Source organism: Microcebus murinus, chromosome 15 (assembly GCF_040939455.1).
Source record: "Microcebus murinus isolate Inina chromosome 15, M.murinus_Inina_mat1.0, whole genome shotgun sequence".
In the NCBI taxonomy this organism is placed as follows: Eukaryota; Metazoa; Chordata; class Mammalia; order Primates; family Cheirogaleidae; genus Microcebus; species Microcebus murinus.
Window position 1 is genome coordinate 69,621,646 of NC_134118.1, and position 144,179 is coordinate 69,765,824.

The 144,179-nt window shown below is 36.7% G+C and overlaps 1 protein-coding gene across 1 annotated transcript; it reads left to right on the forward strand.

Annotated features, from left to right (window-relative positions):
- The first annotated feature begins 12,461 nt into the window (after positions 1–12,461).
- VEGFC (vascular endothelial growth factor C) lies at positions 12,462–118,126 on the forward strand. Its single transcript, XM_012770724.2, has 7 exons — positions 12,462–12,760; positions 80,942–81,155; positions 82,590–82,780; positions 97,699–97,850; positions 115,153–115,259; positions 115,567–115,906; positions 117,546–118,126. Exons 1-7 carry the CDS (start codon positions 12,611–12,613, stop codon positions 117,658–117,660), a joined length of 1,269 nt encoding a protein of 422 aa, XP_012626178.1. The 5' UTR covers positions 12,462–12,610; the 3' UTR covers positions 117,661–118,126.
- Positions 118,127–144,179: the final 26,053 nt, after the last annotated feature.

The window sequence follows — 144,179 nt, forward strand, 5'->3', positions numbered from 1 at the left end:
TATTTCCGTATTGTTCACACAGTAGGTCTTCAATAAATAAAAGTACCCTCATTTACTTACACTCACCAACAAATCATTGTTAAGTTCACACTCACATAACCTACCTAAGTTAGTTCCTTGTCATCTGTCCTCTAGGTTGTCCTGTTTCTCCACCTGTAGTCCCATTTTCTCTGTCTCCTAATGTACCTCTATGCTAGCCCAAATAATGGTGAAAATTGATTCTCCAGAAACATTCTTCTCATTGTGTCACTTCACTGTTTAAAATCTTCCAGTGGATGTTCATTACAGTCAGGTAATAACCAAACTTACATTCAATCTAAAGTGTCTTTTAAGTTTTAGCTACCTCTGGCTTCCCTTTCCCCCAAATACTACAATTTCATCTTGCATTTCTTCCATACACATGTCCACATTTCTACACAAATCTACCAAGTTTAATTCTGTCCTTGTCCCTTCTCATACTGCCTCCACTCCAACACCTTTCTCCAGAACATGGAGAATGCTTTGTTCTCATCCTCTTGTGTGTTCAATTCCTTATTGCCTTTCCAGGTCCATTTTATTTGCTCCATGATTATTTCCTTCTTAATTCCCTCCAATCTCAATTGCTTTCTGCAAAAGCACTATGGTTTGTATTATGCTATTGCCAATTCTAGCCTTATATTTATATAAAATTAGTATTCTACATGTCAGAAATTTTACACATACTTATTGTCTCAGAAAAAAAGTGTTTTTAAAATAAATATGACAGCAGTACGTACTAATTACAAAAACCTATATATATTTTGAAATACATAAAGAATGATGCAAAAAATAAGCCAGCCTTCACTCTGCTACCAAGAGATGAACTATGAACTGTTCAAATCTGGTTGTATTTTCCTAGTCATTTTTTTCTTTGCTTGCATGGTTAGCAATTAGGATAATATTTATATATGTATGTTTGCATGTGTTCCTATTTTATTTCTCATTTTATCCTGCATATCTATCCATGAAATTCCATATTCTTTGAAAACATAATTTTAATATATACATAATATTTATTTTTATTTTTTTTATTTCAGAATACTACAGGAATAATATTCAGGTTGCCTAAATTACTTGGTTACATGAATTCTTGGTTATATGAATTACTTTGGTACTGTTTGAGTCAAAGGTATAAGTGTGTCCATCATCCATATAGCGTGCATTGTACCCATTAGGTGTGAATTTGCCCATCTCCTCCTGCCCCCTCCTACCTGCTTGATTTCCATTGAATTTTACTACCATATGTACACGTGTGTCGATCAGTTAGCTCTAATTTAATAGTGAGTACATGTGGTGTTTGTTTTTCCCATTCTTGCAATATTTCACTTAGGAGGATGGTCTTTAGTTCCATCCAGGTTGTTACAAAAGGTATTAGTTCACGATTTTTTTTATGGTGGAGTAATACTCCAGGGTATACATATACCACATTTTATTAATCCACCCATATATTGATGAGCATTTGAGTTGTTTCCACATCTTTGTGATTGTGAATTGTGCTGCTATAAACATTTGAGTGGAAGTGTCTTTTTTATAAAATGTCTTTTTTTCCTTTGGGTAGATGCCCAGTAATGGGATTGCTGGATCAAATGCTAGGTCTACTTTTAGTTCTTTGAGGTATCTCCATATTATTTTCCACAAAAGTTGTACTAGTTTGCAGTCCCACCAGCAGTGTATGAGTGTTTCTATCTCTCTGTATCCATGGCAACATTTGTTGTTTGGGGACTTTATGATAAAAGCTGGAGTTAAGTGATATCTCACTGTGGTTTTGATTTGCATTTCCCTGATGATTAGAGATGTTGAGCACTTTTTCATATGTTTGTTGGCCATTAGTCTATCTCCTTTTGAAAAGCTCTTCATGTCTTTTGCCCACTTTTCAATGGGGTTGTTTAATGTCTTCTTGCTCATTTGCTTGAGTTCTTTGTAGATTCTGGTTATTTGCCCTTTATCAGATGTATAGCATGCAAATATTTTCTTTCATTTTGTAGGGTGTCTATTCACTCTATTGACCATTTCCTTGGCTGTGCAGAAGCCTTTTAATCTAATCAGGCCCCATTTATTTCATAAAACTTAATTAAACATGAATACATTAACATTTGACCTTAATTCCCACTCTACCTACCCCTTAACTCTCTCTCCCCTGTCATATTCATATTTTTCAATAGCATTTTCTATGCTCATGGTCTTTATTTCTTAATTTTTCCTTTATTATTCAACCTACTGAAATATGACTTATGCCGCCATTATTACAACAAAATATTTTAATCAGGTCAGCAGAGAAATCCAGTGTTTGTCAGAGCTCATCTTTCTTACTTTCTTGGTAGAATTTCACACTGCCAGTGTCTACCTTAATGTACTCCCTTCTCTTTTTTTTCCCACTGAATATAGTTTATTTTCAGATTGGACTATGGCATAATGAAAAGGGACTCCATTGGTCCTGGTGAAGAAATCTGGGTTTGAAGACTTTATCCTTTCATTCATTAACGGATTTGTCTACTCTATTTTCTTGACCTCTGTGACAAATCAGTCTCTTAGCTTTCTTTTTAACTCCTACTCCACTCCTCATGCTCCTTTGTGGGCTCATCTTCCTCTTTTTGACTTTTTTGACAGTGCTTGCCAAGGTTTGGTCTCAAGCTGTTCCATTCTCACTTTACTCATTCTCTGAGAGTACTCATGTTCACACCGTGGCTCTAGTTAGCATGCATTGATGACTCTCAGATTTGTATCTTCATCCCAGGCCTCTCTTCCAGGCTCCAGTCTTGTACATCACCCAAGTATTGAACACTTCCATGTGGATGAATCACTGGAAACTGCAACTCCACATGTCTAACATGGAACTTGCAATCTTCTTGCATAATTTGATCCTATTCAGCTTTCATATCTTGCTGAATTGCACCATCATCAATCCGATGGTGAAAGCCATAAACCTGAGATTTAGCCCTACAACTTTACTCTTGTTCATTCCCAGGTCCAATAAAACACACAATTCTGTAAACTTTAACTCTATTGAATCTGTCTACCTATTTCCACATGTATTGCCAGTACCTGAGTTAAACTTAAGGTCCTCTCTTGACTGAATTATCAAAATTATACCCTAACCCTCATTTGCTCATAAACTCTTCCAGTCCATTTTTATAACTGTAGTTAGTGTAGTCAGTGTATTAACTTAAAAGTAGAAGTATCATGAAGCTACTATCTATCTTAGGACGCACCACTGACTTATCATTACTTTTCCCTAAAATTCACATCCTTAACAAGTTCTACAAGGTATTATGTGATCTGGCTGAGAAATAAATCATAAGCCATCAGCTGGTAAATTAATGAACCCATTAAGTTCAAGCAAATTGCAGCTGTAATATCTCCAGTGTTAAAGAGAGTTTTCAAAAAACTAAAATGGCCAAAGGGAGTTAGCTCCAAACATCTGCCAGCTCCGAGAGTACTGAAGGCAAAGCATTAAGTCACTAAAAGTCAAGAATACAATAGGATAACATTTTCAAAGTGCTTAAAAAAGTCAATGTTAGTCTTTTTGATATGCCTTTGAAAAAATCATCTAAATATGAGTTAAAAAAAGAAAAACATAATATAAAGAATACAGATTAATATCAGACATGATATTAACACACAATAATATATTAGTAATTGTTATTCATGCTTTATTCAAAATTTATTGATAGACTATTAAATGTCAAATATAATTTTAAGTTCCTTATACATATTAACTAATATAGTACTCACATAAACCCCACTTGGCCAAAAGAAGTTCACCAAAGGTCACCCAGGGTAGATCTGATAGGCAATCAAGAGAGTCACCTCCACAGTAAGCCCTCTTTGTAAGATTTGTAAGTGGGAGGCAGGTCTTAAATACAAACCATCTGTCTCTTGTTCCCTTTCTGAGGCTTTGCTCCATGAAAGTTTGTTTACAGATGTTATCTCTGAGAAAGGGTCCTTGAGCATGGTTTCAGTGGAGGCAGAGAAACCTTTCTTTTCAGGGAGCTTTTGATTTTGGTTACCTGTCCTGTTGTGTTCTTTTCCATATAAAAATTCAATTAGTGGTTGAGTCCAATTATGGATGAAACGAAATATTTCATAATAAATCATTGGCACCAGCTGGTTGGCACTCAAACAGAGCTTGATTGTTTGATTTGGCCAAATCATGCATGCATTTCTCCCAATATTTGAGTCATACCAAGGAATGACTATAGATACAGAAAATAATATTCACATTAGAAACTTTGAATTTTCACTTGTTAAGAAATAATAACCATTGGTTAACTTACCCAGAACCTTAAGCCTACAATGATGAAAGAAAATACCAAAGGAGAAAATGGGTAAAAAAAAAAAAAAAGTAAAAAAGAGCATGCAGATTCAATGTGGCCAGGGGTCCCAGTCATTTAGATCTAATTTTGTAGGTCTTGGGCGGAAGCTGTCCCTGTCTTGCAGTCACCACCCGGAAACAAAGCTTTGTGGTGGAAGCTATCTCTATCCAAGGGCCACTTTGCTTCTGAAGAATTCCGAAGAATCCCTACTTTTTAATAAAATTTTACTTTTTTTATTTCAGAATATTTACGGGAGCACAAATGTCTTGGTTACATGAATTACTTTTGTACAGTTTGAGTCAAAGTTCTAAGTGTGGCCATCATCCACATAGTATGCATTGTACCCATTAGGTGAGAATTTACCCATCTCCTCCCCCAGCCTGACCTGCTTGATTTTGGATGAATTTTACTACTATATGTACACGGGAGTGTTGATCATTTACTTCCAATTTAATAGTGAGTCCATGTGGTGTTTGTTTTTCCATCCTTGCAATACTTCACTTAGGAGGATGGACTCTAACTCCATCCAAGTTGTTACAAAAGGTATGAGTTCACCATTTTTTTTTATGGTGGAGTAATACTCCAGGGTATACATATACCACATTTTATTAATCCACTCATGTATTGATGGGCACTTGGGCTGTTTCCATGTCTTTGCGATTGTGAATTGTGCTGCTATAAACATTCAAGTTCAAGTGTCTTTTTTATAAAATGTCTTTTTTTCCTTTGGGTAAATACTCAGTAGTGGGATTAATGGATCAAATGGTAGTTCTACTTTTAGTTCTTTGAGTTATCTCCATACTACTTTCTATAGAAGTTGAATTAGTTTGCAGTCCCACCATCAGTGTATATGTGATCCTTTCGGTCCTCATCCATGCCAGCATCTGTTGTTTTGGGACTTTTTGATAAGAGCTGTTCTCACTGAAGTGATATTTCACTGTGGTTTTGATTTGCATTTCCTTGACGATTAGTGATGTTGAGCATTTCTTCACATGTTTATAGGCCGTTAGTCTATCTTCTTTTGAAAAGCTTCTGTTCATGTCTTCTGCCTACTTTTTAATGGAGTTATTTAGTGTTTTCTTGCCGAGTTCTTAGTAGATTCTGATTATTAGCCCTTTATTGACGAATCCCTAATTTTAAACACTCTAGTGGGATGTCAATCCTGTTGTCAGTGGGTCAAACCTTGTGTCTTTTTAGCTGGAAGACATGAATCCAGGTATCTATATCCCTGAGGTTAACTGTTGCTCTAGCCAAAATTACCTGCTATTTCTACACAATATGGTTCCTAGAAATTTTTTCTATGCTGTCTTTTTCAAATGATGAAGTTTTTCTTTTTTAAGTGGCAGAGAGGCTGTTTGGGAGAATATGAAGGAAATGCAACTCATACCTGTTGGTGATAAGACTGAGTATATTGTGTGAGTCCGTTGTAGTGCTTTGCCATGTCTGCCCAAAGTAAGGGAGAGCCTGAGATTGGGGGAGAGATATCCAAACTTCAAAGGGAGGCTTGTGACAGTAACTTTTTAAATTTTCTTTACTGTCAGAACCATACCTTTCCAGTAAATAAAAGTTTTGTTCCACTTTGGAAATTGGCAAACATTGACTAGTGTATTCAAAATTTACACCAAGGTGGCGACTGTATGAAACCCATTTGTAAGGTACCCTGACACTGGGTTCTTACTCATACTCCACCTTTAGTTTTTACCAGGATTATGTTGGTGCAGATGAGCCATGAAACCAGACACATTTTTAGCAACCTGAATAAAATTTCTGCACCAATGTTGACAAAGTACAGTGATGAACTTGGATGCCCTGGAGTGGACAATTTCGTGTAAAACGTTTGCAAGGTTCCAATTGAGATCCTCTGGTGACAGGAAGCAGCCATTCTGAAAGTGACAGATTATCTTCATGTGATTTTTTTTTAAATAACTTTTTCCATACATCAAAACAAATGCGATGTCCCAAAGAATATTCTTGTTTAAGTACCTGAAGATGACAGATACACGGTGAAACAAGGGGAGGGTTTGTAGAGTGTTAGAAGTAGCCACCTACCTTTAACTCTGAGGAAGAGATTGTGTGAGAATGGCAAGGCTTCTGGTTGATATTGCAGTGTCAGTATCAGACATTCACAAGGCCACCTTAAGTATGCAGAGATTTCCCTGGGAGTTTAGGGGTAAATGAGAAATTGAGTGCTTGATATTCATTTGCAACAACCTCATTGATTTCCCACTTCCTTTTTTCTTTCTTTTTTACCAGACCTGGTGAACAGGGAGTACCACTTCCTACTTCCCTCCCCTCCCCCTTTAGTTTCACTCAGCAAGGGTTTGGGGATCTGGCAAAAGAACCGTTTTCCAGTCCAGCTTTTGCTTGTATATTAAATTCCCCTATTTTGATTTAAGGTCACTTAGAGAAAGTGAGGCAAGAACTTGTGTTACATCTGTTCCAGGATCTACACTTGAATGTTTTCTAAAGGTGTGAAAGAGCCTCCCCTAAAGTCTCCAATGCAGTCATCTCTTAGTTTATTTGTTTGTTTTAGTGCATGAACTTCAAAAATTTTGTCTAATATTTATAGCTTTTCCAAATTCCTCTGGTTTTACTATGGAATTTGAAGTTTCTTAAGTCATACTCAAGGTATTCATCCTGCCTTTTCCAACCCATTTTATTCCATATGAGATTCCTAATAACATAAGTTAGTTGATAGAGATCTAGAAACCCTGAATCATATGTTCCTAGAACTACTATAAATTGCTCTGTAAATTTATGCCCACCCTGCATAGGCTTTGAAAATGACTCTCAAGTCAGACCAAGGCTTAAAATCTGCCACAAAGAGCTTATTCTGATTTGGTTAACTTTAAGAACCAGTTGAGCCTTCAGTGTTTCTGATTGGCCAGAAGAAAAGGGAAGCTAGTCTGAGACAGTGTGAGGGCAGGGGAAAATGGTGGGCTTCAGGGTGGCAGAAGAGGAATAGTAAGATAGCCTACGCTTTTAGGTTCAAGTTATGATTTGGGCCAATCTAAAAATGAGATGGTCTTTCACATTTTTCATTTGTCTCTTCCATGGAATACTGACTGAAGCACTTGTGGAATCTGACTTTTTATTGTAAGCTTTCTTGCACCCATCACTGAATGTTTGGGATTTCACTCCCTTTCCATCCGATGGCACCTCTCAAATGAATAATTTTGTTCTTATGAAAGCTTTCCCAAATGGCCACTGGAATTCTAAATTACTGTTGGTAAAATTAGGCCATTTAGAAAAAGAACTTATACTGGTTATAGTGTATGCATGTAGGAGGCAGAAATTTGGCTGGGAGGCGACATGAACTTGGGTTTAGCCTGAGACAAATGAGTAACAGCCTGGCAATGGTGGGTCAGATGAGTTGTTTGTGCTACCTCATGTCCTGGCCTCCCCAACCTAAGGGCTAGGCAAACTGCAATGGCAAACCTGATAAATCTGTAGTTCTCGGAAGAAGAAAAGTTTGGATAAGAGATCTCTTTCAAAATTGGTATCTTATAAACAAAACAAGACTTCAGAAAGTTTTATAAGCTTCTGATAAAGTTTATGGCAAAGTTTGTCCAGTGGAGGCCAGCCTGAGGAGACGCCTTCTCAGCATCTAGCCCCCAGGCTTGGCTCCACATACTGACTTAACAGGGCCGTGCTTATCCTTTTTCTTATGAACTTCCTGTTACAAACTCCCAAGAGACAATTATGAAGAAAGTAGTGACAAAAAGTAATGTTACTAGTAATAAGGCAGATTTCTACTGTGGATAAATGTTTTCAAATCTGATCAAATAATCAAAAGATTCCTGAAAGAAAAATCTTAGGGGACAAAACACACTTAGCATTTAGTAGCTTGATGCAAAGAAACTGGAACTGACATCTGATGTGAGACTTACCCCTTCACTGTAGTCAGAGAGACTCCGAGCAAGGAAGGGCAAGAAGCCTCGGTGGTTTGCACTGTTTGTGAATCGAGGGTCTTTGGCCTGAGAAACAGGGGAGGAGGATCTCAGTGGAATCTCCAGGTTGTGGAACTCTCCAAAATATCAGTGGAAAACCTTTAAATAAATGAAATTTGCACTTAGTAGAACTTAATGCAGCAAAGGAGAACACCACTTTGACAGAGTCTTAGCAGTGTCTTAGAGTATGTAAGAGGTAGAACAATTATAGAGCTTGGGGTCTGGACTCAAGTAGTTTGAGGTAGATCTTTCAAAGTGGGGAATTTAGTTAGGATTGGGCAAAGTTCACAATATAGTGTTAATAGTTTAGGATGGGTTGATACAGGTGAGTGAGGATCTGGATAAGTAAACTGTTATTGGTAAGTAGGCTGTTTGCCAGAATGAGAATATTATTGTCTTCAATATATTGATTTGCCAGCATTTCCAGAAGTAAATAGTGAAAGTAATTACTGGTTTGCAATCTTATCTTTCCCAGGCTACAGTTTCCCAGAAGAAACAACGAAGTCCTGATGACATAAGTGATCCATAGTTTTATCTAAGTCATCTTCATAGTAGGTCTCAATTCTCAAAGCCTAATTCTCAAAATAGGTTTAACATCAGGAAAGGTAGAGCTTCAAATAATAATATCAGGCTACAAAACTAAACATTATATACTAGTAAAAGGAAAATTAGATCAAAATGATATAGCATCAAATTATGTTAAAAATAATGGAAAGTAAGAAACAGAAAAAAATTATTATTGGCAACTTTAACAAGTAACTCTCAAATAAGATTTGAATATTACAATTAATATGCTCAGATTTAATACCAAACAAAAAGAGAATACACACAGAATCAACTGCAATGATCAACCACGTGCATGGCCACAAAGAAAGCCTCAATGCATTTCTAAAATCAACACCATTTATAGTAAAACCAAATATAATAAAATTAGAAACTGATGACAAAGATTCGATGTCTGTAAACCAAAAAAAAATAGTTAAATAACTTTTCAGTTAAAGAAAAAAATCATAAGTTAATTAAGATATATTTACAACTGCTTGCCAAAGAAAACACTACAGGGTCAAAACTGAGAAACATATGTAGAGCAGAATTTAGAACAAAACTTGTATTTTAAAATATGTTCATCGGACACCAGAAAGAAAAAAAAACCAATTAATCTGAGCATTCAACTAAAAAAGTTTGAAATGGAGCAATAGCAAAACTAAGCAAGCAAGAAGGAAGGAAATAACAAATCAGAAATCAATAAACTAAAGAAGAGGCCAGAGTGGATATATTATTAATATCATTATTTGCCTTCAAACACTATATTCAAAGAGAACAAAAACTCAATACGTAAAACAAGGAGGTGTTCTTCTGGCCAAAGCTAACTCTCTTTCTTCAGTTCCCACTGACTGAGGAATACTTTCTGAAAAGCCACTGTTTTAGAAGCCCTGTTATAAAATAGGTATTACATGAAGCTGGTGATGGACTCACAGACCACCGAAAAGGACTTTCTTAACCTTTAAAATCTGCTGGTGGTACAAAGTACGTTCCAGGTGGAAAGAAAGAAAAAAAGTTCTCAGCAACTCTCCCTTTTTACCTTTAACAGGTTCTTCAACAATTACTGCAGATTGTTTTCAGAGACCATTAATTTTTTTTTTACTCAAGTATACTTTTGCCAGCATTTTCTTGACTCAAAATATTAATAGTAGTAGTAGTAGTAGTAGTAAGATAATATTTTTGAGAGAAAAAAGTTTGTATGGGTTCACTACCATATTCAAATCATATAGCAGTTAATATCATGCATTTTCGATACATTGTGAATTTGTTGATTTTTCAGTCTTCACCAAATGCCAAGTCCCTGGGTGGTGGAGACACCCTGTGGTTCTCGATTTTGGTTGCCTTTGAGGATCCTGATGTCCAAGCCTTATCCCAGACTAGTTAAACCAGAATCTCTGATGGTGCACTTCAAACATCTGTATTTTTGAAAACTCCTTTTGTGATTCCAAGTGCAAACAAAGTTGAGGATCACTGTAACATGCACAGAATGGTTGAAAAGAAACTCCAGCTTCTACTTAAATCTTACCCCAGTCTGTCCTTAGCAATTCTCTTTTCCCAGCTTTATGACCATCACAAGACAAATATGGCACATTGATCAAACACGCATACAGCAGGAAGATAGAAAAAGGAGTAATACACTGACTGTGTCAAGATCCCAAAATGTCTCAACAAGCTGGATGATGGCCTGAGTCTGACAGAACAGAATTTCATAAAGACAAACAACAAAGTTCCAATCTTGGGCACAGTAAACCAACTCCACAAGTGCAGGGCAATGTAGACATGACTAAGCAACAGTACTCATGAAAAAGTCTTGAGGAATTTAGTTCATTTTAAGTGCAGTGTGAGTCAACACTGAGATTTGTCTGCCAGAAAATAAACTCAGTCCCAGGCTGGGTCAACAAAGGCATAATGTCTGGACAAGGAAGACCCTTTTCTGCACGTTTAAGAGAGCACTAAGTACTGAGCTGTGTTTTGAGCAGTATACTTTGTGAACATGGAAAACTTACAGTATGGTTAAGGAGGGAAACTGGAGATGTGATTGGTGAAACAAAAAGGAATATTTAGCTGGGAGGAAAGTTAGCATAGGGAGAACATGACAGGTATTCTCAAAATTTTTGAGAAACTTGAGTGTAAAACTCCAGAAGTCAAAAGCAATGGATAGATGGAAGGAAATGCTTTTCAACAGTGTTGATCATCAATAAAGGGAATGGATAGCCACACAGTGTGGAAGGTTATCGTCTCTGGAGGCATTTACGCCTTCAAGTAAACGATGGGTGAGGAGTTCAGATCTCCTTGACAGTCACCTCTCCACTTAAGACTTTATGAATCTATAAGTTAATTGTATTTAAAAGTACTTTAGGAATAAAAGGGAGACTTTTCATGTTCTGCACCCTGTTAGAACCCCTTAGCTTGGTCCTCTGCAACCTGCCCACCCTGCCCCAAGGAGGCAGCCATTGCCAGGAGCACTACAACTGAGACCCTGAGTGCTTTTCCAATGGGCAACTGCAGTCACTTTTCTTCAGATGTCACTTCCTTTCCACAGTATAGCACTCATTTCTTTTTGTCACCCCCTTTTTTCGTACAAACCTCACTTCCTGCAGCTGTGTTTCTTCTCATGAAGATTCTGGACCTTCTCCTCATCTCCCAAGGAAGTTTAGGACTCCACAGAGATCACCAGCATCCATGCCAATAGCCCGGACTCTCAGAACTGGGGTTCCTGCTTCCCCATGCCACTTTAAGTTACCCAGACACGGGACAGGGGACTCTTCCAATCTCCTGTCAGGGTCCCCACCACAGTGTTTGACTTTCTCTTGGAACTTCACCACGACCGGGCTGTTTCCAAACTTTGAGCTGGGCGCTGAGGGCGAGGCGTGCTGGGAGTGGGACGGGAGCCCGGGCGCCGCCAAGGACAAAGGGTCGGCTCCCTCCTCCCCACCGTACCCACCTTCCCCCGGCTCCAGCTTTGCCTCGCGCGGCCACGTCGCCGCCGAAGCGGGCCGCACGCGGCCAGCCCCCGCCCGCCCTCGCACCCCGGCGGGCGCTCCCGGGAGGGGAGGGGACGGGGAGGTGGCGCCGCCGGGGAGGAGGCGAGGGAAGCGGGGCGCTGCAGGGAGAGCTTCCGAGGGAAAGTGAGAGGGGAGGGCAGCCGCACTCGGCACGCTCCCTCCCTCGGCCGCTTTCTCTCACATAAGCGCGGCAGAGGGCGCGTCAGCCATGCCCTGCCCCTGCGCCCGCCGCCGCCGCCGCTCAGCCCCGCGCTCAGGAGGCTCCAGCGCCGCGGAGCTCCCGGGCGCCGCCGCCACCCGCCGCCCTCCGCCCGCCCCCGGCGCCGCCGCCACCGCCCCTGCGGCAGCTCCCGCGGCCGGGCCTGTTCCACAGTGGGGAAGGGGCGGAGGAGGGGCACGAGCTCGCGGCGGGCGCGGAGGGGCTGCCCGTCGCGGGCTGTTTCTGGCTTCCCCCCGCGTTCCCAAAAGCCAAACCGCGCGCACCGAGGAGCCGTCCTCCCTCGGCCCGCTTCACCTCGCCGGCCCCGCACGAGCGGAGCTCGGATGTCCGGTTTCCTGTGAGGCTTTTACCTGACACCCGTTGCCTTCCCCCGGCGGCACTTGCAAAGTTGGCAACGCGGAGCCCCGGACGCGCTCCCGCCGCCTGCCGCTCGACCAGCGAGGGTCACCGGGAGGAGCTCGGGGCAAAGGCGCGAGGAGGGGACCGCAGCCTCGCAGGGGCGCCCGCGCCCCCGCCCTGCCCCCACAGCGGGCCGGCGTCCCCGCTGCCGGCCCTTCCACCATGCACTTGCTGGGCTTCTTCTCTCTGGCGTGTTCCCTGCTCGCCGCTGCGCTGCTCCCGGGCGCGCGCGAGGCGCCCGCCGCCGCCGCCGCCGCCCTCGAGTCCGGACTCGACTTCTCCGACGCGGAGCCCGACGCGGGCGAGGCCAAGGTGGGTGCGCGGGTCGCGCCGTCCGGGCCGGGTGGCCGCGGCGCGGGCTGCGTGTGCGGGTTTGCAGAGGACTCGAGAACCTGCGCGGAGGGAAGGACGTGCCCGTTCGACCCTGTGCGCGCCGGACCCAGAGTCGCCGAGCTCGGTGCACGCTTCCTTGGAGGAAAGTTTTCTAGTTTCAAAATAGAAAGTTGTGACTAGACAGAGAGCGAGTGACACGAGCGAAGGGGCCCAGAGAGTCCCTAATGATAGGGATCACGTAACCCATTTCGGAGCGGTCTCTGCCGCTGCCACGAGGGGGTCTCGAACCCTGCCCAGTTACCCGGGCTCGGGAGAGCCTGAGTCCGTTCTGGTGGGGACAAATGCTCTTTTCTGTCCCTAGCTGATGAGTGGGACTCCAAACAGCTCCTGAGGCAAGGATGACCGGTCAACCGAGGCTTAATTTCCTGAGGGTTCATAGCATAAGGAACACCAAGCGCTGTGCGCGATTTTAGAAGTGTAAGGGAATTTAGTAACCGCGCTTGAAGGTTATAAGACTTTAGTTCACTGAAGTTGGCCAGAGTTGAGATGGAACAGCAGATTAGAGTCGTTTAGATCATAATCTAAAAAAAAGCAAGGCAAAGCTTTTTTCTAACTTGATAAACTGCATTTCTGAAAATCTCATCAATGAGATACAGAAAACTAAGGGTTTTTTGTTTGGGGGTATTTTGTTTTGTTTTGCTTTTTAAATAAGAGGTGTTTATCCTTTGCCTGAAAATGTTGCTAAGATACATACTTTCGAGGCATTCTGATTTTCAAAAAGGAGTTATCGTGTTTGTGCTTGCTTATTGGCTCTTCTAAGAGAATATGTATTTCCTTAAAAGTTCATACCTGACATAAGGCTGTAGAGTATGCTTAAGAGAGTTCTTGAACTCCTGAAGAAGTTACTTTTGACCGACTGTGAGCCAGCACAGTTCAAACACTTGCAGTACCCCTTGTTGGAACTAGACAGTAGTGGTTTATTTCAACTGAGTGCAAGTGGGGAAGTACCAGTGGGGTGTTACCTCAACTTGCAGTTGACTTTGTGTACACATACTCAAAGTGTAGACATTAAATTGCCTTTCCCCTTATATTTTGAAATACACTTTAAGATTGAGAAGACTAATTTTTAAAAATCAAACTACTTTTGTATTTAAATTTTAGGGAAAAATTAAAATATTGGAATTTGTAATTTAATATAGAGGTTAATGAAAAAACAATACACATGAAGTTGCAGAACATTATATAAATTGCAAAATAATTTTCGGTGCAGAGATTTACATTGCTATAACTACAATGATGTGAATATCTCTCTGACCTTAAAATATGTCAAAAATGTAGCAGTGGACCCGATGACACTTCCTGTAATTTGGGTCTTTGAATTTTGCTTTACCTGTTCACTTTTTGTTTCTGCAAAGTCAAACTAGTAAAAGCGCATCTTAGTAAGGCAACACCTCTCTATTGCCTATGGCAACTTTGGCTTACAGTAAGAAAGTGGGAAGAAGGAAATAAAATGACAAGCATTTCCTGATAAGCCAGTTGCCAGTGTGAGAGTCATTCACTGCTAGGTCAGTCCTGAATGTATGTGCCCTTGCGTGCACTTATGTGTGTGTTACGTATAGGTGTGGGATTGGAGGATCAAAAGGTTAATTTATTTTTAATTTTCAAAGTTGTCACCATTAGCAATATAATCAAATATTCCCCATGCCATCAAAATCTCTAGGCATTTTTCTTTGCAAATGTTACTTTTCATATTTAACCATCTTTTATACTCTGTATGGTGAATATGAGTTGATATTCTATATGCAATAAGGGTGCTTTCCCACTTGATGAAACATCATTTTAAGTCTCTGAGTCCCATTGACCACAAGGCAGTGTATTATTGCTGCACTAAAGTGTCACCCAGTGAGTGAATAGAGCCTTCACAGGGCATGTGTCATTAACGCCTCCAGTGAAACTGCTATGTCCTTGTTATGAGCTTGCCATGCAACTGCCAAGAACTGATCCAGAGACTCCATGTCTCTCCCTAGTGGCCTGTACAAGCACCTCACTTGGGTTTAAGCTGTAGAGAAGAACTGGCGAGGAACCAATTACTAATTACTAATTTTCTATGAACTACATAAACCCCCAAGAAGATATTTCAGAAGGTAAATAGAAGATGCTAAATATACATAATCCCAATAGATGCAAATTTTTGTTGACTTGCACTTAGGTAAGTTTTTAAAAAATATTTAAAAAATACAGAAGATCTCACAAACTATGAACCAAGGTCAGTCATCCCATCCTTCACCCTATGCCCAAAGCTGTACAAAAGATTGGAGATGAAATCACAAATGAAATCAAGATCTTCTTATTCCTTCACCACTATTTGATTTATTAGATTCCTTTTTATAATTATTTGTGGTTGTATTACTTAACTGAAAAGTCCTAACGTGTTTCTCTGAAGGATGTTAGCACAAACAAGTCAATGTCAGAAAAGTAAGGCTTGCAGAAGTAAAATTAACTGAACGTGAAGGGGAAACCAGAGTTGGCAAGTCTACAGTTGTTATGTTTACAGTTTTCCTTAGAATATACAATTAAGCATATTTCTCAACCTCCTATCTTATGAGAGATTTCTGACATTACTCTTAGTGATGCTGGCCATATATGGCTTTAGCCATAAAGCTCAATTTATCTTTCATTTTGGTTTCCACTTATTTGTATTTTTTCTTCTGGACTATGAATACCTGATTGGTAGCCATTGTTCAGGAGACAGTTATCATCAAAATTGCTTTACAGGAAGCAGCTAGTTACTGATCTTGGTGGCATATTTTTAAGACCAGTGGATCTCTATTCCTGTCCTTTTAAGTTGAACTGACAAGGGTGGAGGGTAGTGGATTGGGGAGATTTCTTTCTGGACTTCCAGTTACGGGCCGTTGAGAGGGAGGGAGGTCCTGGCTTCCTTGTTACCTCCATGCGTCCAACCTGGATCTTACTTGGGCTTTTGGGGACAGAGGAGCTGGAGTGAGAGTAATGAGGGTTTCCTGTATATCCTATCTCCCCATCCTCCACCACTGTTCTTGCCTTTGGCAGGTGTAGGGAGAGAGTGAGGGTTTAAATAATTATCATCAGCCATGTCCTAAGCACCTGAGTATGATATGCACTTTACTAAGAGTGTTGCAAATTAATTTTATTTTGTTTTTCACTACACCACCATGAGATGGATATTATTCTTTTCATTAAGGATGATGAACCTAAGATTCAGATGACTTAACGAGTTACAAGAGGCTCTTTCCCCCCCCCCTTTTTCCTTTTTTAAACACTTTCGTAGCATATACAGAGGGTCTGTGACTTACAATGGTTCGATTTAGGATTTTTTGACAGTGCAGTGGTGCAAAATTAATACAAATTCAGTAGAAACCATACTTCAAATTTTGAATTTTGATCTTTTCCTGGGCTAGCAATATGCAGTAAGATACTTTCTTTCCATGCTGGACAGGACAGTGAGCCTCAGCCAGTCAGCCATGCGATCACTAAACAACCAGTATTCTACAGCATATTAAATGCATTTTCAACTTAATGATACCATGGATTTATCGGGCTGTAGCCCCATCCTAAGTCAAGGAGCATATGTATTTTAGAGAAGTGTGGTCACGAATTTGGGCCTCTGGGGTTTGTGCATGACCCACAGTCCGTGCTCTTTTCAGTCCCTCTGCTGTTCTCCAGCCCCTTGTAGCAGTGTGGAAGAAGGCGGAGAGAAGCACCCTATTTGAATTTGCAGTTATGGCCACCTTGTTGCATTTATTTAGGTCTCAGTACCTCACAGTGGGACAGACTGAAATAAACATAGGCTTTCTTCCAGACTTTACCACATGGTGTCCCTTTGAGTAAAGGCAAATCATAAATGACCCAATCCATAGTAGGAATAGTAGTATATCCTCAGAACAACTGCTTAGCTAGGGGCTTAACAAAAATTTCTGACAGTTTTTCTAAGTTGTGCTGATGTGACTTCAGTGAAGGACTGTGATTTTACCTGTGCCAAAGGACCTTTCGCAAATAAGTGGATTTCGAAAGAACAAGCTTTAGTTGGCAGAAGCATTATACCTCCTCCTACTTCTGAGCATATATTGTTTGACCTTTCACCAATTACATTATTCCTGGTAGATATGCACTCTATAAATATTATATGGGCCCACCTTTTGTTACAGACACATAGTTGTAAGTTCAGATTTGTATAAATTGTGAAATTAAGATATCACTGATTTTTTTCATGTTAGAAAAAACAGGTGTACACATGTACTCACCAGCAAATTGGTATTAACGGATCAACACCTAAGTGGACATAAAGGAGTAACATTTATCAGATGTTGGGAGGGTGGGAGGGGGGAGGAGGGGATGGGTATATACGACCACAATGAGTAAGATGTGCAGTGTTTGGGGGATGAACACGCTTGAAGCTCTTACTTGAGGGGGCAGGGGGCACGGGCAATACATGTAACCTTAACACTTGTACCCCCATAATAGGCTAAAATAAAAAATTTTTAAAAAATAAATAAAAAAGAAAAAACAGGTGTAGCAGAGAACATTAAACATGGAGGGATGCTAATGAGTTTGATTTAAAGTGTAATTCTAAAATTTACTGTAAATATTTTAGGTTTGTCTGTGTAATTGTTTCTTCCGAAATTTACTCTTGTAAATTGTTCAGGTGGTTCCTATCCTCAATTGATTTTTTTTTTTCCAGAGTTTATGTTTAACCATTAAAGAACTGAGATTGTTTTTATTGAATTGGTTTTAGTGGGCATCCATCATAGAATCAATCAAATAGGTACCTTAAAGTACCATTTTGCTGATGAATTCTTGCAGTTTCTTTGAACTAATAGTGCTCTAGTGGCTTACCAAGCTTTAGAAAGGGTCTATGATCCTTTTTTTGCAGTTTTGAAATCTAAAAGCTCATTTTTATAAATTATTTGGTGCTATAACCCTAATCTGAACTGACATAAAGCTATTTATTGTCACTATTTATTCTCTAAGTTCAAATATTTCTAAACTTCATTGAAGAAATGATAATGTGTTTATTTATGGGATGCTGCCATACATCCCACTTGTTGTTGGGGGGCAGGGGGTGTTGGTGTGAATATTAAAATGCAGGGTTTCCTGCAAAATCCTGCCATCTAAGACTCATGCAGTTCCAAGGGCTCAAGGTAAAGATGGGATAGTAGCACTGTTCTTTTCCAAAGGCCATCCTCAATTGCTGTATTGCCTTGGAGGCTGCCTGGAAGAGGCAGGGAAAGGAAATTGAGGAACTCAAGAACGAGGCCATGTGGCTACTCCTGAATCCACTTTACCAACTAGTCTCAGGTTTATGTACTTTTTAATCCAAATTCTCATATATAAATTTACTTCAATTCGGGGACATTTTAATCAATTCTCACTAGTGGCAGCTTCAATTCTAAGCAGGAAATTACAGTTCAGTGAGTGATGCAAAAAATGTAGAGTGAGCGATTCTTGTCTATAACAAGGTTAAAATCATTTTCGAAAAGCAAGAAATGTACTCATTAAAAATACCAGAAATTAATTAAACTGTAAATCCAGACAATATAAGAGATTTTGAAAGAGAGTTTACTATCAGCTGTTGGGTAGACTTCTAGGCATTGCATGGGCAGGCCTGGGCGAGATGGCACCATAGGAAATCCAATGTGAAAAATCAGAAGATGCTAATTACAGAAGTTGGGGAGGGAGGAATATTTTGGATATTGAAGAGTTGCAGTAAAATACAGAGATAGTAATAGTCAGGGGTGTTTGGGGAACTGGAAGCAGACTTCCTGGGCTCAAGAGTTAAAAGCTTTAAGGGAAATAGAGGGAAATAAAGTGGAAAGTATGAGAATCCAAAGAACAAGTCTTGAGTTTGGATTGAAATCCACAGGAGCCTCTAGAGATTCTTGGTGGGTATGCTGCAAATAGCATTTTAAGGAGCTTAATGCTGCAATTGTTGCACAGGTATGTTTAAAGAAGCAACTAGGAGCCAGTTGAAGCTTCTCAGAGCCATTCCAAAGGCAGGGTTTCTTATGGTGTTTGGCCATGACTGTGCCCTTCTCATTCTGGTCGCCGTCCATATACGGTATTTGAACTCCTCTGTATGCTACTGATCACTGATGTTGATAACGGTGATTATGTTTGACTTATGTAAGCCCACATCACTGTGCTATTTGGATACATTTAAAAAATTATAGAAACTGATATGTTTGCTATTGTAGTTTGCATTCCAGACAGAGCAAGCAGTGTAAACAGTGGTCATGCTTAGATACACACACACGCACATCCACACACAAACACACATTCATTCACCTCTTAATAGTTCTTCAAACTGCCAACCATGACTTATGTATTCTTTCTTGCCTGGCTGAGAATTTTTAGACAATCCATTGAAATAGAACATAAAAAAAAAAAACAAAAAAAAAAAAAACAGAAGTATATGAGATTACCTTCTCCACAGTTTATGTGTACACTTATTTGTAGGTCAGCTGACAAATTAAAAAGAGAAGGAACCCTAAAGTGTTCTAGAAATTCCTTCCTTTTAAAATCTGCTTAAAGGTAGTCCTGCTAACAGTAACACTAGGAAGGGAGGGGGGCAGATAAACTATCAAATAAATAGTATAAATACTCTGGAACTGCTGTTATAAAAAATTTTTTTAGTGTGGAACAATTTACTCAAAAGACACCTATTAGAAAATGGACATACTGGAAGAGGAAATATTCAGATGTGCAACTTTGTGCAAATACTTAAGAGTTTAAAAGTCAGACTTCTCAAGGAGTTTGGTTTCAACACTGTCTTCATTTGGACACTGTCCTCTTTTGGTGGGGAAGAGATGAATATTTGGGGGTGGATCAGAAAGATGTGATTTGTGACTTCTGTAGTTGTAAAGGTTTTTATTAGACATTTATTTTGTAATTTAATTTACCTTAAAACTTGGTCTCCAAGTTACCATTTTCTTTCTTTTATGCAGTAGTAAAGTATGTCGTCGTAAGTAGTAAAGGCTAGAATCAAAATCTAGCTCTTTTGCTGACTGCAGAACCTATGCACTTTGTTTTACACTGCTTGTGATAGTGCCTAGAACTCACTGTCAATATTTCTGCCTATTTCATTCATACAGTTGTCACTTGCATCAGTGACAAAATTGTTTAGATAGAGATGCAGTGCAGTGGATAAGAGCACAGGCTTTGGAACTTGCCTTCCTGCATTTGCATCCTGGCTATGTGAATTCATGTCTTCCCTGTGGCACACCTGCCTGTGTGACCTTGGACAAGTTACTTAGCATCTCTGTGCTTTTTTATATATATAAAATGAAGACAATAATTAATTCTTATTTCCTAAAGATTAAAGAGAGAGAGAGAGAGTGTGTGTATGCCCTTAAAACTATGTCAGCCACATAGTAAGCATTCTGTAAATTTCTGTTAAATATGCAGGCTTCATGATCAGAAAAAAACCATAATGCATTAAGTACTCTGCCCTAGGCAGAGGAAGGAACTGTGATTCTCTAGCACCTTGCAACTAATTTATTACATTTTTTATTATAAGCTTAGGAACAGTTTTTCTAATTTCTAAAATTTGGCAAGAAGATGTAAGATTGATACTTAATTTTTAGACAGTTGGGGGAGATCCAGGGTGTTTAATCGTTTGGTGTACAGAGGCTGTGTGTTGTACTTCTGCCTGTGATGTGTTCCCACCCCTCCTGGGTGCTTGTGTTTGTGCCTGTCCTGGTGAGTGACAGCCCTGGCCACAGACCACCAAACCAAGGAATCCGGGGTGATGCCCATCCCCTAAAGTGCTTCACTCATACCCAGGCCATTTGGGTGAAAAGTACTTTGGTACACACAAGATAATTATAATGTATAATGCCATATACATTCCCATGAACTCATCTTGAACACTTTCAAGTTTAAATGTTTATTAATGAAACATGCTAATAGTGCCACTCTGACATGTAAAACATTTCAAGCCTTTATTGTCACAAAAGTAATACAAATATGCATTTTAAATTTACAGTGAACTCATCACAGAATATTTAAAATATTAAAAATACACTCTCACTGAAGACAATATAAAGAAAATTCAATGGTAGAATGTTATATGGAAGAGTTAAACTTGTATGAATTTGTTTAGAAAAATTTGATGGAACTACTTCTCTGGGGCCCTCTTCCTGAATGGCAACCTGCAAAGCATGTGCCCTCTGTACTATAATTGAGATGAATCACTGAATAGATACTTTCCTTCTCTGAGAGGAAGTCTGGTTTACTTGAGTACTTTAATTCAGTCAGAACATCTGGTTTTGTTTGGTGGTTCTGTTTGCCAGTTTGCCAGTCGATGCTGTGAATTGTGGGGTTGCCGTGTGCCAAACACTTTGCAGTCCCGGGGGGCGTTGGAGGACATGAGCAGGCAGGAAAAGAGAATTAAAAATCAGTGCTGTACATGCTTCCCAGCTCTTGAAGAGCTGATGACATATTTTTTATCAATAACATCTTGGAAGTACTCACTTCCTTAGGATTCCAGTATACCTGTTAGTGGGAGTATTTTAGGAACTTTTGACCAGATACCATACTTCTAAATAGAGAATTTTTTTCTAACAGTCTGGAACAAAGGACTAAATGAAATAGACACTTGAGCAGTATGTAAATGAATAAAAATTAGATTATACTATATTATCCATACACATTGGTATGCAGATACTGGTATAATTTTTTGTTTTTTTGTTGTTTTGTTTTTATATTTTCAATTTTTTGTTAGAGTGATTTTAATACTTTTATTTGAGGATTAGAATTTCATGTAATTATGTAAAATGAAGTTTTATATTTAAGTGTTATTACATTTCCCCAGTTATAGTATTCAAATTCATATTTTAATGTAGTTTTCACCACAGTAGTTTTTCATTATCATACTAATTTCTTTTTCTAGTACAAGTTCTGTGCATCTTTTTTTGTCACAAATAGGATTAAAATAACATTGCTTATTTAATATTATTTTAATATGTGGCAGAAATATTCATGAAATTAATACTTTTTGTTCCAAATTGCTAAAATACTGGAAAAAGGTGAAAGATTTATGAAAAAAATAATAATACCAGATTTCGACACTGGTTATTTGGGAAGGTTCATGCACACCTGGGTGTGTGCCACTTTGAGGTAGGCAGCACTTTCCCCCTCCTGGCAATTGGCTGGGAGTATGGGAAGCTGACCACCTATCTGCCTTCTCAGCCAAGGAGCCTTCAAGGCTTACTGCCCTTTTCTGAAATGGCAAACATAATTCCTTCACTTAAAAAGATGTGTTTGTAATGACCTGAAAACCTTTCACTGAGAGAAAATAGTTCACTTTCTCTTTTGTTTATAATTAAATCGGTCCCCCACGTCTCCCTCCCCAAAGAAAGAGTGGATAAATTTGGCAAATTAAATCAGACTGGAATTTTAAAGAAAATGGTAGATTCTTTTAACTGGAGTGACCACAAAGCTGCCATGAATCCTTTGATTGAATTCCTATAATCTGTAAAAGGGATTTTTGTTTCCGTTCACTCAAAGCTCCTTGGAAGTAGCCACTTAATATCAAATACCAGATGTGAGGCTGTTTTAAACCACACTATGGTTTAATTTACTACAGTATCATTGGCTACATGGAATATTTTTAATTCTTTCTTTTTTGTTTGTGTCTGTTGTGTGTGTATTTAGTTACTTTATCCTTTTTAAAGTCCTCTTCCAAGTTTATGTTTTGAAAAATAGAACACTTATTTGGATTCATGTTTGCTTATGGGTCATGACATGTATGACTTCCCTAAAAAACAAACTAATCCTTTTGTCTCAGGGCCATATTTTCCTTTTGAAATGGTAGGGATTCATTGTTTGTTCTCTTTGAGCCCAACATCTTTCTTTTTAATTATGGTATCTGTTCATGCCAAATTAGAATTTTATCAAGGCCAAAATTATTCATGAGTCACGACCATCACATTTAGGATTGGGTAATTTAAAGCTGCTTCAGATATACAGATTAAGCAAATAATGATGTCATAAATGTTAATCCAAGATTTTTTTTCCCTTTTTAACATTGGTAGCAGGGAGGACCACTCTTCTGGAGCCTGGTTCTGTTTTACTTTAGAAAAACACACCTTTGTGTCATGTCCACTTGAACACAGGATAGTTAGTTATTACATTGCTGTAGTATACACACAGTGACACATAACTTAGTGAATTAAAGATAAAAATACTTAAAATGCATGTCACATTTTTGTACAGTTCTTGTTTGAAGTCACATGAACCCCATTTTTTTTTAATCTCATTTTTTCAGCTTCCTTTACTGCCAGTGTTGCCCAAGGATAGTTCTTGGCAACTTACCTGTAAGTGAAAATCTAGTAGGGATTTATGGGAAAACTTTTCCTTTCCTGCTAAGGCACTGCCTTTCTTCTTGTTCCCTTATTTTCTTTTCTGAAAATCAGAAAATGATTTATAATTTCAAAAGTTTACTTTTGCTTATCAATGGGACACTTTCAGCCTTATGTGAAAGACTTTATAAGACATTGATGAGACTTTTATAATTAATAACATAATCCCTTGACTATGGAGTGACTTTGTAAATTTGTGCTATCGTGTCCTGAGTCTTTTTCACCTCAGAGTTAACTTGTATTTTTATATAATTTTTTATTTTTATAATCCAACATTTTTTGCTTGGCTGATGGTTTCCTTTAAAATGTTGTGTTTGTATTTTACAAATGCTTTACTAGGCCTTATTCAATAGGCACATTTTAAATAAATAAAGGTTCGTCTATTGGTAAGGCTATACCTTTTGCCCCTTCTAGCTGTTAAAAGTGTTAATAGCCTGGAAATGACCCCGACCATCTCTAATTGTTTGGAAAATGGTAACTAGATTGAACAGAGAAAGAGACTTCTCATAGGGTTTAGAGAAAGTTGGATGAGAAGTCTCATAATTGATAGGAAAAAAAGTGCAAACAAAAACATATTTTCACATGCTTAATTGAGATCAATGAATAATTAAACACCTGGACTATTAAAAAATCATGTTGGATTCTAGGCCTTTGCAAACCTGAATTTGTCATCATAGTTGTCAGGATAGGAAATTACAAAAGAATGTTAATTTAAATTTAAAACAGCTGGAAATACAATAAGTGGCCTATAAGCTTATCTTTTCATCTGTCAACAACTGCTTGCAGATGTAACAGGAACTGTTTTAACTGCAATTATATAACTCAATGGAATGTTCAGAGGTGCTTCAAAAAATGTGATTGGCTGACGTACAGAGTACTCATTCTTAAGAAATGCTCTGTCCAACACTATTGTAAATATATACAAGAAACTCTTTTAAATCAATTAAAAGTTTCAAGTTAATGTTTTGGGGAAAATTTCAACATCAAGTAATAAGGGAAATATAATCTTAGTTTAAATTATTTTTTCTAATAGTTTATTTATAGACACAACACATTTTCTTTTATTTAGTTTTTTTGTTTTTTTTCTCAGATGTAAAATTTTGAAGCTGGAGCCCGATGACCTCCAAACTGTAGTATATCTGAAATAATTAAAGATTTTTATACTTGACAAGTTTCTCTCTGCTGGTTACTTGCTTCCTCTTGGAACTGTGAATTTATTATTCTCCACTCCAGGGTAAATGTTTAAAAGTCACTTCTGCCACATTATTTTCCATCTGGCAGATGATTAGGATACCTGTGAGTCAGCAATATTTGCAGAGTACTCTGCTCAAGGCGCTTTGACCCTATCGGTTATTCAGATCTAATCAACTGGGCTGCAGCTTGTCCTAGTCTGAGGCTAGACCAACTGATTTCTAGGATATCCCTGCCTGACAATCTAGTAGATTGTCAAGACATGTCGAAACATGTCAAGTGTAGGAAACAACATTGCAGCATTTGTTCCAATTTATTCCTTCAAGACATGCCCTGGACCACAAAGTATATTTTTACTTATTGGGTTTATGTAGGGAAATCATTTTAATTTCTAGGATTGGTCTTATTTTTCCATTTCTTATTTCTTTGATATTTACATTTCAGTTTCATGTTTCTCCTGTTTTACATATTGTCCCCATTTTATGTATACAAAGGTGATTGTTTACCACAAAAATAAGCCATTCAACAAACTCCACACATATACACTATAATTGGCATAACTAAATAAAGTTGTTGAGTGACAAGCAGAAGTGAGTCTCTCATTTGGCTCTGTGCCTTCTGAAATTATTAACTATATTACATATTCCTTTCTATTATATTTAAAAATGAACACTTATAATGTTAATTTTCATAATTTTTTCTGAGTAATTCAGATATCAATCAGAATTTTTATTTAGGATGTATTTTAATTTTATTAAAGTCCTATGCTGTATTATATATTAAGTGGTCCTATAACATACATTATTTAAGAATGCCAAGTAATGACATGTCATAAATCAACTGTATAATATGTATTATTAATCTTGTTATTTTATTTTTCCTAGAAGTGTGCTAAGAACCAGTAAATTTCACAAGCAGAGAATACTAACTTGTCATTTATTCAATAAACTAAAGAAATGAGGTTGTCTTCATAAGTGAATGTTCTAGATTCCTGAAGATTAGCATTTTAAGTATAATAACTTGAATTCTTATTGTGTTCATTAATGTGTATTAAACATAACCTCATCCTAATTACTCAGCTATAATTAAAATAAGAATCATTACTACTTCCCATTGGTCTCAGCTATTATTATTTACCCTCACTACTATTTGGCTTCACAAATTTAAAAAAATCGCCTTTCTTCTTCTCTCTTTGGTTTCTTTTCCCTAAGGGTTCTCCTATATACTTCTGTTCTTTGATGCTAGAATGACCTTTTATATGTATATAGCCATACACAAGGCACAGAAGAATTTTATTTCTGTCTCTGGTGATTTTACCAACTATTTTGAGAGTATCTGTTAAAATGAGATTTAGCTGTATATAAGAAAAATCTAACTGCAGTGGCTTAAGGAAATAAGAATTTATTTTTCTCCAATAACCAAAAGACACCAATGCGCAATTAAGGGATGGTGGAACACGGAACTCCATTATGTCATCAATGTCCCAGAATATGTTTTTCTCACTTGGTCATCTTTAGGGTGTGGCCTTTCTCTCTCTCTCTCTCTCTCTCTCTCTCTCTCTTTTTTCTGTTTTCTAGGTTACATTTTTTTAGTTTAGCATATTATGGAGCTACAGATGTTTAAGTTACATATATTGCCTTTGCCCCACCATAGTCAGAGCTTCAAACATGTCCATCCCCCAGCCAGTGCACCCATTAGGTGTGAATAGACTCATCCCCTCCTGGGGATGAGGAGAATAGACTCATCCCCTCCTGCCCGACACCTGATGAACGTTACTATTATATGTGCACGTAAGTGTTGATCAGTTAATACCAATTTGATGGTGAGTACATGTGGTGCTTGTTTTTCCATTCTTATGATACTTAGTAGAATGGGCTCTAGCTCTATCCAGGATAATATAAGAGGTGCTAGATCACCATTGTTTTTTTGTGGCTGAGTAGAACTCCATAGTATACATATTCCACATTTTATTAATCCACTTATGTATTGATGGGCACTTGGGTTGTTTCCAAATCTTTGCAATTGTGTTGCTATAAACATTCTAGTGTAGATGTCTTTTTTATAGAATGTCTTTTTTTCCTTTGGGTAGATGCCCAGTAATGGGATTGCTGGATCAAATGGTAGCTCTGCTTGTAGCTTTTTAAGGTATCTCCATATTACTTTCCACAAGGTTGAACTAGTTTGCAGTCCAACCGGCAGTGTATGAGTGTTCCTATCTCTCTGCATCCATGCCAACGTTTATTGTTTTCAGACTTTTTGATATAAAGGCCATTCTCACTGGAGTTAAGTGATATCTCATTGTGGTTTTGATTTGTATTTGCCTGATGATTAGCGATCTTGACCATTTTTTCATATGCTTGTTGGCCATTAGTCTATCTTCTTTTGAAAAGTTTTTGTTAATGTCCTTTGCCCACTTTTTGATAGGGTTGTTTGATTTTTTCTTGCTGATTGTCCTGAATTCTATATAGATTATAGTTATCAGCCCTTTATCAGATGTGTAGCATGTGAATATTTTCTCCCATTCTGTAGGTTGTCTGTTTGCTCTAGTGATAGTTTTCTTGGCTGTGCAGAAGCTTTTTAATTTGATCAGGTCTCATTTATTTATTTTCACTGTTGCTGTGATTGCCTTTGGGATCTTCATAAATTCTTTGCTGAGGCCAATGTCTATAAGAGTTTTTCCAACATTTTCTTCTAGAATCCTTATAATTTCATGCCTGACATTTAAGTCTGTTATCCACCATCAGTTGAGTTTTGTGAGAGGTGAGAGTTGTGGATCCTGTTTCAGTCTTCTATATGTGGCTATCCAATTTTCCCAGCACCATTTATTGAATAAGGATTCTTTTCCTCAATGTATATTTTTGTCTGCTTTGTCAAAGATTAGATAGCTATATGTGAATAGTTTCATGTCTGGGTTTTCAGTTCTGTTCCATTGGTCTATATCTCTGTTCTTGTGCTAGCGCTATGCTGTTTTAGTTACTGTAGCATTATAGTATAGCTTGAAGTCTAGTAAATTGATTGATACCTCCCAATTTGTTCTTTTTGCTTAAGATTGCTTTTGGTATATGGGGTCTTCTCTGGTTCCATACAAAGCGTAGAATTATTTTTTCTAGATCTGTGAAAAACAATGTTGGTATTTTAATAGGGATTGCATTGAATCTGTAGATCATTTTTGGTAATGTAGATATTTTAACAATGTTGATTCTGCCAACCCATGAGCATGGTATGGTTTTCCACCTGTTTACATCCTCTGCTATTTCCTTCCTCAGTGTTTCATAGTTCTCCTTGTAGAGTTTTCCCCCTCCTTAGTTAAATATATTCCTAGGTATTTCATTTTCTTTATTGCTATTGTGAAAGGTACTGAGTCTTTGATTTGGTTCTTTAGTTTGACTGTTGTTAGCATATAGGAATGCTACTGATTTCTGTACATTGATTTTGTAACCTGAGACTTTGCTGAATTTGTTTATCAATTCCAGTATGATGGCAGAATCTAGAATCTTTGGGTTTTCCAGATATAAGATCATATAGTCAGGAAAGAACGATAGTTTGCCCTCTTCTGCCCCCGTTTGAATGGTCTTCATTCTCATTGCAACAAGGCTGATTCCTGTGCAGTGTTATGCCTGATTTCACAGAAGGAAGAATAAGGAGAGGGGAGGCTGTTGCCTTAACACATTCAAACCAAAACAAACACTTTCTCAGAAATCCCTAGTAGATTTGCATGTATATCTGACTGGGAAGAACTGTCTTTTGGCCACCTCTAGCTGTAAGAGAAGCTGAGAAGTAAAGTACATGCATTTTCAGACAATATTGAAATTCTCTTTGCAAAGAAGAAAAGGAAAATGGACTTTTGGTAAGTGTCTTAATCTGTTTTATGCCACTCTACATTGCAGACTGGGCCATTTGTAATGAATGGATTGTATTTGGCTCACGATTCTGGAGGATGGGAAGTCCAGGGGCAAAGGGCTGCATCTGATGAGGGCGTTCTTATTTCATCACCCCATGGAGAAGGCGTGAGTGAGTGAGGAGTGATTGTTCAAGGGAGCACAAAGAGGCAGAACTCACTTTTATACAAACCAACTCTCAAGATAAGGAATTCACTCCCAATAACAACATTAATCAATTCTTAGAGGCAGATGAAGGTCCCACCTCTTAGCACTTGCATTGGAGATTAAATTTGCAATACATGAACTTTGCGGGTCACATTTATACCATTGCAATAAGTAAGCAACTAGTAGTATTTGTAACATTGTGCCACTGTGATTTCTAGACTTTTTTCCCATGGTTGCTTGCAACCTCGGTGCATTCTTTGTATACTCACCTAAAGGATAAATGTTATTGAAGTATTGATTTTTATGTATAATGAATGCTACTGTATAAGACATTTTGACTACCCCAAAAGATTTAAAGTCCAGTTCAGAGAGATAGCTTTTACATGAAAAAATTGTAATACATGAGAATTTAAACTTGCTAATTTTATTGGGTCAAAGTATGTAACAGAGAAGAAAAAATCTTGGGAAGGGTACTGCTCTTGAAAAATATTCAAGTAGTGTATTATAGATTTTTGTATAAGACAAAATAATGCCAAATTAAGTACATATAACATTTTAAAAACTTTTTCTTAACATATTGGTGTCACTTTTCCTTTTATCCTACATTTTTTTTTGAAATTGGAAACGGAAGATTTTCAAATTTTACTTGACTTCTTTTTGATGATTTCCTCCCCATTGCTTAATGCTAAGCCATACTAAGGCTTTCTGTAATCACTGTACTCATTCTTTGCTGTTGGTTAAGCTGTTCCTTTTCTGAAACAAGTTTGGTATTGATCGAGATTTCTATTCTTCCTTTTCTTCACACAAGTGTCTATGTGAAAAGTAAGGGGCAGCTATCACAGGCTACTCTGGTAACAGAATAACCCAGTCCTGACTTTACCGTGTTGATTTATATATTACACAGTGTGTGTGCTCATGATAAAAATTAAGCTTAAGAGGGAGATAGATGATTAAGATTTCTTCACACTTCCCATAAAACACCTGGTACAGATGCAGTGTGTCATCCTCACAGAGGAAAAACAATGGTTCTTCTTCCCTGGTGGAGTGTCCACAGCACTGGTACCAGATACAAGAATCTTAGCATGTGTACTGCAGGGTATCTGCCTGTCCCTCTTCATGTGTCTTATATGTGTACTCACTGAGAAAGAAATAGTGAGAAACATGATCTCACAAAAATGTATTTAGTACATTTCTGATCTTAATGGAAACCTTGTATACATTTCTCTGTTATTTCTTTATTATCCTTGATACTATACAATATTGATTATTCAAATTCATAATCATATATACGAGGGCTGTCTGGAAAGTATCCAGCCATTGTTAATATAATGAGAACATATTATATGGCTGGATACTTTCCGGACAGCCCTCATATGTTACATTTGTTTTTGGCATGTAGACCATGTATCAAACTTACTAGGAATTTGACGTGGAAAGGCATTTAAATGAAGGCAGAAAACAGCTTTTATAAGGGTACTTAAAGTTTAACTATTTTTCCTTCTTTAATTTCCAAAGGCCATCATCTGATATAGTAGGATTTGCCCAGTTTATATTTAAATTGTCCCCCCGCATCTGTATTATTTGTCCTTCATGTTTTGAATTATTCTTCTTAATGTGCCTTATTTGGGGATAATTGTCACATAGGCTGATATTTTTGAACGGGTGCACATTAGAATTTAACTATTTTATATCAAAGCTTGATTCCTGTTTTTGTAAATTTTTAAGTAAATGTCCTTGAGAGAAGTAAATTCTGCATGTTTATGAGTTACTTGCACATTCAACTGGATGAAAGATAAGAGTAGGTTGTATTAAGGCCGAGGGATAGAAGCAATGGATCTTCCCATGCGTATCTCAGCGGTCGAGTCAAATTGCCCACTGTGTGGCTGGTCAGGGGGTGGTGGAGAAGTTACTCATCCTATGGAAAAACAGGAAGAGTACACAGCTGCCTGCCAGCTGCGGTGGAATTCTCATAGCTTTTATTGAACACTGTACCCTAATCTCCTTAAACCGCTTCTGGAGAGTGTCTGTTGCTGAAATAGGAGCTCAATCACTTTTTCAGGGGCAGTGATCCAGAGGACACTATAATAGAAACAGATACTTTCTAAGTTGAAAATATGTCAGAGACTGTTTTTATTCTGTGTCTGGAAAGTCTGCATGGAGGCTTTATTCCATTCTGTTTTCTGAGGGACATACCCTATTCAGGCCACTGGAAATAACATGTAAGGTTTTAAAAGAGATTTCATATGTAGCCAGATAGACCTGCTAAATATATTTAGAAAAATTATTCTAGTGACTAATATCTTAAACTGTTTCCACAATAACAATGTTGTTTATATTAGGATTTACCCTTTGGCACTGGAAATCACTTGTCAAGCTAGAAAAGAGACTTTATGAGTATCCAGATACACTGGCTAAGTGTGTTTTGAAAGGAAATTTAATAACATAATTTTTTTTTTTTGAAAAACATAGCTTATTAATTTTAAGCAATAATACTGACTGATGTCACTAGGTAGCTGAGGAAAGAAGTTAACCTGGTTTTTGCTAGTGTAACTTTTCTAAATATTTTCAGTTCAATGAGAAAAGAGGAATAAGATCCAGCTACAATTGGAAGTTTGAGTATTTAATCTAGTTTAATTTCATTTTTCAGAATTACTGTTTTTGAGGTCATATATAACTATCAGATGTTTTGTAAGTTATCTGCAGAGATTTTTCCAAATAAAAAGAGATCTTTTCCCAAGCCTTGTAGGAATATGTATTAATATTATTGGGTTATTTTTTTAAGCATCGGTTACTAGGAAATAATATTTTCAGGGAGTGTAAGGACCCATATTTGATTCTGATATAATTCAGGTGTAATTCTTTAATTATTCTATTTTATGTTATTATTACAGAACATAGGGTGGTTAAAACAGCATAGACTTTGGAGTCCAAACTGGATTTGAATTTAGCACCACATATTAGGAGCTATATGGCCTTAACCACCCTGAGCCAGATTTCCCCAGTCAGGCTGTGAATGGGGGAAATAGTGTACACATTACAACCTTGTAAGAGAGCTCATTTAAAGCACTGTCTTATGTTAGCTATTGATTACACATTAATTCCCTCTCCAGGGCCTATGAAAATTGCTAACTCCATCAGTGTGAGTCATACTCTTGCCTTCACAGTCCTTATTCGAGGTTTTGTGACCAAAGGCCTGTAGATGGAATAAAGTTAATCTGAATACCCATTTATTAATGTAATATCTGCTAGCTAAATATATATTTATTAAATATAAATAACAAGTTGCTCTTTTCAAGATACTAATGACCTCTGTGCTGCTGAAGCCAGTGTACAATCCTCAGAATCCCTCTGCTCTGTATTCTTTCCTGTGATGGTCAGTCAGGTGAGACCACAAGAGGACACCCAGGAGAGGCACAAGCAAATAAAACTTACTATACTCACATGTCCTAGAGAGTGGATGCCTCACACATGCCACACAGGGTCACCGTGTATCTTAGTTTGTGAAGGCTGCTGTAACAAAATACCTTAGACTTGGTAATTTTTAAAGGACAGAAGTTTATTGTTCTCAGTTTTGGAGCTGGGAAGTCCAAGATCAAGGCACCAGTAAATTTGACATCTGGTGAGGATCTATTCATAGATGGCACCTTGTTGCTGTGTAGTCACGTGGTGGAAGGAGGGAAGGGACAAACAGGCTCTAGCAAGCTTTGTTATAAGGACACTAATCCCATTCACTGTGACTCCGCACTTATGACCTTGTCACCTGCCAAAGACCCCACCTCTTAATACCAGCACATGGGGGATGAGATTTTAACATATGCCTTTTCGAGGGGCACAAACATTCCGACCATAACATGGAAGAAGTGCCAGGTTTTTGTCAGATGGCAGAAGGCAGGAGTGAAGAAAGAGCTTAGGCCATACCCTTTATTGGAGTTTTTGCAGGAAAGACAAAGCAGGAGGTTGGCTGGTTTGTATAACTTTTATAACTTTGTTTTTTGTTTTTTTTTTAATTTTAAAATATTAGTTAAGGGGGTACAAGTGTTTCTGTTACGTGGATACCTTGTGTAATGCTCAAGTCAGGGCTTTCAGTATGCCTGGTACCAGAATAGTGTTCATTGTACCCAATAGGTAAGTTTTTATCCCTCATCCCACCCCCACCTTACCCCTTCTTTGTTTCCCATGTTCTTTATATCACCCATGCCTGTGTGTGTATTTATTGTTTAGTTCCCAATTATTAGTGAGAAAATAGGGTGTTTGGTTTTCCATTTCTGAGATACTTCACTTGGGATAATGGTCTCCGGTTCCCTTTATGTTGCTGCAAATGATATTATTTCATTCATTTTTATGGCTGAGTAGTACTCCATGGTGTCTGTTTTCTTTATCCACTCATGAATTGATGGGCACTTAGGTTGATTCCACATCTTTGTAATTGTGAATTGTGCTGTGATAAACATTTGAGTGCAGGTATCTTTTTCATAAAATGACCTCATTTCCTTTGGGTAGATGGAGTACCCAGCAATGGAATTTCTGGATCAAGTAGTAGATTTATATTTATTTCTTTGAAGAATCTCCATACTATTTTCCATAGAGTTTGTACTAATTTGCAGTCCCACCTTCAGTGTCAAAGCATTACTTTCTTGCTGCATCCATGCAAACATCTATTGTTTTTTTACTTTTTAATAATGGTCATTCTTAATAAATGCAGAAAAGGCATTGCATAAAATCTAGCACCCTTTCAACAAATGGGGCATAAAAGGAACATATCTCAAAATTATAAAAGCAATATATGACAGACCTACAGCCAACATCATACTGAATGGGGAAAAGTTGAAAGCATTCCCCCTAAGAACTGAAACAAGACAAGGGTGCCCACTGTCACCACCTATGTTCAACATAGTATTGTAAGTCTTAGCCAGAGTAATCAGGCAAGACAAAGAAATAAAGGACAGCCAAATTGGGAAAGAGGATGTCAAACAATCCCTGTTTGTTGATGGTATGATCTTATATCTAGAAAACCCTAAAGATTCCACCAAAAGACTCCTGGAATTAATAAATAAATTCAAGAAAGTCTCAAGTTACAAAATCAATGTACATAAATCAGTAGCATTTCTATATGCTAATAATAATCAAGGTGAGAGTCAAATAACGGAATCAATGCTATTCACAATAGCTACAAAGAAAATGAAATACCTAGGACTACAAAACACTGATCTAATGAAGGAAATCGCAGATGACATGAACAAATGGAAAAACGTCCCTTGCTCATGGATTGGTAGAATCAACATTGTTAAAATGCCTATACTGCTCAAAGTGATTTACAGATTCAGTGGAATCCCCATCAAAATACCTATGTCATATTTCACACTTTTAGAAAAAATAATCCTGAACTTCATTTGGAACCAAAAAAGAGCCCAAATAGCCAAAGCAATCCTCAGCAAAAAGAACAAATCTGGAGGCATCACATTATCTGACTTCAAATTATACTACAAGGCTTATAGTAACCAAAACAACATGGTACTGGTATAAAAATGGAGACACAGACCAATAGACTAGAATAGGATAGAGAACCCAGAAATAAAACCATCTACCTACAAGCAATTCATTTTGACAAAGCAGACAACAATATACCATGGGGAAAGGAAGCTCTGTTCAATAAATGGTCCTGGGAAAATTGGATAGCCACATGCAGAAGAATAAAACAGGATAAATAAAACTCTCACCACATACAAAAATTAAGATGGATAAAAGACTTATGTATAAGACATGAAGCCATAACAATTCTAGAAGAAAATTTAGGAAAAACTCTTCTAGACATCAACCTAGGCACAGAATGTATGCCTAAGACTCCAATAGAAAATACAGCAACAACAAAAATAAATAAATGAGACTTCATTAAATTAAAATCTTCTGCACAGCAAAGGAAATAATCAACAGAGTGAATAGACAACTTACAGAATGGGAGAAAATATTCACAAACTATATATCTGACAAAGGTGTAATCCAGAATCTACAAAGAACTGAAACAAATCAGCAAGAAAAAAGCAAACAGCCCATCCAGAAGTGGGCAAAAGACATAAACAGAAGTTTTTGAAAGATGATAGACAAATGACCAACAAATATATGATAAAATGCTCAACATCACTAATCATCAGGAAAATGAAAATTAAAACTATAATGAGATACCACTTTACCAATCTCAGAATGGACTTTAGTTTGAATAACATTGGCAGCCTCCTGGGGATGTAGGGACCAGGCAGAGGAAGTGTGGCTCCAGGTTGGCTAGATTGCACATCATAGATGCTCCCTGCTGAGCCCTTTACTATCTCTAAGAATTGGGTAGTCCCTGGAGGACAGTCTGTCCCCAGTCATGGAGGTTTTTTAAGATGCCAAAATAATCAAAATAAACAGAATACTAAAAAATATATAATATATCCTCTTACTTGACTTAGCAACATTTACAACAGTTGTTCATTCTTTTTCAACTTTGTCTTCATTGTGCTCATGTGACCTCAGTGGTTACTCTTTCTCATTCTCCATTGCTGGCTACTCTTCTTCTCCTTGAACTTTTAATATTGAAGTGTCCATGGCTCAACTTTTTGTTCTGTCTTGCTTTTGATCTCCACTGTCTCTTTTCATGATTTAACCTAGTCTCATAGTTCTAAATGTCCCAGAATCTATATTTCTCATCCAGATTTCTCTTCTTAACTTTAAAATATAATGAGCTCCCCTTTCACTTCCCTGTTTGACATTTCCATGCAAATAGGGCTAATAGAGACTTCAAATTTAACATACTCAAAATTGAAATTCTTATCTTCCACCCTTCAAGTTTACCTATAGCCTTCTCTAACTCAGTTAGTGGCAGCAAATTGCTTTAAGTTAGTCAAGTCAAAAATCCATGGTGTCACCTTTATTTCTTTTCTACTCTATATCCAAATTTATTAGGGAGTCTAGTCCTCTTGGCTGAGTCTTCAGAATACATGCAGTATCTATCCACTTCTCACCCTGTCTACTGGTACCTCTCTGATTGAGCCACCATAGTCTCTTACCTGCATCAAGCAGTGTACTGTTCAGTGGTCTCACTGGTTCTATTTCTAACTGTCCTTAGAGAGTATTCTCAACAGAGCGGACAAATTAATACTTCTAAAATGAAAGTCATGTTATATCCCTGTCCTGTGATATATGAGGCCCTAGAAAGCTCCCTTTTCTACAAAAGTATTAGTAAAAGCTCAAAATCTCTATAAAGTAGTGACAGTCAGGGTCCTGGCAGTGTTTTAATTGAAAAGAGTTTAATGACTGTTGCATTTTGTAGAGGCATTGGCAGTATTGAGGAAACAGACAAGAATGTGAAGCCTCCAGGGACTGGAAACACTGGGAAGTTCTAGCCGCCCTAGTCCTGCTGGAGTGAGGTGGAGGAATAGTATTATTAGTCCTGGAAATTGCTGGGCACTATGGAAGACTAGCCACCAACAGGAGCTATAACTGTAGAATGCACACACTTCCCCCAACTATGGTAAGGCACCATAACTGTGGTGAGGCAGGGAGAAAAGGAGCAAAATAAATATCCCAACCCATTTTTCCTTCATATTCTGGCCCAACACTTGGCATAGTCAAGTCTTTTTTTATTTTAGCTATTCTGGTGATGATGTATGGTATCTCATTGTGGTTTTATTTTGCCTTACCATGGAGACTAATGAAGTTGGACACCTTTTTATAAGCTTATTGCCCATTTGGTTATCCTCCTTTGTAAAATGCCTGTTCAAGTATTTTGTTCATTTTTCTTTTCAGTTTTATATCGTTTTTCAAAAATTGATTTTTTGAATTCCTTTACATGATTTAGATGCCAGACTTTTGTAAGCTATATACATTGTAGATATCTTCATCCATCTCTTCATGGCCATCTCTTTTTTTTTTTAATAGCCAAAATTTCTTATTTTTAATGTAGGGTGATTTCTAGTGTTTTTCCTCTATGATTAATGGTTTTTCTATCTTGTTCAATAAATCTTTGTCTACCCAATGTCACAAAAATAGTCTCCTAGAAGTTTTATTATTTTAATTTTTACACTTATATTTATAAACCTGGAATTGATATTTGTGTTGCGTGGAGGGTTGAGATCTAGGTTTGTTTGTTTGTTTTGAATATCTAGCTAACTCAGCATCCTTCCCCACTGCTCTGCAGTGTTACCCTTGTCATACATGATGTCGCTGTTCGGTTTCTTTTTGAACACTCTCTTTTATTATTGTACTGTATCTTACTTCAGTATCATACTGTCCTAACTTCTACAGTTTAGTAGTAAGTCTTAATTTATGGCACAGACACCTCCAGTTTTGTTGTTCTTCTTTTAACAGTGCTTTGACTATATACACTGGCATTGCATTGAATCTAAAAATTGATTTGGGAAAAAGGGATATATTAGCAATAATGAGCTTTCTATTTAGGCCTTTTAAAATTCTCTCATACAAAATTTTTAAAATTTTTCCTTTTGTACAGTGGCCTCTTCCTTATTGGTCCCTAGATATGTAACATTTTCAAAGGTATTACAAAAGAGAATTGTTTTTACATTTCATTGTCTATTTTTTTTTTCTGAGTATAGAATTCTAAGTTGACCTTTATTTTCTTTCCACATTTTAAATACTTTTTCCCACTATTTCTGATTTTTATTGTTTCCACTGTCAATCTTATTATTGCTCCTTTGAACGCAAAATGATTTTCACTTTTGGCTTTTAAAGTTTTTTGGTTTTAGATTTCAGTAGCACTATTATGGTGTAGTCTTTTAGGTGTAGCTTTCTTTGTATTTAATCTGCTTGATGTTCATAGCAATTTTTGAATATGTAGCTTGATGCTTTTTGTTATTTTGGAAAATTATAGATCATTATTTCTTCAAATATTCCTTTTACCGTGTAGTATCTATCCTCCAGTTCAATATATGTTAAACCTTTTCTAATCTCCTCTAGCTTTACATCATCTACGTCTATTATTCCTTTTTTCTAGTTTCCTCTGAATGTTTCCTACTAAGCTGTCTTCTAGGTCACTAATCCTCTCTCTAAGTCTCATACTATTAATTCAATCTGTTGAGATCTATTTTCAGTTATTACATTTTACAGTTCTCAAATTTCTATTTTTTGATTGAAAAAAATAAATAAAAATTTATTTATTATTGTAAAAAATGGATTGTTTTTTCTAAATATAAAGAGGAGACATATTGTAAATTAGAGATATAACAATACAAAAAATACACTGAAAAGAATAAAAATTGCATAAAATCCTAACACACAAAGGTAGTCATTCTTTATATATTATGAATATCTTTTCCAGAATTTTATCTATATTAGTGTGTGTTTTTGTGTAGAGAGAGAGATATGGAGATAAAAACAGATATAAATAAAAATTCAATGAGATTCTACCATAATTATTATATTGTTACCTGCTTTTAAAAAATCAACAAATATCATTCCTATACAATAAATATAGAACCATATCATCATTTTAATAACTATAATTTTCTATTACATAGGTTTATTTTATCAACAGTCCATTACTGAACAATTATATATTTTCAAATTTTCAGCTATGAACAGCACTATAAATTTCTGTTTTTTAAAATAAATTCCATGTATCTGATCAAATTCTTCACCTTGCCTTCTGCTTTCTTAAACATAGTAGATATAGCTTTGCAGTATCTATTTCAATATCTGGCTTATCAGCAGTTTCACTTTTAGTGTCTATTTTTTCTAGGTTTTTTTTTTTATTAGTCTTATTTATAAATGTGGCTGAAAGTTTTTGCTTGAATGTCTGATGTTGTGTATGAAAAATTATAACTGTCTGAGTTTTTTCTTCTATGGAAGGTTCAATATCTCCAGGTAATAAACTAAAAGGCAGACACATCACCCAATTCTGCATTTTGCTGTGATAAACATACTAGTGTAGGTGTCTTTTTGGTATAATTATTTATTTTCCTATGGATAGATACCCAGTAGTGGGATGCCTGGATCAAATGGTAGTTCTGTTCTTAGCTCTTTGAGGAATCTCCATACTGTTTTCCATAGAAGTTGTACTAATTTACATTCTCACCAACAGTGTATAAGCACATTCCCTTTTCTCTCCATGACTGGCGTAAGGTGATATTTCATTCTGATTTTAATTTGCATTTCTCTGATAGTGATGTTGAGCATTTTTTGTATGCTTGTTGGCCATTTGTACATATATTTTTTAAAATGTTAGTTCATGCCCTATGCCTACTTTTTAACAGGGTTATTTGTTGTTGTTGTTGTTGTTGTTTGAGTTTCTTGTAATTTCTGAATATTAGGCCATTCATCTGTTTTTGTTTTGTTGCATTTGCTTTTGAGATCTTAGTCATGAATATACAAAAATTAAACCAAGATGGATTAAAGACGTAAATGTAAGGCCTGAAACTATAAATATTCTAGAAGAAAAACAATGAAAGGTAATTTTTAAAAAGGCATTAAGCCCTCATGGCCTAATCATCTCTAAAAGGCACCACCTTCCAATATCATTACATTGGCAATTAGATTTCAACATGCATTTTGGAGGGGGGATATATTCAAACGATAGCAACAAATAACTAATTCATTTTTATAAGAAATTTCGGGATTATCCTTAAGACTTGGTGACTTTAAGGAATTGTGTTCTGAGTCTGCATCTCACATCAACTGGAGTGGTGCCAGTGGTGCAGCCATGCAGCTCTTCAGCCATACGTACAGGGTGAAATGAAGATTGTTCACCTCCTTCCTGAGCTTAACTGGCACAGAGACATGGGAATTTGCTTGGTTATGGGGAATAAATTTATTCTGTTAATAAATAAAACTATAATAGATCAGATATAGCTGAATTTACTCTCTGTCAATTCCTACCTTTGTCTGTCTCTGCCAGATATTGTTACTAGGCTGATGGCTTCTTTTGACTCTGACTGAATTTTGGTATTCTCCACTGTATTTTCTTGCTATTGATCTAACAAAAGCAAGTGACAATTAAAAAAAAAAAAAGCAACTAAATAATGTATGATTACTTATCCTACACTATTCAATTTATAGTCCGTGTCTTCCTTTCCCCTCTGATTCCCTTCATTTGCCTGCAAGCACTGCCCTTTCCATTATTTTTGTGTTCCATAAAGTATAATTAACATGGTGCTAAGTATATGTTTATTTTTCTAGAGTTATATAGGCATGTATGTGTATAATGTAAGGAAGCTGGCTGACAATTAGAAATGGAGAATTTACACACGCACACACACACATGCATTAATTGTTGTCCTTGATGCAATATTCAACATTACAGATTCCTATAATCTTAATAAAAATGTGACATAGTTTTCCTCATTTTGTTTCTTTTTTAAGGAACACTTACAAAACCCACATATTTGCTCCCCAGAACTTTCATGTGTATGTAGTCTCTAAACAGTTTATATGTCATCTGTTTTAATGTTCATGATATTTATGATGCTAGGTTAAGGATATTTACATTAGAATGTTCACTGAAAACTTAGATAAATTCTCACTGATATTTACATTGGAATGTCATCTCAATGTACTTGAGAGAAAAAGGTATAAGAGGTAAATATATTTATCAATTATAAAATCTGATTTACTCCCAATTTTAGAACAGTTTCACATAGGATCAGTAATCATACACTATTTAGTTTTTTAAAAATTTTTTCACTTGTTATTATTAGATCAATAGCAAGAAAATACAGAACTTTTTCATGTCCAGGAACAAATCACTTCTAATTCATGGGATCTTTGACCTTGCTTATTAGCCAGACTTGTAGTATGCCAAACTTTTTTATAATTACTTTGCATGATTTTACCATGTGCAAAACAACTGTTGCTGGTACCATGAGTGAATAAAGATAAACTTAGAATACATCCTAGCTAAGATTGATGCCATTTGAAGCTGCCTCAATATGGTGTTTGTTCAGTTTAAAAAAAAAAAATTCTTTGTTTTAGAATCAGCAGATTATTAATGAATGGAGTATTTCTGGGGAATAAATAGGACTTTTGCAAAACTGCATGCATGATGAAAAAATTGGCCAGAGAAAGGGCTGATTCTTTTGTTCCATGTTTTACAGAGCAACTTTAGGCTGTATGAAAAACATTCTGGAACAGATTTGTAAGGGGGAGTGTTGGATAAGAAAAGGAAACAGAAAAAAAAAAAACTTGTTGTGCAGTAGAATCCTATTGTTACTCTCTTACCTGCTACTTGGGGAAACTTTATTTATTAAAAACATATAGACAGTAAAGCCTATAAACATTTGAAGACATTTCAGGTAGGCCTTGAGTCAGATTAAATCTAGTAGCCGCTAAAAGATGGCTTTGCCTGGAGAAATTATTCTTCGGGGACAGCTATGAAGAAAAGCCCATTTAGTGTTCTAGTTGAACCATATATATAAAATTCAATTTAAAATAGGCCATATTTTGAATTGTTTTTCTAATTATAGAGAAAAATTTAAGATCTTTATAGGTAATTTTTAAAAAGCAGAAATATATGAAAATTTGTATCTGTAACACCACCATCAAAGCTTACCATTCTTTGCTCTATATTTTCCCAAGTTATAATTGCATAAAATAAAATCATGTTTAAAATATTTGTCTTCGTCCATTTGCATTGCTATAAAAGAATATAGCAAGCTTGGTAATTTATAAAGAAAAGAGGTTTATTTGACTCGCAGTTCTACAGGCTGTACAAGAAGCATGGCACTGGCATCTGCTTCTGGCGAGGGTCTCAGGCATCTTCAAGTCATGATGGAAGGTGCCAGGGGAGCAGGGGAGCAGACATCACGTGGGGAGTGGAAGAGAGGAGAGAGAGGAGGAAGGAAGAGAGGGAGAGAGGAGGTGCCAGGCTCTTTCTAATAGTTCTCTTAGGAACTGATAGTGGGAGAACTCACTCACTATTGCAAAGATGACATCAAGCTATTCATGAGGCATCTGCCCTGTGACCCAAACACCTGCAACATTGGGGATCAAATTTCAACCTGAGATTTGGAGGGGACAAACATACAAACTATATTAATATTTTATAGCCTGCTTTTAATATGTAATATGTAGAATCCTGTTTTTCGTCTCCTGAACCATTCTTCAAGAATATGGCTTAAGTTGACTGCATTATATTATTTCTATTTACTTGTTTTATGTTCTCCTTGCCGTTAACTATTTTCATTTTTTCTGTGTAGCAAATACTTATTTCTTCACACGTTTTTCTCTGATAATTTGGAATGTATGCCTTCTTCAATGATATTCATGTTTACCTTTCAAGTTTTAAAAAAATATTTTAAAGCATTTTACTCTAAAGATCCCAATAGCTAAATTTATCTCACTGGCAAATACTAAATAAAACGTTTGCTGCATCTCCCCTCTCCAAAAAGCATGTTTAGTTCTACTGATATAATTGGAGATTGAAGGCTTAGATTATTTTATTTAATTATGTATTTATTTACCTATTATTTTTATTGAGAAATTAAAATATAGATGTATTTATGATGTACAGTGTGATGTTTTTATTGTGAAATGATTAAAGCAGGCTAATTAACAAATCCATCACTTCACATATGTATTTTTTGTGATGAGAACATTTAAAATCTATTCTCTTTAGTATTATAGTCAGCATGCTGTATATTAGATTTCAGAAATTATTCTTCCTGTCTATCTGCAACTTTGTACCCTTTAACCAACATCTCCCCTTTTCCATGTTGTTAGGGGATATGTGTGCTTGTGTTAGAATCTTTTAGGTTCAAGGTAGAGCTAAGAAAGTTTTGAATTCTTCCATCTTTCTGTCCCTTTTGTTATGCTGTTGTAACTCCCTCTCTGTATATTTACATTGGGAGAGAATCTTGGAGGAATGGAGTTAGAAATATGTACTCAAGTCACCATCTATGTATGTGTAAGATTGTAAAGCAAAAAAAAAAAAAAAATATATATATATATATATAGCAAAAAACCCACCAGATATTATGTCTGAATTGTTTCAATATGCATCACTCATTTTTATATAACGTTCAAAATAGCTTAATAGATTTTTCCACAAGGACCTTTTCCCCCTACTCTTCCAAATGTATTGGTTCAATCTCAAAACTGCCAAGTCTAAGAAATACTTCCAAAGGGAAACCTATTCAACTTAATTACTAAACATGAATATAAGAAAATTTACCCCGACAATTCTAAATTTCATTAAACAGTATAGTTTTTTGAGTTCTTACTTTGGAAAGATGTTATTTTAGCTTATTGTGTACTTATGAATTTTTATAATTTAACTGTGACATTTTACTGGTTTTCTCCTTTAGGAAGGTAAGTAATTTTTATGGCAGTTCATTTCTAGAGCTGTCATAAAATTGTCTTTGTTTTTCAGAAAGTCTCAATAGGAAGCTCTCTTAGAGCATTTAAAATATAATTTGGTAACAGTGGACTTTCAGATGAGTGATCTTGCCTCTGTCTTTCACTGGGCTTGCATGGCAGTGAGATGGGCTTGTAAGGTAAGGTAGAGTTGAGCAAGTGCCACTGGAGGCTAAATATTAATACACGAAAGACACCAGTGTTCAATGAATGGCCATGTGATGGTTTGAGTGCAGGAACCTGAGCATCTAGGGAGAAAAAGCACTGGCAGCTTGGATATAAAGTCTGGTATTTGAATAAAATATAGGGCAAGAGATTGACATCATGGAAAGGTCTCAGATTTTGCAACAAGACAGATACTCCAGTCACTAATAACTAGAGCTGGAAGAGGAACCCATTTTTCTGCAGACAGGTTACCCAGAGCAAGAAATTCAGCAAGTCCAGAATGGTGTCAATTGGGAAGCTACTTATTAATGTACCTTATATCCTCTCTGGCATGGATCAAGATTGATAACCACATTTAATTCAGTTTTAGTCACTAAGAAGGAGATTTTCTAGCACCAGGTGCCAAGACGAAAAAATGTGCATGCCCTAGCTCTAGGAAGTGTCTGGTGTGATTGATGCTTAGTACTTGTTCATCTAAATATGAATTTATTACTGGGAAATAAATTACATCTGGATATTCATTTGGTAGATCAATGAGGTAAGTATAAGTGTGGCAAACCTCAGAATGATTAGGAATAAACCTTATTAAGAAAAAGTGAGGCAATTAAGCTTATTTGTCCTCCAAAAATGAGCTTTCAAATATATAATGCTATTATCATTTGTTGCTGATAACCAAGCTTTCTTTCCTTCTGCTAATAATTTATTTGTGGAGATGTTTTATTTGTCACTCTAATGGAACTATGTTTAAATCATTTACTTCTCTCCTAACGGTTAAGAAAACAAAGAGTTTTTATACGTAGTCAGGTAATAAGCAAATGTATATTACTGAACAAATGGGTGAGTGAGTGATTTACAAAAGCAAATGCCAAGAAGTAGAATACATAGTTTCAAATTCCTGAAATATGAGATTTCAGATTCAGAAAATATCCAATGAAATTATTCTTTACCTTTATGGAGATTAAGGAAAAGGCTATGTATTATATAATAAAATAATACTCCTAAAAATATATTAAATCTATAATTTTCCTGAATATAAATTTTCCTAAAAGACATCAAATCTTTAATTAGGTTAATTATAATTTCACCTAGATTAAAGAGGACTATTGCTCTTTAAACATAGAAATAATTATATAATAATGAAATGTGTGAAAAAGAATTGGAACCTGAGGAAGACAATGAAGAAAACTAGCAGAAGGTATAGGTAGAATTTAAATATTGAAGTCAAGATGATGAATAATCATAAGAAATGTTCATAGATAGCATGAATTTTCTTTTCTTTTCTTTTCTTTTCTTTTCTTTTCTTTTCTTTTCTTTTCTTTTCTTTTCTTTTCTTTTCTTTTCTTTTCTTTTCTTTTCTCTTTCTTTTCATTTGCAGTAGAACCTAATTGTCCTATATTTTTTTCTCTCTACATCTAATCTACTTGTGGAAGCCAGGATGTGTTTCTCATTGTAAATGAGATAATACCATTTCTCGATCTCAACCTACCAAGGACTTCTTTCCATCACTTTAGACTAAAATCCAAACTCCCTACCATGGACGTTAAGAACTGTCACCGTCTGGCCCCTGAGTTCCTCTGTGACTTCTCCCTCCCACATTACGCCACACCCACTCTTTTCTTGAGAGACTACAGCTCTTTCTTTTTGTCAGCCTTGTAAAAATACTCTTTTCGTAGAGCCTGGAGTGTTCTCCTTAGATAAGCACAGCTGGTCCTTTTTTTGTTGAAGTCCCAGCTTCAGTATCAATTCCTTAGAGAACCTCCCTTTCTGATCCATTCTAAAATAGCCACCTGGTTTCTGTCACAACCCTCACTGTATCGTCATCACTACTTCATTTTCTTTTTTATTTATTGTTATATTTCTTAATCGATTCTGCCTCTGTAGTAAAAACTCCAGAGGCTTTGAAGTCTTTTGCTCACAGCTAAATGCCTAGAACATAAAATAATTTCTGACATTGAAGAAATGTTTATAATCACTTGGTACATTTTATTAAATAAGAAAATGTTATATAATCTCAGATTATCAATATAAGTTTAGTATGTTATTATTTTTTAATAGATTTTAAAAAACCAAGGATTAGGAAGGTAAGCCCAGGGTTATGAGTTCAGTGGCAGAGTTAGAATTTGAACCCAGGTCTGCCAGAAACTAGAGCTTTACCTGTAGTCTTTAACCTCTATACCACATTTTGTTCCCACGTGCTAAGTTATTCTATCAAGTTACTACATCAAATTATATATCTACAAAATAATCTCTGGCATAGGAATATAGTGTTTATATAATAAATTATGCATTAATTAACTAGATATGTCATACATTTGTTTAGTTGAATCATCAACCTAAAATATCAGACTAGTCATACAGTAATGTAGTAATACCTTCATCTGAGAGGTATGAACTTACAGGTTGGGTATACATAGTTATGTGAATATGAATATGTGTGTATCATTGGGATTATGGATGCATTGTAGTTCAGTGTTTATATAGCATGTCAAGGGATGATGAGAATTATCTGTGAATATTCCTGAATGTCTTAATTTGGGTTTCCCTAGAAGCAGACTTTGAGACAGGGATTTGACGCAAAGAGCTTACTTGGAAGGTGATCGCAGAGGACACTGTCAGGGAAGTGATAAAATGAGACAGGATGGGAGGGAACCTGGTAAGTGGTGCATTATCAAGCAAGCTTCCACTGTGAGTTTAGTTCTACGGGGGGACTCTGCGAGACAGTATAGGATAGGCCACCCGGAGTCATCCCAGCTATGGAGCAAATGAGGTAGGGTATTTTACATTTATACTCAAACTCTTGTTAACCTTTGGCCGATGACTGCTCAGAGGAGCATAATTCCTGGCATGTCCTGCCTGCTGGAAGTGGGCAGTATGAGTTCTGGCAGTAAGAACAAAAACCCAAGCAATGAAATGCAGATGCTGACAGATGGAAGTCAGACTGGGATTTACCAAAATAGTGAGGACATGGCTACTAACAGGGTCTTCTAAACTACACCTATATGTATTGTGATTTGTATGTATTTCTGAATATGCACATGTATATGAATCGGGACCAACAAATGAAAAGTAGCTAAATGAAAACAGTAAACTATAGGAATTATTTAGATGTAATGGTAGAGATAGAATATACAGACAATAAGTAAATTGGTTTCTATCTGAATGTATATATTAGTGTAGATCCTGGGACAGGCTGTATTTTAGGAATTGTAGGTATTTTTGAGAAAGTTATATTTTTATATAATACATAAGAGACCTCTTGAGGACTCATCAGTAGATAGTCTAGGAAATGTCTCTATATATTCCTATGTTTATTCATCCCCATCCTACACTGGTATAAATACATCATTGTTTTGGTAACCTAAACCCACCTGTGAAGCAGAATAATGGTCCCCAAAGATGTTCATGTCCTACTCTCTGGAACCCTTGAGTGTGTTACCTTACATGGCAAAAGGAGTTTTGCAGATGTGGGTACGTTAAGGATCTTGAGGTGGAAAAGATTGTGATTCTGGAGTATCTTGAGGGCCCCATGTAATCACGAGGGTTTTTATAAGGGAAGGAGAGAGGCTAGGCAGTCAGATTCAGGGTGATGTGGTGTGAAAAGGACTTCCCTGGTCATTGCTGGTCTTGCAAATGGAAGGAGACCATGAGTCTAGAATGTGAGCAGTTTCTGGAAGCTGGAAAAGGCAAGACTGGGTTCTGCTGGGTAAAGGCCCTGCCAGGCACCTTGGTCTTGGCCCAGCCAGTGCCTTGATGTTAGCCTGGTGAGAACCAGTTCGGACTTTTCACCTCCAGAGCTATAAAAGGCATTTGGCTTTGTTAGCAAATGGTTTTGTCAAAGAGGTAATCTCAGAAATCAAATATTCAAAAGATAGAAATTAAGCCACATGATTCTAGTCAATTTATAGGTTTCTGAGTATTTCTGAATCAAACTAAGTATAATATGTACAATAAATAAGTTATAACTCTGTGTTAAAAGATTGACTATTTACCAAGGGTGAGGAATGATGTTGTTATTTCTCTATCATACATTTTTAAATTGCATTTTTCTATGCCTTAATTAGAAGTATTTTAAAACAGTTCATTTATGTGGGCATTAAAGCACTTCAGTGGACTATTAGATATTAAACTTCTCTGCATCCTCCACTTGGGAGGGGTTGTAAAACTTCTAATTCTAGCTTTCCTAAAACTGGTAAAATAGTATTCTGCGTCTTCTTCTTCCCTTTGTGTCTGTCCTAATATTTGCAAAGACTCTTTTGGGTCACAGAAAAGAACAGACCGCCTCTGATGAAAGGGTCATCCCAGCTGCCAGTGACCAACAGAGCTGCCCGCTGAGCAGCTTTGTAGCTCTGCTCGAGGCGCCATGGACTCATGGGTGAGGAATCCACACAGCTAATGAGTTCCATAAGGTGTAGCTGCTGGCTTCTCTCTTCTTAAGCCCTGTGCATAAAGCTTTGGTGCTCAAGTTTTTTATCCTGCAGACTCTACATCATTCTTGACACCTTCTGCCATTTCCTGGCCCTCTCCAAAATAAAACCAGGAAAAAAAAAATAAACAATTTGCTGTTTGATTTTTAGACAGCACTACCATCAAACAGCCTGTAAGTGCCACAGTGGCAACCTGTCACTTAGTATTTCAGCAGGATCAGGCAGGAGGTAGACGAGGGTCAGGGAAAGCCGAGCTCTGTGAAAATTTCTTCTTCTTATGGATTTTAGTGAATTGCTATTAGTGCCACCTAGCTGTTTGGGACCTGTTTCTGTGCATTCAATTCCTGCCCTCCATCAATAAATTGCAATTTAACTATTTAAAATTATGCATGCTATATGCCGTGTGCTGTGGTTTTGGTCTTTAAAATAACATCCGAACGCAAGTATTGTTGTCATTTCACAAATGAGGATACTGAGACTTCTAAAAGTTACAAATCTTGCCAGTACGTGGCACAACTGGTGGACTTGGAGGTCCAGGAACTTTTGCTATGGGGCCTCCCTTTTTATGAGCTGAGTTACAATTCTTCTGTGGGAACGTCTTCTATCTTAGTGTGGTATGTGAGACGCACCCTTTCACCTTCTATAAAATGTGCACATATGCATCTTCTGTGGGAAATTTATATCAGAGGACGTCTTCATCTTTGCATGACTATTGAACTGATTAAAGACTCACAGGACATTTCTCCATTTTAATGACGAATGGAAAAGGAATGATTCTCTTTGCATTTCATTCCTTCCTATCTAAATGGCATTATGTTCCTCTCAAACACTGAGGGGTGGAGAAGATTAGTTTTTGTTGGCAATATCATTAGTACCTTTAAAGCCAGAGGGCCTCGTCTCTATTACACTCAATTATGGAAATTCAGGGACCATTAGGAGTGCCAGTATGAGCTGTGTCAATGTCACTCTACCACGAGAGGAAGACTGACTCTTCACGCTCCATTTTCCATATAAACCGTGCCCTCTGTTTCCTGGCATCTTACCGCAGTCTGGGCAGTCTGTTTTCCACTTGTTCAGTGCTTTAAAATTTCAAAGAACTTCTCCATCAACTGTGTGGAGGCCTTCCATTTAATATTGACGATATTGAGATATTCATACTAGAAAAGATATAGTTCAAAAATTTTAACACAATTCAACGGAAATTTTTAAGAAATACATCATTATATTTTAGTCATAATTGTGTATTGAACTTTGCAGAATATAAGTTAGGTATGGCTTATCGTGTTAGCTCTATTTTATAGAAGCAGAAAGACATAACATGGAATGTGAAGTTTATCTATTTAATTATTGTTTCTTTTTCTTTTGTAACATATTCTAAATATACAGAAAAGGACAGAGAACTAAAAATCTTATGCACCCACGATTGGGCTCTATCATATCCTTACATTTTGAATTATGCTTACAGATACTGTTCTTAAGAAAGAAAATATTATAGGTGAATTGAAGATCTCGGTATAAACCCTCATAAATCTCATTCCCCTTCTTCTACCAAGTTAACCAATGTTCTGAATTTGGTATATATATTTTTGGCACATTTTTGCACTTTGACCACACCTGGGCCTATCGTTGGTCTATCTGTACAAATTTTTGGAAATACTGTACATGGATTCCATACTGTACATGGATTACTGTACATGTACAGTAATCTATACTGTACATGGATTCTTCAACATGTTATTTCCTTTTTGTGATTAATGTTTTATTTTAAAAATTGAACCCTGTTGATGCTTGTAGGCCTAAGATTTTAGACGTCTAATTCCTTAAGATTTGAGGCCATGATGTCAGGCTTATATTGAAATGGCTTCGTAGTAGACTCTATTACTATATTTGCTTTCATGCATTATGTCTTAATTTTTTTTCTTACTGGCATTAATATTGCTACATAAACTTTTTTTATAGTATCTATGTAGAATATCGTATTTAATCTCTTTATTTCAAACTTTCAAAACAATGGCACTTTAAGGTGTGATTCTTGTAATCACCATGTGGTTTTCTTAAATCAAATTTGATCATCTCTGTCATTAATGTGTGTTTGATAAACCCATATTATCATAATTAGTGATATATTAGAACATAATAAGGGCCCTCATTTATTTAAACAACCTCCTTGCGTTTAGTTTCAGAGGTCAGACTAATAACTAATCGTTCTGCATGGACCCAGTGTTGTCATGATTCCCATAAGGATTAATCATAAAATGTTCAATATTTCTTTTACTTTTTCATTTTTCTCAAAACTTTTAAAATTTAATTTTAGAAATCAAAAATCTCTAGTTCTTTCAGATTTCCTGTTAATTCCAGATTGTTTACTGATCTGTTTTCTTTTAATATTGCATTTTGCAATAAATTTTTATAAATGTTTACACATTTATAAAATGTGATTTTCAATAATTCATTATTTATCAATAATTCAGTGATTTTTTTGTTGTTTTTTAAAGATGAAATCTTTGATAAGAAAATAAATATATTGCATAATGCAACACATGGTGGGTTAATTAGTAGGGGTTCTGGAGTTTGCTTTGCTTGTGCTATTACCGATCTATTATTACAGGAAAAAATCACTTAACAAAGTGAGTCAAACAAGAGGCAGTGACATGCTGTCTCAATTTCAGTTGTCAAATCTAATGTCTCTAAGTTGGATTTTTGGTATCTATTTGACTGCTGTCTAAGATTTTTTTATGCTATTAAAATTTTTATATTTTGCATATTTTAGAAATGTTTTTGCATGCATATATGTACCTCACATTCAAGATAAGAAATTAAGTGATACGAACTTTATTGTTACTAAATGTTAAACATATACATTAACATATGATAGAAAAAATAAAATATTTTTATCATAAGAAGCCTAATTTTATGTAATGAAGATCATTTTATGGGCAAATAATTAAGGTGAGAATAAAGGGGCTAAAAATTCTACAAAACTTGACTTTTTAAAAAAATAAAAAAATATTTATTAAATGCATTGGTATCAGAGGAGCACATCAAAGCATTTATATCTAATATGAATAAACAGTCTCTCAAATTTGATTTTTCCAACACTATAAGTTTCCTTTTCTTACAGTTGGGTTATTATTTTCTTTGAGTTTATCTTCCATGTTTTTTTTAACTTTTTAATTGCCAATGGGGAAAGAGGAACAGAGTATTTTTAAGGTTTTAGTTTGCCTGTTTTCCTCTTTATTATCAGACTTAAGTGACTCAACATCTTTGAATCTTCCCTGTTTGAGACCAAGTCAGCTTCAATTTCGCCTTTAACTTCCACCCACTCTCAGTCTTCGTTAACATCATCCATGTTGAGATTGAAAATATTACATTAATTCTTTGCATTATAAATTTTTTCTTTCAAGAAAAATAAGAACTTTCATCTTGCTATGTGATGGGTTTACCCAATTATTTAGATGAATTTTTATTTTGTATGATTTTATTGATCAGAGCCTGTGTTTCCAACCTGACTTCTCCACTCTTGTGTATTTATACATTTTAACTCTCATTTATTTGTCATAATTCTTCAAGTAATTTTTAAAAGAATTTTTAAAAGCGTATGAGTGCATTTTAAAATTTCTAGGTAGAATATATCAGGAAAATATTTAATTATGTTTGGAAACTTCTGTTTAAAGTTCTTATCACTTAACTTTGCTAAAGAGTTTTAGCAACAGTATACTATAATCTGATTATATACTATAATCAAAGTATTATATGTGAATGATGATCACAGAGCATTTCTTTGCTATCGAATTTAGGGTTTTATTCTGGACAGTTGTTTTCCTGGAAGACTTAGATTTAAATGAGTGCAGTTTTATGCCTGTCATATTCTTGTATGCATATGAGTGCTAAATCAAGCAGTCTTCCTCCCTTTCTCTCGTGTCTTTCTTTCCTTCCCTTCTATGCTTACGCTTCGTACTTAGTACCTAAAATATCTATAATTACTTTTTTATGTTTAATTCACAAGCTACCTAATGATATGAATATTATTGTTCTCATTTCACAGTTGAAGAAACTGAGGCTTAATGAGGTTATTAGGTAACAGCTGCAAGTATAGCAAATTTTGTAGCGTAGAACCCTTCAAAGCTCGAATTTGGATTGAGGTCTTTGTTTATTCTAGCACCACCGATGCTCTGTGTCATTCTATGGCAGTTTGCTTTGTTATTTACTGTGGTAAAGTACTTATTCTTTACTCCAACGGTTATCCAGGGGTTGTTTCTAAAACACAGAAAAATCTTCTCTTATTTTAAAATAAATTTTATATATGTCGTCTCATAATAATGAAGCCCATGTGGGGGCCACACAAAACAAATTCAGTGCAATCTTGGTATAGTCTGAAATTTCCAGGAGTTTTGATATACACACTAAATATCTCAATCCATAGTTTAAAAGCCTCAAAGCTCTCAGTCCCAAGGGAATTATATTAATATTTTGAATTAAATTTTATACATCTGATATATAAATTTTAAATAATATTTTAAAAAATAGTAGGCTAAACTCCAAGTATATGTAAGCAAAGTAATTTTGTTTGGTTTAAGTCAGCGTCTTCCTCCCTTCTGACCCTCATTTCTTCCTCCCTCCTTATAAGCTGCTTAATGAAGTAGAACTTGATTGTTATTGATTATGCATGATGTACTTAAGGAGTCCAAGGTTTGCTACTTACTAACTCAGAGTTTGCAGTCACATTTCTGGTACATTTTGAATGAAGACTGATTGTGATATTTCTTTTTAGAAAAAAGCATTCATTTTTATCTAATTTATTTCCATCTTTATTTTTACTTATTATTTATTCGGAATAAGACTGTCATCATCATTTATGTATAAATAATTCAAATCAGTTTATATTAATACACAGCTCTGGTACAGAAGAACATATTCAGTTCATAACTGCACTTTGCATCTATCTTGATTAGTTTTTAAGTGCACTTCATTTCCCTATGCTTCTGTTTTCAAAGCTTATATAACCACACTGTTAACTTTTATGCATGATGTAACAGGATACAATCCCATGGTCGATTTTCATGATGTCAAAGCTTTGAATTATGTAAATGGGAGACATGACTCAGAGGCACACCACTTATTTGGTATGCGTTGTCCTGCAGCATGATGCACAGTCAAGTGATGCTGTTTAGTCTCCCTATCTGCATATTCTTAAAGTGCATATCTCTGTGGTATCAAAGCACTCAAGCAATAAGTAAATTTATGCATCTGGTTAATGAATTCAGCAAAAAAGAGTTTATCAACATCTGGCATCTGCTTCTCTTTAGTGGCTTTATATGAGTAACTGGTGCATAGTGACCTTTGATAATTGTTGTGGTGGCTTGGAATTTCAATAGGGGTTTAATATTGTTTGTGTGCTATTGTGCATCTTAATATTGCAACCAACTTCTTCTTGGTTGCTCTACTCATACTAGAAATCATAGGGTTGATCAGTTAAAGGCTATTTAGCTTATATGTTTATTATATATACCCTAACTTGCACAAATTTCAAAATATAAGCACCAAGAGAGAAAATATATCAATAAAATATAAAAATTGTGAGGGAGAGGGGGAGATTTTCAAAAGCTTATTATTTAGCACAAAATAGAAACTGACTCTTACAAACTATTAACTAAGTTAAAAGCGATTTTTATTTTCCCTTTAAAAAATTGACACTGTTACAGTGCAGAGAACAGTAAAAACCGCATAGCCAAGACTCTGGAAGGTTCCTAGCTGCTCTTAGACACCAGCAATAAACTTCACATCCATCTCTTGACATACTGGTATTCAGGTTGTTCAGATCCAAAGACTGTTCAACTCTGTGTTTTCCATTACAAGTTTGGAATTCCTATAAGAGTGGACATTATTAGTCTAGCACAGGCTACTTTTCTCTACTGCTGGACCAGTCAGGTATAGGCAAAGAACAAAAAGGTAGCACAGACTTAGCCAGGGTGGTAGTAAGTTATTTTTGCGAGCCAAAGAGATGCTTTGCTTGTCTATTTATAAAAATGGTGGAAACAATTGGTCACTAATAAATAGAAAATGACCTATGGTATTATCTTCTGATACTAGTATTTTCTCCACCATCCCTGACTGGGTATCTTCCTCACTGTGGTTCACAAGTTAACTGGCTTCTGGTTGAGGTTGACCTCCCTTTATATTATTGGAAAGCCCTACATCTTAGAAAACTATTTCTTACAATGAACCAAAATTTTGCCTTTGTGCACTAGTTCTGGCTATGCATACTAAGTGATAGAGGAGTCTTCCACATTTTGGCACACTAATTATTTGCAAAAGGATACTGTATCTTCCTTTAGGTTTGTATTTCCCATGACACGTATCTCTAGCACTGTTAACAATGCCGTATACGACCTTTTAGTACTTTTACTCTCATTGTTGTCCTCATCTGGGTCATTGCCTTCTGTCTTAAAATGTGGTAAATACAACTGAACACAGTTCTCTCTCTGTGATCTGGCCTGGGCAGAGACGAGCAGGCCTCACTACAGCTTTTGTAGGACATCACATTTTTGGCTTGTATTAGACCTGCCCATACCTAAAAGACTCAGATTTTTCCCATGCGCGTTATTGGTAGGCCAATGTTTGCTTCATTGTTTGGGAACATTGTCTAACATGATAGTTCCTAGAACTAGATCTGGCCATTCCTTTAGCCAGGCAATGAAGAAGAAAGATAAACCCACAGTTCCTGGCAGGTTCGGGCAGAACACACTGTACAGGCAATGCTGTTGCATGCATGGTCCAAGATCCAAATTATGTGGAATGCCTGCTTGTCAAATGACGAAGAGTTAATAAATCAGAATCCATAGGAGATGGACCTGGAGTTTATATTTTTTAACAAAAAAGAAATATATATGTGTGGGGGGGGTGTATTTTTTTTTTTAAACAGAAGTTTTAGAATCACTGATAGAGTGGCAGCAGTGGATGTTCAGGCAAGTCATTATTATATAGCAACTTGGTGACTCATAAGGAATTGATAAAGCTTCTGGGCCGAGTGTGGTGGCTCACGCCTGTAATCCTAGCACTCTGGGAGGCCAAGGCGGGCGGATAGCTCAAGGTCAGGAGTTTGAAACCATCCTGAGCAAGAGCGAGACCCTGTCTCTACTAAAAACAGAAAGAAATTAATTAGCCAATTAAAAATACATAGAAAAAATTAGCTGGGTATGGTGGCACATACCTGTAGTCCCAGCTACTCGGGAGGCTGAGGCAGTAGGATCCCAGGACTTTGAGGTTGCTGTGAGGTAGGTTGATGCTATGTCACTCTATCGCTGGCAACAAAGTGAGACTCTGTGTCCAAAAAAAAAAAAAAAGCTTCCCGAGGGATTCAAGGAAAAGGTGGCATTAGGAAATCCCTAAGGCTAAGTGGCTGCTATTTAGTTCCGGACTCTCTATCTTGAAAACCTGGATCAGAGTTACTAGCACTTGTGACAGTCTCTATTACAGACAAGTAGAAAGCTCTGGAGGAGAAAGCTCTTTGTCTGGAGAAGGATTCAGATAGAAAAGGTACGGCTTCTACCCAGTTATGGAGACGACACTACAACTAGGGATTAGAAAATTATAAAATTCAGTACTTTCTAGGCTTAGTATAGAAATAGTATAATATGGTATAAATAGCACAGGTTCTAATATAGTGTAAAAATCATAGGAATATGGATTTGAATCTTCTCTTTCTTATTTATGTCTGTAAAACTTTTGTACATTATTTAACCTCTCTAAACCTCAGTTTCCTCATCTCTAAAATAAAGCAATATTATCTACCTTAAGTATTGTAGGAAAAGTAATAGTGTATTTTTGAAAAACTAGCACAGACTCCAGTTATAAACAATAAAAATACTAATAATTATTACTTTTATAATAAACTTATGCTTGATATCCTCTTCCTCATCAATGACTTTATCATCATTATATGAATATTACCAAAATACTGGGATGAGATGCTGAAATCTCTCTTGATAAACACCATTTTTGATCCTAAGGGCCTAAAGGAAGAGGCTTTGTCTTCCTGAACTGTGTACTTTTAGGCCTATTACACTGCCTCACTTGGACCCTACGTTGTAAAGGGAATGGAGAGTTTCTTTTTTATTCAGAGAAGAGCCATGATATTTCATAAGAAGATGTTATCCCTGGACACTTCAGGCTTCTTAAGAAAATAGGGCACTTCTTTCTTCTTAAATTGTGTTCCTGCTGCCCTGGATTCTGTAGATTTTCTTAGCATCCTCTATGATCTAGCTCAAAACTTAACAATAAATTAAGTCTGTGTATAAAGTGGAGGCTGTTATTGTACAATTTAGCTCACTAAAATAAATACGCAGCCAGTGACTTCATGGCCAAACACAGTCAGTGGATTCATAGGAATCAGTATCCAGGATTTATCACCATCATATTTTCAATATAAAGTGACTTTTTGTTCTTAGGATGGGATTTTTACTACATTCAAATGTTATTAATGCTGTGAGCATGAAAAGTTTTGAGTCAGGAAATGAATTTCAGAATGGACAACTAATCTTTTTAAATATAGTAAGAAAGGTTTCTTGGCATTGTGCCTATTTTTCTCTTTCTGAATGGTGATCAGAATGTTTGGAAATCAAAATTTTGATGAGTTTATGTGGACTTAACAGCCCCTATGACTTGGGGTCATAGGTTGGAAATGGCATTTGTTCCACATTGTCATTTCTGAAATATTATGAAGAATTTAGAAGATAATATTTATTACAGAATACATGTTCTAAAATCACTGAATAACATATTATTAAATGCCTTTACACATTTGTCATTTATATGAGTTAGACCATGGAAATATAAAATAATGTGCCATTACAGTTGGAGAGATTTAAGCCAAATATTCATAACCCTGGAGCATCAGACATATATATTGATATCCATCTGTAATACTATAATATGTATTATATAATTTATATATTATTTTATATACCATTATAATATATATTGATTTACATAGATTATATTACTATTTTATACTTTTTATATATTATTTAAATATTACGTATTAATTATATAATGACTACATAATTGTACACAATACATCCTGTCTCTTGTCTATAGTCATTGCAAGGCTTTTCATCGTTTAGTTTTACTTTTTGATTGTATAATTTTTATTGAACCTCATGTCAATTTTTATTAGTAGGCAGGGCATATCAAATACCCACATAAACACTGTAGTACAGATTTTCTTGCCCCAAATATTTTCAGCAATTTTATTTTATTAATATGAAAATGATGGTTTGAAAACAAACTCCTGCTATCTACTCTGTCTTCAATCCTTTGAATACAAATGGCCTTCCCAGGGGCACCAAGAAGCTGAGAATTGTTCCAGAATTGCCAGCAGTGCTCAATGTGGGTGCTAGCCCATGTTCACCTTTTGACTTTCCCTCTTAATCTGCTCTTGCATTTCTTACTTCCCTGGGTTGCCAGTCCTTTGTTGAGTATGTCCAGCCTTCAGTGTCTATTTCTTCCTTTTCCTTTGAGCCTGCACCCAGATGGGCTCCCTTCTGTGGTGCTTATCACTGTAATATTTGCTTATGTCAGCATCACTAGTGTCTCAAATTATGAGACATTTTCCACCTGCCATCTCCAGTGCCTGGCTCAGTTCTTATCACATAATTAAAATGTTGGGAATACATTTGATGTTTGGACTTTCACATCATTATAGACTTACACCACCAATCACGGAGGTATAAGTCTGTTCATGGATTTGTACAGAATTGATTAAGATTAGAGTTGATTTTTAGAACTTTACAACTTACAAATTAGTGCTAGCAAAATGCATGAAGATAGTGAATGCCATTATGAAACACATTGAGCATTTTAATCTTTAGAACAACCCTAAAGATAATCATTGTGAAACACATTTAAAAATAGTAAAGCTGTGACTCAGAATGATTATTAGTAATTATTTGAAGGTAAATCATAAAGAAAGCAGAGGAAGTAGGGTTTGAGCCAAGATTTATGTGTTACCAAACTTACGATCTTCCTTTTAAGTCATGCACTTAAGTATATGAAGAAGGAGATGAAGAAAAAAAAAAAAAAAGAAGGAATACTTAACTGAATAAGAGAATTAATTTAATACTGTATCATTTGTAGCTTTTCTTCCTAACTCTGGTTATATACCAAGAAACCACACAAAGTGAATCTCTCTAGTTTACCATTCCTTTCCCTTATGTAGATCTGGGTTGCAGTTCAGATTTTTTTTTTTCCTAATGAACAGTACAATCAGTAATAGTTGCACCAAACATTTCAATTTACAATACATATTAAATGAGTTTTCAACTAAAGGTTACACTTTATCTTTTTTTTATTATCCACAGCATAATGTGTTTTAGTATGTACAGGACACTGTGTACTTTATTAGTTTAAAATTAAGATCTAGAGGTCTGAGGCATCACATGCACAGCATAATTCAGTAGCTATTTGGCAGTTCCCCAAGTGCTATGATACTAAAGATAACCATACCAGATAAATCAAGCCCCTAAGTGGACTCTCTGGCCTGGATTTTTTAGATTTTAATGTGTGTATGGAGTGTTTCAGTGCAATTTTCATCATTGTTGATAGGCCAGCTCACATAGCTCTGGGCACCAAAGTAATTTACATAAATTAAGTCATTATTCCAGCAATTAAATCAGCTGGAATTAGCACCAAGCATTTTTTTCCTGTTCTGTGCAATAAGAATGTTTCTATGCTGCAATGTTAGCATATAAGTCTAACAAGCACAACCTTACTTTTGTTACATAACTTTCCAACACACTGTAAGATGATTTTATAGACAAACTATCAAAATGGAGCTTTTGTTTTAAAAAATAAGAAGTACCTGGACTCTTCCATGTAGTAAAAAGGAAACAATTCATAAGAGACATTGTACAATGAATAATTACATTGACAAAAAATAATTGATAAATTGAGAATATAAAGCTAATTATCCCTTAATTTTCTGTTTTTGGTTTATCTTTCAAATCCAGAGAGTTCTTATTGACTTTCTTAATTAATGGATAATAATACAACAAACATTTGCTGAGCTTTTGCTATTTATTCATTCCTTGATTATTGAGTTATTTACTTTAACCACTAAGTGTTAACTGAAGTTCTACTATATGTAAAGAACTCTTTAAGATGCAATGAAAAAAAAAAAAGGACCTGAACTTGGTACAAATGTGAATTTTGTCTTTGCTTAAGACATTTTTGGGATATTTACTTTTAAAAATGTCTCCATGACCTGTGGCAGTTTTTTCTTCTGAATAATGTAAATCAGGGGTTCCCAACCTATGGTGAGTTATATAATTATTTCGTTACATATTATAATGTAATAATAATAGAAATAAAGTATACAATAAATGTAATGCTCTTGAATCGTCCAGAAACCATCCTCTTCCCTCCATCCGTGGAAGAATTATCTTCCATGAAAATGATCTCTGGTGCCAAAAAGGTTGGGGACCGCTGAGTTATGCCAAATATAAAAACAATTAAAATCATTTGGAGCCAAGTCCAGTAAATAACGTGAGTATTCCTAGAATTACGAGGGAAGGCTAGTTTTGATCAAAGTGTTTATATAACAAAATAATGAGATCATTTTTTCTTTTGTGTTCTGAAAACAATTTCAAACCTGTGGTTTTGGCATGTTCCCAACCCCTCTTCATGGCCTTTGCGGACAAAATCCTTACACAACTAAGCAGAGAAATACAAAGGCCCACTTACATTTCCTGCTCTGAATTAAGTAGGCTTGAGGCTAATTCTTTCAGGACCAACCTTCCCATCAAGTCCCAAGCCAATGTGGAAACTACCGGGGCACCACTTAATTTAAATGTGCTATCTACCAAAGCTCCTGTGTCTGAATTGTTTCATAAGGTGATGCACAAAGTGACTTTAAACTCTTGAAAGTTTGATTTCCACAAGATACTGTGGCACTTTGGCCTAATGCACACTTTGTGCAAAAGCTCTCCTTGATTACTTGTCTGTCACAAGTTACCGAAATTACTAAACATAACCTCTTGTTAGCCTACCGTGTTTCCCCGAAAATAATACCTACCCATAAAGTAAGCCCTAGCAGGATTTCTAAGCATTTGCGCAATATAAGCCCTACCCCAAAAATAAGACTTAGTGATGGGCGTGGCTGCACAGCATATCTGCACAACCATGCATTTCGTCGCCCAGCGGTAAAAAAGACGAGCAGCTCTTCTCATCTGCCCCATCAGAGCTCTATTGCTCCACATGAGAGACTGGGGGCAATTGGGGTCAATGGTTCTAAAGGAAATAGAGTCGCAAGAAATTCAGGATGGAATTCGGGGTTCGGAGAGTTATGATGATGTTCCAGAAGAAGACGACTTAACTATATTTGAATAAATGTAGAATGTTGTACCGTACTTAAAAAAAATAACACATCCCCTGAAAATAAGCCCTACGGTGTCTTCTTAAGGAAAAATAGATATAAGACCCTGTCTTATTTTCGGGGAAACACGGTAGCATTTAGATTGAAAGAGTCAATCCCATTCTTATCTGGTTTTATTTTATTTCTTAAGCAAATTCAAAGGCTTTCTCTCGTGATTTCAAGCAGTTTATTCCCACCTTTTGCTTGGCTCTAGCATCTTAATCTCTCGAGTGGACATTTTGTTCAATTTGTTAAAATTGTTATCATCATAACCAATAAACCTTTATTCAGCAACTGAAAAATGTGGCACAGTATCTCTAAGTTTGGCAAAATGTATTCTGCTCATCTTCTGCTTTCTACAGCTTAAAGAGGTAGATAAATATATTTTAACCCAAACTTGGTAATTGTATATTATATATATAATGGGAATTGAAAACATGGATGATTTTTTAAAAACCACTATGGAATAAAATATGGTAAAAATAGATTATGAAGAATTGTGTGGAAACAACAAAAAGTAGCAGTAATGGCATATCTCTATTAATATTTTATTTTATTTTATTTCTTTCCTGTTTTATAATGTGTAAAGACTAATGAAACCAAGGAAGGCTTTATTGGGAAAAAATGCAAAGTTACCTATAAAATTATGTAAATAGACTCTTCTTATGATTATTCTGTTCAGAACACAAATTTATACTGCAAATGGAGGGCTTTTTTATCAAGTGAAGAAAAGCAATTTTTTTTACAAATATTTTTTTATTCTGAACATTACATAAACTACACAGACACTAAAAGATATACATTTTTTTAGAAACATCAAAATAAACCCAGATAATCTATATTTTATTGATCTGAAAACCTTCTCAAGTTTAACATTTCTATGTTAAATGTATAATTATAGAATATTTTTAAGAATGTTTTCTAACTTCTTTTATAATAATTCCTTCCTTCAGTTAACTAATTTTTATGGTAGTTTACATTTCCTTTTCCATGTTGGTTTACGTTTGACTTAAGGATGTTTATTAGTTAATGCAACAAAGTGGGTGGTCTTTTAATTAATATTACCACTCAGGTTTGTAAAAGGGCATGTTTTTTTATAACTATTTAAAATTTATACACTGATACATTAGATATTTTGTTTAAGAATACTTAAAAACAATTGGTATCATTTTTTGAACTGGATGGATCATTATTTTGAAATTCATTGTTAAAAATAAAATGAGTTATGCTTCACTGTGGTAGCTCATTGATAAATATTTAGTCTATAGTTTTTCTTCTATCTCTATTTTTTTGGCTAAGAATTGTTTTTAATTTGGTGAACAGTATGTTATTTAGGAATATGAAAAACATTGATACAGTTATGAAATCTAACAACTTTACAAAAGAAAAAAATATTTAAAAATAACTCTAAGAAGTATTCTCATTGAAATGAATATTTATATCCAAGTTAGTTTTTCCTTCCTTATATGTGTATAAATTTAAACTTTAGAATACATAACTCTCTCAGTGCCTCAGAGAAAATAGCTTACCATTTGTGAAGTGTTTATTATGTATGCTAAGCATTATACGGAATTCTATAAACATATCATCTCTGTTAATCATCACAAAAATATTATGAGGCAAGTGTGTTTATTTTATCCTTTTTACAGTAAAACAAATTGAAGCACGGAGAGATGAAATAATATACTCAAGTTCCATAGCTGGTAAGTGGTACAGTTGAATAAAACTCTCATGCCAGGTCTAAAAAGTAGTCTCTTAACTATTATATTTGGATGCATAGATAGGCTAATAGTTATTTAAAGTTGTAAATCAAGAGAAGACACTACAAAATCTAACTATAGGATATTTATATAAAATAGCATCACTTTATTGTGCAAGCTAGCTTGAAAATATGGGTGAACTTTGACAGATCGTGAAATTCAAACCTGTCATTGTCCAAAAGCATGCAGCCTTTCATTTTTGTATTAATGATTTAAGTGCGAATTATTTTAAATATTATCCTCCTTATTCAAGAAATAGTTTTCAGGCCCAGAGCCCATAAACAAAATTTTCTGCTTTCAGAAATTAAGGCCTGCTGCGCCTCCATGGAAGAGATCATGCTTTGAGGTGGAGATGGTACCTTTTTCTCTAGCATGGAAAAATGCATGTAAATCCATTTTTGAATGAACAGGTCCATCTATCTCAATTAAGGCAAATTAGTTTCCAAAGCTTTTGGCAGTTTAGACATTATAGGAAGGCTATTTTATGTAAATGTGCCAATTTACATAAAATATACACTTCAAAAGTTTATGGGAAAGCATTTTGTATAATTCACTGAAATAATTTCACAGTCCTTTCAAATGATGATTTTTAAAATGACTCAAATGGCAGGCACCTCTTTGAAGAAATAGGCATGGTGCTGCTTGACCCAATGTTCCCTCACACTTTCAGGTGGCAGTGTTAAATTTTTAAGAGTGGCGTGGCCAGGGCTTGAGCGGTGTAATCCTAGCACTCTGGGAGGTGGAGGAGGAGAAACATTTCAGGCCAGGAGTTCCAGACTAGCCTGGGCAAGAGCAAGACCTTGTCTCTATTAAAAAATAGAAAAAAATTAGCTGGACATGGTGGCACCTGTAGTCCCAGCTACTCAGGAGTCTGAGGCAGGAGGATTGCTGGAGCCCAGGAGTTTGAAGTTGCTGTGAGGTATATGACACCACTATGCTTTACCCGGATGACAGAGTGAGACTGTCTTAAAAAAAAAAAAAAAAGTTCTTAAGAGTTCAAGATTCAACTTTGCAGGGTTCTGTCCAAAGTGTTCCGTTCAGAAGCTTGCATTTTGTAACCTCTTATGTTTTCTGTTTGACCATTTCCTGCTCCATTGAGTTCTTCCTACATACCAAAATAGGCAAAAATAGGAATTTAAGATTTCCTCTAAGAGCCTCTGTCCAAAATATCCAGTGCTGAAACAACAAAAGGTAGTAGTAATGGCATATGTCTACTAATATCTTGTTTCTTTTTTCTTTCTTTCCTATTTTATAACATGTAAAGAATAAAACTGGTTCAAGGACCTACAGGTCAGAATTTTTATCTTTTTACATCCAAAAGGTGGAGCAAATTTGGACTGTTCTGAAGAATAAGTTATTTTATGCTCTCAAAATTTAAATTGTTCAAGTAAAAACACACAATCACTAACTTTACCCTGATGAAATATTAGTAACAACAAATAAAGCAGTCTCATATTTTAGCCTAAAATTGCAGGTAAAAGTGTTAGATAATAGTGCTGGATAAAGGAAAATGATGTTTTAAAAACATCTGAAGTCATATAATTAAGAGAAGACAAATTTTAATTTATACCTGAAAGACTGTTTTGAGAAACTATAATAGAACTTGCAGGTTTCATAGTTGTATTTGGATGGCTTTGTAGTTAGCTAGAGATGTAGGAAGTAACTCCAAGAGAAGATAGAACAGCATTCAGCAAGAACAAAACGGTTCCCAAGAGGTTGAGACAAACAGCAGCATTCCATGACAGAGAAGTCTGTGAGAAATTGGTACTTTAAGGCAAGAACTGGCCTCTTCAACAGCTATGGATAGCATCTTCAGCAAAATAAGAAATACTTGCTTTGTCAGTCTTGTAACTTATAAGAAAGATATTATCTGAATGTTTTCAAATTACATGTATGTATGTATTTATTTATCAAGACCAAGTCTCACTCTGTCACCCTGGCTAGAGTGCAGTGGCATCATCGTAGCTCACTGCAACCTCAAACTCCTGGGCTCAAGTGATCCTCCTGCCTCTGCCTCCCGAGTAGCTGGGACTGCAGATGTGTGCCACAAATGCCCTTTTGGGCACTGTTGCGAATGAAATTGTTTTCTTCATTTCATTTTGTGATTCTTCATTGCCAATATATAAAAATACAATTGATTTTTGTGTATTGGTTTTGCATTCTCTGCCCTTGCAAAACTCATGTATTAATTCCAGTAAAATATTTTTTTGTAAATTCCTTAAGATTTTACACATGCAGGATCATAAGTCCATGAATAAAGACAGTTTTGCTTCTTTCCACTTTGGATGCCATTAATTAATGAGTTTGCATTTTAGTGTGCTAGCTATAGCCTCCATGTTGGATTAAGGCAGTATAAGCAGATTTCTTTGCCTTGTTGTATATCACCAGGGGAAAGCTTTCACTCTTCTGTCAAGAACCTTATTAGCTGTGATTTTTTTTTTTTCATAGATGTCCTCTATTAGATTGAGAAAGTTCCATTTTATTTCTGGTTTACTGAGAGTTTTTATCGGGATTAAATGTTGGGTTTTGTTAAATACTTTTTGTGTGTTTTTATGGAAAATTTTATGTGATATTCTTTATTCTGTTAACATGGGTTATTATATTAATTTTCAGATGTTAGACCAACCTTATATTTCTGGGATAAATCTCACTTTTTTCGTAATCTATAATCCTTTTTTATGTGTTGCCGGAATAATTTTGCTAAGAGATTTTTTGCCTGCATGTTTCTAAGAAACATCTGCCTCTAAGAAATTTTTTTTGTGTCTATGTGTTTCTCTGACTTTGGATCAAGGTAATATTGGCCTCATCAAATAAGATGGGATGTATTTTTTTTTCTTACTGTAACCCTGAAAAGTGTTTGTGTAGGATTGGTATTGTTTCTTCCTTCAATATATGTTAGAGCTCACCAGTCAAGTCCATTTGGGCTTGGGCTTTTCTTTTTTAGAAAGATTTTACTTACTAATTCAATTAATTTATTTGTTAGGTCTACTAGGATATAAGATGACTAGGTAGAGATCTCCCCCACTGGGGGAAACATTTCTGTAAGCAGCTATAGAACTTTCCCCTGTAGCCACGAAGGCTCTCCAGAGGAAAAACACCCTATTGCTTTGGGATGTGTGTGGTGGTGGCTGGGAGGGTGGCGGGTGGGGTTGGTGGTAAGGGAGCATGAAGCTGGCTCATGGAGCCGTCATGGAGCCAGGTAGGACCAGGGGCTCGGGGATTGCTACTGTCCATGCAGGCTTCCTCTAAAAATCCTTTTTTTTCTTTAAAGTAAATGCTGTCCCTGATCTTTGCTGTGCCTAGGGGACCCCGAGTTTGAAGCCTCTCTGTTTCAGTTTCTCCACAGAATTATCCTCTAGGACCAAGCTAGGGTTTGGGAGATGAAGTTGCTGGGATAGGACGGTAGATTGGAGATCTGAAGGCCAATTGGTCTTTAAGTCAACTCCAGTCTCCCCAGTTTCTTTCTGTCCCTTTATGTCCATTTGCATAGTACCTGGTGAATCCGTATGTCTGAATCTGGAGCAAGAAAATCACTTTCTTCTTATGTCATTCTTATCTGCAGGCACATGAGCTTCAGCTTTCTCTCTTCTGGTAATGCTTCTATTGATTTGTCATCTTCAAAATATATATCAATATCATTTAGCGGCCATTATTTCCTTTCCTGTTCTTTTTATCTCTGCAGTCATAATGCATTACTCTTGCTTTAGTAGAGCTTTGGAAGGAAGCAAAACTATATATCTGTTTTCAATCAGCCAAGCTTAACTAAAAGTCAAAAGATTAATTTTCCACTTGTGATTGATTTGGTGTTAGCTCTGATGCTGGTAAATATTATTAATAAACTGAGAAAATGTGTATAGAAACATTAGTTGTCTGGGAAAAAGTAAAACTAGCTAGATGAAAAGATTTTACATTGCTTCATTATGTATTCGTCATAACCCATGACTACTGTTGCTCATTGACAGATGTTACACTCCACACATTGAATAAAATTTTCATCAGTGATGTTTTACCATCACAAAGTGAAGCCTATGCAGATTAAATATTTAATACTCACTGATGCTGAATACATGGCCCTTAGCTACAAATAGGTTTTGTGACTGTTGGTTTTGCTTTTACATTTGGCACCTTTTTACATTAGGTCTTCTTGTAACCACCTCTATCCTTCAGTATCATTCTACATTTTTTTACCTTTATTTCCAGTGTGGGAGACTTTGACTTTCATTCTGATGAAGTGGGGATAGTTGTAAATTACTATTACTTTTTTTTTTTTTTTTTTACCTAAAAAGAGCGTGGGGCCAAACGGGGTCAGTGACAATCCAGTCAGGCTGTGTATACTGGAGATACAGAGGTGTAGAGCAAGGAAGGTGATTCTTTGGGGTCCTGGACCATAGGTTCCAGAGTTTGAGGAAAAGACAATAAATCAATGGCAGCCCGACAGAGTTCTCTGATGAATTTGATAACCTTTCTATGTCATAGAGAAAAAAGGAGCTACACGTATAGTATTTCTGTTGCAGAATAACTCTCTTTCCTATTTGTGCCCAAAGCTATTGACTTGTACAATGCATTTCTGAAACCATCTATTTTATTTAGTTATTTAATTTTTCTGCAAATGACAGGATTTTATTATTTTTGTGGCTGAATAGTATTCCAGTGTGAGTGTGTGTGTGTGTGTAATTTTCTTTATCCATTCATCTGTTGATAAACACTTAGGTTGATTCCATATCTTTGTTATTGTGAATAGTGCTGTGATAAACTTAGTGGTGCAAGTATCCCTTTGATATTCTTATTTCCTTTTCTTTGGATTAATCCCCAATAGTGGGACTGCTGGATCTTATGATAGTTCTATTTTTAGTTTCTTGAGAACTCTCCATGGTATTGTCCATTATGGCTGTACTAATTTACATTACCACTAACAGTATATAAAGTTCCCTTTTTTCTGCATCCTTTCCAGCATCTGTTCTTTAATTCACTTCACATTACAGAGAAGAAGAAAAATGCAATTAAGTGTTTGGAAAATTTTCACTTAAAATATAAAAGGAATGGGAGTCTGCAGTAATACCATTTTCATGAATTAATATCTACATGAATAAAATATTATTTTGTTGCTTTTTCTAAAGTCTCTTTGAATCAGGCTTTCTTTGTGCCTGCCTACCTGACTGACTGCCTTCCCTCCTTCTTTCCTTTCTTCCTTCCTATCTTCTTTCCTTGCTCCCTTCCATTATTTCTTTTACTTTTATTTCTTCTTTTTTTGTACTCTATTTCAATAAGATAGGATTTTAAAACTTTTTGTAATAGCCAACTATGCATATTTTAATTGAATGTGAAAATAACATAGAGAAAAATATGAATTTCCTATGTTTCCTATCCTACCATTGACTTATCCTATTTGATTCAATATTAATAGGATGAAATAATTAGTTAAAATGCAAATGTTCTACTGTTTTTTTCAATGTCTCTCTAAAAATAAAATTGTGTTTGTTTCATTATTTCTTGATTCAGACCAAACATGGAACAATTTCTAAAATAAAACCTTAGATACTGTAAGAAAACAAACGCATCATTATAAATAATTACTTTTGGGGAAACTTCAATAAGATTTGAGCAAAATTACCTTCAATTTTTTTTATTGTTTTCCTTTGGTTTTACAAAAGTATTATTTATAAAGCTATTCTGTGACATGAAAAATGAAAGGCAATTGCTTATACCTATCTTGTTCTTTCATTGATTCTTTCACTGAGTACTATATGCCATGTACACTACCAGGGAGAATATATGGTAGGCAACAAAACAGACATGCAGGGGAGTAAATTAGAGAAAATAAACTAAAGAATGAGGAAGCCAGTATTTGCAATATCTGAAATGATATGAAAGAAATAGATAAGGTGCTAAGATCGATTATGTGAGTTGGGGTCTTTAGTTACAGTGGATAGAAAGCTACAGTGATTATTTGGCATTTAAGTTGAAACTTTAATGAAGAGAAAGCACCAGCCATGTGTAAAGTCCCAGGGCAGTATAATTCTAGGAAAGGAAACAGATTTTGCTAAGGTTTAAAGCTTGAAATAGCTTGGAATTTTGGAGACACCGAAGTTACAATGAGTGAGAGTGGGAATGGGATGAGGTGAAATTGCAGAGGACTGGAGAGTTAATAGGAGCCAGATCCTTCAGGGCCTTGGAATTGCTCATTGGATTTTATGTGAAGTATAAGCTGCTGAAGCAGGTTAAATGGGTAAGTGGTGTCATTTAATGAGTGTTTATCAAGGATTCCTCTTAATTTTGCCTGGAGAGTCAGTTGGAGAGATCAGCAGAGCAACTGAGAAGACTGAATGAGAGGGTAGTGCAGTGAATTGGCAGGAGGTGATGGCAGCTGACACTGGGAGGTTTGCAGTGGACTTGGAGAAATTCCGTGTGTTTTAGAGGTCAGATTGTTAGGACTGGCTGTTAATTATATTTATGGGTAAAGGAAAGAGAGATATTAAATGTAGGTCCTAGACTCTTATATAAGAAACTCGTTAGTAATGTTTAATATAAAGGGAAAACTGGGGAGGAAATGAATTTAGAGGGTAAATTAATGAATTTCATTTTAGATAAATCAAGAATGAGATATGGAGAAGTCTAATGGCAAATACCTTTGAGGAAAAGTTTGGGCTGGGTGTATACATTTGAGTCCTCAGACACAGGTCATTTTGGGGCGATTGGAAATAGATGATGGTACTCAGAAAGAAGGATAAGAAGAAAGAAAGGGCAATTCTTTCTGAACTCCAACAACCCAAAACTTTGGGATGGTGTCTAGGAGAAGTCAGCATAGATTCCTGGTAATCATAGCCACAAAGGGAGGGGAATAGCAGAAGAACGTGGTCTCACGGAGACCGAGAGCACATGGTTTTAGCAGAATCATAGCAGGGTGGTCCATGGAACACAGGTGAGATGTGTTAGGACAAAGGAGTATTCACGTGGAAGTTGTTGGGACCTAGGTCCAATGGAGTAGTGGGGCGAGAAACCAAGTTAGAGTGTTGACGAGTGACTTGGGGAAGTGGAGAATAGTGCAGGTATAAACGGAGTTTCAAAAATGTAAGTTCTGGAGAAGAGCAGAAAAATGGCAATGGCTCAGTAAAGTTGTGGATATAAAGAGAGTTTTCCTTCTGCTTGTTGGTATGTTTCTGTTTGCATGCTTGTATTTATTTGTTAAATATGGGAGAGCAGCAGGTTTATATGCTAATGAACATTATAATTGGGGGAGAGGTAGAGAGAATGCCAAAGAGAGGGCAGTACCAATAGTAATAAAGTGTTGCTACAGCAAGAACAGAAGAACAGAAAGAACCAAGAACAGAAAGGATCCAAGCACCTGTGAAGTTAGTGGTTTTGGAGGGTATGGAAAGAAGCATTGGTATTAATATGTCCTGCAACAAGGAAGAAAGACTGGGAGATTGCATGTAAATAAATGAGTTGCTGTTTAATATCTTCTATTTTCCTTATGAAGTATGAGGCACATTCATCCACTGAAAGCAGGGATGGGGGATCAAAGCAAGTTTGGCATTAGCATGGGAATAAATTGACAGGGAATAAATGAACTGACAGTGAGCAGTGGTAAAGAAAAACCAATGCTGACACTTGCTAAAATGGTCAGGAAGACTTTATTTGGGACTATGGCAATAGGTGTCGAGAGTTAGCAATAGGGGAAGAGGTCAGGCTCAACTCCAAATACAACAAGAACAAGTGGGGATTATAGCCAAGGAGCAGGGCGGGGAGGGTCAGCGGATGGAGAATGACTAAGAGGAATCATCAAGGGTGGGGGAATTCTGGTTAAGCCGACTTAGGATTCTTGCTGAAGGCAGGCCAGGATGATGAGATACCACCTGGGGGATGGTGGGGGATGTGGAATTTGATCAGATATCCAGGGTGAGCAGACAGCAACTGGGTTCCTTCTAACCTGACGTAGCAGGATTCTTGCTAAAACTGGACTCTACATGGGCAAACATGGAAGCCCAAGGGCGAGACCTAGTAGAAAAGGGCTCAGAGGCACCTGTCTAAAGTTTGGTCAAGGACAGAGAGTCTGTTACCGTGACACTAGTTCAAATAGAGATTTCCAAATCATTTTATGCATACACTGGAAATATGTTCAGAAGACATAAAAATAATTTGAAAATAATGGCATATCATTTATATGGAAATGGCTTTCTTTGGTGTCTGCACTCCCGCTTCCCATTTGTATTAATGCGTAAGTGTGCTCTGTTGGCCTTCCTGGGGGGTAGTATTGGAAAAGGCGGGAGCTCCAGAAAAAGTGAGGACTTCAGAGAGCCCTCCAAGAATAGCATGGCCAGAAAGACTGGTGCTTCCTCAGAACCGCCACCGAACTTTTCTGACTTCCCTTCCAGGACCCACTACTGTCTATCCTGTAGCTTGTACATGTCTCTTCTCCGTCTTGAAAGGAAATGTTCATTTCTGATTTATTCCTATACCTCTCTCAATACCTGGAAAAGTTTATTCACCTAATTATCCCATCAATAGTAATCGTATGCATGAATAAATACAATTTGGCTCGCTTTTCCACTAGTGATGATGAGTTTATCGCAAGGTGGTTATGTTCCTTAACTCACTTTTTCTGTCTCTCTTTCTCTATGTCTTGCTTTTTCTCTCTCTTGTCACCTAGATCTCTTGGAAATATATCCTGTGACCTGGACCTTACTTTAAGTACTGGAGCTTGTAAATTTATGTCAAGTTCCGTTATTTGCTTCATTTGTAGGTGATTATGGTCAACAGAAGGATGAATGAAATCAATTTCTTCAGGGATTTTTTTGGAGGGAGGGGAATACGTAAAGATCATAAGTTCTATTTATCTTAAAATGAAATCCAATTTGGTAAATACACTTGCCATACGGAAATGCACCTGGCAAATATTGGTAAATATGTAATACTGAATTTTACCAGCATTGAACTTACAGTGAAATTGAGCTGGCTAATGCTTCAGTCGTATTTTAGGGTTAGGAAGCTAATTGCAGTCAGAAATAGAAAAGAATCAAATGTTTGAATTTTGTCTGTATTAGTTAAATGGGTAGTTTCCTCTAATGAAACTTTAAACATGAATTCCACTTACTGATAAAGAGCATGGTAAAATGTAAATATTTAGCTCCAAATCTCACTTTCAGGGGTCAGATTTTAAACTTGGATTAAAATTTGGATTGATATTACACTTTCCATAAACTGAAATCTTAGCTTCAGGTTATGAAGACTGGTTGAATGTCTCATTACTATGATATGAGTGCTATTTTCCTCTCATTCAAGTTGGGCTTTTATTCATCCATGTACTTCTCAAAACAAGTAGGTAAGAAATGTCTGTATAAAAAGTTGAATTGAGTCTTCAACACAGAACTCATTTGTCTAAATTATGATTTGTTAGAACCAGGACAGTTGCAGCAAAATACTTGTCACCCCAAGCCATCAGCATATTGTTTTAAAATTTCATATTTTAATAAGGAATATTCTTTCCTTAACTCTTACCCTGCCAGTAATATTATTTACAATGATATACCTGCTGAGAATATCATAAAAGGCAAATTGCATAGAGGAAATCATTCTAATTTAGGTGTCTGAATAGCATAAAATTGAGAACTGTATTGTGGCATGATGTTTTCATAAAACAATGTTGACACTGGTCAATGGGTTGAGCAAAGTTGTTCCTAAAGTAAGCAGTTAGGGATCTAGGAGCACCTAGCTCGATAAGGGAGTGTCTGTGATTTCCTCAAAGTAAGTGGTTCCCCCAAAACTAAGTGGTATTGATCTCAGAAAAACTTTCCAAATCCATTAAGATGAATTATGTATGGCAGTAATCCTTAGTCATTTTTCCAGCTTGCTTATTTACCTAGCGTGTATCCTCAGCATACTCCAACCACTCAATACCATACATCACACACACACACACACACACACACGCATACACAGACACACACACACAGACACCCACACACACACACACGCCCCTTCCAGAGCCAGAGTACAGTCATGATCCAAAATCAGTACCATACAATGGAAGTAGGTGAGTAAATTAATTTATCTAAAAAGGCATATATGGAATTTATGCTCTTGCTACTTCGAAATATATTCTTATATGGGCTTTAATTACAGAGAGAAATTTAACAGCTCAAGGGTTAGTAAAAATGCAAAATGGAATTTTTGTGTTTTTAGACACAGTACTTCTGGTTAAATAATTCAGCTTTGTTTTACCCAACATTGTTTCATAGCAACACATTCCCCTCACTGCCACTTCAGTAACTAATCGGAATCCCTTATACACACACAGAAGCATATAAGCAAGCAGCATGCAGTTCATCTGGAATTAACCACAATATACAAAACAGGTATGCTTTGAAATCTGCAGATTCTTTGGAAAGAACAAATTCAAGGAGCTGATGGTTATTATTCCTAGCTCTCAAAATAAATATGTATAAGTTCTAACTTATAAACTCTGTGAAAGGAGAGACCTTGTTTACAAATAGCATGCCTAGAACATTCTTGGCACATAGTAGTCATTCAGTAGAAGTCATAAAATCATAATATTTTCCCTACTTTGCTATTTATTTAAAATATGTTATTAGATTTAAGACTGGGTGCATTGACTCGCGCCTGCAGTCCCAGCTACTAAATGGTGGAATGTAGACTTGGGGGTATTACTATTATCACTAACTACACTTATAAAAAAAAAAAAAAAAACTTGCCAGGACTTCCAAAATGTATAAGAGGTTTATTTGTTAGTGGGATACCAGGGGAGACATTTGAGGAATGAAGTTCAAATCAGAGTGGTACTTCAAGAACTGTGATCAACTGGCATGGGTAGGACGCATTCGGAGGGAGAAGAGCAGAAGCAGGGAAAACCATCAGGTGTCACCTGTCACTTCCTATGACAAGGTAATTAAAGCATGAACTTCAGTAGCAGCAGAAGCAGTGCCCGAGAAGAAAGCATGGGTGGGCTTCTAATTTCATTCATCATTGTCATTTACTTTAGTTCTTGTGCCATCTCTTATTTTGATCTTGCCTCCTCTTAAAGGTGCTCTCAGCAAACTCTTAAATATTCCAGACCTGTCTTTTGCTTCTTGGCCAAAATGTGTGTGTTTAGTATGGGTTGTTCTTTGCTGCTGCTGTTTTTAGGGGAAAAAGTATGTTCATGCCTTTGGGTGGTTGGACGGTGGGACGCTTACGGACGTCTCAGCTTTTGCTGCAGCTGATTCTTTGCCAAGATGAGACTGGCCAAGGGATGGTGGAAGCTGTTGAATTTTCTTTTTCTTTTTCTTTTTGTATTGGCCCAGCACATTACATCAGAGTGGGCACACAGCAGTTACTAAAAATCACTAAAAAAGAAAAAAAAAATCAAATTAACTTGAGAAGAACTTAAAGCAAAAACCTACTTTAATCAAGCACTGGGCTATTTACGTACCTTATTTCACAGTAGCTCATTTAATCGTTACAGCAGTCCTTATAGTTCAGAGGAGGAAGTGAGCCTCAAAGATCACACACAAAGTATGTGGAGAAGCTAAGACTCAAACACAGGTAAATCTGTGCCCAAAGCCATGCTTTTAGTATTATGTTATACCACACACATATAGTCTTCCAAAACCTGTTCTCTCCTAGAGAATTCAGAATTCAGCCAGACACTGTGTCAGAAAAGTTTCTTTGAGTATGCACTGTGTCATTTTAAGTAATGTGTATAGATGACTGAGAAAATTGAGATTTCACAAGGAATATAAGTTTTAGGTGGACGAAAATTAATATTAAAGTATGCTTTGAGAATTGAACCTGTTACAGAGTTTAATAAATATCTCTTAATATAATTATTGCCCACATGTTTACTGTCAGTACCACTACTGCTGTTACTAACGATAGCTATCTTCGAGTGCCAGTGTATACAAGGCAGTAGGCTATGCATATGACAGATGTTACTTAATGGTATCAAGTATCTGAAGTTATTTTCAAAAGCCCCAATTGAAATCAGTCCTAGAAGTGGGAGGAAATGAAATTGCAATACATTTTGTGTATCAGTGATATTATTAAAATTTGGGCCATCCCAAGTATAGACCAAATAATAATATGCTTAATATCAAGGTAATTATAAAGCTATTGTAGCATGGTATCAGCATAAGGGTAGACAAAAAGACCAATGAAACAAATCCAAAAGTCCCGAAAAAGACCCACCATATATAGTCATATGATTCACAGCCAAGGACCAATTCGGTACTGTGGCAAATGGATGAGCTTTTCAATAAATGGTGCTGGATCAGTTAGAGATGAGAAAAAATAGGGTCTTGATCTCTACCTCACACTGTACTCAAAAACCAATTCTAACTTTATTGTGGGTCCAAATGTGAAAAGTAAAATTATAAAGCTTCTAGATGATAGCATAGGATATTTTTATGACCTATGGGGGATTTTTATGGGGTAAGTAAAGATTTTTAAAAGAATAAACCAAAAGCACTAACCATAAAGAAAACTTCAGACATCATTAGTTAAGAACTATTGTTCATCAAAAAACACCACTGAGAGAGTGAAAATACAAGTTATACAGACGATGTTTGTATACATATACACATATTTGACAAAGAACTCACATCCAGAGTACATTAAGAACTCTTACAAATCAAAAGCAAATAGGACAGCCAGCAAAAGTGAATAAAATGATTTAAATTGGCAGTTCTTAAAAGACGGTACCCAATGTCCAAATGACACATGAACGAGTGCTAAGTGTCATCAGTCGTACAGGAACTACACATTCAAACCACCATGAGATTTTATCACATACCCATCAGAGCAACTAAAAATTCCAACACTACTAGTTGTTGGCAAAGATATGGGACAATGGAACTCATATACAAGCCCTCGGGAATGTAAATTGATACAGTTACTTTAGAAAATGGTTTGGTTATATCTGTAAAGCTAAGTATATGCATACTCAGGAACCATCAATTCCATTTCTAGTTATATACCCCACAAAGGCATACTGTATTCATCAAAAGACACATAGAGCATATACTAGATACATAAATTACAGTAGTTCATACAATGGAAAACCAAACAGCAGTGAAAACAACTGCTTCACACAATAAGGATGATTTTCCAAACATAAGGTTGGAAAGAAGAACCCAACGCTACAGGTTATTATATATTGTAGGATTCCACTTATGTCAATTCAAAAGAGTGAAAATTACTTATGATGGTAGAAATCAGAACAATTCTTGGGTACATTTAATGGTGAGTTAGAAGGAAAATAAAAATAGCTTCTGGGATGTGGTCAGTGTTCTGCGTCTTTATTTATTTATTTATTTATTTATTTATTTATTTGAGACAGAGAGAGTGACTCTGTCACCCTGGATTAGAGTGTCGTGGCATCATCATAGCTCACAGCAACCTCAAACTCCTGGGCGCAAGCAATCCTCCTGCCTCAGCCTCCCGAGAAGCTGGGACTACAGGTGTGCACCACCATGCCTGGCTTATTTTTCTATTTTTAGTAGAGTTGGGGTCTCACTCTTGCCCAGTCTGGGCTCAAGTGATCCTCCGGCCTCGGCCTCCCAGAACGCTAGGATTACAGGTGTGAGCCACTACGCCCATCCAGTGTTCTGTATCTTGACCATGGTATGATTACAGGAGTTTGTTCTATTTGTAAAATGCCATCAAACTTTCTACTTAGGATTTGTTCACTTTTCTGTGTGAATATTATTCATTAGTTAGAAGGTTTCCTTTTAAAAAAATAGCATTATAAATATAAAAATTACTCCCAGTATTAAATAGCACTGACATAAATTGGTCTTTAAAATATTTAAAGAAGAAAATAAATATTACTAAGAAGAAATATTTTAATAACCCATTAAGTTTTTGTATTTGAAAAGAATTTTCTCAATAAACATTTTTGAAAAAAGATACAAAACTTATTTTTGAAATTATAAACAATAAAAGGAAAATGATTCTGAAACAATTTGTATTTACTTACTGAAAAATACTATGTCTAAGTTGTGACATAGTATTTTTCTTTTCATTATAAAACAAGGGGATATTATTGAAAATGCCCTTGTGTCATAAAAAGAAAAATAGTATGGCCAATAAATAAATCTCCCTAAGAATGTTACAGTTTACTAAGTCCAGCTGCTAGTGATATTTTAGATTCATTCATTCACTCATTCCAACGTCTCAAAGGGGTTTTACAGGGTGAAATTCAAGCAAATTTTCAACTTTCTGGGTGTTCTTAAGAGGCTAATAAATCTATACAGCTAAATTATTGTGTCCGACAAAACCCACTGTTACTCAACTGCAGGGTTTCCCAACAAAACACTATTCACACATTAGTCTGGATAATTCTTCTTTTCCTTCTTTTTTTGTAGGGGACTGTCATGTGCATTGTAGAATGTTTACCACTATACCGGTTTTGATTTGAATTTTGGCTTGACTGTTACTGACATATATGAATGCCTCTGATTTGTGTGTATTGATTTTGTATCCTGAGACTTTACTAAATTCATATATCAATTCTAGGAGTCTCTTGGATGAATCCTTGGGGTTTTCTAGATATAATATCATCGGCAAAGAGCAAGAGTTTGATCTCATCTGCCCCCATTTGGATGCCCTTAATACCCCTGTCTTGTCTGATTGCTCTAGCAAAGACTTCGAGCACTGTGTTGTATAGAAGTGGAGATAGTGGGCAACCTTGTCTGGTTCTGGTTCTAAGTGGGAATGCTTTCAGTTTTTCCCCATTCAGATGATATTGGCCATGGGTTTGTCATAAATGGACTTGATAATTTTAAGGTATGAGCCGTCTATGCCTATTTTGTTAATTTGTTAAGAGGTTTTATCATAAAGGTGTGTTGGATTTTGTCAAAACTTAAAATTCTTCAGACATTGCCAAATGTCCCAGATAGAGGGAGCTGATCCTCCCTGGCTGAGAACCACTGCTCCACTGTTACATATATTTGAATATTTGAGTGATAAATTTTAGTTCCTTGACATTCCCTTTAGTATTCTGTAAATAATTGCATTTGTTATTTTTTTTTTTTTTTTTTTTGAGACAGAGTCTCACTTTGTTGCCCAGGCTAGAGTGAGTGCCATGGCGTCAGCCTGGCTCACAGCAACCTCAATCTCTGGGGCTCAGCGATCCTACTGCCTCAGCCTCCCAAGTAGCTGGGACTACAGGCATGCGCCACCATGCCCAGCTAATTTTTTGTATATATATTTTAGTTGGTCAATTAATTTATTTCTATTTTTGGTAGAGACGGGGTCTCACTCAGGCTGGTTTCGAACTCCTGACCTTGAGCAATCCGCCCGCCTCGGCCTCCCAAAGTGCTAGGATTACAGGCGTGAGCCACCGCGTCTGGCTTCATTTGTTATTTTTGGCTTCACCTACTTGTTGCTGTTTTTGCAATCATATCTGGGAAAAGGTTGGAATTAATATTTCTGATATCATTTTGCTATTGTACAAGAAAGTGGAATCAATGAGAATTCCATTCCAGAACAAAAGAAGTCAAGCAAGTAGTTTTCAGTATTCAGTGCAAGAAATCAGTGTTTACGGAGTATTTTGTTTTCCATTGTGTTGATTGTACAGAGATGACTGATTGCCTACTTTGGCATTAAATGAGAAAGTAAAGGAATATTTTAAAACTTAAAAAAATTTTTAAAAGCCTACTTGACTTAGATTTTGATGAAGTAAATATTTTTTGTTTAATTCATATGCCTGACAAACTAAAAAAAAACTTTTAAAAAAATAATATTTTATGTTGTAAATAATAGATACAAAAAGAGTCCATTCCTTTTTATGGCATTATTATCAACATTTACAGTGTAACATTTCAAACAGAAATTAAATTAAGAGTTAAAACTTCTGGCCGGGCACGGTGGCTCACACCTGTAATCCTAGCTTTCTGGGAGGCAGAGGCAGGAGGATCACTGAAGGTCAGGAGTTTGAGACCAGCCTGAGCAAGAGTGAGACACCGTCTCTACTAAAAATAGAAAGAAGTTAATTGGCCAACTGAAAATATATAGGAAAAATTAGTCAGGCATGGTGGCGCATGCCTGTAGTACCAGCTACTCGGGAGGCTGAGGCAGAAGGATAGCTTGAGCCCAGGAGTTTGAGGTTGCTGTGAGCTAGGCTGATGCCACGGCACTCTAGCCCCAGCAACAGAGTGAGACTCTGTCTCTAAATAAATTAATAAGAATTAAAACTTCCAATATTAAACTAAAATGTAAATATCTGCTTCCAGGGTCACCTGTCTATGGCACACCAGGTTGGTGTAGGCATGGATGATGGATGGCCTGAGGGGAAAAGAATCCTGGCTCAACACCATCACTGAAACATTAAATAAAATGATTTGCTGAGATTATATAAAGCAGTTAAAAATTCCTATTCCATAGAAGAATACCATTTGAATTTCCTTATTTATTTATGATTCTCTACCAAAAGATAATTTCAAAAGTGAATTTTATAACTATGTATTAGATGATTTCTCAAATACAAAACCTTCTATACTCTGCTGCTTAGCTCAATTTTTGCTTAAAAGAAAGTATTTCCAAATAATTAGAATATATTTCTAAAATTTACAGATTTGCCCAGCATATATAGCTAAGGAGATGGAAGAATCCACAAGTTCTGTTATACAACTGCCATTGTTAAGTAGGAAGGAATGAATATTCAGATTTCTTTGCTATTTTAGAGGGAGAATAACTTCAAAAAACACTTATTCTAGTAATTGGATCTGGCCCTATGAAAGGAAGGGAAGGAAGGAAGGGAGGGAGGGAGGAGAAAGAGTAAGAACAAAAACCCAGTGGTAGTATAGAGTTATTGACTTTGGTAAATACCTTATAATAGACTGATGCCTATTAAAAATTTGATTTCTTAGAGCAAAGAGATGATATGAATAATATGAAAAATATTTCCTTTTGAAACTTATGTTAAATTTCTTATATTGTTAAACCAATAATTTGACAAAGTAATTCTACTTATGTTTAATCTTATAAAATTCTCCATGACAATGTGCATGTTTTTAAAATATAAAATATTACTTGAGACAGACTTTTAAACATAGTGTATAGGCAGTTTAAGAAAAATAAAAGCATTTCTTAATTTTCAGCTTGAACATTATATTACTTTTCTTTCCTCTTCCCCAAAATACAGATATATTGGACTACTAACCAGATTAGGATTAGTTTATGACCCTTTTGGGCTACTTCATGAAAATATAATACAGATTGAGTGTCCCTAAGCTAAAAACCCAGAATACTCCAAAATATGAAACTTTTTGAGCACCAACATAACACTCAAAGGAAATGCTTATGGAGCATTTTGGATTTCATATTTTCAGATTAGTGATACTCAACTGGTATAATACAAATATTCTAAAATCCAGAAAAATCCAAAATCTAAGCATTTGAGATAAGGGATACTCAAACTGTAGTGTGATCAAACTTTTCTTTGATGGACTCTTGCCATTACTCAACTCTGAATATTCTTATATGAAAGAGGAAATGCTTTTAAAAGGAGAAAGGAAATTTTCCATAATTCAAGTGTGTGTATTTTACCATGATTTTCAACTCAGAAAATTATTAAATGTGTCAAATGTATATATAACATGGCAATTGACTTAAGAGAGTTGTTTGAAGGGACTGTTGGCATTGGCTTTATAGATTTTTAAAAGCTAATTTCCACATATTGGCAAGTACAGGACCAGGACTGACATTAATCCTATAATAGGTGTCTGCTATGGCTTCCTACTTACTAGTGGCTCTCTGGGCTGTTACAGTTAGGACAACCTGCGTACACTTATACTTTCTCTTTAGCAGGCATCTGAACAACCCCAATCAAAGCAGAGCAGCAAGAGGAAAACTAGTATTTTTAATTATGTGTGTAAAATACACAATTGTCAAATCCACCTTAAGTGCTAAGTGGACCCTATGTTTGCACTGGTCCAAATCACACCTGCTAAGTGTCACAGAACTTTAGGGAACAGGGATTCATTCAGCCCTCCTAGATGCCTTTTGATTTCAGGAAACTGTTTTCCGTCAGTGATTCTTGGAATCCATTGTGTACAAATAGAAACATTTGAAATTCTATAAAATCTGTACGAGTCAGAATGATGATGGTGGTGAACAAGACATCTGCATCTCTGGACATGCTGCCTCCGTCAGTGCTGCCTGCGTGCACGGGGTCACTTGCAGGCAATGCAAATGCTGCCCGGTGCAGATATAATACAGATTTTATTATTTAGAGAAGAATTTATAAGCAGCCACATAGCAGTGTGCACAGAATCCCTTGAACTCTCATCCCACAGCTTTAAGGCTATGCTTGGATGTCTGCGTGCACCATTGCTGCAGCTCTGGTGGACAGTGCCCTATGCAGTGAGAGGGCCAGTGGCCAGGCACCATCTATGTGACTGCCTAACAGTGGAAGATCTCTGGTCAGGGAAGTGGCCTCATTAGAAGGGGAGAGCCTCCGGAGCCCAGTGGTTGGTGTCAGCCTATTTTTTTTGTCTAGCAGAGCCAGTTTTCTGCTAAGCTAGCAAAAGCGGGAAGGAAATGAGTGTCCGGAGCCATCCAGATTTCTCTCTTGCTAACTAACCACAGGTTCACTGTTCTCTTTACCTGGTTGCAAGCAATTTGGGAGAGACGAAGTTGAATGGATCTTTGCAACTTCTGTGGTGCCCTGCCTGTGGCTGAACGCTTAATACATACATACCTGTTGACCGAATAAATAAAATAATAGACTTTAGAAAAAGTACAATTAAAAAAATATTTTTTCTTAGATATGGTAACTGCTTGTATATAATTTGGATTGTTCTACTTAACTGAGTACAATTTATATATATACAGGTAACCTTTGACAAGCAGATTTAGTGTTCTCTGAACTATTCTATTGCTATGAAAGCAGCATACATCTTGATGATCAATTTTTTTTTTAAACATCAGGAGATTCTGCCAAAATATAAACATTATGGTGATGCTGTTGTTGAAATCCCATTCTTCATGTGATCATTTATTTTAAAATAGCTTCCATGAAAGTAAGATTCCTAATTTCAGGCATCCTGCTTAATTGTATTTTGTTGATGCTGATAACTAAAAATGAAACAAAGCATTTACAGTAGATTTCAATGTAATTTTATTTATTCAGGAGGGCACTACAAACTTAAGTAAATTTGCACACTTACAAATTTACCAGTCATGTGAAAGAACTACAGATAAAACAAATAAACCACTTTAACATTATTTTAAAAATTATATCACATTTTTGTTTTAAAAATAAAATATGTGTTTGTTTTGATTCACACAAATTAAAATAGAAATATAATTTTATCAAGAAAAGTTATTTTACTAGGGAATATGTCACATGTAACGTTAAACTTAAAGCTTTTGTAGTACATTTGTTTCTAAATCCCGTAACTGGTGAGTAATTGATCTTACTTTTTTCTTTGACAGGCTTATGCAAGCAAAGATCTGGAGGAGCAATTGCGGTCCGTGTCCAGTGTAGATGAACTCATGACTGTCCTCTACCCAGAATATTGGAAAATGTACAAGTGTCAGTTAAGGAAAGGAAGCTGGCAACATAATAAGGAACAGCCCAACCCCAACTCAAGGACAGAAGAGACGATAAAATTTGCTGCAGCACATTATAATGCAGAGATCTTGAAAAGTAAGTACGGGAAAGAAAAATGTATAAAAAGCCTCCTATATCAAGCCAGTGAAAGTCACCAGCCTGTTTCTTCAATTTCAGCATTTGTACCACTCACTGAACATACTTTTAAGGCCAAGAGTAAAGAAAATAGAAAATAAAAAACTACTTCAAAATACATTTTATGATTTCACTTTGTTAAATTGATTTCTGGAAATACAAAGATAAGTCCATATATATCAACACACATTCTTTTTAATGGAAATGATAATCTATTGTAAAATTTTAAGAACATGTGGGTATATTTTACACACTGTATCAGTTTAATTATTTAAATATTCTGTATCCTACAAAATAACTATACATACATTTTCTTTCTGATTTGGACCCAGAAATGCTTCATTTCTCTCAACATACCCAAACCACCTTTTCAAATACCATTTATTGCCTTGCAGCTTCATAGATAACTGGCTCAGAGCTGGACTTTTGTAAAGCTGATGTCTCATGTAAAGCTTCACAAAAAATTATGATGTTGCATAAAGTGTCATAGTATAAATTGATCAGATAATTTTAAAAAGTAACTCCCTTCAGTTGGTAGCTATAAAGGTTTGATATCGCAAAGTATTTTGAGAACAAAAACAAACAAAGAATGGCTTAATGGTTGAATGACCAATAGTTTATATCTTTCTTCTCCAGAAATTTTATTTTAGGGGAAATATGGGAGAAATAAACTAGAACACTTAGGAAGTACATCATTTGTAATGCAGTATTTAAAGAGTCAACAATGTTATAGGTAAGCCACTAACTCACTGGAAACAGAATTCCAAGACAGAGCTAAAAGGGAGAGGAAAATTGGACTTTCCTGAAGAAAGCTGGTTCAGGATATAAGTCCCAGCTGGCAGAATAGCCTTGCCTTTCACATAACTACTGCATGACATTGCCCAAAGTTCCAAATAGCCTGCCTAAAAATGATGTTTGACTTGTGTCTAAAACCATAGCCATCTTCTCATATGCATCTCAGTTTAAGAAGAAAAATAAAATCATGTTTACATTTGCTTTGAGAATACAAAAATAGTACATATATAACTAATGAGCATGACTCTGTTTCTGCACATCTGTAAGCATCTGTCTATTAAATTCCCATTTTCCTGAGTAGGGAAAACCAACCGTAAGTGCTGTGGAATATTGGTGTAATTTTAAGAAAGCATGGTCCTGATTTCACTTGTTACATGGCTGTTGAAGTTTTTTAGAAAACATCCTTAGCTGCTCTGTTAAATATTGTATCATATTCCCATTCCCAGGGCAATTTAGGGTTCTGTCCACTGCTTCCTTAGTTATGTATTATGCTTAAACCTTAAAATCTGAAATCAAATGTGAGTGACTTGCAGTGGCTGTGGGCTTCTCTTCCCCTTGGTGGTTTCTGTGTAACTTATGGACTTCCCTATGACTCGACAGGTATTGATAATGAGTGGAGAAAGACTCAATGCATGCCACGGGAGGTGTGTATAGATGTGGGGAAGGAGTTTGGAGCAGCAACAAACACCTTCTTTAAACCTCCATGTGTGTCCGTCTACAGATGTGGGGGCTGCTGCAACAGTGAGGGGCTACAGTGCATGAACACCAGCACAGGCTACCTCAGCAAGACGGTAGGTATTTCACATTCCAACTACACCTGAGGGCCCTCTTCATCAGAGCCTTTAACTGGGAAAGGTTCTCTCTCCATCAGAACCTTTAACCGGGAATGCCGTGTTCAAAATTCTGGGTGGGTGAAAGTAACTTAGCTCAAGTCAGAGTTTCTTATATTTTCTTGGGAGAATGAAGTGTTTCAATATTTTTGTTTCCTTGGTGACACAGTATCACAAAGAAAATAACTGATGCTCCGTGAACTCTGTTCATATAGTGGAAAATCAAAGCCTAGTGAAGAAAATAATAAATATACATACATATGTATACATGTGTATGTGTTAATCTTTAGGAATCTGCATTTTCATTTAGCAATACAATACTTTTACATGGTTAAGTTTTCCAATGATAGAGATATTTCAAAAATTACGTATTCGAAATATATTATATAAATTACGTGTATGGGTTCTGTGAAACAGCTGTTTGGTATTGAAATGAGCCATCACTTTGAACAAAATTAGTGTCCCTTTGGAAAGCAAAGGCAACAATTCAGACACTAAATTTTGAATAACCTGTAAAGTTCATCACATTAGATCTTAAGCTTCTAATAAATAACCAAACAACCTCTCTTAAAGTTTGGTTTGGATCAGAGATTTTTCAGAGCAGACCTGCTTTGTGGGTCTGACATGGAAGAAGAGGCCAGCTTAGGACTTGCTTATGTGCTGTTGATAACCACGGGAGTGTTGTTTGAAATCGTGTGTGCCTCTGACCTCTGCCCAGAAATGTTTAGAGAAGTGCAATGCTGTGGGCTGGGCAAACTTCACCCTGAAAGTAAAAAACTGTGGTTGCCCTAAAGGTTTTTCCAAGCAGTTTTGAGAGTTGGACTAGCATGGGTAATCTGGGTACATCCAGAACTCTCCTTTGACTTTGAGAATGAAAAATGAAATCATTTGAAAAGCATGATGTTAGATTTGATTAGTATAGTGTGATATGACAGCAAATTAACATTTTAATTTTAGACAAACTTTAGCTGATCTATATGGTTCCCACTAATAAAACATACTATTTTTAATGTAATATAAATGGAAATGAAAGGTTACTGCCTCAATTCCCTGAACTACATTTTCCCATCTAGTTGAAAACTTCTAAAATGTGTGCTGTAATGAACATTTGGCCTCTGAATTTGGAGACATCGTCTTATTATACAGTCCAAATTAGTTGCATTTTTTTCAAAACTTGTATTTCTTTATCTTGTTTACACACTTGATGAAGGAACAAGCCATTTCAGATACTAAGATTTGCAAGAGGAAACAAAATAAATTATAACGCTGGATTTTCTGTTCAGTTTGCTTCTGCCTCGACTCTAAATAATAATAAAAAAAAAATTAAAAGGTGATGCTTTGAGGCCTTCTGTTATTCCTATTAGTATCATATTTAGTTAAGCTAAGCCGTAAGTAGTTTATCTTCCATTTATTTCCTAAAAGTACAGCAAAATAATGAAGGATTCATTATAAATATGTTAGCAAGGGAAACAGTATGACCCTAAATATATTCAGGCATTTGGAAACTTTATCAGTACCATGTCTGGTTGTGGGAATGTGATAACATTTCAGTGCATGACAAAATTCTAGTATCCTAATGGACTAACATGTCATTGTAGTGCCAGGGCATGCCAAAACTTATCCTTAGGTTCATCCCCCCCACCCCCGAATCTATATTGAACAACTAAGAAGTTATAATTTTATATAGGATAGTAAGTATTCTGAATAAAATTACACTATTTTAACAGATTTTACTTGATATTATGTATTTATCCTATCACAACCCTGAAGTAAAACTGGATTCTTTAAAAGCCTCTCATGAGTGTTACAACTAAACACTTTTTAAAAACAAATAGAAATACTTAATGCCAGCCAGATATTTTCCAAAAGGTAACATTCGTTTAAAAAAGATACTAATATTAAAAAATGTTGCTTTTATATTCAAGCCAAACCCTTCAAGAGGAATTTTGGCCTGCTGAGTCTCTTGAAAAAATATCGTTTTTTTTTAAGTTAGAGAAAATAAATGTGGGTGATTTAGAAATTAAAATATACTGTTTTCAGAATCTTTAACAGTGTATATTTTTAAGTAATCCAATTAAGGAATATAATGTGTTCTAGATTATATTGTTTGTTATTATGGTGTTTGATTTAAATTAAATATCAATTTGGTTGCCCTTCAAAAGGTCGAGATTTACCAATTGCATTTTTAAAAGTCTGAAGGGCTATATTTCTTTTAAAAATGGAATGAGATGCAAGAGACTGAAAGATAATTTTGAAGAATTATTTCATTAAGTAGGACAAACTGTATCTAATAAGAGTTCATTATTATTTCAAAAAGGCCTTATTGAATTTAGTTGTTAGATGAAATTTTATTTTCAAAGTGCTCATATTGTAAATGTGTAGAGTTGAATAATAAGTATTGTAGTGTTGGGCTTTTCTTGTTTGTTCATTTCTTGAAATTCCCTTTTTTTCCCCCTTTGGTGAATATCAGTTGCTAATTGCCAGTATTTTAAAGCTACTTTTCATTGCTAATTTCTTCTGCAAATTCTTCCATTATGTCTTATTCTGTTACTATAGAGAAAATGTTTTTAAATGAGCCTCTTTTTAAAATGTTTTCTTGTTGGGATCTTTTAAAAAGTAAAATATTCCAAAATAGATCTCCTTTGGGTGCTGATGCCCAAACGTTTTGTATAATAGTTCCTCAAAGAAGTTCTTTTTCTCTACAGCACCAAACTCACTCCCCAAAACAATAGATTTGGGGGTACAAAGGTTTTTCTGGGGGATACACATGTTTTCATCAATTACATGGATGAATTGCATAGTGGAGAAGTCTAGGTTTTTAATGTACCCATCACCTGAGTAGTATACATTTTATCTAGTAGGTAATTTTTCATCTTGCCTCCACCTCCCTCCCTCTCCCTCTTCTGCGTCTCCAGTGTCCATTAAGTCACTCTGTACGACTGTGCACACCCATCGCTTAGCTCCCACTTGTAAGCAAGAACTTGCAGGTTTTTTGTTCCTCCCCAACTATCTTGAGTCTCCATATCTACCACCATCAAGTGGTGGAGGTACCTTTGATGCTTTTCCCAACTAATGACGTAACATCCTGTCTGCTCTCCCTACTTCCAACTTCCCTCTTCCTAATCTATTCTCTAAATTGCCCCCAAACCGTGATATTTTAAAAAACACAGATCTGATGTTGTCAGTCTCCAGCATAAAGGCCTTTCAGTGATTTCCCATTGCTTTTAGAATAGCACTAAAATCTTTTTTTAAAAAAATTCTTTTTGGTGATATAGTTGTATATATGTTGGGGACACGTGATATTTTGGTAACTGTATCCGATCTGTAATGATCAAATCAGGGTAACTGGGGTATCCATAACCTCCAACATTTACTTTGTGTTGGGAACATTATAGGTTTTCTCCTCTAGCTATTTTGAAATATACAATAAGCTGTTGTGAACTATAATTTCCGTACTGAGATATCAAATACTAGAACTTCTTCCTCCTATCTAACTGTGGTGTTGTGCCCCTTAACCAGCTCCTCTTCTTCCCCTCTCCCTCTTCACTTCCCGGCCTCCGATAACTGTCATTCTTCTTTCTACCCCCATGAGATCTACCTTTTTAGCTCCCATATATGAGTGAGAACATGCAATATTTGTAAGACCAAAATCTTTATCACAGCCTCTAATATCTGCCCTCTACCCACTTCCCAGCATCATCTAACATGAGTTTCCCTTGACCTTGTGCTTCCAGTGTGGTAGGCTTCCTTTACTTCCTGTGAACCACTCTATTCTCTCCGCCCCAGGGTCTTTGCATACACATACATGTAAGTTAACCTGGTCTTCTAGATTCCTGTTTCCTGAGGTGCCATTTCTTTGTACTTCAACTCAGGTGCCAAGTGGCTCAAGGAAGCCCTCAGGTGGGATTTTTCTGATGTCCTTCGATTAGATCCAATATTTCTTTCCAATGCTTTATACTGCCCCATATCCCCCCCCCATAGTACTTCTACAGCTTATAAGCACATAGTTTATAATCATATAGTCATTATTACTTGATTAATGTCCATCTCCTCCATAAAGGCAAAAACAGGTCTGTTCCATTCACTGATTGTCCCAGTACCTATCACCGAATTAGCATCCCTTTTAGAACCACATAAAAACCGTGGACCCTCTCAACAGAACAAATGAAAACATAGACACATTCACAGCATTTTCCCCCAGTATCAGGAAGTTGTTTCCCTGACCCCTAGCTTTTATCTGTTGAGCCTGGTTTTAAAACTGCTGCCTTGAAGATTAATAACAGTAAAGTAGTTGATTAATTCACCTGTTTAATTTTTAAACAATGGATCCTTTAGCCGAACAAAAGTTTATGCTATAAGTTTAGCTCAATCTTTTAAAAACATCTGTTTCTATTACAAATAAGGGAGAAAATTTTTCTTTATTCATTAGTTAATTATGAGCAAAAGCCAACATTCTATTCTTCTTATTATTGGTTTACCAAATAAATGTGTACTTTAAGTATGGACTGAATAAAGAATAGGAGTACCCTAGGTAAAATCTGAGCTTGAAACACAGAAAGCCAGTACATTGCTAGGAAGCAAAATACATTAAGTTTAGTCTTCAGTTAACCATTAGTGTTTTTTCTGTCACCACTGCATATTTATTTCCTGTGGCTGTCTAAATAGGTGTCACAGTTATCTAATTGATAACAAAGTGAAAGTATTTATTCAAGGCTACGTCTGAATGCACGGCAGCATACAAACCATCTGTCAAGAGGGAGGCTTTGGAGGGCTTTAGGCTTTAGAAATTGCAAGGCTTCAGGGCTAAGAAGAGCATTTACTGCCAAATTTAAGGTGCATGTAGTAGGTGAAATAATTTGGCCTTCTATCCTCAGTACTTAGACAGCAAATATGATACTTTTTTAATAAGAAAATTAAGTCTATTTTAGATCATATGGAGTCATTTCTCACTGTATTACATCTCTTTCACCTCCAGGCTTTCCAGAATTTACGATTACTTTTATAGTAGATTGATGATGTTGGTATTAGTTTCATCAGCTTCATCCCAATCATCTGCTTATGTGGAAAATCAGCATTTACCTATAACATTGCTAAAGTCCGTCTGGTCTTTTATCATTGTTTTATGTTGATTTTCACTTTTGTTTTTATCCTTTTTGATAGGCCTGATACTTGCAGTAAACACAATACATATAAATTCTGATCTGTAAAGCAGTAAAATTTAAAAATTTATCTATCATTAGTTTTTATCTTGCCATTTCAATTTTTTTAAAGATTTGCGGATTTAGGGAATTCAAAAATGGTAGTTAATTGAAAAATGTGGTATTTGACTCCTGAGAATTCTGTCCCAAGACCTACTCTCTTCTGACTCTGCACACTCTCCTTATGTTTCCTCATCTACTTCTCTGTTCCTCATGACGACGACTCCTGAATCTCTATCTCCTGATTTCCATACTACCTACTCAACCTAGCGACGGGGCTGTCCCTCAGACAGGTCAAGGTCAGTCTGCCTTATACTGGGGTTATGACCCATCCCCCATCCCTGCCCAAATAGACAAGCAAGTGGATGAATCCTGTTCTCTTTGCAGTAGTCTCTGTCTTAGGAAATGACACTGACATTCAACAACTTGGCCATGCCAAGCTATTCTTCCTTTCACTAAAAACCCAACCAATAATTGCTATTAAATCTACTATCCAAAAGTCTCTAGAACTCATCGAGTTTCTCCGTTCTGCTGATCCCAATCTGGCCTGGGCCACATTTTTCCCTCATTAGACCATTACACCTGGACCTGCCTAATAACGAGTCTTCTACCTCCATTCTTACTTTCTTCCAATCTGTTTGCCACATTTTAGCAGTGACTTTTCTTTTTTCTAAATGCTACATAGGATACTGGTAAAAACTCTTTAATATCATTGCATTGTTGGGACTGAGCCAGCATTCAACTAATATATTGATAAGCCAGTCTTTTCTAATTGGCTTGCTCAGGCCAGCATCTGTTTCGATTGATTGGTGCGAATGTTCCAAGTTGTTAAATATTTTGAGTGGCACCCTACTTGGAGGCAAAATCCCCTAACATGATGTCTTGGGCCCTCCGTGATCTGGGTGTTGCATAAATCTCCACCCTCAATTGTCACTGCTGTACTCCTCAAAAACTACTTTCCACCAATACCCAAAGCCTTTTAGTTCTTAGGTTATGTCAGTGTCTGTCACCTCCAGCATTACAGTGCTGTCCTCTGTGTTTGAAACATCTCCTTGCACGCAATCCCCAGATCTCCATTTATCAAGTTCATTTCTCCTCATCCTTAGACCTAGACATAAACGTCACTTCCATGACATCCTGCTGTTTGCTCTCATGGCATCCTTTGCTGTCCGTATCTCAGCATCATTATCTTATCTGTCAGATTGTTTTATTCCCTAAGCTCTAGACTCCATGGACACAAAGATTGTGTCTGCTCATTACATAGGGCATAGCACAGCAGTTGGCACATGGTAAAGGACTGAAACTAAACTGAATAGAATGAATACTTGAATAACAGGAAATAAATTAGGTCAAAGGTAGAGTTTTGAATATGTTGTAAGGAGTCTGAATGGTATTTAGGTGGGGATACCAGAAGAAGTTTGGGCAAAGAATTCTAGAGAAGTGATTGGTCTTTAGATATAGATTTGAGAGGAAGCATCATATTGATAAATGTTATCTGAAGCCCTGGTATGTTGTTAATCCTTAGAGAATTTGTGTATCAGAAGAAGAGAGCAAAAGCCAATGCCAAAGGAAAGCCACCAGGCAGCCCTGACTGTCCCTTCCATTTCTTCCTTCGATTTTGTAATATCATGCCCTTCTCCTACCCAAAGAACCCACTCATGTTTCTGTTTAGAGTAAAAGGGATCATTTAAATTGAAATTCAATCAAGCAAGTACGTATTTTGCACCTAATATGTACTGCTTCACACGATGTTTTGTAGTAGTTATACAATGATGTATAGATCCTACCCTAATGGAGCTTTCAATGTAGCAAGGAAATTCAACATTAACCAAGTGATTAAAAATAGTTTAAGTGTGAAAGAGAAGCACAAAGGCTTATGGAAATGCATGTAAAGGAAGTTTACAAACCAAGAGAGAGCAAGGCATAAAACTCTTGAAGGCAGCAGGTAACTGCTCCTTCAATTGTGTTTTACATTTTTACTAATATTGCAATTTGTGAAAAAGTTCTTACTTAAGTAACACCTTTTTCTGAGTTTATTCAATTTATTATATTATCAATATAGTATAAATGGGAGTGTGTGATGATTTATTTCAAATATAAAAGGAAGTTTCTTATTGCTATGTATTCTGAAGGGGGAAAAAAAGAGTTTTTGTTTTGTTAAAAGAGTTCCAGATAGATTTTAGCAAAGTCATCAGTTGGATTCATATAAATTGTAAGGACAATGTACCTTAAGTAATAGTAAATTCAAGTTTTTTTTATAGATACTTCATCAAAATATTTTTATGGGGCTCAGTGAAGGGCAGGTTATCAGAATGTATGAGGAAGGCTGCCATCAGTTTAGAAGTAAAACCATATGCAGTAAGCATTCCAAAGTGAACTAATCAATAACAATGATTTCAAAGTCCTCCACAAGTAATACCTAAGTGGCTTTGAAAAGTTAAGTAGATTGAATGTCTTTTTGGCTTTTGTCATAAACATTTGCTTTAAGTGTATTTTCTTATGAGAAGTTGTATATTTAAGAGATACAACCAAAAAGGAAGAAGTGAATTTTGTAGAAGGTAATTTATTTGGTGATGAAAGTTGAAGCAGACCAAAGTCATCTTCTGCTTTCAAGGCACACATCTGGATTAGAAAGTTGTTTAAATATATATTTTACTGAAGATAGGAGTGAGTAAAGAAAAACTACCCAATCCTTGGGGCCTCCTTGAAAACCCTGGAATTAGAACTCAAGAAAGTACACGTTCTTTGCTGTGTTCATTAGTACTAGACAAAAGAAGCCAGTTCAGTGTGAGAGCAAAGTCTCCATGAGCTAATTCTGATATACAGAAACAGTATTATTTGAAATTCTATATTGCCATCTTTAAAAGAAACAGCTATCTTTTTTATTATTTTATAAAGAAGTAATATGAGCATATATATTAGCAAAGGCATTCTAGATTACATTTGATTTAAATTGAATGTTTCATAAAATTTTACAACAAAAAATATTTAAACCTAAGTAAAATATGCAGCTATATCATGAAACTTAGAGGTATTATCTTGCAGTACAGTCAGAGATATTTATCCCATTAATTAAACAGAGTGCTGCTGCAGTCTGGAAGATTAATTTATTACATCCATATGTATTCAGCAAGTGGAACGTGATTTGTATTGTATCTTTAGCAAAATTTTATTTGACAAGCACAGTGGTTGGAAATCAGCTTTTATCCTGATGTGGAAAAAAAAACTCTACACCAATACAAGTTTCTTTAAGAATAACATTTGCCTTAAGAACATAGTTAATGCATCCATGGAAAATAATCACTTTTTTCCAACTCAGGCTACTGATGATATCACAAATTTCATTCAGTATTTCAAAGACTCCTGAATTGGGATTTTTATTTTAATTTGTAGTACTGTGTTTACATTTTATGTATAACAATATGTTAAAACTAATTCAGTACCAGATGTGAATCTGTCAAGCTATCTGCTATTTCATATTCTTCCTAGGCCCAATTTAAGTTCCATAGGCCCTTGATAGCTGGCCATGTGGTTGGAAGATTTAGTTGAAATGCTAACAAAGAGGTCTCAACTTTTACCTTTTCCCCTTTTTAGGGATTATTTCTTTAAATGTGTAGTTTTTCAATATGATCTTACAATTATTAATCATATTCTCCAAGGGCTGCATATTGTTTCCATGTTTAATTAATGGACTCAAGTTTAGAATATTTAAATTTAAATTAAATAGGGTAGTGAGATAATGCAATCTGAAAAGAAACTTATTATATTTTAGGTATAAAAATGTTTTAAAGGCAGGCATTTTTTTTATCATATTTGTATCCACACAAATATTTCTTTAGTATCTAGTACTAAATTGTAACATGGGACTTCTCAGTAAGGAAGTTCTACACCTTTTTCTTGAATAGCCTACAAGATAAGTAGAAATAGGTATTGTTCCTTTACAACTGTTGCTATGCTGATGTAAACAACCTATTGTTTCAAAATATGGCTTTATGTGAAGTCCATTCTTGTTAGTGAGAATTGACTATTAAATATTCTTATTAAAGAATGCCAGTAGATAACCCCTGGGAACCTCTCAGTTGGAAATATTTGCCATTTCCTCTTGTTTTTTACAGTTTTACAAAATATGAGGATTTTTTTTTCAATTTCCAGCCTTGCTTAAATGCCTTTTTTTTTTGCAAGTCCTTTTGATCTTCTCAAAAAAGCAGCAAATGATAGTGTATGCCTATGCAAAATTATATAACATCAGTCTCTATAATGAATTTTATTATTGCGACTTGGAACCTAAGTTAGACACAAGTTAATATTATCTATTATTTATGAACAATTCACTATTTTAGGAAAATTGTCATTTTCAAAATGGCAAATTACAATTGATTATATTATCAATTAAATATATCATCAATTAGTAATTACTAAATAAATATATATACATGGAATTATTAGCTAATGTTAAACAAATACATAAATTTTGTACTCTATGAACCTAAATCTAGAATAGAAAATACTGTTGTGCACATATTAAGGCACAGGATAATCTGACAATAGTATAATGATTAATATTTTATTAAAATATTAAATAACCTACTTATTGTTTCAAATACTGATATGTTTGGATAGATCTTAACTCTGTTGATAGAACATTATAGTTACTATGTCAGTTCAGATCTTTATTTAATGGCAAGACAGATTTCACAACAAAGTTATTAAACTATAGGTTCTTGCTCACAAACAGCATTTATGGTAAACTATTTGGCATTTTAAAAATTCTAACACAATATCAAAAATATATATGAATACGTATTTTTCTCCTTCACTGTCGTTGTGAATTTTGTTAACTGTCAGTTGCACAGGGGCAAAAGTCATTATAGGTAACTGTTACCCTGAGATTCGAGCAAGGAGGTTAGTGTCGTGTGGGTACTCAAAAGTAGTTACCGAAAACTAAACAAGGAAAGATTTGAAACAGAAATTTAAAATTTTGGAATTCCTTTAACAAAGATTCAACTTAGTCTTGGCCAATGATGATGATGATGATGATAAAAGGACAAGGAAGAAGAGGAGGAGGAAGAAGAGGAAGCAACATTACTGTGAAATCACCACCATTATTATTCCTATTTTATAGATAATGAAATGGAGGCTTAGTGAAGTCAGATAATTTTTCCAAGTCACAGAAGTGGCCAATTACAGATCCAGGGCTGTAATTAATGTCTGTCTGTTTCTTAAGACTAAGGTCTTCGTTATCCTTCTATCTCTAGTAAAGTAGGGAAGTTGCCAGTTATTTGATAAATACTACATGTATTTATTTTGGGAGAGGGACATGTGAGTTTATAATGCACTTCTAATTATTAATATGTTTTTCAGTTCGAAAACGTTTACATTTTCTAATCCTATATTCTAAGCTATCTGAGTAGGAAAAAAGGCCTGTGGACATTCTTAGTAACACAGGGATTAAATATACCTGTACAAAATTCACAAATTGGTCTGTAAACAAGAAAATAGAATTTATTATATTTATTAACAAGGCAGTAGACACTTTAATCATTTTAAATGGGAAAAAAATAAGTCAATAAACACACATAAGACTAGTACAGAAAGAAATTGAAAAATTAAAGAGGTACCTGCTGTATATGACAAGAGCTAGCATAGGTGCAATTATGTTTTAATTCACATACATATGACACACTCTCAGTTGTTCCTAATTTTCTGCAGTTCATAGATAAATAAAACTGAATTATCAAGAATCTTTCTACTTTTAATGTTGGTCAAAGGCATCTTTCTCTAGACCCTTAAAATTTTTCGATACTGTTAGTGTCAAGTAGAAAATTAAGGAAACTGCCTTAAAACTCAGGTCTAAATTTGGAGATGGAAGATTTATTTCACAAGAAGAAAAAGTGTTTTTTACTTTAATTTTTCAGCCTATTTATTCCTTTTGATCAAATTAACTGAATTCAGCCTGCCAATGGCTACTTAGACACAAATAAGAGAAGTGAGACATCAGTGATTAAAATTTTATTTTCCTTTATTTAACTAGTTAAACTACAAGTAAATTTTTCCCCCAAATTGTACTATCATTTTAATGCTCACAGAAGCCTTCAACTTACAAGAAGAACAGTTCTCTAAACAGGGGTTTGGCTTTAGTGCCTCTTTACCTGTCTCTTCATCCTTTCAGTCGCTGTATTCGCCAACACAAGTCTCTTCCAACCTTTGAAAGCACACAGCCAGGCTTAATTTTGAGGATGCTTTCTTCACGTGCATTTAGCTGTTCTCCATCTTCACCAGAACATGCTCAAAGCTGCCATCCCTGACACACAACTGACATCTATGAGCACATCTTGATTGTGGACAACTCTGTCCATTGTCACTGACACTCCTCACTGTGGTCAGTCTCCCCTTTGCAAAACGGGCTGGGGTGGAATTGGGACTTGCAGCCATCCTTAGGAGCAGGAACCAAGGGAGAGAGGTGGGAAAACATCAACTCTCCTACAGCAGCTGCTAGTTTTCTCCAATAGTGCCTTCCCTTCACTATTAGGCTCTGTCCTGCCTCCTGTCACTTGAGATGATGCCAAATCCTGTAATAATTAGAAGCATTCTGTTAGCAAAAATGTTCCTGATAGCCCCAGCCACCTAAGCCTGGGAGGGAAGCTCCAGTCCCAGCCCTTGGAGCCACTCCTGGTATCAGTCGTCTCCGCTCAATTCTTATCATGTTTCATTTCCCAGAGACATCTGGCCTTGTGACCACACACACCTTTCAGAAGCTCTCCTCCTTTCCCTTGGCTTAGCAGCGCCCCTCCTGGTCCCTCCAGCAGCATGTTATATACTGCTTCCCAGACATATTTGTTAGTTCATTTGCCTCTTCTCAGCCCTTAAGTGTTCCTGTTCCCAGGTGTCTATAATGAAGACATTCTATCTTTTCATTCAGAATGCTCTCACCAAGTGATCACATCAATGTCCAAGACTTCAATTGCAACTGAAATGTTCATGGCTTTTAAATGGCTCTCCTAAGCTCTGACACGTGTATGTAACTGCCTACTAGACTTAAATTCTCTGGCTTTTAGATATATGTGCTGCTGAAGCGATCACAATTCTTGGGCTTTTGTTTCCTGACCCGTACACCTTCCTACCATTTATACCATTGCAGACTTCAAATAAGCAAATTCTACATTATATAATTGTAAAAATTAAAAGGGTTAGGCTCAGTGGCTCATGCCTGTAATCCCAGCACTTTGGAAGGGTGAGGCAGTATGGTCACTGGAGGCCAGGAGTTCAAGACCATTTTGGGCAATACAGAGAAACCCCCTCTCTACAGAAAATTTTAAAATTGGCCAGGTGCGGTGGTGCATGCCTGTAGTCCTAGCTACTCAGGAGGCTGAAGTGGGAGGATCATTTGACCACAAGAATTTGAACTTACTGTGAGCTATGATCATGCCACTGCACTACAGCCTGGATGACAGAGCAAGACCCCGTCTTTAAAAGAAAATTAAAATACATTAAAAATGATTTATACATTTATTAAAAATTGCTTATTATTCAAACCACTCTGTTTTCTGTAGTGCTGGTTTGTAACATAGATTTATAAATATCCTAAGGAAAAGAAAAATTGTAGCTTATGTAGACGCTGCAGAATTATTTCTCTTAAAATAATTATATACAGTGCAAAAGATTTCTGCCGTTGCAACATTTCACCTAACAAAAGATTTCATCCAAACTGGATAAACACAAATGTCTTTTTAGAAAAGAAACTGATCAAAATCTTAATAGTGGCCTATGGTGATTTCATACGTTGAGGTTATCTAATTAGAATAGACAGTATTCTGGAAAATACCTAGAATCTTGAGAATTTATGCAAATCATAAAAATTCACATCTGTATGGCAAATAATATATATATATATCACATACATTTATATTAATTTATATAATCTATATAATAATCCTCTGAAGGCTGGGCGAGGTGGCTCACCCCTGTAATCCTAGCACTCTTGGGAGGCTGATATGAGAGGATTGTAGTTCGAGACCAGCCTGAGCAAGAGTGAGACCCCTGTCTCTACTAAAATAAAAAAAAAATAAAAAAAATAAAAAACAGGCACAGTAGTGCCCACCTGTAGTCCCAGCTACCCCAAAGGCTGAACCAGGAGGATTGCTTGACCCCAGGAGTTAGAGGTCACAGTGAGCTATGATGACACCACTGCACTCTTCCCTGGGTGACAGAACAAGACTGTGTCTCAAAATAACAACAACAATAATAATAATAATCCTATGAAGTAATGAGAAAAAAATGTTATCCTCAGTTTACTGATTTTTTTTTAAAATACAGCTTGAAGAAGTTAAACTACTTTTCTAAATTCACACAACTTGTAAGTAAGGGAGGTAATTAAAGTACCCTGTCTGAGTATAATAACCCTTTGCCCAGTTCGCCTAGAATGTATTGTCTTCATGCTAAGAATGTAGCTGAATTCTTATATGAATATGTAATGAATATATTTTGGATGAAAGAAATGTACATTTTCTAATTTAGATATTTCTGTATTTCATTGTTCAAAATTCATTTAAAAAGTCTCACTGTTGGTGTGGACAAAATTAGCAACTAATTCCATCCTCTAAATATTTGCAGTGATCTTCAACTGATGTCATGAAATCACAGCAAGGGGCCAAGTCCCAAGGCTCTGGAGTACACTGCCATTTTTAGCACTGTTCAGATTGCAATAATGATAGCAAATAATATCCAGCTCACCTATAGTTAAATTACTACAAATTGATCTTACCAAGCAGTTAGTGGGCAGGATTTCACTTTTACCATTTTTTACTAGTAATAATTTAGCATTTAAGGATTTTAGTAATTTAAATCCACTTAGTTGTACTTAATCAATAATTTGTATATTTAATTTAAAATATTTTTTTTGGAGAAGGAAGAGGACAAGTAAAGTTCTCCATAAATAAGGCATTCAGAATGAGACTTTAGTTAAACTAAATTTTTACTGTAACCCAGAACTGGACTGTGTAAAATGCCCTACCTTATTTTAAACTCATTATTTTTATAACGCCTTTGTCAAGATAGCAGAAACACAGCTTTATCTATTAAACAATGAATGTGTTTATTTTTCTTTTAAACATAATAAATTCATAAGAGATCTGAGAAATGTAAAATTATATTGAGGTAAAATTTAATTTGAATGAAAATTAATTTTACATCTATGTAATTTTCCACTATGTATGCAGTTTACCTAAAGTAGGACTTAACCAAGCATTTCTGGGTTGTGTGGCCAATAGCCTTGCTCTTAAATCACAAAGATGTTTGTATCTGCGCCACTTTTTAAATCCCTGGGATGTTTTAAACTTTGATATCAGATAATCTAGGACTCTGAAACAGTTCCTTTTTCTGGAACACATTGGTCTGTCATATATCTGTTCTGAAATCATCAGTTGGTTATGATAATCCTAATATGCTGCCTAACTAGTGACATGAGATAAGCATATGGACTACTTATTATTCTGCTAAAACATACCAATGAGGAACAAAATAGTTTTTACATTAAAAAAAAAGTAGTGTCCTGCACGTGCTATGCAGCACTACTTAATCATAAGGAACTACTAATCTCACTCTTTTTTTGGACTCCAACATTTACCATAAGAGTGCTTCACAGCATCTATATAATTTTTTCTTCTTTTTGTCCCTTCTTTGTAGTTGTTTGAAATTACAGTGCCTCTCTCTCAAGGCCCCAAACCAGTAACAATCAGTTTTGCCAATCACACTTCCTGCCGATGCATGTCTAAACTGGATGTTTACAGACAAGTTCATTCAATTATTAGACGTTCCCTGCCAGCAACACTACCACAGTGAGTATGAATTAAATCTATTTTTTTCTGCATCCTCTACTAATATAAAATTATTTTCAAGTAAACACAAGGTTACTAAAGGAAGTTTTGTGAAAATTGCTATAATATACTTTGTATCAAATACAAAACAAAGACAAAAATTTTTATAGTGTACCATGAAAATAAAATTAAACTGAGACAGGGAAACCCATTTTATGGGGAAAGTAGTTCACAATATAAAAGAAGTATATCTATGGAATAACACATTTCCCACTGATGTTCAGACAATATCAGTCTGGCAGCCTAATTGTTTAACATGTATGGAACCAGGTGTGCTAATTCATAAATGATGTCAAAGCTCAAAACATTTAAACCTTGATAAAATTTTAGTCCAAAACAAAAAGTAAATATAAATAACTAATTTTATATCTATTAGCATTCACTTGCCTTTTTTAAAATCTCATATTAAAAATAGATATATATCCATATTTCTTATTTCAGCAAGTATCAAATATTGAAATAATGCTTAATTACTTGAAAGAATTTTCTCTTAATATTATTTAAAATTAATATTCAAACTATCATTTTCTTATTCAAGTTTCCTTCCCATCGTATTTTTCAGTTTGGCAAATGGCAGCATATACTTCATTTGATCATATAGAAGAACCTATATATAGCATCATGTCCTGACCCTGAGAATAGTTTATAATGAATCAATATGCTTTTCCATCTGAGACCTAGGAACTTTCTAGCCAAAAATAGGGAGGCAAATCTTTATTGTTTAGGATATCCAGTGAATATGGATAAAACTTACATAATTTCAATGTTTGCAACAAAAGTATCAGTAAGTTGATGGACAAACCTATTTATTACCAAAAATGTAAAGAAAACCTCACATTCTAGGAGACTCAATGATAAATTTAATATGCCATTCAATAATAGTGGTCTTCCCCATTGAATCTCTTTGTAATGCTCTACTTAGTGTGGCAGATATGAGGCCTTGTCTGTCCAGGGACACTTGAGTCAAAACTCCAGGACACCCTAATTTGAATGACAGAGATCTTGTCCCCCTTGAAGTGAGAAAGAAAAGATCTTACAGATGTCTGTGAATAAATTTGGGTTGATACGAGTAGAGACCACTGCCACCTAACTACAGAGGATGCCATATGTGCGATTTCATTCCTGCAGTCCTGGGAATCCTGGTCACCTTTCTCAGCCCTGTCTCTGTTGGCAGTTCATCCATTCTGAGAGCTTCAGCCAGTATCTCCAGGCTCATGGTTTCCAGAATTACATTTGAAGATCTGACTGTTTTCTTGACTTCTAATACTTTGAGGCCTTGAAATCACACAGTTATCCTTAATGATTTCTTCTTATGTCCCATCCAAACATGACTGATCATTTTGGGGGAAGGAGAGATGTCTGTTCCAACCTCAACTTAAATCTCCATCACTGCCATCTTCATCCCTTTCATCTGCATATATGCCTGATACAATGCAGTTACGTTAATACGGATTTTAAAGCATCAAATCTTTCCCCCACTTTTGTGTAATGTCACAAGTAAGCTTTCAAAGGCATCATTTCATTTATCTGACCAGAAACAGTGACTTTCAACTGCCCAAAGAATTGAGTGCAGGTTTCTCACCACCCTGTTCTGGCATCCTCCTTCCTTTCTCGTTTGTCTCCCACCATTCACCAAGGCTGTGTGTCACAAAGTCTCATGCCCTGAACACCAGGCTCATTTCCTGCTCTGTATCTTGTTTCTATTCTTGCCCTGGCTTGAAATAAGTTTCCTTTCTTTTCTTGGCTTTCCAAAGCCCTGTCCATTTCTCAGAGTTCAGAGAAAGGTCTTTCTCCTTGCATTTGTCTCCCGTCCAAATACCACGGCCACCTTTGCTTCTTGAATGCCCGTAGCAGTCACTGGATTTACTTAGTCCACGCATGGCTTTGTCGGGGTCTGTGAAACTGGACTGCGAGAGTGCTTCAGGCAGGTTTATGTCTTCCATAAAATCCAGCTAATAACACTCAAAAATAATTGAGCTGTTACTGTGCTCTCATCCCAGTTACATACATAGTCTCATTTAGCCCTCACAAAAGTCATCCATGAGGTCAGCACTGGCATCGACCTTATTTCACAGGTGCCACAAACAGTCACACTCCAGCGCTGGGGGCCAGACAGTGTCGTGAACACTTGTTAAATAAAGTACCTTCTTTGTCTGGACGTATTTCATAACATTGATGTGTTTTACTTACATTTTCATCATTATTTATTCATATAACTACTATCCTATACGTGTTTGAGGTCAAGAAACAAAAAGTTGTATGTAGTGAAAAAAAAACTTGGGCTTTAGGGTAAAGCAGATCTGAATCTGAATTCAGGTCAGCCACTAATTAGCTTTTTTATGATTGTGTAGGTATTTTATGTCTCCGACCTTCAGTTTGCTCACATATAAACTGTAAAGGCGCAAAGAGGACCTAACGAGGTACTGGATGTTTACACAGTGCTCAGCCAAGAATCTGGCATCAAAGAGGCCGTCATGAAAGGGCAGATTTATTATCGTTAAGATCCATGTCTGATTCATCTCCTTGTCCCTGTGTTTTCCAGTGTTTTCTTTTATTACCACTATTTTCAAGAAGAAATACATTTTATATTCCAAACCTGTATGTGTATCCAATATGTATATATACACACAGAGTATATTATATATAGTGTGTATATATAATATGTAATTTTAAATTAGATTACTATATAACTTTACATGTAGTTAGTCATATATAAGTATAAAACAAAAACAAAGTACCATTTGAAAATATTTTCTACTATTATAGTGCTGCTCAACCTTTTTCATTATCACACCCCTGAGGACCCCATGAGATTTTAATACCACAAATATACTATATATCTCTTTATACCGTATGCACATCTGTGCTTTATACATAAAAAGGAAGATTACTTTTTTTTTACGTTTTTTTTTAAGATTACTTTTTTATACAATGTTGGGTTAAAATGACAAAATAAAATTTTAAGTTAAAAGTTAAATTACGCATTTTAAATCTATTAACAATGAACATAATTCATACCTGTATTTGTTGAGAAACTTTAAAGGTAATTTATTTACTTGTACAAATTGTAATATGTCAAATTACATATGCAAAGGAGCAATTGATATGAACATGTAATAATACAAATATAATTTTTAAATATTCAAAAGTATTTTTTCCAGAAAAAATAAAATAATTTTAAAAATGATAATTTCTTTAACAACTTTTAGAAAACTTAACTTTTAACTGCACACGCAGGTACCTACCTCTCACTATATTACTTTGAGATCACACAGTCAAGAGAAAGTCCTCCAAATACAATTCACCATAATACTGTTCACCATAATTTTGTAGCTTTTATCTTACATCTACTTGGGCTATGTTTCAATGCCAGTGCTAGTCATAAAACAGCCAATAAACCCTAAACCCAATAGAATTTAAGTACTAAAGAATAAGATTTTCTTGGGTTTTGGAGGACCCAAACCCATTGTAATATCAACATTTCAACCCCCCACCACTCCTGTAGGATGATGTTACTTCCATTATGAATGTGTGCCTGATTGATTACATGTGATGCACTCAATTTTTTTTTCTATTGTTTCTCTTTCTGAAAATGTTTGACTCAACCTATGGTGAATTACGACCCACAATTTAATAAAAAACTACTATAATGATAGTGTATATATGATGAATATGTGTAATTAACAGCTATGTTATAAAATTCTAACCTTTGATAAGAGGAACGAGGCTGGGTGTGGTGGTTCCCACTTTTAATCCTAGCTCTCTGGGAAGCAGAGGTGGGAGGATTGCTTGAGTTCAGGAGTTCAAGACTAGCTTGAGCAAGAGTGAGACCCCATCTCTACTAAAAAATAGAAAAATTAGCTGGCTATGTTGGCACACACCTGTAGTCCCAGCTACTCAGGAAGCTAAAGCAGGAGGATTGCTTGAGCCCAGGAGTTTGAGGTTGCAGTGAGCAATGATGACAACACTGCATCTACCCAGGTTGACAAAGTGAGAATGTCCCAAAAAAAAAAAAAAAAAAAAAAGAGTTAAGAGGAACGGGCCACCACATGGCTAAAATTAAAAAGACTGACAGGAGCCAATGTTGGAGAGAATGTGGTGCAACTGGAACTCGCATATATTCTTTGATGGGAATGTAAAATAGTAGTTCAACCATTTCGCACAAAAGTTTGGCAGATTCTTATAAATTTAACACATATACTTGCAATATGACACATAAAGTATTACCCAAGTAATGTAAAAACATTTTCTACATAATTTGTACACAAATATTCTTTATTAGCCAATAACTGGAAACAGCCCAACTGTCCATGAAAGGTGAGTGGATAAGCAAAGTGCAGTACATCCGTGCTGAGCAATATAGGAAGAATGAACTGTTGGTACATACAACATGAGTGGACCTCAGGAACGTCAAGCTTAGAGAAATAAAAGAGCCTAAAAAGAATACATATTATATGATTTGATTTACATGAAACCCTAAAGAAAGCAAATATAATCTAGACTGAGAGAAAGCAATTCAATCATTGCTTGAGGATGTGGATGGTAGGAATTGACCAGGAAGGGGCAGAGGGAATATTTAGAGGTGATGGAAATGTTCTATATTTTGATTGTGATGGTAGTTATGTGGATGCGTAAATTCATGAAAAAACAATGAATCTAAAATAGGAACATTTAATTGTATACAAATTATTCCTCAATTAAATTGATTTTGAGAAGCCAATAGAAAAAGAGCCCTTTAATTAACTATAATTTTGAAATGAGTTTGGGTTAAAAAGGTAGATTTCTTAAAATCTGTATGGTGAGACTTTAAGCCAGATCTTCAAGATTCTTGTGACTTGTTGGGGAAAGAGGGCTCCCCAGACTCCTTTGCACAGAGTGAAATCGCGTTCAGAGGCAGCAGGGTGACAGTTCTGCTCCATCCTCTGCTCTTACCACCATTGTCAGCAGGAAGACGGGACATGCCTTTTCAAATGTGTGGCAACCCACTTACGTTATTGCAAAATTAAATAAGTAGCAGACCATTTATTTTGCATTATTCATGTAGAAGGAAAATTCAGTAACTAAAGGACTCTTTCATAAAATAGGTCATAAACTGTTGAGTCACGAAAATAGACAAAGAATGTTTCCACGTCCTGGGAAAGGACAAAGATGTCCTTGGCTACCTCTGACCTCAGAGCACGCATAGTCAAGGAAGGACCCATGTTATATTTATATCATTATTTTTATTTTACTAATTATTACTAAGCGCTAAGCATCTGCTACGCATAATCTCATGTTCATATTGATCCTGCTAGATGCCTGCATTCATGACACACACCATACAGCACAGGGTCTCACAGTTTGGACACTCTAGATGGCTTCCTGTTGGGAAAATTCATTTACTATTCACTCTTTTGAGTTTTGGTAAGTTCTGTAAATTTTTCTGTGACTCAACTTTCTCGTCTATAAAAATGATATAAAAGTAAGAATGTTATATATAACATATAACACTGTGTAATATTTATAGCTTAATCCTCGGAATCTGTTCAGTAACATTATACTATATGACATATTAATCTAATATTGTATAACAGTGTAATATAATAATAACCCCTCATTCACAGGGCTGTTGGGACGTTTGTAATAAGCAATCCATGTTAAATATTAGCACAGTGCCTGACACACAGTCAGCATTCAGTAAATGATGGCTGCTATTTTACTAACATTTTACGAATGAGAAAACTGAGTCTTAGAAATGTTGATTAACATGTACAATGCTAAACAGCTAAAAAGCTGCCAGAAAAAGATAAAAATTCAACTCTTTTTTATCTCTGGCACCCATGCTTTACCCCCAATATCTTATAGCATTTCTAGTATTTGGAGAAAAATTTGCTAGTCTCAATATCAGAGTATATCATAAATTCCAGAGGTAGTAGTGATTATCTCTAGCAGAAGCAGTTGTTAGATATCAATATTCATATTGACATTCTCAAAGGTTATTCTTTTTCTTTCCAATTATCTGTTTTCATGTTTTTCTTTCAGTTGAATGCCATATATTCCATGGCCCCTTTAGGAGAGGCTCTCTTTTTATGGACGGAGCCATTTGTGATCAGCAGGGATACCCTAGATTTTTCTACTTGGTGGAAGTAATACTTGTTCATTCATCAGATAGTTGTGTCGAGTCTTCTATCTGTGTAACACTGTACTAGGAAATGTGGGGTATTTAAAAATGGATAATAAAATTCCTTAACTAAAAGAACTCATGTACCAGAGTACAAGCAAACATAAATATTTCTAAAATAATTGTATAAAACACTATGCTGTGCTTCATTCAGTCATTCAGTAAACAGCGTTTGTGTGCCCACTAGGTACTAATGACATGCTAGGCTATAGAGATGGAAATACATAAATATAGAATTGCTACCCCAGAAGAAATTTCATATTCGAGTCTGAGATGTAAACATATAACTGAAATCAGGATGAATGCATGACTATAGTAGAATGAGACAGAGAAGACCATGAATACAGAGAGGTGAGCAGAATCACATATGCCATGCCAGGGATGGGCCTTTTCTTTTCTTTTTTTTCTTTTCTTTTCTTTTCTTTTCTTTCCTTCTTTTCTTTTCCTTTCCTTTCCTTTCTTTTCTCTTCTTTTCTTTTCTTTTATTTTCTCTTCTTTTCTTTTCTTTTCGGCAGGGTCTCACTCTGTTGCCTGGTGCTAGAGTGCAGTGGTGTCATCATAGCTCACTGCAGCCCCAAATTCCTGGGCTCAAGTCATCCTCCTGTCTCAGCCTCCTAAAGTTACCACTTTAGGATTACAGGTGTGTGCCACTGCACCCAGCCATGGGCTTTTTCTTTGAGTCTCTTGAGAACTACTAAAATGTATATGTAGGTGTGTGGTGTCCGCACTTTTATGTTATAGTATGTGTAGTAGAGGAAGCAAAACAGGAGTTGGGAAAATTTGGGAGGAAGCCTTTGAAACAATCCAAAAGAGACATAATAAGAACAGAGGCCAAGGCAGCAGAAATGGAGAGAAAAGAGGTGGACATGGCATTTGAAATCCAAACGCACGATATGGGCACTGCATGTGGGGAATGACAAAGAAGGAGAAGTTGAGGATGGAACTGTGGATGAGATTCCAGAAGACAGGGGATACCTGGTCACAGGAAGAACTGGTTTGAAAAGGAGAACTGTGCCTTTATATGTGTCGTTTGAGTGATTGTACTATTTGTAAGAAATCAGAGTGGTAGTTAGAACAGCTGGAAGAGATGAACACAACCAGGCAAAATACAGGAAGTAAGGAGAGGAGCTGCAGATGCAACCATGGGGAAATCAATATTTTAAAAACTGTTGGAGAAACATTAAAATCTGTTCAGGAAGCTGAGTAAAGAACAGTTAGAACAATTAGGATAAAAACAGCAAGCCAATAGAGACAGTGTAAAGAAGGAGGAAGCAGTGAGATGTGTCTAATATTAGAAAAGTTCAAGAATGACTAGGACTGACTCCATTGGCTGCAGAGCGTGAAATGGAGACAATATGTTTATTCTTTAATAATTTATCATGTATTAGGAACAGAAAGGGAGAATGTTTTAAGAAAGAGGGAGCGACAGCAGGCATGAGAATGAAATTCCCATTTACACAAGAGACCTGAAACAGGAAATAAGTAAAATTTCCCAACATCACACAACTAAAAAAGTAGCAAAGCACAGGTTCAAACTAAATTTGTTTGGATATAACCCATTCCTTTTGGGGTGTGGTCATTACTGCATTTTTTGTTTTTTGTTTTTTATTAAGACAATGATTTTACGTATTTATGAGGAACATGTGATATTTTGATATATGCATACAATGGGTAATGATCAAATCAGGGTATTTTGGCTATCCATCATCTCAAACATTCATCATTTCTTTATGTTGGGAATATTTCATATCTTCTCTCCTAGATATTTTAAAATACACAATAAATTATTATTAGCTATTGTCACCCTACTGTGCTATCAAACACTAGAATTTTATTCCTTCTCTTTAACTGTATTTTTTTTATCTGCTAACCAACATCTTTTCACTGCCCCCATCCTTCCCAGCCCCTAGTATCTATCATCCTACTATCTACCTCCATGAGATCCACTTTGATAGCTCCCACATATGAGTGAGAACATGTGACATTTGTCTTTCTATGCCTGGCTTACTTCACTCTACATAATGACCTTCACTTCCATCCATGTTGCTGCAAATGACAGGATTTCATTCTTTTTATGCTATATATATGGCATATATAAGATTATATACATAAGATAATATATCTATATATACCATGTATATTTTTTTCTTTATTTTAACTTATTTAAATTAAAGGAAATCAAACATATAGTGAAGGACAAAAAATGTACCACTCCACCCTAATGTCAAATTTAACGGCTATTTTGTCATATTTACTTAAGATACAACCCAAAGCCCCAGTCGTCATTGGTAACCACTACTCTGAAATTGCATCATTCTCATTCTTGCTTTTCTCTTTTTATGGCGTCTGGATAGATTGACATACCACAAGAGATTCTATAGTACAGCTCTGAGTGTTTTAAATTCTATGTTCAAGTGCTGACATTACTTTTTTCTCTTGATATTGTGTTTTAGAGTTGTGATCATATTAATATCTGTAGACCTGGTTTGTTCATTTAATAGCTATCTAGTATTCTATTAAATACATAAACAAAAAGGTTTTATGCTTTTTTCCTATGACAGTATTCTATAAGGAAGTCAGTGTACTACAGATGAGGAAAAAGATAACAAAGTAGGGAGAGAGATGTCACATAAGACAAGTGCCTCCAAGTTCATAGTGGTAAATCTACTGGTTAGTTAATTGGTTAGCATAGGTGATGTCCTTCAAGGTGTAAGGAATTAGCACATTCTGAGGACAATTAATAGGCCAGATTAATTTGAGTTTTAATACATGAAAACAATAGGATATTAGATAAAAAAGACAATGCTAGGGTCATGCCTCCGCAGCTGTGAGCACCAACCCAGGGAGTTGTACCTTCTCTGCGGAGGAACTGGGGTAGCATAGGGAGTTTTTGGCTAGAGGAATAACAAGATGTCAGCATACCCAGAGTATCTTGAATTATTTTTAATGGATTATAAAAATAGAAGATATGTTTTATTTCAGTGTGATAGAGGCTTATATCAGTCTTTGGGAGACAGTCGTATTGTGATGAGAAAGAGAAAAAGAAGGGGTGAAGAAAGAGGAGAAAAATGAATAATTTTAGGCTGAGCTAAATTTTAGCTAATTTGTGTTTTTATCTGTTTACTGATTTTTTATTTCCTATCTAAAAATGTTGACATTGTTTACTAAAACATATTTGTTTCTAAGAAGTTGCACTTAGTGGAGTATATTAAGGAAAATGTCATTCATCTGAGAACTCATCTCTTTTGTAAGGAACAGAGTGAAATTATGGAGTAGAGGCAACCTTTGGTTTGGAGCTTGAGTGTTCAGTGTCTTTGGATGTTCATCTTTAACAGATTCTCAGTCCAAGTGCTAAGAAGCTTGAATATCCATGATTTTCCCTTTTTTCTGCTTTATTTTCCTATTCTTTCCCTTTTAACTTGAAGATCATACATTGTTGCTTTACCAGAAATAGAAATAAGCAAAATAACATGATAAAATTAATAAGCTATATCAGAGCAGAAATGTAGAGATGGCATCGTTAGCAGTTAAATTGGGGCATAGTTTTGCATCAGATGATCAGAAACTACATTTTTTCCAGCATTTTAAAACATTCATCTTTATTCTACTCTGAAAATATCCTCTTTGCAAGTTCCAAATCCTTATTATGTCCCTGGGCAGTTACTTTTGAAATCTTAATTCACATATTCATCTCCTTTTCTATAGATATCATTATCGAAACATTGTCTAACACCTCAAATGAATACCTGTTGATATGAATCAATTTACCAATGGAACTCAGGCAAGAGATTCCAACCCCTGAAGCATTACTTTTTTTCTAAAGAGAAGCTTACTATGCTATATGCAGTGTGCCTGCCATTGCACTGCATGGTTTCTGCCTTCTAAAAGGTGATCACTGAAAGCATAGCATCCTATGGCTTGCTGATTCCCTGTGAGAAACAACAGCAAAGTGTATCCAGCTGGAAAGATTCCGTTAGTGCATCCTCTGCACTGAGACTGTGTCTGTGGTTCGCCCAGGAAAGGGGGCTATTGGATCAAAGATTCCTGTAAAGTTAAATATTAACATTCACCCAAAATACATTGACAGTTATTTTTAATACATATCATATTATTAGACAAAAATCTGCCAGTTATTTTCTAAAGCTTAATAGACTTTTTGGGGGAGCAGTTTTAGGTTTAGTAAAAAACTGAACAGAAAGTACAGAGAGTTTTTGTATAACAACTTCTCCTCCTCCACTGGTTTCCTCTGTAATTAACACCTTGCATTCTTGTGGTACATTTGTTGCAGTAGGTGAGTTATTAACTAAAATCTATAGCTTACGTTAGAGTCGCCTCATCTTGTACACTGTGTGGATTTTGACAAATGTGCAAATAACATGTATCTACCCTTGTAGTATTATACAGAATAGGTTTACTGCCCTAAAAATCCTCTATTCATTTCTCCCTCTCCTGTACCCCTGACATCAACCAGCCATTTTGATGTCACATCAACTCTAATGCTCTCTCAACACGTTTTTTTCCTCACTGTTGTTTTGTTTTAGTTTTCATTTTTCTGTTCATGAAGTGTGGCTGTGACAAGGTAATGACCCAAGCAGCTATTGTTAAAGGACATTTTTACTGAATTCCTGGTTACTTAACCTTTATCAATCTCTGTTCTAATTCCATTAGTTTGGATTAAATTTAGGAATAAAAACTGACAAGCTGGCCGGGCGCTGTGGCTCACGCCTGTAATCCTAGCTCTTGGGAGGCCGAGGCGGGCGGATTGCTCAAGGTCAGGAGTTCAAAACCAGCCTGAGCAAGAGCGAGACCCCGTCTCTACTATAAATAGAAAGAAATTAATTGGCCAACTGATATATATATAAAAAATTAGCCGGGCATGGTGGCGCATGCCTGTAGTCCCAGCTACTCAGGAGGCTGAGGCAGAAGGATCACTCAAGCCCAGGAGTTTGAGGTTGCTGTGAGCTAGGCTGACGCCACGGCACTCACTCTAGCCTGGACAACAAAGCGAGACTCTGTCTCAAAAAAAAAAAAAAAACTGACAAGCTGATAAATACAGTAACCACTAGGTTTCCATTGTTTCAACCTACTAATCCTTCTCTCAAATTTGCATATCCAAGCAAATATAAAATATAATAAACCAAAAATGCACAGCTTCTGTACTTCTATGCTCCCTATGTTGTTCCCACACCCCAGCTCCTGTGGCCATCCATCCAACTCAGCCAAGTCCTGTACTTAGCCAACCGGTGACCACATAACGTGGCTTACATTTTACACCCAAGACTCAGACGGTGGGAAAGCTTTTGTATCTGGCAGGTTACTTCTTCAAATGATACTTTGTTTTTGCTTCATACTTATCTGTGACTAATCACATGTAAAGTTATATAGTTATCTAATTTAAAATTATATATTATATATACACACTACATACATTTTAGACTGTGTGTATGTATGTACACATATATGATACACATACAGGTTTGGAATATAAAATGTATTTCTTCTTGTAAATAGTATTAAAATTTACATGCTACAAAACATTAGCATCCTTCCATCAAATATGATGAAAATTTTGTTATATAATAGTAATGCAAGGCCGGGCGCGGTGGCTCACTCCTGTAATCCTAGCTCTCTGGGAGGCCGAGGCGGGCGGATTGCTCAAGGTCAGGAGTTCGAAACCAGCCTGAGCAAGAGCGAGACCCTGTCTCTACTATAAATAGAAAGAAATTAGTTGGCCTACTAATATATATAGAAAAAATTAGCCGGGCATGGTGGCGCATGCCTGTAGTCCCAGCTACTCGGGAGGCTGAGGCAGGAGGATAGCTTGAGCCCAGGAGTTTGAGGTTGCTGTGAGCTAGGCTGATGCCACGGCACTCACTATAGCCTGGGCAATAGAGTGAGACTCTGTCTCAAAAACAAACAAACAAACAAAAATAGTAATGTAATTAATCCTGACTGCATGAAACTCACATCCTTCTTCTATAAATGATGATAAAACTGTTTTGGCTATGTTGCCTCAATGTTGACCTGTACATGGTTTAAGTAACACACTGCCATTGTTGGCATCAGGTGGGCACAGCACCGTGGTGGTGGCCATAGAAAGACATTTTTCATTTTGCCACCATGTGATTTATCCTGCCATTACCTAAGCCGGTATTTTTCCAGCTGGTGGTTGCAACCCATTAGTGGATCATGAAATCAATGACATGGGTTGGGAAATGCATTTTTTTAACATAACAGAATGGCATATAATAAAATACAAACTACTAGATTGCATGTGGTAAAGATTGTTTTCTGCAATTTGTTTCAATTATAGACACATGCACACACTCATGCATAAATAAGCAAATGCAGCCCCTCACACAAATAACCGCCCCTCTCCCATGTGTGATGTGTGTGTATGTGTGTAATTTAATTACAGTGTCAAATATATTTGTTTTTAGTTCCAGTCTAAAAAATTCACAAAATACAAATCTAACCTATTTAAATGGCAAAAAGCATGAAGCATGATCTTACTCTCTAGCCCAAGTGATACTGGTGAATGATGAGATCTTCTACTGTAGGAATACGTGTTAACATGTCTGTGTTTAAACTTTAAATATGCATACAAAATTGTCCTAAAAGAGCATGAAACAAAAATTTTCTTATCTCTCTTATAGTCAGGAAAAAATAAAGTTTTCTCTTTGATATTTCAACAACTTCAAACATATAAATTCAAAAATGCAAACTCTATGTGTAGAAACAAATGTAGGCATCTGTTTCTGGAAATGTTATACGAAAAAATAAGCTCTCACTCAACTTTGGTTTGGTAGTTATTGCGTTTTGCTAGTTCAATTCAATGGACAGAAATTTAAAGGTAGATGTGGTTCTCAATGTAGAGAACTAGTAATTTAATGATAAAGACGATCTTACTTTTGCTATTTATCCCTGCTTTGAAATTTTAAAAATTAAATGTGCTCCAAAAGTATTGTTAGATTATATTCTAAATGCTGGGTAATAATTATTAGTTTTGATACTTTGAACATGGTAGCTGGCACTTTTGTACATGCTGTTTTTATGGCTCATTCATATTTTTTTTTCAGTGTTTTTATACACTTGGAGATTCCTTGACTCCCTAAATCCACACTTAAAGAACTAAAACATGCTACCCCACCCTTTGTTTGGCATTAGTTAGAACTGCACTGAAATATTATTTTAAAGAGCTACAATCTTCATAATTTCTCCTTCCTTCCTTCCTTCCTTCCTTCCTTCCTTCCTTCCTTCCTTCCTTCCTTCCTTCCTTCCTTCCTTATCTTGGAGACAGGATCTTGCTCTGTCACTCAGGCTAGATTGCAGTGGCACGACTGTAGCTTACTGTAACCTCGAATTCTTGGGCTTAAGTGATCCTCCTGCCTTAGCTTCCCAAGTATCCAGGACTACAGGCATCCACCACCACACCCTCCTAATTTTTTAAATTTTTTTGTAGAGACCTTGCTATTTTTTTGTAGGATCTTGCTATGTGACTAGGCTGGTCTTGAACTGCTGGCCTCAAGGGATCTTCTTGCCTCAGCCCCACAATACTAGGATTATAGGTGTGAGCCACTGCACCGAGACTGTTTCTTTTTTATTAGTTACATTAATATATTTTCCAGCTTTAATGAAGTATAATTGACAAATACAAATTGTATATGCTTAAGGTTTACAAAGTGATGTTTCAATGTATGTATAACATTGTGAAATGATTACCACAGTCAACCTAATTAACAGACCTACCACCTCACATAGTTACTATTATTGTATGTGTGGTGAGAACACTTAAGATCCACTCTTTTAGCAAATTTTAATATGCAATATATTATTAACTATAGTAACCATGCTGTACATTAAGTGTCCAGAGCTTATTTATTTTATAACTGCGCGTTTTTACTCTTTGACCAACATCTCCCATTTCTCCTATCCTCCAGACCCTCTGTTCTCTGTTTCTATGAGTTCTACTCATTTAGATTCCATATACAAGTAAGATCATGCAGTATTTTTCTGTCTGGCTTATTTCACTTAGCTCCGTGTCCTCCAGAGTCATCCATATTGTAAATGGCAGCATCTTTGTAATGCTAAGTGGAAGAAAATTTAACTGCACCTTTATTTATGTTAAATTACTTACTGATTTGTTTCCCTTGATTTTTAAAATATTTGTTTCCCTTGATTTTTAAAATATTTCATAGATCATTAAAAATGAGTGATAACATTAATATAAATTCAACCTGTAGCACTTAATGACTTTAAAAAAGCAAATTATTTCTATGAATATGAACTCTGCTATTAATCAAGTACTCTCATTGGAAGTTCTTTTAATAAGATATTTTTGCAACAAAGCAACAATTAAAATTTTGCTATGTGGTACCTACACTCCTTAAATATCTGTTGGGTTTCTGAAATATCTGTCTTAGCCTAAGTCTTATTAAATATGGAGTGTGGTCCATTATCATTAGTGAAACCCATGTTTGAAAGCAGGTACCATGAGCTCTAATACATTCCTTCAGAGCATCTTTAGATCATCCAATGGGCTGTCCAACAAGATGCTCTTTATCCCATTAAGAAAACAAATAAGGGAAACCTGACTGTGTTAATAATTTCAATAGATACCAGAATACCCTTTTGATTTCCTAAATGCCAGATGTTATCTGAACTTCCAACCTGTAACTATATTATGGAAGAATATAGATCCAGACCCTTCTTGCTCAAGATTGCTTTCTGAATAGTAGCTGAAAGGGTAACTACATTCTTTTATTTTCAGAGCTACAGAGCCCTGGGTAAAATGCCTCAACAGTTTTGTTCTAAATGTTTTTGAATTGTTGTGTTCATCTTATGTTCATTGTTTAAAGCCAACATTTTAATGGAATTTATTAGTATGAAGTCAAAGGAATACATTTAAAATCCCAATAATCTTAAATTGGATTTAGAAATAACAGTATGAACTCCTTTTTTCTCTGGAAATATATACAAGAATTCCTTGTTTAATATCAATAATCTATTTTTTAAAATATGCATTGCAAGCATATTTTTATTATTTTAAATGGGAAAAATATAATGAATTGTAGGTAAGCCCCAAACAAAGCTGATTTCCTACAAAAAAAAGCGTATGCACAATAATGCCTGCAGAAAAACCAGACTATATTGATAGGATCTAAAATGTAAGAATTGTTTTCTGATCATCCAGCAATTATTACTAACACAGTTGGTTTGTGTGTAGTTACGTGGACTGTATACGCTGCACGCTGCACGAGAAATTGTTGGTTTATGGTATGGTGCAGTAAACAGCACACAGCAATCAAAATGTTGTTTAAAAATCAAAATTAAAATAAATTCAAGAAAAGACCCCATAATAGCTTGTTTTTCACCAAGCTAAAGGAGACACGGCTCTTGCAGCAAGTCAGGCAGGGAGGAGGGGTAAGGTGAGAGCAGTCATTGCCATTTGCAGACAGTGGCAAAAGGTGATGATGTGCATGAAAGACGGGGGCAGTTTTAGACAAAACTGTCATATTGAGAGGGACGGATGGAGATTCTATGTGTCTCAGAGCTCCCGTAGAGACCGCAGGACAGGAAAGCTTTGTTAAATCTTCGGAGGTGGTGTTCACGCGGAAGGAAGAAATGGCTGCAAAATGTAGATTTGCTTATTTTTTTTGTTGAAAAATTCCATCATGTGATGCTATAAAAGTTGTCAGGCTATTCTCAAAAGAAAGGTGTATCATCACGTTGGCTGTGACTCGGTGAAACTTTCTTAGCGGATCTGAATCACACGACCTGCTTATTTACAATCAGTGCACTTTTCAAGATGTCTGCACATGATTGTTATATTCTACCAATTTGTAATGTAACTTAACACTCTTCCACCACATAATGGCTTTTACAGTATTGTACTGAACTTGAAAGATGTAAATAAATATTTCCACTGATGTCTACACCACTATCAGTTGAAAAATGGGGTAGCAAGAGATTTATAAATACTCTCTCTAATGGGTAAACACTAACTAGGGAAACATTCTGTGGGATATACCTGCAGTTTTCTAGTTCTGCCCCCGAAAAGATCCAGACGTAATGCAATCAGATGGCACTGGGCACTCCTAATCTCAATGATAGCCTCTGAATGCCGTTTCCCAACAAGGAGAATTAGGGCTCCTTGAATGCGTGGCTGTTTCCAGGTGTGGAGGGGAAAATGAGCGGGATGAGCTTGTGGCATCTGTTCATCCCGGAGAGGGCTCATGCCACACAGGTACCCCATGGACGGTCCCGGTTAGGGTTAGACAACAGTGGGCAATTGGAGCACCAAAGGAGCAACTGCTGTGCTTATTAAAGCCCATATGTTCATAGTTTTCCCTAAAATTAGAAGTAAAGAAGCAAGGAAGGGAGGGAGACAGAGAAGCAGAGAGTCAGGGAAGGAAGAAAGGAAAAAAAAGGCTAAAAAATAAATAAATAAATCCCAACAAAACAAAACATTCGCTCTGATAGCATCGTGCTGAGTGCAGAGTAGAAATTTTGCATGCCTGGAGGCTTTACAGCTATGGGGATGCTTCAGAAATAGTCAGTGAAGGTATATGTATATAGATGTCTCCTATAGCGTTATTTGTAAAAGCCCCAAATCAGAAGCTACTTAAAGGGTTTCCCTAAAAGATTCATAAAATAAACAAAGGTGTATCCACTCTCATGAAATATTACACAGCCACTAAAAATAATGGAGGAGAACTTTATGCAATGACATATAAAGATATTCATAATATATTGTTTAGTGGAAAAAGGAATATAAAAGTCATTAGCCCACTTATTTCCACAACCTATTATAAAAACACTGTGATTATGCAAATAAATGTATTTGCCTTAAAAACATGAAGGTCTAGAGAATCACATAAGATGATACACTAACAGCGGCCACCTCTGGGATTAGGGATTTGACAGCAGTTATGGGTGGAGTTAGTTCGAGAGGGAACTTTCACATTTCATTTCGTATGTTCTTATGTTTTTTTTTTTTCCAAGCATGTATTGATTTGTAATACATGTGTGAGAAAAGAGATGATCCCTTCTACGTACCAGTTATATTATACTTTTGCTTAACCCCATCCGTCTCTTCCAAAGGTGTCAGGAAGCCAACAAGACTTGCCCCGCAAATTACATGTGGAACAACCACATCTGCAGATGCCTGGCTCAGCAAGACTTAATTTTTTCCTTGAATGCTGGAGACGGTAAGCAGAATGGCATTTTAAAGGCTGAATGCTAAGGGTCTCTATTTTTGACTAACACATATTTTAATATGAAAACCACTAGAACAATATCCAGGCCATCATTCTTTAAAATAAGTAACTAACGAAGAGGGTGTTTTCTACTTCATATTGGTATTATTTCGAACTTTTGTAAAGGAACACACTCATGTCTGTATACCACCCTTTAACTGATAACATAAAAAGGAATATGCTTTTAAATGCTTTTTAATTGTTTCCTGCCACACTGAGAACCAGGTAAGGTATAGTAAAGTGTTCTGTGTTTGTCCAGACGCAGACGCGGCAGACGGACTCTACAACATCTGTGGGCCAAACAAGGAACTGGATGAAGAGACCTGTCAGTGTGTCTGCAAAGGGGGGCTTCAGCCTTCCAGCTGTGGACCCCACAAAGAACTAGACAGAAACTCATGCCAGTGTGTCTGTAAAAACAAACTTTTCCCCAGTTCATGCGGGGCCAACAGAGAATTTGATGAAAACACATGCCAGTGTGTATGTAAAAGGACCTGCCCGAGACATCAACCCCTGAATCCTGCAAAATGTGCCTGTGAATGTACAGAAAACCCACAGAAATGCTTGTTAAAAGGAAAGAAGTTCCAACATCAAACATGCAGGTAAGAGATCTTCATAAATAGTATTCATTTTTCTTACTGGAAATATATTCTTCACCAAAAGCAGTTTTCTGAACTGAAATAGCTGTTGCCTTTTAGAATGAGGCCAGTGAGATCTGGAAGACAAATTCCAATATTTTTTAACCAGTGCTCAACTTGCATGAGATTGGGTTTGCTCCCAACAAAGCAAGACAGCAGCCTTGGGGACCAACACCAGATCCAAGCTCAGAATACGCTCTCAGTCCTTGCCCCAGAGTGAAGGTCTTGGTGTTCAGTGCGAGATGTGGGACATCTTCAGGATACATCCAGGCGATCCACAGCTTCTCCCACCAAAAATTGCACCTTCAGTTGTAACTTAGGACAACTGTTCTAAATGCAGACAATTTTCATGCAACACTTACAAACAAAGGATAGGATAGAACCATTTACTGTAGGATTATATCCAGAATGAAAATGTTTAAGCTAAGTCTTTAATTCAATTAGAGAGAAATAAATTAATATGCTGTTAAAGGTTACCAAGACTCATATCTTAAACCTTGGTTTTACATTCTTCTTCCCCCCAAAAAGAAAAAAAAACATGACATTATTAGACTCAAGCACATTCAGTGTTAATCCCGGAACCTCTTCCTCTTTAATCTCAGAGAATAAGGTCGGGCGGGGGAGGTGCCTTAAAATTAGCAGCTTTCATAGCACATTAAAAATTATATCCCTTTTTGTTAAAGAAATACCAGTGGTTTTATAAGTATGAATTTGTATTCAAGAAATTAAAAAAAAATTAACTAGCTATGCTTTCTTCTCTAGAGCAAAAGAAATGAAATTTCAAAAACTAAATTGTGTAGGTTCTTTGTAGCACACTTTTGATTTCCACTACGGGTCATCTTGCACTTTTCCCTCTGCACCTGCTCCCAGGTGTCAGGCACGCTCCTACTCCACACTTTTCCAAAGACAGCCCCAATGCGCTGGAGCCACAGGGCTGCCAACGGATTTCCTGATTGGTAATTTGTCCTTTCACCACCGCTAGAAATTGGAAGTCTAGGGTGGGAGGAGAGGGGCTCCCACTGGTGAGTGTTGTGCCTCTCCCTCCCTTGCTTCAGATCTCATCTGTGTCACCTGGAGCGCAGGTGGAGAAGGAGGAGTGAGCCACCGGGTTGCAGCCAGATGCCTAGTAGAGACACCAGAGTGAGGCTGGGGCTGTTCGCTGAGGACCACGGTTCTGCCGAGGTGGCTGGGCTTAATTGCCTGGAAGTCTGGGTCCCATACGAGTCCCAGACTCCTGCGAGTTCTGCCATGCTTATGTGATCACAGTAAATCAGCAGACTTTAAATATTCACTTCTGAAATTTCTGTTTTATATTACTTTCATCCACAAAGCAGGGAGCACTTCAAAAGAAATAATATTTACTATACTCCATCAGCAAGCAAGACTTATTATTATTTTTTTTTTTTAGAGTTTCTCCATTCCTCTTAACTGTTGCAATTCTAAGCACACACTTTAAACTTTTATAAACCTACAAACGATTTTACAGTAAAATTAGAAACGTAATTCTAGTTTAAAATTTAGAAAACCACAAAAGTACCGTGGTAGTATAATGAATTCATTGCCTTGATCCTTAACGAAAGTGTGTTCCTCTTTGTTCTTTCAGTTGTTACAGACGACCCTGTACAAATCGACCTAAACCTTGTGAGCTGGGACTTACATTTAGTGAAGAAGTGTGCCGCTGTGTCCCTTCATATTGGAAAAGACCACATATGAACTAGATTGTACTGTTTTCCAGTTCGTCATTTTTCTGTCATGGAAAACTGTGCTGCCACATTAGAACTGTCTGTGAACAGAGAGACCCCTGTGGGACCATGGTAACAAAGACTAAAGTCTGTATTCCCCGAACCATGTGGAAAATGTCACAGAAATGGACTGGATCTCGTCTGCAAAAGGCCTCTTTTAAAGACTGGTTTTATGCCAATGACCAAACAGTGGAGGTTTTTCTCTTGTGATTTTTTTTTTTTTAAATAATGACTATATAATTTATTTCCACTAAAAAATATTGTTTCTGCATTCATTTTTTTATAGCAATAACAACTGGTAAAGCTCACTGTGATCAATATTTTTATATCATTGCAAAATACGTTTAAAATAAAATCAAAATTGTATTGTAAGCTGGTAAGTTCAGTCCATTACCATCTTATGTAATAAGCAAAAACTGAAGTCATAAAAACATTGACCTTCCTCTGCCCTTTTGCTTTTTCTCTAACCAGATGTCAGATTTCGATTGCTATCAAAAAGTGTGATTCTATAAAAGAAGGTTTCAGAGGAACAACAATATCCTATTTTGTTTAAATTCACCTCTTAGTATAAATATTTTAATGATCATAAGCCTTTTAGCACATGATACTTTTGGATTCATAACCAAGTGAATCAATACAGAATGTCTTCTAAGATAGTCTACTTACCACATCCATGTGATTGAAAGTTATTCAGTGCATCGACAGAACCTTTAACTTGGTAAAAAATCCTTCAATATGTATGAAAATGGCTTTACAATATTTTCTCAAACAGAATCTTTTCCAGATATTTAACTTCTTCTGATCAGCTAAAATACTTCTTGCAAGCTGAAATGCTCCTACCTAATACATTTAAAATAAACTAGAAATAATATTTAAATCCTCATACATGTTTTTTAAAAAGGAATTATTTCAGCCACACAACAGAAGGGCTTGCTTCATTTTTAAAAGGGCATCACACTAAAATAACTTTTCTCTGTCAGGGAACAAATATTTTGTCTGCATAAATACAACCAAAGAAGTGGTTTGTTTGTTGACAATTACACACTAGTGTGATGTAGCTACTATATAAAAACATTAGTTCTAAAAGGAGAAAACTTCTGTACAAGTATGCAAAGATAACTCTCTAGAAGGTAGCAAATTTAATATAACAAAAACAATTTTAACTGGTATAGGGAACTGATCAGTACAATACAAAATGTTAGTATCTATTATTATATATTTTGCTACAAAATAAATATTTAATTAGAAGGTCGATAACTTAAAAATATCCTGAGTGTTTTCAGTGCTCACTTTTAAAAATGATTTTATATGCAAACTTTTATTTGAATTCCAATTATGTGCTTTGTACAACATTAACATCTAGGTCATGAAGTAAGGTTTCTCATGGATTGGAAAAAAAAAAACAGTCTTCTGAAACTCTCTCATTATACATTTATGTACCATCTTCCTATTTTTTAGTAAAGATAACTCAAGCCTCTAAGCAGACAACATACACATACTACGTCTACATACTGGCTAAGGTCTGCATAGTTATCAAACTTGAGAACAGGAAAAAAAAAACAGAAAGAAAAGTAAATTTGACAACAGCTAGATTTCTTAAAATTTTCTCAAAAGAACAGGGGTGATTACAGAAGCAAAATTAGAATCAAAATAACCTATTTTCATCTAATGGAGAGGGCACAATCTATATTGCACAAAATGTTTATCATCTTTGAAATTCAGCTAAGGTTCAATTCAGTCACTTTCCATACTTTTCATCTCATTTGAGCCAAAAATGAAAGCAAGCAAACACTACTCATAGAATCTGTTACTGTTGATCTGGCCAATCACTTTTAGATTTGATACATTTAATATATATTAATTTTTAGGAAAATTAGGAAAAAAATCTATTCTAAGTTTCAGTAAGCACTTGAGGCCCAAAGATTATTATAACCTGTTACCATAACTTATATGTTATCAGATTAAAAAGTAATCTAAACTCTGTGTTGACCATTAGTTTCTCATAATATATAATTAAAAAAAAAGAAAGAAAGAAATCACTAGACCAAAAAGTAAAGCCTGACACATACCATTTAAATTTGTCCCTGGAGATGTAGTAATCATCTTTACCAAAAGCAAGAGTAGCATGAACAAAGATACTGTGTACATTGCCGGTGATACTTGCAAACAATTTTATGTGGGCCATAAAATTCCCACTTCAACCCATTTCATCTTCAGTGAGATGTTGTGTAGCCAGTTAAGAAGACGAACTAGAGGAGGATCAAGATGGCAGACGAGAAACACTGCCAGAAAGAGTGTCTCTGCAGAAAAGACAGATTCTAGCAGAAATTAGAAAAAAGAAGCAAGAAGGCGAGCATACAGCAGACGAGGGCCGGAAGGAGGGGTATCTGAGACCCCGGGAGACTCCACGAGAGGAGGCTGCGGAGGAGAACTGGAAGCTGAGACCGCCGGAGCAGCCCGGAGACCAGCGGGAAGGGTAGGTGGATAAATCACCTTTCCCCTCCCCTGCATTTGGGACTGCTGGTGGGCTTCCCAGCAGGTGGAGAGACCTGCGGACACCAGCCCAGAGACGGCCGCTGCCAGCTAGCAGTGAGCCTGTAGCAGACACGGCACCAGACTCCCAAATCCCTCGAGGCACCTCCATGTGCACAGACCCGAGCCGCGCGGCAGGCACCATATTGCCTTTTTCTCCCCTCCGCCGACCCTACCTGCAGCTGCCCAGAGAGACAATACAGCCACCAGCCAGTGGCACCTCCAGGGAACGGGACCTTCCCTTTTGGGACCCTACAGCTGACTCAGGGGAACTCAGACTGTGAGCTCCCTACCCGCCCACCCTCCCAGGTGCTGCTGGCACGGTGTTCCCAGGAGAACGGTGCCAACTCAGAGGCTGAGAGACACAGACACAGCCTGGGCTCCCTGTGGGTGAATTGAGACCGGAACTCCTCTCCCTGGTGGGGATACAGTTTGAACTCTGGGACCCAGAGGTCGGACCTGCAGACCAGATCCTGTGCACCGAGGTCTAGCATTCCCCAGGGCACAGAAGGGATATTTGTGAACAGCCCACTGAGGTGTGTGTGCCTCCAGGGGCAGACCAGCGTCCTAGAGGGCAACCCTCCCACCAAAGGGAGGCTGTGCGCCCAGCCCAAGCAGCGTTTCTGCACAGGGAACCTCCCCGCCAGCATCACATTCCGGGGAGGCCTGGTGGCATGTGGTCTGGCCTGCTGGCAGAGGCCCAGAAGTAGCTACGGAGTTGGGGAGGGTGGAAAGAAGCGAGGCCTGCTCCAGACTGCGGGTCTCAGACAGCCCCACCCCCACAAGCAGACTTTCTGGCTGAGCAGGACCATTCCAGCCCCGCCCTGACAGCTTTTCCTGGAAGCAGAGAACAGAACTTTGACCCCTGCTAACTGCCTGAGGGCAGGCTTACCCAACCCAGCTCTGCCCAGAACAAGAGCTGACAACAGGAAACAAAATCAGCAGCATAGCCTGTTCCTCCAAGCAAACGCCACCTACTGACAGGGACAGCATCTTGCACAGCCTTTCCACGGCACCCACTGACTCAATATACAGGGAGTAGTCCAATCTCACCCACAGACACCACCTAACACCTCAGAAACTAAACAAGGTATGTGAATACCCAAACAATAACCTAAAGGAAAGAAACAACAACTGATCGACATGGAAAGAAATCAGCGAAAGAACTCAGGAAATATGAAGAACCAAATGGAAAACACACCCCGAAAGAGGAGCACCAGCCCCCTAGAAACGGACACCAACCAAAATCAGGCAACCAAAATGACAGAAGAGGAATTTCGTATGTGGATCATAAGAACACTCACCGAGCTGCAACAACAACTCAATAACCAACACAAAGAAACCACAAAAAGCCTCCAGGATCTGGAAAAAGAAATGGACACAATGAAGAAAAGTTTAACCGAACTCCTGGAAATGAAAAATCAATTCAGGGAACTACAAAATACAGTGGAAAGTCTCAAGAACAGGGTAGATCAAACAGAAGAAAGAATCTCAGAGATTGAAGATAACACCCTCCAACTAAATAAAACCATCACAGAGATAGAGCAGAGAAACAAGAGAAAAGAGCAAAGCCTACAAGAGATGTGGGATTATGTGAAGAAACCTAATGTGAGGGTCATAGGGTTACCAGAAGGGGAAGAGGACAACACCCAAGGGTTGGACAAGCTGTTTGAAGATATAATAGAGGAAAATTTCCCAGGCCTTGCTCAAAATCTTGATATACAAGTTCAAGAAGCTCAGAGGACCCCTGGGAGATTCAACCCAAACAGGAAGATGTCACGACATGCAGTCATCAGACTGACCAAAGTATCAACTAAAGAGGCCCTTCTAAGAGCTGTAAGACAAAAGAAGCAAGTGACATACAAGGGAAAGCCAATTCGAATAACATCAGATTTCTCTAATGAGACTTTACAAGCAAGGAGAGACTGGGGCCCCATTCTCACTCTTCTGAAACAAAACAATGCCCACCCTAGAATATTATTCCCTGCAAAACTAAGCTTCATATATGAAGGAGAAATAAAGACATTCTCAGACAAGCAAAGTCTCAGAGAATTCACCAAGACCAGCCCTACAAGAAGTACTCAAAACAGTGTTACGCACGGAAAACCATAATAAAAACTCACAAATATAAAAACAACCAAAACCCAAAGATTAAAGGCCAGATAGTACAATGGCTCAAGAGAGAAATTAAAACCACAACATCCAACCCAACAGAATGAACAGTAATCTACCTTACCTATCAGTTCTCTCAATAAATGTGAATGGCTTAAACTCTCCACTCAAGAGACATAGGCTGGCTGAATGGATAAGAAAATACAGGCCAAGTATATGCTGTCTTCAGGAAACACATCTAACCTGCAAGGATGCATATAGACTAAAAGTAAAAGGGTGGAGATCAGTATTCAGGCAAGTGGAAGCCAAAAGAAGGCTGGTGTGGCTGTTCTAATTTCAGACGATTTAGTTTTTAAACCAACAAAAGTAGTGAAAGACAAAGAGGGTCATTATATAATGGTGAAGGGCACAGTCCAACAAGAAGAGATAACAATTTTAAATATATATGCACCCAACTTCGGTGCACCCAGATTCATAAAGCAAACTTTACTGGACCTAAGCAAATGGATTAATAGCAACTCCATAATCACTGGAGATTTCAACACCCCACTGACGGCACAAGACAGATCCTCCAAACAGAAAATTAATAAAGAAATAATGGACTTAAACAAAACTCTAGAACAATTGGGTCTGACTGACATTTACAGAAAATTCTACCCAAAATCCACTGAATATACGTTCTTCTCATCAGCTCACGGGACATCTCTAAGATTGACCATATCCTAGGACACAAAGTAAACCTCAAGAAATTTAAAAAAATAGAAATCATACCATGTATCTTCTCAGATCACAGTGGAATAAAAGTAAAAATCAACCATAACAGAAACTCAGATTTCTACACAAATACGTGGAAATTAAACAACCTCCTACTAAATGATTACTTCATAAATGAAGAAATCAAGATGGAAATAAAAAAATTCTATACTCCTACACTGCTGGTGGGACTGCAAATTAGTTCAACCTCTGTGGAAAGCAATATGGAGATACCTTAAAGTGATACAAGTGAATCTACCATTTGATCCAGCAATCCCATTGCTGGGCATCTATCCAAACGATCCAATGACACTCTACAAAAAAGACACCTGCACTCGAATGTTTATAGCAGCACAATTCATAATTGCAAGGCTGTGGAAACAGCCCAAGTGCCCATCAATCCAAGAATGGATTAATAAAATGTGCTATATGTATACCATGGAGTACTATTCAGCTCTAAGAAACAATGGTGACATAGCACATCCTATATTTTCCTGGTTAGAGCTGGAACCCATACTATTAAGTGAAGTTTCCCAAGAATGGAAAAACAAGCACCACATATACTCACCAGCAAATTGGTATTAACTGAGTAGCACCTAAGTGGTCACATAGGTACTACAGTAATAGGGTATTGGGCAGGTGGGAGGGGGGAGGGGGGCGAGTATATACATATATAATGAGTGAGATGTGCACCATCTGGGGGATGGTCATGATGGAGACTCAGACTTGTGGGGGGAGGGGGGGAAATGGGCATTTATTGAAACCTTAAAATCTGTACCCCCATAATATGCCGAAATAAAAAAAAAGAAGAAGATGAACTAGAGATAAAGCTAAACAGTTATTTAGAATATTACCAAACATCATTCAGAAAAAAAAGCTAAAAAAATACAGTGAGAATGTTCATAAACTGTGAAAGAGTCCCAAGTTACTGATCTAGTCCATCTAAAGGGTAAAGCTGAGAAAGCTCTGTACGCTCACAGCAGTTAGTATCTACAAACAGTTAATATATCCAAATCTTAGAAAGTTTATAATCAGAATTTTATGTCCAGAAACAAAAATGTTTTCTTCAGCAGTTGTATAAGATTTAGCTTCCAGATTTGGGGGGAGCGTGGGGGAGGAAGGAGGCTTTGACATTTACTAACTGCCTGAGCGAAACAGATTCCATTACTAGAATTTCTAAAAATAACCTTTGCCTTCTATATTCACACCACCCAAAACAGAAGTTGGAGTGGTCAGTCTGAGACGGAATCCACTGGCACACCCAGAGTGCACTTTAAGGGAAGGAGAAAGGGTCGTGAACTTTCCTCTGTGCGCTCTAGGCTTTCTCCAGGAGACCCTGCTTGTGAAGAAGGAATTTTACTCAGTGGATGGGAGAGGAGAAGCTGACACAACAGGTGAGAAAGTTCATATTACAGCGATTGTTTGAGCATACTGCCGAGTCTTTAGAAACTCCTTGTATGTGTTTAAGTTCCCATGTGCATCTGTCTAGGAAGTGCTGGGGCTCAGAGTATACGAAGAAGGTCTCTCGCACTCTTTTCTACATTATGATGCTACCCCCAACATCTGAGCTTTCATTATCAGATTTTTCAAAGGATAAAATTACAAGTGAGAATGACATAAAAATATTGTTTCACTCTGCTACAGCCTGGATGTGTCTGATTGTTAGATAGTAGATGAATTCTAGGAAGTTCTGAATGAATCCATTATTATATCCTAAAAGTGTATATTATTTAAGGACTTCAGTGATACATATAAGGTAATAAAATAATTACTTATAATTATAAAATTATTATTTATTTGCTTATATGTTTGAATTTTTGATATATATTGGATATTTTTAAAGCAGGGAATAACTATGTTCTTGATTTATGGAAATATAAACCAGTTTCATATGATCTTTTCATTCCAACTTTTCATTAACAACTCATTGCTTAAAGAAGCATACTATAATAGCTATGGATGGGAAATCGTAAGCCAGGATTTTAATCTTGACTTTTCTGCTGTGTCCCTGAGCAAATCACCAAAGCCCCCTGAGTCTCAGCGTGTTAATCTGGGAAGGAGGGAGCTGGATTGAAATTGTGTATGAAATCCTGGCTCTTAAATTGCACAAAGCTTATATTAAACTATATACAGAAGGAAATCAAAACCAGGACATTTTAAGAACTTCCTGGATGCACTATTCTTGAGATTAGTGACCCCATGAAGAAGAAATATTTATCTTTTAAAGTTTTTTCATGTAACAAATTATAGATGAAAGCTCAGCCTTACACTGTAGTTCCAAGTCTACTTCTTAAATCCTAACAAATTTAGATAGCTCAAAGCATCCTTCTTCCTGATTTCTTAATATCAAACATGATCACACCTAGAGACATGGAAAAATTTATTTCCAAACATCTTGAAAAAACAAAACCATGCAACTTTCATAAGATAGCCAAAATTAGGGCTTCCTGTGCACTCCTTCCAAACTCAGTCAGATGCACAAATACTATATTTAATCCAGGCAAGGTCTTTGAAGCAGAAATTGACTTCTGATGTTGTTACCCTCTGGCATCTGATGATAGGATTTGATTAGAAATTGGTCCCATGTCACCAGGGTCTGCCATCTGCATGTTTGTAAGTACGGGGGTCAAAAGGCGCAGAGCCTGCCCATGGACTCACCCACCGGGGCTGGTTGTATTGCACACTTGATGAGACGGGACTGCCTATCAGAGACAGAGATGGCTGTTTTAATTTGATAGGAACGACTGTGAGACACCATCCACTAAGGAATGGGCGGCTGGGTAAGAAAGAATTCTAAATTGTATCAAACAGAAATACTTAATTTTACAAAAGAAACTCATAAATACTTTCAAAAGGAGAAAACATTTTCCAGGAGCATTCAACACACACTACTTTACAGGACTTCGTAACAATAGTTTTCATGTGGTGTTAAAGTCATGTGGAATTTTTTTCATTTCAAGGCACCTATGCATCTTCATGATACTTTTGAAAATTAATTTTCCTTTTATTCAAATGTATATATTTAGGTTCAGCAGAATTTCTTTATTGGGAATATTATTACACCTATGAAAAATGTAACTACGTCCAATCAGTTTAAAAAGAACCCCTTTCCTTTGATGGGGGTGACTTTTATTTAAATGCTTGCCATGAAGCAAGGGTCCTCAAACTTTTTAAACAGGGGACCAGTTCACTGTCCCTCAGACCATTGGAAAGTGCCCACTGTGGGCCCCAGACCAGTCGGCTGCTAAGCAGGACAGGCAGTGGTGGCAAAAACACCCAGGGGTGTCCTAGGTGGGCAGCATGTGGCCCTCAGGCCGTAGTTTGAGGACACCTGCAGTGGAGTTTTCATGGAGCCCTTCCTGATGTGGAATGGCCAATCCTTGCCATTCTGCACACTTCCTGTTTCCCTTCTGTACGGTGCCTTTCCAGGCTCTGCTTTTTTCCCTCTATTGCCTACTTATCGCAAACAATAATTTTTAACCCCTGACTCTCTCTTTTATTTATTCCCATGTGCTGATGTTTCCACTCCACAATGTTTTTGGCAACCAACGCTCAATGATACGGGATCACAGGAAGGAGAAAGGGGACCAGGAATCAAATAGGATTTTGGTACCTACAGCCAAACATGTCCAGCTTCCTTCCTCTGCTTCTATCCTAGGCTTTGCCCTGACAGACTGATTTCCATTTTAACATCATTTCTTAATTTTGATGATAGTTTTGAAATTCATGCTCCTCGCAGAGCACACAGTAAATAAAGGGTCACAGATCAGCGTTGGAATTACTCATAAGAGGGGTGGGGTGGGAAGGAAGGGAGGAAGGAAATGAAGGAAAGGAGAAAGGAAGGAAGAAAAGATAAAATGAGAAAAGGTGAAAAAGGAAAATAAGAGCGAAAAAGCAGGAACACTAGAATTTTAAGAAAAAAATGATGTTTCATGACCTATTGGGGCAGAGATAAGGAAAGTGTGGAAACTTCTGGAAATACATAGAGAAATTTCTGTACTTTGTGAATAAGAATGGCAAAGGCAAAATTATTATTATCTGTTCAGCAGTTTTTTAATTGGATTATAGTATTTACTAAGTAAACTAAGTAAAACCATGATGGTTTTACGAACATTTCAAAGGTAAAAGCCTGAAATAAAGCACTGAAAGACATTTGGCGTGAAATACTTCCAGTCTCGTGCACATGGACACTATGAATGCCGCGTGGCTCACGGTCGTTCACGTAGCGGGGCGTTGCTTTTGACAAGGCATGTGGAAACGTGAAGCATTTCCTCATCTCGAGATTTAAAACAGATGTTTTCACATGAAACTTCATATCACATGAGAATTTCAGTGTGATTTTTTTTTTCCTAACAAGACATATGACTGGTTGGCCTTTCTTCAGAAATTGACAAGCTTTATTGTCCCTGTCACATCTGGGTGGCAGTCGGGATTCACAGTCCACTTGACAGGGCGCGTAGGAAGGAGAACTTTCCCGTCACCTGTGTCAGGTGGCCGCTTACACTCCCTGAGCTTCAGGGAGTCCGGGCGTCAATCAGCTGGAGAGAGATGGAAGGCTGCAGAGTTCACTTAAACAATCCAACCCCTTCTCTGCGTCTGAGATAATTTCAGGAATTTAGGGTTAGCCCAGAAGGGGTCTTTAGCAGTTGTGGAGGCTCACCTCTTATTTGCACAGATAACATCATCTAAAGTTCTATCCTGAACTGTTGCAGGTTTGTCTTGGAAAAACATAGGCTGTGGAGTGCCTTAGAACTCACGTGAAAACACAGGGCGCATGGGCTTTAGTCTAAGACTCTGTTCACGTCGACATTGACATTTAATGTGTGTTCCAAAAAGTCCTAGGCTGGGCACTGATCTCCACTCCTCATTCAAGCAGAGCAGCCTGCTCTAGTCTGTTTTATGTCAAGGTATTGGAGGAAAAGATTTTACTTTTCTTTTTTAAAAAAAAAAAAAAAAAGCTCTTTGCTAATTCTCTCTTTCAAATTACTGCTCTAAAATAGGGCACTCACTTGATTGAATTGCTTTATTTTTTTTTATTTCAGCATATTATGGGGATACAGATTTTAAGGTTTCAATAAATGCCCTTTCTTCCCTCCCCCCACAAGTCTGATTTTCCAGCCTGACCATCCCTCAGATGGTACACATCTCACTCATTATGTATGTATATACCCGCCCCCCTCTCCCCACTCCCCTCCCCAATACCCTATTACTGTAATACCTATGTGTCCACTTAGGTGCTACTCAGTTAATACCAGTTTGCTGGTGAGTATATGTGGTGCTTGTTTTTCCATTCTTGGGATACTTCACTTAGTAGTATGGGTTCCAGCTCTAACCAGGAAAATATAAGATGTGCTATCTTGTTCTCTGCCAAAGGCATCATCTCCCGCGAGCATAGCTGCAATTGTGCCGAATTTCTTGCATGGAAGCCCCTCCTCTTTACCAGGGACCCAGCAGGTTGCTGACAACAAGCAAGGCCACTGTGCTGTCATCAAGACAGGGAGAGGGCACCCCTCCCCCATGCAAGATGCTGTAGCCATACTGCTTAGAACAGAGAATTCATGGGAAAACGTTTGTAGGTTTTAAGTCATGTTTTTAAAAAGTTACACTTACGTTGTAGCCTTTGACCAAAGCACAAACATACCTTGATATGAGCTGGGCTGGAGCATCCTCTGAGTGACTGGATTTGTAATCATGCCCACCCCTTCAGCCATGAGGCATTATTCTTAGACAAAAATTCCTATGCCTTAATTTTCTCTTCCCTCATGAAGAGTCGTTTCACCAAGAACTTTGAATCTGCATGCTAAGACAGGCTCCCCTCATCCAGGCGTGCCTACGTTTGTCAGCAGGCTAGGATGAACTCAGCTCATTTGCAAACGCACTTTGCCCCCGTATTAGTCTGCTCCACTTGCCATAACAGAGCCCTCCTACAGGCTGATGGCTTAAACAACAGACATTTATTTTCCTACAGTTCTGGAGGCTGGGAGTTCAAGGGTTGTCAGTTTCTGGGGAGGCCTCTCTTCCTGGCTTGCTGACAGCCACCTTCTTACTATGTCCTCACATGGATTTTCCTGTATGCTTGCAGAGAGAGAGAGAGATCTCTAGTATCTCTACCACCAATCCTGTTGGATTGTGGCCCCCACCTTGATGACCTCCTTTCACTGTAATTGCCTCCCTAAAGGTTCTATCTCAAAATACACTGGGAATTAGAGCTTCAACATATGGATTTGGGGAGGGGGACAGACATAATTCATTCCTGAGAAGACTCTCTTTATGTGCAACTCTTAACTGGCAAGAAAGAGTCACATATGAATAAAACATTCTGAAACCAAAGAAAATATTCCAAGGCAGATAGGGTATCTCTGAATGGTGTTGAGTGCTAGGAAGAGAAAAAAGTAAGAATTTTACTATTTGGGGATGTGCAGAGAGATTAATTAATTCAAGATTATTCAAGTTATACAGAAAACTTTACCTGAGAGAGCTTGTTGAAAACAGCCTTACTGAGCTGGAAGTAAAAATGATAAAATATCTGTATGTATAAACAGGATTTTGCTCTCAAGTTAGACTTAAAATTATCCATCTGTATAATTTGTACATCAAGATGTTCATCACATTGTAATGAGCTTATATTGAACTCTAAACAACTGCCTGATGCTTTCATACTTTACCAATATAATTCACTAAATTGGTGGAAGGAACTCTGAAGATATTTGTGGCAATCTATAAATGATTTTCCAAGCAAAAAATACAAGCTGATGACCTCATCTAGTGTTGAGATTCTACAGGTGACCAAGAATTAAGGCCACAGTTGTTGATTTACAAGGGAAATCCCTTAATTCCTTGGTTGCTGGTAACAAAATTGGCCCTAGGTATGTTAAAGTTTAGAACAGTGCCTGACCCATAATAAGCCCTCAATGAGTAATGTCTGTAATCTTTGGTAGTTTCAAATGTCACATTCTCTTTCTAACCAGAATTACAGCATCCAGAAATTCAGCCTCATTTACAAATTACAACAGAAAATTCTAAGAGGGTAGAAACTTGAGAAAGTGCTAGTATGCAACCAGGTATCAAATTTTAGAATCTGAATTTATGGCCACTTGTGATTATATAAGAAAATGTCATAATGCATTTTAGAATCAATCATATTTTTTTGTGAAATTAGGTCATGAAGCTTTATGCTTTCAGTATTTCAATCCCAACTTTTTGCTTAATGAGTAAAAAAAAGAGGCACACAGAGACTGAAGGCTAGCTTTGGCTTTGGAAGATCAAGATAAATATTCCAAGAATGAGGGGCAGTTTTGATTTAAGAAAACATATTTTTAGAAAAAGACAGAAAAAGGAAATGAATGTGAAAAAAATTAAAAGCATCTGAATATTAATGACATTAAGTTGAAAATAAACGTTGTGTCCTAATTTCTAGTTGATTAATCATCTTGATAGGAATTTTTTTAATTTTTAATAAAAATCACTTTTCTTATAACCCTTAGAAATACAGTTTAAATCAGAACTTTCAAACATTAACTGTGAGAGAATTGTTGCCGCATTTTTTAAAGGCAATAGGATCTGGAAAATGTCACTGAGCAATACGTAATCTTCCTTTGCTTCAAATTGAACAAAGAGGCAATACTATGTCCTTAATGTATAACTTGCGTATAAGGTTTTATGTCACTATTAAACAGCTGTTAGAAAAAAAATACTATACGTCAGAAAAAGCTATGTTGGGAATTCTCATTCATCTCAAGCATATTTGAATTTAATTTTTTATTCTTTCCATCCTCAAAGGAAAATAAATTTATAGAGATCTACTGAAATCCAGTGTAACTTTTCTAAGAGATGAACAACAGAAGACTCAGACAGTGTGGTTCAAAGCATAGTTTATTGAAAAGGGTTAAAGGTTAAAGTGTAGATTTGTGGGAGCTTAGAGGAGAGGAGGTAATACTTTAAAAGTAAAACTATAAAAATCTCTAGACCAAAGAGTGTGTGCCTAGAAAATATCAAAATACTAATTATCAAAAAAGTAAAACGAGACTCTACTATAATGTTAATAAAAAATATAAACTATCCTCTATGTATTGTAAATCCCAAGAAACCCTAAATATTATCACCAGGATTCAACTTTCAAATGATACTTTTATTTTACTATAACCATATAATACTCCTCTGTAATGACTCATTCTGCACACATTTGGGAAATCGGCTTAGAATAAAACATTGTCCATATGAGTTTTGATTAGACAGTCACAAAAACCTTGCAGACTATATTTCCAAGTTTAAAAGTGATTAGGTGTCCACAGTTTTATGCAACCTTACCATTTTGGAAAAATATCTGTATTTAGTGTTAGCAGTATTTTCAACTATGTTTAAATCATTCCAGATCAGTTAGACATATCTCATATTTTTGTCAACATGAAATGCAAAAAAGAATATATTGACCCAAATCAGCTAATCTAAAGAAGTTCATTTGGGGTTGGAGGAAGAGCCCAGTCTGAGTCCCAACTCTCCTCAATAACTGTAGGACCACCATAACCTCTCCAAGCCTCAGTTCCTCAATCTGCATTGAGATCAATATTGCTGTAATGATTCAGTGTAACAATGTATATCAAGGCCACATAGGAGGTTTTTCAGGCAAACAATGTTCAGTCAATAGTTATTCAATACCCCATTCGTTGTGCATGTATATGTTAGTATTCCAGTTAATATTTTGGAATTATACATATCATAAATCGATAACCCATTTCATTGTTCTCTATATTTGTTTATGCCTTTGGAGAAAGATTGATTTAATTAATTAAATTCCATAAGATCTTTCCTTTTAGAAGCAGTTGGTGCTTGCTTTTGGTAGGTACAGGTGGATACGGGGAAACAGGTAGAAAGAGAGAAGAATCGCAAATTCTATACGTTAAGGAACAAATCTTATTTTGCAGGGTAAAGGATATAGGATAAAATAGAACATGAAATAATTCATTTAAAACTATCTATGATAGCATGTTATTTTATCTACTGTCTCATTTTAAAGTATTTTTGGAAAAAATATATATTTATGGTAGGACAGTCACAAATGTATATATATATATGTTAACATTGTGCATAATTTTATGACTATTTTAATGAATATACAAAACTGGGATGCTATGACTTATACAGACTTGTTCCATGCATTTAGCACTTAATTTTTTCGGTGCACATTTTGCTCTGACAATGTTTCGATTTGGAATGACTACATAATATACAGCTGAACAAAAATTTCTCTCATGATTCTATTATATTTGAACATTTACTTACCTAGCTTATATTGTTGACCCTCAGTATCATAATGATTATCTGCATTTGCTTATGCATTTTTGCCCACAGCTTTATTTCCTTAGGCTAGTTCCTATGTGTACAACCTATAGGTCAAATGTATTAATCTTTCAGGAATCTTCATACGTAGTCCTGATATTGCCTCCAGAAAGATTGAGGCCTTTTGTACCCTCACTACCAGTTTGAGAAAACTTTAAATTTCATTGCAACTTAACTAATATTATCTTCAAAAATAATTCAGCTAATTAGTGGGTGAAAAGGTATCTTAAATTGTTTTAATTTGCAATTCTTTTGATCACTGGTGAGGTAAAATATGCCTTCAAGCATTGGCAAATTATTTCTGTCTGACAAATCTATTCAAGGCTTTTGTCAATTTTTATTTGGTTGCTTTACTTATCAAATTATATGAGGTTTTTAAAACATTAATACTACTTAATCTTTCATGTTCTACTTGTTCATGTTTTTTCTTTGTTTTCTATTAGCCTGATAATGTCGTTTAGGTTGTTTCTGTATAAAAACATTAAGATTTTATGTGGTAAAACTAGTTTTAAAAATTTGCCATTTTTTAATTTCATTTAGCCTCCTTCCCCTTTTAAAGTAAATGCTGTTGTTTTCTACACACCAAAGGCAGTACTCAGAAGATATTTTAGGATTGTGTGAGGGAGAAAATGGTGTCATTGGTCACAGAGGAACATCCACAGGGCACCTGAAGACTGAAGCTGAGATATGAACTAAACCTGTGTCCTCTGCATCCTCAGTGTGGAGAAACGCTCTGTGTCAGTGGACCCCAACATTTTTGGCACCGGGGACCAGTTTCATGGAAGACAGTTTTTCTGTGTACTGGTGGGGTGGAGAGGGGTGGATGGTTTTGAGATGATTCAAGCACATTACATTTATTATGCTGTCAAATCTCTCTGCTACTGATATCTGTATTTGCAGCTGCTCCCCAGAGCTAGCATCACCACCTCAGCTCCACCTCAGAACATCAGGCAGTAGATTCTCATCAGGAGCACGTTTAGCCTAGATCCCTGGCATGCCCAGTTTATGGTAGGATTCGAGCTCCTATGAGAATCTAATGCCCCTGCTGATCTGAGAGGAGGCGGAGCTTATGAGGTGATGAGAGCCATGGGGAGTGGCTATAAATACAGATGAAGCTTTGCTCCCTCCTCCCTTGCAGCCACTCACCTCCTGCTGTGCAGCCCAGTTCCTAACAGGCCAGGGATCAGTACCCGTCCTCAGCCCAGGGTTTGAGGACCTCAACTCTACATGACTTATTTTCCTTCCAGATTGGCATTTCATTTACCTAGCAGGCACCTTCGGATGCTCCTTTGAATTGCAACACCGATGATATTTCACAGAACATTCTTTGCTCCTATGTTAGGAAATTCCTAGAGTAGTAGAATATTTAGAATAAGGAAGTCAAACTATCCAGAGGAGACTGGCAAAATGTAAGTATGCCAGAGAATTTATCATATAAAATATCCACTATTTCATCTTAGAAAGAAACCTTGTTGTGAAACAACTAAACATTTCCTTAATGGTAGTATTACTACCAAATTTAACTTTTGAAAGTTACAGGAATTTATTTTAGTGTACCATTGGCTCTATGTTTTGCCCAAATCATTTAGTTGGTTAGTCAATTTCCCTACCAATATTTTTGAATAATTATTTCTTCCTGTGCAGGGTGTGTGTGTGTGTGTGTGTGTGTGTGTGTATGTATGTGAGTGGTAGGTTCTTGTTCCATGTATCTTGTATTACATACTATTTTCTTATGTATTGTTGATTCTTTTCTAGGCCGTCCATTCTTTTTAATTCAACTTTTTTTATTCTTTCATCAATACAGTGAAATTTTAGCCTTATCTATTTTTAATTTCTGGTGAGTACAGCAAGTACCCCTCACTTCTCCTCCTTTGCCTGATTCTCTTAGGTACTGAAAGCTGCAGGGATGTCACCTCTCAGGACGCAGTATCAATCACTCCCACAATTTCCCCGCCTGGTATTTCTTGGAAATTTTAATCTGCACATGATGTCTGAAGGTGAAGGAAAGGGAGAACATCAGTCTAGTCCTCTCAAAATTAGCACCAGTACAGAAGAGATCTGCCTAATTTCCCTCGGTGGTCTCTCAGGGCGCCAGCCGTCATACCACAGGAGAATCACACGGTGACTTTCTGTTTCCTTCAAGTCCGTCTGACTGCTTTACTGCAGAAGGCAAAAGATGGGGTCTGTCCCCAGCTTTTTTCTAAATCTGATGATTTCAACCCTATCGATTCCTCCAGATGCTACCTATCAACTCGCTAGCAGTCAGTTATTAATGGTCTTCATAAGAATTTCATTACAAGGTTCACAGAAGTGAGTGAGGAACTTTGAGCCACTGGGGAGGGGGGGCATTTTGTCTCCTAGCATCCTGCCTCTTAAGATTGTAATATTTACATCATACACATTGTCTTGTCAACGTGCTGAGGATAAACGTGCTTCAATGTGGAAATGCCCTTCACAACTTACTCTCTATACAGGAGGGGCCCTCAAAGATGGTGACAGAATTGACACCAGCACTCGTGAGTCGCCAACCAGGTAACCTGTAAGGACTCCAGGCGAAGATGTTCCCTGCTGAGAAAAATGTAAAATTATTTCCTTCCCTCCCAATGGCATTTCTGAGCTATTGACCCTTCAGACGAAAATATAAAATCTGTTAAAGTATTAATAAAAAATAAGGTAAGGTGGGGGAGGGGTTAGGAGGGAAGAGAATGTCACTCCCTGAATGAAAGTGGAAACCGCCTCCAATGACGTTCTGTGCCCAAAAGCACGTACCCCTTGGCATTAACTTGGCACTACGTACTAGATGTATGAGGTGTTTAATATTCATTGTCCAAAAGTAAAGACATTAAAACGTTTTTAGACTCTGCTATTTGTGTAGCATAGACTAAAATCTATCAAAATAGAGGGTTCTCGTTGTAAGCAATCAGAACTCATTGTTGGTGGTTCTAAAAGTTAAAGTGAGGATATGTTAAGCATAACATAATCATGATTTAAATATAATTTTATTTTATATACTCATGTATGCTGATTCACTAGGCTTTTGTTGTAGGAAAAAGAGCTTATGTTTGGAGTTGGGTATTGGCTTTCTCGCAGATACAATACCTATAATGCTGTGTTTAAGTTTTTATTTCATTAATGTAGATTGAGAAATAAAAGTCACTTGCAAAGCAATCTGACAAAAAATTAAAAATCTTCTGTTATGTTCATGCCAAACATTGAAGGTTGGCTTGCCCACACCTAATTGGACAGCTTTTATAAACTGACTCTCCTTTCCAAGGCGTTCGGTCAGTTTTCTTGGTAATTTTTCCATATATTATGGTTCTTTTCAATGGAGTCACTGAATATCAAGAGAACATTGAATAAAATATGCAATCATCTGTTTCACCTAATAGTGTAAAATGCTGATAACCTAGTTTGGCTCACATAATTCCATGGATTTGAAAAAAAAAAAAAAGCCATTTTTTTTTGGTAATGAAAATAGATATGTTAGTCAAAGGTTTCAAATTGTGGACTACGATGTTTCAAAAAGTCAGTCTTTTACTTTTCAAGGGTATATAATTACTCTTGTACATAAAAGCAAACAAAAACATCAAGCCAAAGGTTTGCAAATGGAGAACAAGAAACTAATAGTATAAGCTTGAACGTGCTAGTGGCTGTTCTATATTTTCTCATTTTATTAATATATCTTTCCAGTGACTTTGTAGTACCCAGATATGCTCAAGATTAACATGTTTACCTTCTCTGAAAATTTCAATTCTGTAGCCTTTTTTTCATTTCCTGCACCCACACTCTCGAATCTTAACCCCTAAGTGGCAGACCCAGAAAACTTCAAAATAATATGTCTGGTTAGAAGCTGAATGGTGCTGGTTAGAAGCTTATGGATTACTGCATGGAAAATGATAAAGGAACAGGAATGCAACCCCTGACCTCTTTGAACCAGGAAATGGCTTTTTGGGCTACAACGCCATTGACATTTTCCAAACAGAAGTCAAATAAGTTGCAGGCAACAGAGTAAACTTAAGCATCATACTTGACAGCCTTCTGTGTATTTTTTTTCCTTCACATAGTCGTATTTGAAAGGAAGAGCCAGAAATAATCTCAAATTTTATTTTTCTCTCTTGCCCTGTTGCCCTCTTCTTTTCACATTTTAACACTTCAGATCCATCCACCCCCTCAGAGTATGCCCGTGTGCTATGAAGCCATTTATTTGTAGGAAGAAATCAAGCTAGCCAGCTTCATTCCAGATATAATTTCTAATAAATCTCTAACCAGTATTTTATATTTTGTGTCCCTTAGACTACAATAGTAGAAGGTTAATTCATCCCTTCCATTTTAAAATATTTAATGAGATCCACTATTTTTTTTTCTTTATCGTCAAGGAAATCTGATTATTTGTCTGCCCACAGGTGATTGCGAATGAAATGGAATTTCAGGACTGTAGACAGCACCTTTCCCGTCCTGAGTAGTCCGGTCAAGCCCTGCGAAGGCATTGCCAGGTGGGCAGTCCTCATTTTTTTCTGTCTGACTTCGTCCTTTCCTATGTGCAGCCTGTTCACCTAATTTGTATTTGAAAACAAAATAACTTTAAATCCCTTTAAATCCCCATGGCCTCCTGAGCTTCTACACCACCTAGTTCTATTTATATTAAAAAAGACATTTCCATGTAATTTCATACTCTCCGAAATGTTTTCTCCATAGCCAAGTGAACTCAACAAGTGAACTTACAAGATAAAATCTAAATCAATTCCCTCATGATTCTCAACTCCTTAATTTTTTTTTTCCTGGACATTAAAATATTTTCACACCTGATTTTCCAGTCAAGTAATTCAAGCTTCAAAGGTGATTGACTGCTCTTGCAATTTATCTACTGAATTGTTTAACTGGACTGTCATGTTTTTCATTTTAATTACCGTGGTTCATTATTGGGATCTAGGAAGCTGCCTGTTTCTGCAGAAACACCTGGAGGAATTCTGCCTTCCGTAGATTCAAGACAAGATTCACCCTGAGCATCTACCTTCTTCTTTGGCTTTTGTGAGCCGCATTGATAACGTGAGGCTGGTACAGGGCTTCCTACAGATCTCCACAGAGCTCGGGAAGCCAGGCCATTCGTAACACCCTGCTTTTCAGTCTTTGTCCCCCAGTTCAGATACCACTGTTCAGTTTCTAGAGTAGCCAACAGGTCAGACTCCCCTCACCACCTCTCTCTGCCAAAACCCTCAAAGAGCCAAAGCCTGCTTATCCTCTGTTTCGTGTAGAGCACACTGCTTTTCAGTCTAATAGAGGCAAAAAGCTTGGAGTTAGAAATATGCTGGAAAAAAGTGACTTTGGGTTATCGTTTGCACAGGCACATTTCAGAGGAAAAAAATATATTTGACTGCTGAAACTTTAGGTTTGGAAATAGTAATAGAAAGTCATAACATATACAAAATATTGCTCAATAAAAGTAACTGGCACATTGTTATCATACAATCACTACATAGAGAATAACTGGCTATTTCCTGCTAGGAGCAATGCTGAGTTAACGAGATCAGAATCAGAATTTGGTTGGCTTTTCAAAGACTAATATTGTTGGGATCAATAAATTCTTGCATTTTCAATGATATGGAATCATAATCCAAGGAGCTTTTCACCTCCATGAGGTTCTTTTAGCTATTTTTAAAAATTAAGGCTGCTATACATTGGACATTACACTAAGCACTTTACACAAATTGTCTTCACTTCTTCAAAATCCTAACATTTTAGTTATGTGTTCTCATTTAGAGATTTGAAGAATGAGAAGCTAGTGGTTGAAAGCATGTGTTCTAAAGACAAAATGACTGATTATTTGACCTGAGTCCCAGTTTTTTCAGAGTTATTATAGATGGAGACACTGATCATGCCTACCTCTAGGATTGTGGTAAAAATTCAAAGTGGGGGCCAAGGAAATCAGAGTTTCCCAGGGTAATAAGGAGAATGTTGGTGGAGCGCACAAAATATGTTAAAGCCCTCCTAATCATAAATTTTGAAACGGAGGATAGATATCAGTCTATTTTTAGTAGTGAGGAGAGCATTCTGAGGAGCAGTTAGGGTTAGGGTTTTGTGTCAAGGCAGCAAACCCAATCCCCTTTGGAACATTCTTCTTTGAAAACTTAAGAGAAATAAGAGGGAGTTTCTAATAACTCAGAAATAGCGACTACGTTGCTACATTCATGTACATATTTTAGCTGCCCTCAATGTAAAAGTACCTAAAAATCAAGATGATGAAGCAATATTTTGCTCAAAAGGCCCCTTTTTCTTCTAATCACTTAAAATCCAGTTCAAGAATCTGCCAAATCCTGAGTAATTATGTGAGAGATCTAATCTTTCTCCCATGTCGTTATAAATCACAGAGAGCAGTGTTCAGTTTCAGCCCCACTGAGTCTTTCACCGCGAAGTACACAGAGAGCAATTCAAGGGTCACATACCACCAAATAAAACTATGGCCACAACAGTGCTTGTGCATGTCAACAAGGGAAAGGAAACCAGTCTATATGTAGAGAGAGATCTTACAAGTCAAATCCACGCACAGGTGACTGCCTGGGAAGTTGCCCACTGCTAAAGCCACCCAGATGTCCTGTCATCTTCCACTGGACAATAATAATGATGATGATGATGATGATGATACCTTTCAAAGTTGCCTCTGGCCACAAATCTCTCAACTATCTCACTTTGAGAGTGGCAGCCCTACTTTTACAACGGTGACAAGGTGGCCAGTTGGTGTTTGTGGGAAAATTGGAAGACTTCCAAATAGTACGATGCTCACATATTAAAAGTTAGTGGCAGAGGAGAGTTGAGGAAGAGGGAATTGTTCCTCCACGAAAGAACATAGATGATATCAATATGTCATTTTGAAGGTACTGGAGTCTAAGTAAATCCATGCTGCTACAGGTCAAAAGTCATGAGAAAAACCAAAATTATTCATCTCAGGCTTGACAGTCCAAAACTACACCCAGAAAACTTTGAGACCAATTTCCTATAAAAGGAAAAAATTTAATCTAAGTATTTAGAGAGCAAGTCCCTACATTTGGAAATTCTGGCCCTTGCCATGGCTAACATTCCCACCCTGTACTTTCTTCTTCCATTCTGCTTATATAATAATATTCCAGTATCATGTTATTTTAAAAATGGTTACAAGCTTTCTTAAAATGGTTCTACAGTAATTTGAGTCCATAAAAAGAGAATGCCTTCATATTTGCAATGAAAAACAGCAGGCCAAGCAGATAATTACTGTCTATTTAAGATGGAATCCCCTCTTCTCGCTACTGCAGACTCCCGCCATGGCTTCCCCAGGTGCACACTGGCAAATAACTACACAGTACATTATTCGAACCTCTTTAAATAGCATTATTCAGAATATAAAGCTGAGAAAGTCTACTAACTAATCAAGGTCCTATTAAAAAACAAACAAACAAAAAAAAAAACCTGATTCGAGAACAAGTAATGGAGGGAAATTTCTTTCAGGCATCTTGATTTATTTAGGCATCCCAAAGAGCTCAGCTTCTGGGGAATTATTAAGGCAGAAAAAGAGAAGGATGGGATTCAGGTATTATAAAAATGTTTCTTTGTCCTCAGTGGCTTTTAAATTTTGTGTTGAGTAGTCCTTTTGTGAACTCTCAGCCCTCAAACATTCACGACAGTGCTGAGTTTGTCCTTGGCCATTTATTTCATAAGAGCAGTGATTCGAGGTGTTTGCACGTTTTGTGGGGAGGCCAGGATATGGTTTCTGTCGTCTATTCTCAGTCATTTAATAGGAAAGGTGAGATGAAAAACGCAGTTAATACAAACTACTGAGTACTTGCTACTTATTATGTTGTTTTCTGTGTTTTGCGTATAGATATTAATCTGGCCTCCGTTAGGCCATGTAAGATAGGTAATGTTATCTCCATTTTAGAAATGAGCAAACTGAGACACAGAAAGGTTAAACAAATGTCTCTGAACTGTAGAGCCAGTAAATGACATTGCCAGGGATCGAACCCAGAGCAGCTGGCTTCAGAGTTCACTCTTTTAAATACCTGGCTGTTGAGTCTAAAAGCACTGACAGCGCATTCTTTTGGACTCCTTAAATTCAGAACCAAGTCGCTAATCCAGAAGGTGTTTGCACATCATATGGGTTTCTAGATTTCCTGTACAAACGGAGGTGAGAACTTGCTCCTTGTGAATGCTGAGTCTGCTTGGTTTCCTTGTCCTTCATGCTGAAGAGAGAAGATACCCTTTTAGATAAAGGTTTATAAACAGAGGGAAAAAAATCCCTAAACTCAGCACATGTTATAAACACAAACAAAAAAATGAGCAAGGGGGTCGTGGTGAATTGCATTTTTGGAAGAGGACCACGAGAATCTCTCTCCTCTCACATCCTACAGTAGGGACGTGTGCTCTGCAGCTGCCCCTCTGAAGTCCCACCAGAGTCTGGATGGCTGTGACCAGTTGAACCAATAAAGCCCAGTGGGGTGATGGGGCTCCCCAAACACTCTCTCATGATGAGCTCCTTCACGGCTCAGCTTCCTTCCTAGCTCAGCTTCCGTGCTGTGAGAAGCCACATGGGGATGTCCTGGTCAACCCTCCCCGCTGAGCCAGCCTTCAGTGCAGCCCAGCCCAGGTGCCAGGCATCTGTGCGGAGAAGCGTCCCCATGGATCCCAAACCCCTGTCATTCGAGTCGGGCCCGGCAGAGGTCCCAGATGCTGTGGAACAGAGACAAGTCACTTTGCTGTATCCTGTCTGAATTCCTGAACCAGAGAAACTTTGAGGAAAATAGAAATATTATTATTATTATTATTATTATTGTATTTGGGAACAAAGTCTGAGGTGCTTTGTCTGTGCAGTAATGGTAAATGAAATAGCATTGGGTGCCTAGAAAGGAGGTACTGCCAAAACAAAACCTCAAACGGGTGGGATTTGTTAGGATGGTGTGTCAGGTGGCTGTCCAGAAGGCCACCTGAGGTAGGCTAAGTCATTGCCCCTCGAAAGATGTCCACGTCATCATCCCGGGAACCTGTGAATGTTACCTTATTTAAGATTCTTTGCAAATGTGATCCAAGTAGGCATCTCGTGATGTGGAGATCATCCTGGATTATCCAGCTAGTGTTCCATGGATCACAAGCTGCTCGTGAGTACTTAGGGCAAAAGCAACGACGGACGCATAGTAGCAGGAGAAAGTGTGCCCATCAACACGACTCTGTGTGACTGTTAGACGTGCTAGAGGAAATGTAAGTAAGTAGTTTGTTTGCAAGTTTGCCTGATTTGCCAAAATATCAGTGATTTTTAAGCATGGGGGGTGGGGGCAGGCAGGAAGAGGGAGAGTGGAAAGGAATTTTAAATTATCAAAGTAAGGTTCAGCCCAAACCATTTTAATGAAAACAAGACTTTATAATAGTTGCCAGATATTCCAGTGGGTTGAAAGCATGTTCAGTTCTTAACAGTACACAAGACACTTTTTCTGCAGTAACTTGTTTCCTTCACAAATCTATGTGTTTTATAGACAGCATTCTACTCCCAGGTAGGTCTCTGCATCCCTTATCGAAAACATGGTCCGCTGTTGGTACATATAGGAATCATTACGTTTTAGGCCAGACTCTATACTCTTTTAAAAGAAACAATGTTTAGAAGACTAAATGTTTAAAGACTAAAATTGGAAGAATCAATTCATTATTGTGATTCAGCACAAGTCAACCTGGAGACCGAGGCTTCCAGGTGAGGAAATCGTCTCATACTAAAGAGCAATAAAAAAAATCGATGCAATTATCCAAGTAGGCAACCAAGTTCACGATTAAGAGTTGTGACAAGAACAATACTAGTATGCATACCCGAGTGCTAGCAATGTTAATTTGGCCATTAACTCAGTGTATTACTTTCCTATTGCTGTACAACAAATTATAGAAATTTAGCATCCTAAAATAACACCCATTGATTAGCTTACCTTCTTATAGGTCAGAAATCCAGAAGGTCGACTCTGCTCAAAGTCTCACAAGACTAGCCGGGCGCGGTGGCTCACACCTGTAATCCTAGCCAAGGCCAGAGGATCCCTTGAGCTCAAAGTTTGAGGTTTCAGTGAGCTGCGATGATGCCATTGCACTCTGCCTGGGGCAACAGAGCCAGACTCTGTTTCAAAAAAAAAAAAAACAGTCTCACAAGACTAAATTCCTGATATTGACTGGGCTGGACTCTTATCTGACATTCTAGGGAAGAATCTACTTCAAAGCTCATTCAAATTGTGGGCAGAATTCAGTTCCTTGTCATTATAAAACTGAATACCTGTTTTCTCACAGACTGTTAATCAGAGACAGCTCCTAGAGCCCACTTTTGAATCATGGAGCCACGGCCCTGGCATCTCAGCAGTGGTTAACTTCCCTCACCTAGAGTTCCTCTCATGCTTAGCACATTAACTGATATGTGAGTTGTATTTAACTCACACCAGTTTTGACCCCGGGGCCTCATGAACCTTATGTGACTCGCGTCTACCTTGGGAGCTGTATGAACTATTTTTCAAGTTGCATAGAACTCACATACAGAAAACAATAAAAAATAATTTTTTTTCATTAAATTAGAAAGGATTCTTTTGATTTTGAAGTTTTTATTCTATTTTTGTAATAAAACACCGTGGCCCCAAGGAAAAAAAAAATTTTATAGTGTAGCAGTCAAAGTGTTAGATTCCTTCTGACTTACTCTTCTGAACCAGCTGGAGAACATTTGAAAAGGCTCATGTGATTAGGTTGGGCCCATCCAGACACTCTTCCTATTCTGAGGTCAGCTGAGCAGTAATCCTAATGTCTGCAGACTCCCTTTTGCCTGGTGGTGTGATATCATCCGGGGAGTAATGCCAGCGTAGGTCGTGGACACATCTTTTTTTTATTATTATTATTCGTTGAGTGGGCCCAGAGCACTTGGGGGCATCTTAGAATTCTGCCCGCCACACTTATCATCATCAATGGAACCACATGGTTAAAACCACAAACAAAATCACTAATTTACCTTCTTCCCTCCCTATTTAGATGGCCAATTCCAGCTCTTAGGAGCTGAAAGTGGCCTGTCAACCAACCAGGTCCAAGTTTCAGAAAGAGAACCTGGAATTCCACTTCTGCCTCCAACCAAAGCTATAATCACAGACGTATTATAACAGAGGGAATGGCTTTTAAAAAAAAATGTCAAACATATTTTCTGTCTCTTTAAAACATCCTCCACTCCTTTTGGAGAACTGAAACCTGCATCCTGCCCCAGGCCTGTTGGGAGGGGCAGGGTAAGTCCTTTGTTATTTGTGCAACAAGAGAAAATGCCACCTGGTGAAGAAGGTCCTGGGTGGAGGTCAGGGGGTTGTCCTCAGCAGAGATGGGGCACGAGACCCTCAGAATCACCAACTATAGTGGAACAGTAATTGCCGGAAGCTGAGAGCCCATCCTTTCAAACCTCTGTATTTCTGATTATTATTGGGATGATGGCGTTTCAGACAGGAGTCTCCATCCTCCTCCTTTGCTGGTAACATAATAAGATGTCTCTTTCCTTCTCCTCAAACTTGTCCTCGTACTTCTAACTTGGCTTCATGGACAAGTAGCTGACCTTTCGTTTAGCAATATCCATTCGGCACAATGAACCTCAAGTTCTGCATCTGGAAAAAAAAAAGGAAAAAATAATGCACATTCCATTGGGTTTTGCAAGGATTAAATGAGCTAGTAAATGTCCAAATATCCAGTGCTATGCTTTGTAGACAGTGGCACTCAAAGTAAATCCCCACGCTCTTCCTGCCCGTCTGTACAAT

Coding starts and splice junctions, on each gene's coding strand:
- VEGFC (XM_012770724.2), top strand. CDS start 12,611: ATGCACTTGCTGGGCTTCTTCTCTCTGGCGTGTTCCCTGCTCGCCGCT. Junction 12,761..80,941: donor CCGACGCGGGCGAGGCCAAG/GTGGGTGCGCGG, acceptor TTTCTTTGACAG/GCTTATGCAAGCAAAGATCT. Junction 97,851..115,152: donor CTGCCAGCAACACTACCACA/GTGAGTATGAAT, acceptor TCTCTTCCAAAG/GTGTCAGGAAGCCAACAAGA.